Source organism: Trichoplax adhaerens, genomic scaffold (assembly GCF_000150275.1).
Source record: "Trichoplax adhaerens TRIADscaffold_2 genomic scaffold, whole genome shotgun sequence".
NCBI lineage: Eukaryota > Metazoa > Placozoa > Uniplacotomia > Trichoplacea > Trichoplacidae > Trichoplax > Trichoplax adhaerens.
The window spans coordinates 8692684-8836862 of NW_002060944.1; the positions used below are offsets into that span (position 1 = coordinate 8692684).

Here is a 144179-nt window from a genome sequence, read left to right on the forward strand (position 1 = left end):
GGCTAATGAGCACGTGTATGTACACAAGCATAGTATACACAGTAACTTGGTGATGATTGGATAACAGGCTCTTGCCGGCAGACATCACCATGTATAAAAAGAATGCAAAACCAGGTTGAGTCCATTCGACACTTTTTTGATGCGCGGTATTTTTCTACCTGCTGCTGTAAGCTGAAGATTGCTGACTCCTTTTTTTGAGGGCTTGCTCAACTTTTCTCATCTCCGAACGTTGAAATTGATAATCGATACAAATGTTGCTAGAAGGCGCGGAAGTCGATGGTAAGAAGGCAAAAAATGGAACTGAAGTCAAATTAGACGTAGCCGAGACGGATATCGTCCTCAAAGTAAGTTTTCTAACAATCAATCAATCAATCTGTGTTGAATCGACGAGCACAAGGTCGACTTGTACCGACCCATTGATGCCTCGACCAATGACGATACAAACGTCTCCAATCAATCATCTGTACTGTAGTTTAGTACTGTACACTGTACAGTATGGACTGTTGAGGTCAAGCGTACAGTAGTTTCCAACGTTTACACAGTGCCGCTACTGAACAAGACGCATGTTCTCCATGGAAACTTGTCTTGTACAAAGCATTTGCAATGGAAGTAGCAAACTCTCACTCTCTTTCTCTCTTTAGGGACCATGTCGTGATGATAGATAGATATATTGACCATCGCAGCGTGCAATATTATTTTTACACTATCTAGTCTATTTTGTAGTGTGCTACCATTGGTTTGTCAGTTGGCAAGTGTGCTCTACTCAATCAATAAATAATTCATGATTGACAGTAATTCATGAATATGGAAGACTGGTATTTAGTACAGATGAAAGTGGATACTTTCTGAAATTATGAAACTACTGCTACTGCTGCTAGTTAGGAATGGCATGATTTAAATATCCAATAGCATTGCTTGACCTTGTTGATCTGGATGTGTGTTAAATAACCTCCCTGTATGCACGTTACCATCAACCCTAATATAGTTGGATCATGGGGAGGTGAAACGCTATTCATGCTTGTAGAGTGGCGTTTCGTTGGCCATCAAGGAGCATAAGACTATGCCACCATGATGACACCGCGTCTTTCAGTAGTGTTTGAATTTGAAAATGATACATACGATATGGCCAGAACATGACCTGGCTTCGATTTTCTGACCTATATAAATTGTTTGTATTCTGAATAGACCAATGATAACAATAGAAACTTGATCAAAAATGACGAAAAGGAAGAAAAAGAATACGATCCATGGCAAGCACCTGAATTAGTTGACAACTCTCCAGCATGGGCAGGTATGCTAACGTTAGCAATCGACAGTATTGTAAAGTATTACTGAAATATTTTCAATTGAAAAATTGTTTTTGACAACCGTACGCCTATTAATGAATTATTGATTGGCGGCACATAAAGTAAGACGCTTGCTCAAAACCCTTGCTAACCAGTCAATACTGATATCGGTGCATGTTTTTAATCCTTTTAAATAGAACTCAACGGCAAGGAGAAACTGCAAAGAGTTGGATACCTCTTGTTACGATTTGTTGTGATCCTTGGCAGTCTCTACCTGTTCATTTGCTCGCTTAGCTTGCTGTCTGATGCTTTCAGACTGCTAGGTGGTAAAGCAGCTGGGGAAGCGTTAGATGAAGAAGGAATTGTTGCCAATCCCATTGCTGGTCTCATGCTTGGTGTACTCGTAACCGTCTTGGTGCAAAGTTCTTCAACATCTACCTCTATTATTGTTACCATGGTCGGCGCTGACAGTAAGTTTTGATAGTTTATATTTTTACCAAATATTATTAGTGATGAAGATGATAGGCGATGTCGCAATAGCAATAGTAATCTAATAATGTGTATCTTCACAATTAGTTTTGACTGTGCAACATGCTGTCCCTATTATCATGGGTGCCAACATCGGTACATCTGTTACCAATACAATAGTATCGTTTGCTCAATCACCAAACCGTGATGAATTTCGCCGTGCTTTTGGCGGTGCCACCGTCCATGACATGTTTAATTGGTTAAGTGTCATTGTGCTATTGCCTATTGAAATAATTACCCATTACCTATATTGGTTATCACATGCTTTGACAGGAAATATTAAAGGAGACAGTTCCGCTAACCAGGACTTACTAAAAGCTCTTACTAGCCCCTTTACTAATCTCATCATTCAACTCGATAAAAAAGTAATTACAAACATTGCACTAGGAAAGGAAGAATATCTTAATAAAAGCTTAATAAAGGCGAGCTGTGGTTCTACTATAAACATTGTTCCAACAAATATGTCTGTGATACAAAACGTAACTGACCCTAGTACCGGAGCAATCACCTTGGATACGACTTATGAAATAGTCAATATTAGCAACATTGACAAAAAACCATGTCATTTTCTTTTTGCCAATACTGGAATGAGTGATCCTGTTGTTGGAATTATTTTGTTGTTTATGTCGATTGTTGTATTATGTGGTTGCCTCATTATGCTTGTAAAATGTTTACAAGCCTTATTGAAAGGACATGTAGCCAAAATTATCAAGAGGACCATTAATTCTGATTTCCCCGGTAGATGGAGTGTTTTGACTGGCTATGTGTTCATGTTAGTAGGTGCAGGTGTCACTATCATTGTTCAATCGTCGTCAGTATTCACGTCGACGTTAACTCCTCTGGTAGGTATTGGAGTTATAGAATTGGAAAGAATGTATCCATTGACATTGGGATCAAATATCGGTACAACGACAACTGGTATCCTTGCAGCTTTGGCTAGTAAAGTCGGCCTTCATAATGCCATGCAAATTGCTATTTGCCATCTCTTTTTTAACATCTCTGGAATTCTGGTATGGTATCCGATACCTTTCATGAGAAAGATTCCGGTAAAGATGGCAAGGTTTATGGGTAATACTACCGCCAAATATCGTTGGTTTGCCGTAGCTTACCTAATTTTCGCCTTCTTTATCATCCCTGGTACTATTCTTGGATTATCTTTAGCTGGCTGGTATGTGCTGTTGGCTGTCGGTGGCCCAGTGGTGCTCCTATTAATAGCAATATTAATCATAAATGTTCTACAACAGCGAAGGCCAAAAGTCCTTCCAAAAAAACTACGCACATGGGAATGGGCACCGATTTGGCTAAAATCGCTGGAGCCTTACGATAAATTGCTTGGTCGTCTTTGCTTCTGCTGTAAATATCGATCTGGCAAGCCTGAGCCTGAAACAAACTGTTAATACTTTTTATTCATTTTGCATAATATATTTTAGTCGCACATTACAGTGTTGGAAAAATTCCAGACGCATTGATATATAGAATTTATCATCATATAGACGAAAACACTAATCTAGATTGACAATAAACTCTATTGATTGTGAGTTATTTGCAAGATACCAGAGTAATAGAAAAGATTGCTTTGGTAAATTTGTTGATGGTTTACAAATACAATTTTGCAAGGACGCGAAATGACATTTAAGCATTGTCCGACTTTGTTAAGATTAATTAAAAATAAGACAGATATTGATTATTGAGTATATAGGCATTTATTATTGCTTGGCGATGGTATGTAACGTATGTTGTTGATTCTCTTTACGACAATATTGCTTCTATATTTTTAAATATGTATTTTGTTGCAACAAAAAAAAATGCAACCTGGTACGTATGACTTGCTCTAATGACAATTTATTGCCAAAATGATAAAAAAAGTAAATTGAAAACTTAAAACTGAGAAGTCTTTTGATTTCGATGCGACTACAGCGTGAACTCGGAAAGAGTTCTGACGCCTCAGTTTTCTACATCAACTATGTCATAGTGTATACTGTAAATACATTAAGGGTGCACTATCGGCCTTGAGCCACGAAAAGCCTAGAGGGTGTATCCATAATCTAATTTATTTAAGACAGACAACAGGCCTACAATGCTACAGGTTGGTTTGTAGGCCTCCATTGATTGTACAGTTACATGACTTTTTACTGGATAAGTTGTTTCCAGTTTTGCTACGAATTTTTATCTTACTACTCTTCTAATCTACGAACTACGACGCTTGATGCGAATGCTATAGGCTGGTAACTATAGTTCGACATCACAGCGCTCAACTTTATTTATACCATTTCTTTTTATAAAATATTTCTTTTCATAATTTATCCTAAAATATTCTTCATAATGTACAATGTCTCCATTCCTCTATAGAAGGATTGATATCGTATGATGAAATAAATTGTTTGTAAAAATTGTAATATGCGTCTAATCTTTGTTTGTTTTTAATTAATACGTTATCGTAGACCGCGAAATCTTTGCGCGCCAACAACTAGAAATGGCGTTAGCAACCAGTAACCATTGTATATGTATGGGTAATTCTCTATGACGTTTAGTTCAAAGTTAGAGTAGAAGTAGACCAAGAACTAAAGTACTGTAAGTACTAGTCTACTACTAGATCCTCGTTAAGTTGGGCGGAGTCCCTCAAGCCAACTTTTCAGTGTCATGGGTTGCAAAGTTCACGATTCTCTCTCTATTGGACGAAAAATTTTGCCCAATTGCAAATTCTAGCGGAATTATTTGCCCGTCACTATGGACTACTAAAAGCTAGCTGTAAGAATTAGTCCATGACGAAACGCACAAAACCAAACAACCAGTTCTAGTCCTAAATAGTCCTAAACATAGTACACAGGACGACCATAGTGGCTAGCACCTCTAGACCACCATTAAGGGGCGTGGCGAGCCCTCTTCAACTGGCTGAAAGATGTTCAGCTATAGTGTTGCCTTAAATTATGTTTTTCAATTGTGAAGAAATGGCCTCTAAATTTGGCTCCAATTCCATGCAGACAGATCAGTACAACCTAGAGCAATTGGCCCTTGATATTTTGATTCCTTTTTATCGCGGTAATGAAGAATTCTATTGCTTTCAAGTTTCCGATACAAACTATTAGTCGGTGTTCCATGTACGATCGCTCCAATTAGCTCCAAGCCTTTTACAAGTCAAGCCTTAACACCGCTCTATAGTAGTGTCTCGTTTCAGATATCCGTTTCACTTGAAAAGATTAGCAAATTAGTTTGCCCCCCCCCCGTATTTATACTACCGTGAACTCTCGGTCTATAAAGTGATATAAATTTGAGGTGGTTTTCCTGACTACTTTCAAAATTGAAATTGAAATCGTTCTAAGCCCATTCAAATCTTTGCGATCCCGCCATATGGGTCCACCTAGGACAGTGTACAGTACAGTACACCCAGCGCCCATACTGTACACTGTACCGTACAGTACTGTACACTGTACCGTACAGTACTGTACACTGTACCGTACAGTACCGTGCTTCTCTCGCATTGAAGCACAGACAAGCGGAATCCTGGACATGTGAATGTAATATCAATGTTCAAATCGATCACTCCAGCCATCTTGACGATTTTTGCTACGGACAAGAATAACATCGAACACAACTTTGAATGTTAATTCAATCAGTAGGTTATATTCATGATTAGAAACTGGTATTATTATTGCTATAGCTAATTTTGGCAATAATTCAAGTCCATCACTTTAGTTTTGCATTGTCATCGAGAGAAGTATTGAACGTGCAATGAATAGCTATCAAGAGCAAATTGAATTTATGGCAGCAAATCCTCCACCGGATAATATCCATGAAATCCAACTGACCGTTCATCAATTCCTGTCTCAACATATCGATCATCGTGATCATCGCATTGCTTTTATAACGGTAAGTCTAGAACAATGATAATAGAATGCTTGTAATGCAAAAGAAAAAAAATGAATTGGAGGCAGCACAGCTGATGTACCAAGTGGCTGCTTCATTTGAAATGCCTCCACAAATCAATGAATGACCAATACAGTACATGTCCTAGAGCATTTCGTGATCAAGCTAGAAAAATTGTAATAGTAACAATCATCGCTAGGTATAAAAACCGAGATTCCGTTTTACCGTATAGAATGAACGATGACAATACTTTAGCCTTGAAGTAGACTGCAATAAAGTCTAAATGAAATTTTGATAATTTACGTATGGCAACATCAGTGATGAATGATATTGAGATGATACGCATAATTTAGTGTATGCCGATATAGCATCTTCGAGATCTAATATGTCTATATGCGTGAGTTACACTTAAACGTACAAAATCAGTAGATTAAATAATACGGTCTTAACACATCAAGATGCACTATATTAACATATAGCATAATATTGATCAAATATCAGCGTACAAATACTCCTGCTGCTGCTAGAGTTATCTTTTGGTACGCAAACGTCATGACATTAGCAATATAACGTTCAATAAATTTAGATTAACTCGATGCAAATGCAAAATATATATTTTGATCGAGTAGCTTTACATGATTATTATGCATAGATTATCCTGTATGGTAGTTTAGCCATCTCTTACATCGTGTCAAGAAGTATAAATTCAAAGCTTTATCAAAGAAAAAACTCTGTCACTATAGATTGTAACGAGAGTTTGACAAATAAATTACTAAAAAAGTCAAATTCGAGCGTGCTTATTTTTTTCTGCAATAGTCTGGTGGCACTTCTGTTCCATTGGAAAGAAACACTGTACGATTTATTGAAAATTTCAGTTCCGGAAAGCGAGGTTCGGCATCAGCAGAGTATCCTAATCCAAAGAAATAGCGTCGACTATCTTATTTGCAGTATTACTGTTAGTACTAACTTACATAAATAGTATGACAACCATTTATACAATAGATGTAGCTGTTTGTGCCTTAACGAAATATATGCACTTGCCAATGTAGGTATTTTATACGTTGTGGATATATAGTCATATTCTTGTTTCGCAAGAGTTCTTTGCAGCCATTTCAACGACACTGGAGGTCTTTAAATTTTCTAGACTCTTTGGAATGCCACTGTAATAGCGATAACGAAGCTGTAATTACTGGTATGTTGTTACTTAAAAGTTTAGCTTGGACATTGATTCGATAAAGTTATTTAGCCATACTAGCTTCCTGATGTCTGAAAAATGTCGATATATTTTGATACAGTAAATAACCCTAAGCTCTTGACAAGTCTGCAATGCTATCAACAGGTAAGATACGAGTACATCCGTTTGCTATGATATCATCGTCATTGGCAATAACTATTTGAATGAAAATTGAATGGATTTCACTGAGTATTAGTCATTTCGTCTTAAAAACCTGATATTAGAACGATATGGTAAGATGATTTAATAATGCGCATTCTTAAATTATAGGCTCGAAGTCAAGGAAAACTCTTAGTGATCGATTACACTACTCTATTCGATTATTTGCATCTGTTACATGCTATTACCAAAGAATTGAAGGTTTTCCATTCCAGAGCCTTGGTATACCTAGCAGCGGCTGTTTCCGATTTCTATCTTCCATTGGAGCGAATGGTACAGAAAATTAAAAATCATTTATCTATTCTTTAGCATATCTATATTATCAACTTTTTGCACTTGTCTAAATGACCATATCCATCACTTTTATATGATCTGTTAAATGTTTATTGAAATTTTGCGTCAGAACAGATGAACAATATTTTCGTTCTCTATCGTTGCAAATTGTCATTATTTTTTACAAATTTCTTAGACTGAGCACAAGATTCAATCTGCTAATGAAAAGCTAACGATACAGCTAGAAGCTGTGCCTAAAATGCTAAAAGTCTTGATTGACGAATGGATTTCAAATGCCTATATTGTATCATTTAAGGTATTACTTCTACAATTGCTTTTAGCTTCAGATTAATATAAAACTACAATTGAGATCGCCACAAAGATATACTGACGAAATCTTTATGACTAAATTGCATAATTATTTATTGTAGCTAGAAACAGATCAAAAGATACTTATTGAGAAAGCGCAGCGATCATTACAAAAGTATTCTCACCAAGTAAGTCCGTGCTTGAGGGTGATCTTAATCCTGAATATTTATTCTGTGCGTATAGACCCACTATAAAATTTTGTGTTTGATACTCGTGAATGTAATGGAATTCTAATGTTTGTGCTCGCATTCAGCATAGAAATTTTATGTGTGCTTACTTATACATTTATCTTATCCATCCTTAACATATAGTCAATTTTTCTATTAGCTAGTCATAGCCAATTTGTTGCAAAGTCGCGAAACTCGAGTAGTGATGGTAACTCTTGCCGGACAAGAAGTTATTGAAATGTCGAATGATGAGATTGAATCTGATAAAGAAATTGAAGAAAAAATTATATCCTATATAGTAATGAAACATCAGCATTACGTTAGTTTATAGCTGCGAAGCTGATATACTTGTGTATGTGTAAAGACATATATATTTAAATGTTTTACCAGTTGCAACTGGGCTATATTTCTTATTAAAAAAATTTAATTTATGATCGTGGTAAAGTTTGAAATACTGAATATAAATTTTTTCAGGCGCATTTAATTCTGCGCTACTATTCGCGGTCGACCACTTACAGTTTGTATAGGAATAAAACTAATGATGACTTAACAATTACTCGGCTTTAAAGGAAGGAACTTACTCTTCTAATATGTCACATTTACTCTTAGTTATTCAGATTGATTACTTTAATCAGTGGTAAGTCTATTTAGAGAAAAATTAATCTATATTATAAGACATCAGAATAAAGGATCTGATGTTTCTATGATTAGACTACATTGGATTGATACGCGATAAAACTATATCTTCCTTATTGATGCTAAATGTATGGTCTTGAAAGCTTTCAAGTATCATCGTAAGATAGCAATTTCGTTTAGACGTATAAATGGTATGCTCTAACTCCGAGGCTACTTGAACTAAGGATTCTAAAACTTTTTTTAAATGAGTAGAAATCTGTTAATTCATGATATCAAATTAGAGGGGCTGGCTAAACTATGTGGAAGAGGTTGGCTTAAAAGTGTAAATATTGTAATGAAGACTAAAAAGAAAATATTTACCTACGTACCTTCATGGTTGCATCCTCCTTCCATCTATATATAGTTTACAGATATATATATATATTATACATCTATATGGCGATTTTATTTCAAAAATGTTATTTACTATATATAGCACAGTATTGTCTTAAAGGATATCGAAAGAATATATGCAATTAAATCGTTCACAGCATAATGATGGTTCATAAGTGGATTGGATAGAGCTGTAACATATCATTACTTTAACAAATTGCTAATAAGGATCGTGTTTATTAAAACTATGACTTATCATAAGTAATATACGACGATATTTTTTCCGTTTTAGTGTGCTATAGGTCTTCAGATCATCGATGATTTAATATATATAATTACTGTATAAATGAGTCATCTTATTAATATACTATACCTAAGGATTTCTTCATCACCTTGTTTCTGGTAAGGGAAACTATGGTATACCGTTTACTTCAGCTGCTTGCATGGTCATCGTGTACGCGTACAGTATCCCAAGATCGATGATATTGAACAATTCGTTATAGTAATAACTGTAAACGAATTTTATTAAAAGCTATGCTTGAGAATAACTTTGTAGTTCAGTAGTATTTCTATAAAATACTACAGTGATTAACTTAGATCTTATCAATTGGCTCCTTAATTCTATTTACGCGGTCATACTAGTAGATTATCTAAAGGGCATGCTCTACGTCGCATATTAACATTTCAGAATTCTCTTCATTAATTAAAAGGGCCTTAACTAAATTTTATATTGATGATCTCATCTTTTTATTTTTTGCATAAGTTCTGCAATTATTTGACCTCCGTTCATGCGCCAACTTCTAGGAAATAGTTACAATAAACCATTTTTATGGATATTATGAAACCATTAATTACGGTATCTTGCACTTTCGCAGTAATAGCAGTACTTTACTATGCAGCGTTAACGAGTCCAAGTTAGCAGTGATCTCATTTTTACGTAGTTAGAACTATAAGAACCATGTCTTGATATAATTCTACCGTTAAAAATGGATAATAATATCTTTGTTGATAATATACTAGGTACCTTCAGGACTTGTACATATGATAATATTCATATATATCTTTTAGGTAGTACAATAACAGATTGTTTGTAGCAATATATTTAACAAAACAATCTTAGCAGAAATATCTTGGTATTGAGATTGTTATGCGTCGTTGTTTTGTTCTGAAGAATATACTTTTAAAATATATTGCTTTTTAAACAATAATCTTGTTGATGTAAACAGATGATAATACTGTAATCGATCCATATTATACTAATAAATATATTATGCTTATTTATAGTCGCGGTCTACTCGGTATGCAAATAATACGAGAAAAACATATTATCATCATTCACCTCAATACATATGTTACCACATATGGTACTATGAAAGGATAATAAAGAAGAGGTATAAAATATAGAGTACTCTAATGAACAATAAATTTTTGATAGTAAGAGATTAGTGAAGCAGTAAACAGCTGGCTTTTACCAATTTAGCAATAGTAATACAATGTATATTCTCAATCAACTCGAAGACGATGAAAAACGTAAAGAAGTGCTGAAGATGACTTTGCATAAATGATGTATTAGGAGTAATTAATTTTGTAAGATGTAACGTGCATCTTGCTTTATATAAGCTATAACTTCATTGATTTTTAAATCTTTATCGATCTATTTTGACGGTTAGCGATTTAGACAATATGTAGATTAGCTATTCAACCTATCTAAAGGGACCCTTGTTTTTATGCATGTTAGAAATTAATTTAAGAATAGTAAGTGCGTGTTATACATCGTCATAGATATCATTTTCTTAATAATTATATAAAGAATACTAAACTGATTAAAGATGCTTATGTTTCTTGAATAATTCAGAAATTCTGATTTGATCCTAAATTGAACTGGCATTAGTTAAAGCAATCCTTCAAGTTATATTATAGTATCATGCGTGATATTAATCATATTAAATTGCGATTAATATCATGTATAGCACACATGCATATTGATTATACTGCAACTTTCAATGATGGCTATTTTATAACAAGTGGTAACGATGTCTTATATCGAGAATTAACGGTATAGTATTTTAAAAGAATCGCCATTGGTTCTACTTTTTGTATAATTTCAATAGTATAAAACTTCATGGCAGTTAAAGGTACAACTCGTATTAGATATTCCAGTAGTCAGCTCGAACGGAAGCGATTGTAACAATAAATGAATTTTTAATACTACAATTGTTTTTGACCACGTTGAATTGAAAATACGTTACAAAATATTAACATGTTTCTAATCTATACGTCACAACTGGTAAATTTTCTGCAAATGATTAGGTTCCTATCAATCGTGCTCTTCTCTGGTACTGAGTAGCATATTAGTCACCGTTCTTTTAATTGCAGTAGTTTTGGAATCGGAATTTTAACTATCGATAGTAATACAATTGGCAGTTTTAGAATTTGAACTCCTGATTTAGCTTTATCCGTCTTCTAGCCTTATTCTCGTAAGTTATATCGATCAAAGTAATAACAAATCAAGAGCTAATGTTATTTATTTATTAATTAGAATCCGTATTGCATAAATACTGTCCAGCATTACTGATTTTTCCACGTCTGTTAATAAATAATATGAATGAGAATATTAAAATTTAATTCCATCAATACGGAAGCAAAGTAGAGTGTAGAAATATTTTTATTTTCCGGATGAAACGAAGATTAAATTTTATTTTAGTCTATGAAAAATAACTTAGCCAGTTAGCTCCTTTAATTATCAACGAAATGCTACAGATTCTTATAACTTTTATCATAAATAACATTATTAGCACAGCTGTAAATGTAATAGGAGTCACTTGGCTTTTACGAAAGCTCTTGCTTTATATCAATATTGGATATATTTAGCTATCAGAATTATTTTATCACACAGTACTAAATAATATAAGCCATTAAGCTATATAATTTCTATTGATTGCAATCAATATTCATACACACCCTCCTTCTCTGTATACTCGTACTTGTGAGGATTGCAACCCACTTTAAATAGCAACTGCAGAAGGAAAAAGTTACTTCAGGATTGACATAATATGTAATATATAAACTCAATTGAATATGAATAAGGATGATGAAGGATGTCCATCCTATCTTTCATTTACTTTCTATTTGATTTACAGCTCGTATTTAGCATTCTACAGCAGTGGTTGAAAACATCCGCTTGCATTGATTAGCAAAGAAATATTAACCAAACAATATTTTCAAAGCATAGCATTCACGAAATATCATAAGATTATAAGCAGAAGCACGAGAAATGATATTGTAATTAGTGATAACTTTCATTTGCATATCGTAGCAGTGAACTATTTCCATTCTTTTTATCTTATCATGGAGGCTATATAATAAATCTATTTCTCATCCTCATTTGTTTGAGTAATCAAAGTATTCATTTTTTAAGAGTCTTGAATATATTTGCTACTCTATAATACGAGCGTATATATCATATCAAAGATATGATGTTACGACAGCAGAGATATACGAATAGCTATGTTTGTAAGCTACTCTTAAGTTAGAAAGCCCATTTTAGAAAGCGTAATTCTATGAGAAGAGAAATCTTAATGAATAAACTATTTTAGGATGATTTATATCGACAGCTAGCTCCTTGTTTTGATTACTTTACCATAGTATTTATGTATGTACAGTACGATAAAGATAATATGATTGCCAATCACAGAATTTTTAATTACATGAGATGCCTAAGATTTGTCAGCTATGGGAATAAAATTAGTTTTTCTAGATCAGTGGATAAGCTAAATCGACTTAGTGCCGAGAGATTCTATTTATCTTGAACTTTTTATTAATATTTAGAATAAATATATATTGCCTATTTACAGTTATGAAATTATAATTGTTTGAAATATCCAAGATTTGCAATCTGTTTGAATGGAATCATCCTTTTTTGGTCAGTAGATAGAATTAATTGATACTGTATCGAAAGCTGAAATTTGTTTTGATCTTTATTCCTTGGTACGTTTAGTAAATAATGTACTGTCTGATCGTAATTGTAGAATTTTTAATTGCACGAGATACAGATCCAAGATTTGTCATTCATTTACAAATTAACCTTTTCTTGGTCAATTTATTGGAGAAATCGATTTTATGCTATTTTTGAAATATTGCAATTGCCCATAAGCGTTTCTCAATTTTATAATATTCAATTTATCAAACATTCAATTTATATACGTATATTTGAGGAGAGAAATGAGGTTTTAATCTCACCTGTGAATAATTTTACAAGGATAATATGCTTGTCATTAGCTGACACAGTTATATTTTTCAACCGTTTAAAAGAGGAACATTTAAAGCTATGTGTGAAATTTCATAAAACCGGAACTAAATGTAATATAATGATGAAATACTGCAGCTATTGGAGGCGTTCGACAATTTATTTCAATTCTAGATCAGAGATCCACAGTGACTGATTAACTGTATTTCGATATTTTCTGCTATGTTCTTATTAGTCTAGACTCAGATTGCATAATTTGATGTTGAATTTCTTACTTAGAAATCTAGTATTGCTAGAATAGTTATTTCATAGCTCAGTATAGGAGCTCCCAGTCATAAAAGTTACTCTATACATATACCAACCGTAGCAAGTAAAATATACAAATTTATAAAGTTGATGGTCATAAAATGAATTCTTTTACTGATAGTCCAATTAATTAGTTTTATAAATTTTAATATGAAACTGTCGATCTTAAGCGAATTTTAAATTATATTTATGAAATATATAGCTGTTATAGTGATTATATTATTTAAGCATTTAGCAATAGTAAAGTGGCGTGTAGATTTGTGCGCCTTTCAAATGAAGTTCCTCAATATAATAGCGGAATGAAAATAATTAATATTTGCAAAAGAATTTTCAGTCGGAATAAGAGTATGTTGGATATAATTTCTTATAAGCATCCATACCTCAAATAGTCCAAGTAATGATTTACAATATTACTAAAGAACGGCAGTGACTATGTAATCGATCAAAAGAGGTCCTTTCTTTTGATCACTGATTATCATTATATATTATTTGTAAGATGTAAAAAATATTATATAAAAAAATAAATTACTCTCTCTGAGATTTATAAAAACTATATAGATAATCTATTTCTATGACGTTAATTCATAGATTTAATGTTTTCGTACGTTGATGATGATAAGGGTTCTGGATGTCATTAGCAAATATAGGAGATATTTTGTTACCAAATCTTTTAGATGAACAGCAATGTCCAAAGACAGAACTTAGAGGATCTTTAAATTTTTTCATATGTGTAATGTAAATGATAGGATGATAAATTGCGACTGCTAACATGAATAAACATAAAAAGGCAAACATAATGGAGATGGTCAAAATAGACATTCTTTCATTGAAGAGAATAATACTGACCAAAAATAATAAACACATTGCATCGCTTAAAACTTGCAAGGAGAAAGTAATTTGAAACATATGTACAATGGATTTATTTTTTCCAATTCTGAATTGTTCGACTCGCGAAAGTCGCTGCTGTCGAAGTCGAAGTCGTAATTGTTGCATTTTCATTGGCGTTAATGATCGATTTTTTAATTTGTGTAGAATACGTGGATAGCAATGTAGTATAGTTACCAGTTGTAGTATATATATTAATGCCGCTGTTGATATTACTAATAGCTTGACGGTAAATCTAGTTGCAATTAGACCACATAAACTTTCTATTGGAGGAAATGGACCACTTGTGATAGTTCTTGGCCAAATCATTAGGACACTCACTAGCCAAATTGCTATAATAATTAGTAATACGTGAATTCGTTTTAATTTTTCAACCGGTGAAGTTGCAATAGCTTTATAACGCTCGTAGGTAATTAAGACTACAGATAAATTAGATATCATAAAAGCAGTCACTAACGTAGGTACAACTAATTTGCAAATAAAGATTTGAAAAAATCTTTGATGGAAAATGTTAGTTAAATTTAACGTTGCTCCATATCTTCCCCAAGTTAAAAAAGTGAATGATATTGTCAAGAAGACGTTCGCCACTGCCAAATTTCCTATGCATATATAAGCCGGTGAACGCATATCTTTGTGGGAAATGATGATCATAATTAGATATAAGTTACTGAATAAACCGATGATTTCCAATGGTAGATAGAAAATAGCAACTAATTGGTAGAGAAACAGTGAGCTATTATGTATTATATTTATATTATCATAAGAATCATTCCATGATGTTAAATTTTCCATCTCAAGCCAATTTTTTGAATTTCTTTAAAAAATGTAACCTTATGAACTGGTTCATATATCATGTGTTATAGACATGCTCTTACGGCAGTGATTCTATAAATCATCAATTCTTAATTTTAGTTTATTCAATTTAAAGCTATAATTAATGAATTAATTATAATGGTTTATACCTATCAGGAGCTCATTACATTAATGAATTCTATTATTGAGATAATTATATATTTCCATGACGCGATAGATGACGATTATAGTTTGGCTAGTATTAAGATTGAGAGCTAACGTGTGTACAAATATAAAACTACATGCTGTCATATTAAAAAGTCTGCAATAGTTAGTGTTATACACTTTTAAGGTATTATTGTCATGTATTTAGATAAATAAATATGTAATCGACAATTAGTTTCTTTCATAACATACAGAAGAGAAAAATTACACTTCATTCTTACATTAATAATATCCCTTGTTACTTAGGATTGTCGTAGGCTGTTCAACTATTTTGATAATAAATTATCAAAATTCGAAAACAAAGCGATTTTAGTTTCTATAATAGGTTAATTATAAGTAAAATAATGTTATAAAGATTACAATCTCACAATAAATGGTATCACATGCATACATGAATTTATTTATGTCGTTTGTGATAGTGGTTACTATTAAGAATCAAGATTTAAGTTTTAAAATTTTACATTACCTTTATCATGCTAATAGCTACAAAATTGATTAATATATAGGTTGTCTTTTCGTTGCAAGTTTCCGTGCATTACTGATGTTGCACCTCAGACTAATATCATTCAATTTATTGTAAAATAACCTACTTTAAGTGGAAACATATCTGCAAGTTTTAAATCTATAGTCGCTAGTAAATGAATTTTCAGCCTATCTTATATCGAAAGTTAGTCTCTTTTACATAAGTTAGAGAAATCAAAATAGTTTACTGTAGAGCTTAATTAGAAGATCTATAATAATGGTAAAGCCGTCACTTAGTCGATTCCTTGCAATCATAAAAATTTATATTTATTATGGTAGCAGGTAGCCTACGTCTTGATGATATTTCATCAGCCACCGTTCCTCTCTGGTATTCGCTACTATAACTTAATTCTGTGATACATAGTCAAATTTATAATTTATAGTCTATTTCTAATTTTTTTATGACGTATGAATTTTGTATATCTTCTTTACAAGAAAATAGCTGATGAATAAAGACTTACAAAGAATAATTTGAGTGAAACAAATTAAAATAAGGTGAAGATTATAATACAATCGAATATAACTATTTTTTTCCTCGTTCAAATTACTCTCGGATTTACATTATAGATATCTTTCATAGGAAATCTTTGTGTAATATCATGAACAACTAGGAAAGTGATCTTATGACTCCTTTTCAGCAGTTCACTTATAATCTCTCTTCTGGTAATCCATATCAAAATCATCCTGACCAAATCATTTTATAATGTGTCTCGTAATGACGCTAATGTCGTTATCAGTAGACTATTTTAAATTCATTATTAATCGACCAAGCTGCTTATTGATTAAATTTAAATATATACGTTAAGATTTAATTTTTGGGCTTACTTCCATTTACAGGAAGCGGTGAATTTCTTAATGAAATGCTAATGTGAGACATTACTGGAATTTTATAGTATTCAGAACTTTAATTGCTATAACGTTAAAATTTTATTGTAATAGTAATTATCTTCCTATAAATTAGCATTCTTTTTTGTAGTATCTTGGTTATTTCCAGGAAAATCTGAATCTAGCTTGATGAAAATAATATGTGTAACGAAAAGTTGTTTATTTAAAATCCCTAACTGACTGTATTTATTCTTAATTTCCTGATTTATACAATTCTGCGATAGCACTGATAAGTTCATTTCATCTAATTGAGAAAACTTCCTCTTTTCAGATTATGTCAATATAAATAAGCTTTAATGCTTTAGATGTAAATATCTTAGCAGTTATCAATCGACTATATCTATTAACAGGTATAAAGTAAAAATGTAGGTGTAACCATATACGAGATCAAAATTGGATAGTGATATCAGTTAATGTTTATCTTTAGTATTCGAAACAATTAAGTTAAAAGTACTGAATATATGCCAGAATTTATATAACTTTGGTAGGCCTATTTATAGTGAATTGTTGCAGTTACTATAGCTATTCCTAAGCTTACATTCTAATAGCGCAATAGCAGTTACGAGGGATAGACTATATTGAGCAGTTTTCATCGAAATATAATAGACTAATTTGAAATATCCAATCTAATAAAATCCGATTTGGATACTGAGATGGTTGCGTCGTAAATTATTAAAAATGTACTAGCGATTAAAAGGGATACAATTACATTTCTATGATGCATAATGCTGTTACTGAAATAAAATTTTCCATAGTTTGGTAGTATCTGTTCTGTAGGCAAGTATGCCAGTCATTGATTATTTACTAAGTTTAATACTTTACTAATCTTATAAGTAAGATTTCCATATCAGGTACAAATGTTCATTACATTTATGAATTGATTTTGAACAAATAAAAGCTAAAAATGGAGGAAAGAAATTTCATAGTTCAAGATGATCCGGTCATTACTATAGGTAAGGGTTCAGTCTACAGTGAGTGGCATTACTGAATTTGAGCTGATCTTGATAATTACTAATTAGTGTATGATATAAATTATGAACGAGAAACGCCTTACGTCGCAAATGATGTTTATTTTATTTACAACAGTTACGTTTACTTACAGCTAATACGAATTTTTTTAAATATTGAATTACTTATTTTGACAATTATTTAAATAACTATAGTAATATTTACTGTGGCTTGTTGCACTCACCACCTGAGCAAATATAGTATAAGTGAGATTTCGATAATAGATAAAAGAAAAGCAGACAGATATAAGTTAATTTTCACCCATGGGAGCTTTTAGTGATGATAATTCATTTTGCACAAAAACTCAAAATTTCGTGACATTTACACCATTTGTTAATATCTAATTGAAATAACTTGTAAGTGTATAGTCTACGATGTAGAGTATGCTGAACTATTCTATAGCTGCTATTATCTTAAATTAATAGCATTAACGAGCTCAGAATGACTGGTACTAATGCAAGTCATATACAAGTCGTAAGATGGAAAATGATTAACGTAACATTTTAAATCTGTTATCGATATGAGGATCGAAATTGCATTGCAATATAATTCAATTCTTTTCCTATGTAAAAGTATATCAAGTCAGTTAGTAGTAGGCCGTCTCCTTCATAGAAGATATCAGATGCATAACTAAAACTGACTTATAATTTTTAAACATACATCTTGTTTTAGCAGTGGATTGGTCAGCAACTGTAAAGACAAACTGGATAACATTAATTGGTGGGATGAATTAATCGTAACAGCTGCCTTGGTTCTTCTGACTGAAAACAAACTTGTTAACGCTCAATGATTTACAACGCAATTAATGATAATGAGTAAGTTATGCGCAGAAGATGGTATTAAACAAATAAATTACTTCAAAAACATACTAGTTATCTAATAATCGTGACTTCAATGTTACTGGGTAGTAAAAATAGCATGCTCTCCAATAGTATTAACACAAGTGTATAATTACTGTATAACATGTTATTAATTAGAACTTTACTGAAATCTACTGGTTCTATAATAATACCCAGGTATAATAATATCACCGAATAGGAAAAATGGTAAAATCTCAAGTATTAGTACAAATGTGTATTTACTGTACTGTATATCAGGTTATTGATTAATACTTTACTGTTACCGTCTATTTATCGAATGTTTTGCAATAACAATTTAAAACATTTACTTTAGAGCAGACTTGTAGGCTGCATACAATAATTATGTATGCAAGAATAATAACAATTTACTTAATAAATATCAGAGTCTGTAACATCTTGAAAAATTAATTACGTTGCAATAGATGTTCCGATATATGCAGGATATGATTATCAAGTTCATAACTGCAGAAAGGAATGCATTTAGTTGCATAAATATGTACTTATAACGTCAATTTCTATCGGCTTCTTTGAAAGCGTGCTAATCTTGCTTCTCTAACTTTATCAACATCATTAGAATTGGGCATCTGACTGGGCTGTGGATAAGTACGCTGGATATCATTCTGAACTAGAAGAGGAGGAGCAGTAGCAATCGGCCTAAGAAATTTTAAATTAAGAATTTGAAGTCCGTATCAGACGTAAGATCTTGTCCTCGCTAGATAGATATTTTTACAAGCAGCGATATTTCACCTATTATGATGGCTTTCTTGTAAGCTAGCTTGTATTGCCTGTTGGAATTCAGGATCATCGTCATCGTTAATAGGTTCGTACTGTGGTCGTCGACTGCCTGGATAGGATGGACCGCTGACGTTATTGACGTTATCTGCATGGCTTGGAGTTTGCATTCTATAACCAGTCACTCCTATTTACGAGTATGAAGCCATTAATTATATAATGTATATACACTAGTATTAGTAATTTACGTGTACAGTATTTGACAAGAGGATTATATATTATCAAAAGAAATTTGTTTCCTACCTGACGACTGAAATCTTTGATGATGTCTTCGATTACTAGAGCCTCTGCTACCTGTAACTGTATAGATGATGATAGAGATTTTAATACTGTACATCATGCATACTTTTACTTTATTGGTTAATGCAGTTCTCTTGAGTTACTTGAAAGAGCACATAATAATCGGATTAGTAAAGCAAGTGGAATAATCTTTTACGATCAATCTTTAGTAATTGTTAATGTGTAGAAGAGATACTCAAAGTCTTTCTTACTTCGTAATCGCTAATTGTTCACTTAGTGAGAACTATGTCTAGTCTTACCAATGCTGAAGATAGAATCCAGGATAGATCCAATTGGTGTCTTTACATATGCTAATCCAACTAAGATACCAGCTAAGTGGCCTAGGAAAGAGCTGTTTGGTACTAAGACTTGGATAAGAACTAATTCAGCCCAACAGGCGTAGCGTGAGCTAATAGGAATCAAGTTCATTATATAATTGGTGCTAGGGGGTGAAACGTATGTCGCCACCACTTTAAGAGCAAATATAACTCCTAAATACAGTCAGAAGAAGAAACTTTATTATCGACAGTGTCTAGAAAAATAAATAATGGCTTTAGATGGCGATTGAATTTTTCTCACAGAAAGAGTCTGATAGACATGTACTCTATGTAGAAAAATTACCTGAAAAACCAACAGCACAATCGGTAAAGTAGTGTAGCTTGTCAGTATGATGTCCTATTGCGTAGCTTATTGCCACTAAGGTGACATTAGTTAATGCTGTAAAGCTGATAATCATAGATAGAAAGTGTAAGCTTCCATATTTCTTCTCTAAATGTATCCCTTTCCATAGAAATGAGACCATATTATAGTAAAGATGCATATCGCTAGCATGAAAGAAGGCTCCTAATATTAATCTTTGCCATTCGTTCATATACCAAACAGACTTGACACTAATGCAAACTTCACTTAAATGAGGTAATCGATAATCAGGTAATAGATTCATAAACAGGATTGAATTGAGACCAATTGTAGCCAGTGTGATCGGTGGAATACGATCTAAGCCTACATGAAATAGGTTAGCAAGGAGTAAAAGTAGACCAAAATTGTTTCCGCGTCTCCTTAAGACCATTTTGATCGGATCGGATGTTTGAAGCAAATATCTCGACAAGAGTAAGAGGCGATGATCCAAAAAGCTCGATATCGATGGCCACAGAATAAATTGAAAGATTTCAACGCGTGTCGCCAATATTGAAGAAAGCGAATGAAAGAAAAATTTCAATATTCAGCTAATAGATACTACAGGAATCATTTGCTGTCTATTCTATTTGAAAAGGACATTGAATATCCATTTCTCCTTCCTAACTGTTAATTCTACTGTCGAGTGTTGGCTTAAAACCTTTGTTGATATTGGTTGAAATCAGCGAACTCGTTATCGTATTGGGTTTCAGGATAGCACACTGATCTTCAGTATAGAGTGTTCAATCTTGGTAAGGTTACGATCGCCGAACACGGATTGCGCTGTGATCTTGCTAATACGTCTTGGGATGATAGCCAATCGTAATTGCATGCAGTAAAGCTTTAGAATAATAATAATAAATCAGTTAGAAGAAATAAGATGTCAGCATTAAGTTAGAAATAAGATTGGAGCGTAGAACATTTGTATACGTAGACCAGATGACGTCACTATAATTAATTTTAGAGTAGCATTCAATTGATAGTAAGACACTAGAGATCGGAGCGATGATTGAGTTGTCCTACTACCATATCAATGTCTTGTTTTCAAGGGATATTTTACTGCTTGTCGATATGGTTTGGGACTGACGTCGGATGGACAGACTTTCACTCTCGCTGAGGCCGAAAATGTCGAAAAATAGTAAAGCAGTATAGATCTTCCGAGTCTATTTTCGAAAGCAATCGTATTAATTTGAATAATATTTGTGATCTACTGCATGGTTGCTACTTCCAACCAGAGCTTAGCATCAGACGATGGAATACAATGTCGTATTACTTACTTCATTTAGAAAAAATCAGCCAATTCAGAATCGACTGTCTGCCTATTAAAGTATTCTCATAACAGAGTGTTTGGCACAATTTGTTGACGAAATGTGGCTAAATGTCTATCCAGTTCAGGTATTTTTCAACGAATGGTCTATGGTACAGTGCAGTATTACAGTAGACGATGCTGGTGGGACAGTAGTACCAATCTTATCCATATAAAACTGTACCAATAAATTACAATCTAGAATCAAATCTGTCAGAACCAACTCCTACAGTACGTTAGAAATGTATTTCTCTGACTTTCGTTTCTGAGCCTATACTGCAAAGTATATTGCCTCTTGGTCAGATTTATCATATTCGCATTCATTTACCGTTTAAATAATATGAAATTGACTGCATTGAGTGCTCTACACTATTAAATCCATATAGCACAGTATACTACGAGCATAGTAAGGTAAAAAAGTACTACTGGTAGTCATGGACAACTAAATTACGGGTCTGTGCATCGAGTAGACCATGTATTAGTACACTCAGTACGCCAAGTATAGCGATCTTAACGGGTGGGCAATTTTGTAAACAATAATAAATGTGTTTTCTTTGGCTTTTTGGTAAATTTACTATCATTGCCGTCGTCAGCCAGCTGAAGTAAATTTCGTCTTTTGAAAGTCGATTTTATTTGCCAAATAGTTATATGTTTATTATCCTCTACTGGTATCTAAGCAACTGTGAGCCACGCTAGTTACTATATTGTCGTGTTTTCACCGATATCACGATAAAGTCTCTCACTAGGATTTCAAATAAAATAAGCACTAATTACAGAAATAGCAATCAGATCCCCAAGAGACCTTCAATTTTGCGAATAAAAAATAAAATTCGATTTTTTGTCAAACTCTGATTGGAAGTACGTTAGCTTGTCACCATTGGCCAGCCAAGTAAATTTCACCGGCTGAGGAAAGGATTTTTGCCCGACAGTCATTTGGTGTATCTTGACTGTTTTTCGTAGGACAGTGTTGTGTGATGTGTTATATTAACACGCTATCTAAGAGTCGATACGTCAAACATGAGAGACTATAAATCGCTTATTATAAACGATTTCCACTACCGTTTGCCATGGTTGTAACAGTACTATAATTTATATTCAAGTAGAAAGTTTATTTCTTAATGCGAATATTATGTCTGTTATCAATTTATTGGCAGGACGTACCATTTTGGTCATGTAGTATTTATATTCATATCTCAGTATTCTATTGTCGATAATGGTAAACAAGAATAAAATAATAATTTAGAGAAAAAATCTTGGACTTTCTTCTAGCCGCAACCTGAACTGATACATAGAAAAGAGATCCGGTCAATTGTATTACGTAAGATATGAAAAATGCATTTTAGAGCATTATATACTTAAATGTTCAACAGTGCTGAAATCACTCAAGTATTCAGAACTTTAACTTGGATTTAAATATCTTTGACAGCCTTTACAGCGGATCTTAATTTTTTAGACATCCATATAGAAGATGTTGATCCCAACACAGCATTAAGGTTGTGATGCATTTGTGAATCATGATTGATACGGAATTTGTAATGCCCGATTGTGTAATATTAGCGTGTACTTCCTTTTGTGATGTATTATCTTTTGAAGCAAGTATACAGCATACTCATATACTGTATAAAGCCAGATAGCTATCATATAAACATGCCCTACTTGTAATTAAATGCCTGGATTAACGTAAACATAGCCAACGAATAAAAAATGTAGGGTATTGTAGATTTTGAGATTAATAAAGGAACTATAATTGACGTCATTCTATCGGCGTGTTCATTTCCTGTAGTGATATATTAAAACGTAATTGAAACTGCATGCAAATATATTATGCTATAGAATAGGATATTATTTTGAAAGAAGGGAAAGCTGAAATTGTTGGCTTAGAGTAATTTTTAATCAATGCAGACGCGTTATTGATGCCTGCTTTTAGCGAATCATATCTGCTTCCATTGTTAGAATTGAAATCATTCAATTTCCTACGGCCCTTTTTTGAATAAGTATTATCAAAATGTTTCAGAGAAATCGAAGTATAAAACAACATAAAGTACCGATTGACTACGATTTTGATTTAATTGTTCCATTTTACTGAAAAAGTTTTTTCTCTCATGTTTATGTATAATTATCCGTAATCAACATAGAATCAGTCATGTTCGTTTGCCAAAAAGGTACAACTACGATTTCAATTTATCACAAGAATGAAACAAGCTTTAAGTATCCAACGATTTATGACCAATATCTTCAAGCTGCTGTGGTGTTAAATTCTACCGTTGCTATCATTAGCATCATATTAAACACTTATGTTTTACTTGTTATTACCTATAATAAAACCATGCGATCAGCTGCTCACTTGGGAATGATAAACTTAGCTTTCGCTGGATTGATATGTTCGGCTTCGTTTTCAGCGGCTGATGGTATAATATATTACTCTAGTATCAATAAGCTACTACAAGATAAATTAGTTATTGATATTACATGTGGAGTTGCTGTTCCATTAGGTATGTCAGCTTATATGGCCAGTATCGCTACATTAACTTTTATTGCGATCGATCGTTATCGTGAAATGGCTGTACCGTCATCACACAAGTGGAAAAGATGGCAACTATTATTCGGATTGATTACAGTCTGGCTATTCGGCTCGTCAATAAGCTTTCCGCACGCTCTAAATAAACTCAATTCTCAATCGCTTGTCAAAGCGTGCGATTTATGGGTTTTACGTTATGATGGCAGGAAAGTTAACCTTTATCTCATTGACATTCCTCTTTTCATACTCTTTTTGATAATGCTTCTCTGCTATCTAAGAATTACGATCAAAATAAAAAGTACGAACAAAATTTTAGATGCTAATCAAGCGGATGATAATACTATTTCACGAGTAGACGAAATTAGATCGCAACGTAGAAACTTATTACTGAAAGTCTTCCTGATCATATCCTTGATACAATTTTTGTTAATTCTTGTATGGCTTGTGATGATTCATGTCCTAGTTTTGGGTTACGACGTTGCTAATATCCATTTACTAGGGCTTTTATCTATTATGAATCATACATTTTTGATATGTATGAGTAGTTATAATGCTTTTATTTATATCTATTACTTGGAAAGATTTCGCTTCTTTGTTGAAAAATTGTTCCCGTGCTGTATGCGCTTAGAAGGTGAGGAACAAATGAACCTAACAAATGATCGAGCACAAAATCCTTATGCGATATATCAAGGAGAGCCCGATGGTGCAGCCATGGAGACAAACAATGAAAATTAAAGATATAATTGTAATATAGCAATAACTGTGTAGCTAGAGTAAATAATGATTCGATATTCATGAACGTAATATTACACAAAATATGGATAGAGCATCCTTTGATCGATGATAATATATTAAGACCGTTCTTGTCAGGTACAAAGCAACTATCTTACGAGGAATACTTTAGATCATGTATGCAAATGATATACGTACTGCACGGTATTGTATATTATAACTACCCTATACTGGCACAGTTTTTGTAAACTATCCAAAATTGTTGACACAATAATTAGATGGCTAAAATTTTCGATTTCTATGAATTGCATTGTTTTATTCATGTTAAGGTATGAATACTGCATTAGCACTGAGGAATTTATTGTCAGCGATATTGAATGTCTACTGTATGATATTAGTGAAGTTAGATCTAAGTTCATACATTTACTACAGCATATTTTTTTTTATAATATATCACAATAATAATCTTTACTAGTTATCTCAAATGGCCTACGGCTAGTGCAGTAAGATGTAGATTTAGTCACATCTGAAATCAAAAATTCCTGGTCTATTGAATTTTTATATACTGTAGCTGCTCGATTAAGCCGTAATATATATATTCTACGAAAATTCTTGTTTCTTTCGATAGGTCGTCGAAATAAAGTAGGAGGAATGACAGCCTCGAGTTGATATTTATTTCATTCCTTTATTCCAATGTTTCGCTTTGAATTTAATCCGAGCAAAATTTCATAATATATGCATGAGGTTGTGTGAATATCCATCCAAAAAAGAATAAAATATCTAAATGATTCAATTATTTCTTAATTAAAAATCCGGCAACATCTTTGTATGGCGAATATAATATCATTTATCATAATATAAAATTTTGCGATTCTCTTTTGTCGTCGATTATATTTCCAGTTACACATTAGCTATTAATGCTTAAAGATTACAAATTTTTTCAACTGAATTTCGTTATGAAATATTCAATTTATTTTAATAGTACTTTATCCATTCCCACTATCGAAGTTTGAGACATTGTAAATATAATAAAATGTTGCCTTTATGATAGATAATCATGAATTCATAAATTTTTTGCGATGAATAACTCTGCATAGTATGCTGAGATTTTCCGGGTAATAGAAGCAGATTTTTTACGCTCCGTTTTTACATTTTTTTCTATCGAGCTATATCCAAACTTAATCTTAGATTCCTTCTACTGATTATGCAAGAATAAATACTAATTATTCATAATAAATATTTACCAATTTGACAAAGATAGGGCTGAAATTTATTAAATTCTCGTTTTAGTAGTGCAGTATACCAGTATTTCAAAGTGTAGGTTTATAATTTTATAGTTCATATTATTAACCTATAGATAATTTGGAATATCCTGATTGTATCTACGCTGTTATTGAAAAATAGTTGTGTCTTTATGATACTCTGTCCCAATTACGAGATTTTAATTGGTTCGATAAAAATTTATGATGCAGTAAGGACATGGCAGAAATGTTTGTAGGTACATTACAGTACAGCACGTACACATGATTTCGAAAATTTTACATAATAATCCCAAGGTAGTGGGGTGTGAGTGACAAGGTAATAACGTATTTTCTATTTATTATTTTTATATTTGTGACGTTCTATAAATAAGTACTTATTTCAATAGAAATTTGTTAGCAGTGTGTAATAGAGCGTAAATCCAGTTTACTTCTATTTCGATCGGCGGAATCTATCTAACAAATCCCTTTACACCCCCTTATGATACTTGAAGCACAGATGAAAAATATCCTTGACATTTGGCAGCGCACCTCAAATCATGATTATCAGCCATATGAATATTGATTAAGGTATTAAAAATAAAAAGGATCTAAATGAAGACTATAATAGTCAGGAATGAGATCGACATGAGAGATAAGTATTGATTCAGAACAGAAGTCATGAATTTAAAGGGTATAGCTCATATGATGCAATAATGTAGCATAGCTGGTTGAATGGACGTCAATAACTTACCTAGTCGGCTGCCCTTGTCAATTGTATAGTTGCAGTATTTTATCAATTTATCTTGCAAAGTACAATCGGGAACATGCACTACTGAAAAATCTTCTTTTAAGACTTCACGATGTGGAATTAGTGACCTTGAGGTTGAGTTATTTGGGCATTCATATGGGTGTACCGATTTTTAAACTGATAGCAATAGTTTAAAAACAAAATATTGGTGCTGAGTGATTTAGGAGAACAAGTTGACCGTATACTAGTGTACAGCCACTGCATATTTTTATTACTGTACTAGTACTACAGATTACGGTTTACAAATACGATACGCATTACGCCGTTATAATTAATAGTGAGTAGAAATATATGATAATTTGTTTATTTAATATAATTATGTAAATTTATGATTGCGCAATTTGCATTTGTATCTAAGTATAGAAGTACAATTTGCCTTGCATATTTTCTTATACAGTAAAATTTAAAATTTTAAGATTATCTTTATTACCATTGTCAGTAGATCAGTGTCACCGTAAATTCTTTAACATATGCTTTAACATGCTTTTGATTAATTAATATGATCAATAAGACTGTACCTCGTCGGCTCGAGTGATGCTTTCAGCAAAGTCTTGCGAACACTATTAACTGTAATCGGCGATCCAATTTAAAATTGTTTCAGTTTTATCGCAAATCATAATTTACAATGTAATGTTTATAAACATAGCAGTAAAAATAATAACTTTGGTTTTATCATTGTTTCTACTGATGGCAATAAATGAGAGTTGATTATATGAGACTAACTTTCTTTTTTACTCGTATTTATTACGGTAATTTGCAAAATAATAGATTTATCAATTATGTTTTGACGCGGATTACAGTAAGATGAGATTCCCCACGTATCGCTTGACATTTTATGGTAATTATGTATCTCCTAAAATTCTATTTATTCTACTTTAGCTAATTAACGGCAATAAATAATTTAATGTAATGCAACTACTGTACTTAATAGGATTATACTTAATACGGTATAGAAAGTGATAATAATTCTCAATAGCTATGCCTTATTAGTACGATTTAGAAGATTTTGAATGAGTGTTGCGAGGTTATGAGCACAGCGACGATCGAATCGAAAGAATAGTTCAGGCTCTAGTATTTCGAACTCTGATAGTAGTAATTGATTTTGAGAGTCGTATATAGCATCTACTCGAGCGTAAGCCGGTTTAGTCCTGCATTTCTCTACAACATTTTCGGCAAAATGACGTTCCTGATCCGATGCAGTATATGGAAAGACATACCCTCCATAGTCGTCTTGAATCTTAAATTCTCCTTTTTTAGCTACTTTAAGTACACTATGAGTTAGTTTACCATCGATGACCACAAAGGACATTTCGCCTTTTGTAGTATAAGCTTCCATAAATGGCTGGGCAAGCAATTCCTTCTGTGATATCAAATCTGTGAGAATACTCTTGTATTCATCGATTTCATCGCGTTTTATCTTGAAAGTATTTTTGGCAGCAGCTGACACAGCCGGTTTAACGACTATAGTTTGTGTCTGGAGTTTATTAAAGATATTATCAATATTTCTTAGATCATTATTGCATAATTTTATCGTTTCCACGATAGGAATTTTCTTTTCTTGGAATTCAAATAAGTAATTTTTGTCTATATTCCACAAGCATAGATCTGCTGAATTAATTAAAATCGTCTTTTTCTCTGTTAGATGTATCCATTCTTTAAAACTTTCCCAATAATCGGAATAGTTCCATGTAGAGCGAATGATAGCACAGCGTACAGTCTCCCATTCGAATGGAATATCCCAAGCAACACGTATTGCAGTTAATCCCACATTTCTTAGGCAATGGATGAGTAAGCTTTCTTCAAATCTAGACTGGATACGGTAGAAATCGTGATCGGGTAAATCTTGAAACCGGCTACTGTTACAAGATTCGGTTACAATTGCTACGTCAATCATTGTCATTCACGATTCGTTTTCTTTTTCCTACACAATATTTCGACAATCAAATACTACGGTGCTACACTAGTTAATTAATTAAGTTAAGCCTTCCAGCGCTTAGTACTATCCTTAAGAAGAAATTTTTCAAAAACTAAGCGATTTTTTTAGCTTTAAAACCTTGCAAAGGAATAATGGATAGTGCTGGAACTGCAGGATAATGTCCATCTTGTGCGTTATTCGAAGACGGTTCGTTTGGAACCACTTTCATACCGGGTAAAATTTATTGTTTATATATAACAGGCTGGCGTTACCGACGTTGGCTGTAACATATTGTGTTATTATATAATTACGGTATGCTAGTCCTATAATTATAATCCGTGGCGTGGCTAACAGACTGTGACTAATAGCGATGTTGGCCGTAACATATTGTGTTGTATCACACCAGCTTGCAAGAACCTGCTACTTCTCATCGCTGGAACAGCTCTATCCGTTCTCTTGTCCAAATTGAATATAATAATTAAATTTCATGCAGTGTCAGCCTTGTGTAGTGACAGGTATTTGCAAGCAAGGGTAAGTACCGTCCTGGACCATGATACAGTGTAAAAGAATAATTTGCTTCGCATATTTCCTTATACCGTAATATTATTTAACTTCAGGGCTAATCATATTAATTATATAATTTTTCATCATTGTCAGAAGGATCAAAGATGGAAAGTAGCAGTCATGATTTTATTATTGCATCGAATGATGACGGCAATAAGTATCAATTTATAATTACTTTGTTTACGCAGTTACTCAAAAGTTACTTGAAATTGATTTTATTTAAGTACGGAAATACAGAGTATGCAATAACTATGCATTCATCTTTCATTATAATTTACGCTGCATATCTATAGACTTGAATCAAACTATTATACGTAAACTATAATTTAAGATACTGCAACTACTTTGTATGATTATACTTTATATCGTGTGTAGAGTGATAATTATTCTCAATAGTTACTTTATACCTTATTAGTACGATTAAGAATATTTCGAATAACTGTTGCGAGGTTATCTGCACATCGTCGATCGAATCGAAAGAATAGTTCAGGCTCTAGTAGTTCGATCTCCGTTAAAAATAATTGATTTTGAGAGTCGTATATAGCATCTACTCGAGCGTAAGCCGGTTTAGTCCTGCATTTCTCCACAACATTTTCGGCAAAGTGACGTTCTTGATCCGATGCAGTATACGGAAAGACATACCCTCCATAGTCGTCTTGAATCTTAAATTCTCCTTTTTTAGCTACTTTAAGTACACTATGAGTTAGTTTGCCATCGATGACCATGAAGGACATTTCGCCTTTTGTAGTGTAAGTTTCCATAAATGGCTGGGCAAGCAATTCTTTCTGTGATATTAAGTCTGTGAGAACACTGTTGTATTCATCGATTTCATCGCGTTTAATCTTGAAAGTATTTTTGGCAGTTGCTGACACAGCCGGTTTAATAACTATCGTTTGTGTTTGAAGTTTATTAAAAATATTATCCGCATTTTTGAGATCAGAATTGTTCAATTTTATCGTTTCCACGATAGGAATTTTCTTTTCTTGTAATTCAAATAAGTAATTTTTGTCTATATTCCACAAGCATAGATCTGCTGAATTAATTAAAATGGTCTTTTTCTCTACTGTACGTATCCAATTTTCAAAACTTTCCAAGTTATCGATATAATTCCATGTAGAGCGAATGATCGCGCAGCGTACAGTCTCCCATTCGAATGGAATATCCCATGCAACACGTATTGCAGTTAATCCCACATTTCTTAAGCAATGGATGAGTAAGCTTTCTTCATATCTGGTCTGGATACGTGCAAAATCATCATCTGGTATATCCTGAAATCGGCTACTGTTGCAAGATTCGGTTACAATGGCAACGTCAATCATCATTGACAATTTATCTTTTTTAGCTCTACGCGTATTTCACAATCAAAACACTACAGTATTGCTCTAGTTCAACAAGAACGCGTCTAGAAATCATTCAACTGCGAGCAATCGTACAGTACAACAGAGGATTAGCAGTTTATTTCATTTATTCTATAGCACAGTTCACTTTGCAGACAACTTGACGGATACTTGGTTGCACACAGTAAGTCAAAAAGTAGATCATTGGAGTTTTGCTGACTGGTGGCTAACAGTAGCTAGGGACGACAACTAGTCGTGCCCAGCGGGAAGGAAAATGGATCACGATGAACTCTGCATAGCTCATACAGTACAATATGGAGCTTGCTGCCACTATTGTTATACAAAATACAGTACAGTATTGCATAAAGTTGCATCACTTGCTTTTACTATGACAACATACAGTACGTACAGTACCGTAAGCCTCAACGGTACAGTACTCGAAAATTGAATGGAATACTGTACTGTGGCCGACAACTGAGCGCTGACCACGCTGACAATATTCTGAGTACTATATATTCACTGCCACCAGCCTCCTGTAGTCTTGGCAATCTTCTAGATAGATCGAGTGACATGATTTATTAGGGATTTGTGGATGTCCGACAGACAGGTTAGGAAGACATATATCTAGGAGTACATATCTTCCTAACCTATCCAATTATATATGATTATATTGATTTAAATTATTGTTCTTAATTGATAATAAATAGTGAGTCTATGTTGTCATGTACTATAGATTGTTATGCTATAATGTTTATTGCCATGTACGATCGGACAGGTTAGGAAGACATGTATCTTGGGGAGTACATGTCTTCCAACTTGTCAGATTATATTTATTTAATAATAAAATAATTGTTCGTTATTACTAATCAATAAATGATGAGCCTATGTAGCCATGCAGATTGTTATGCTATAATATTGATTGTAATGTGGATACTAATATCAGGAAGATAAATTTGGGTTTGCTCATTTTACTGATATACTAAGTACCGTATTTTGTGAACATGAGGAATTAATTGAGGTTCATTAAATGCAAGCTGTGCGAGCTGTACTTACTGGATATCATTAGTGCGATTTTACCAGCACAGTCACAACGGCTGTCTGACAAACAGTTTCATCGATCTGCAAGATCCGCTCAGATGATATTTTCATCGCCAATACTGTTTGCATGCATGTTAGTGAATAAATGGCCTGTATTGATGAATGATGAAGTCTTTGACTAGTTATAACTTTCGCAATCGTCATAAATACAACTGAGTCCTCTAGAAGTATGGCAATACTCATACCATGATATTTACTGTACTGCATAAGTGCATATTAGTGCTCTGTAATCCCACTTGGACTAAATCTCACTAATCGTTACTACGTGTACAGTGCATTTATTCATAACTTCGGTACAATCGGATACTCAAATTATTTTATGGGTGACCAATATACATGCTCGTATAGAGTGTAGATAAATAGTAATAAAATAAAATTATAATCATTCATTAACTGTGAGTCAGTGATAAATTAGACAGTAAAGTACAAGTACTGTACGAGTGTACAGACGAGTATGATATAGTTACTGTAGTAAGCGAACGTATGAGCGCATGATAAATCAGCACTTACTTCCAAACCTGCTTCGGGGTTTTATTGCACATCTCAATCAAGATGCAGTACAGTACTATACTATTAAGCATAGGAGTAACGATCTCAGTTTTGCTATTATTATACATGAATTCGAAATCGTTACACCGATAATTGCAAGATTTCAAGACATTACTTGGTGAAAACAGGATTTTTACCGAGGATAGTACATCAATTAGGCCATTCTTAATTAAAATATATAGCAACAACGATATCAGATAATGATAAGTAGATAACCATTGCAAATTTGAATAGACCTGAAACGTATACAGTACATACTCAGCAACTACTGTACTGAACATACGTGGAGATGGTACAGTAGTACAGCAAATTGTAACTATGTAGTAACGAATTCAAAGCAAAGACATACAAAAATACATTGTATCTAATTATTGTTCTGTATTCTGCAACTTCCAACTACCAGTAAATTATGCAGTATTAAGCAGAGTTATAAGCTTGAATAATGAACTTATAAGATAATGATATAATTGAGGAAAACATAATAACGTGAGACAATACTGGCTGCAATGCATATGTTTCGAATGGCGACGTATGGCATAGTACCATCAGTAAGCCATCAGTCAGTTACTTCACATCACCGGTTACTGCAGTATAGTGTTCATCAGTGCGCAATGGCTTTACATACAGTAGTTGCAAGAAAGACCTATCCGTGCAGCATTGCATGCTGATTCAATCCATTTTACTAAATATTCTGCTTTACAAGGTATTACATATGTGTCAATCAAATTGTGTTATCACTTATTCATCATCTACTACAACTGTATCACTACTTCATAACCCCTATTTGCAAAATCGGAAAGCCGACTATTTTACAAATAGAAGAAAAAATTTGTCGCTATTAAAAATTGCAACTAACTATGAATGCATTTATTTTTGAGGTTGTCCACTTTCCAGTCCTAATTGCTTGAACATACATTCATCATAAGCACGCTGAGAGGGCCGACAATATTCAAATTCGTGATTATTGTGATCTAAGCAAGTCCAGTGTTTAGTAAAGTCTTCTCTACAACTGGCGTTGACTTTTTTAAAGAATTCAACAGCACATTCGCTTACGCGGCGTCCTTGAGGCAAGCACTTTCTTGGATCGGTGGTTTCGTAGCGACATAACATAAATTCGTGGTTGGGCTTGTCACAATAATTTCCATAATGGTACGCTGCTGCGGCGAGTACGGCCGACGTTACATTGACTTCTTCCACTACCAAGTCTGACACTGGAACATCTCTTGTAGAACTCATAACGACTATTTCAGATCTTGACACAGCTAAATCACTCTTTGCTGTACGTTAGGCTTGTTCAGTATAGCACATAGGTTTAGAATGAACGACAGCATCCAATGAAGATACTTTATTCCCAACTTTGCGCTGCTCTCGATTGCAGACCAGATTCTCAAGATGGCACTCGAAAGCGAGCGTTCTCCAAAGACAAGCGTGACGATGTCTGCATCACTGTGTGCACTGCAGTGCCGTAGTTTCCACTGTACAATGTACCCTGTAGAGGCCAGGACTACAGTACTGTACTGTACTGTACAGTGCAAGAGGTAAAAGGAAAAAATTCCACATGAAACTGTACTGTACTGTACAGTACTGTACAGGGTTAGGGTTAGTACTGTGTAATTTGTAATTGACATACTGTACTGTACTGTACACGCTGTAGGATTCTGAACCCAACACGCTAACATACTGTACTGTACTCGAACTGACGCCTGCGCACTTTGTCACTAAGAGTTTGTTGTAAATACAGTACAGTAGATTATGCAGTTGCAGTGTTGCACAAATCCGTACAGTACTACTACACGGAGAAAGGATTCTGAACCCAACACGCTAACATACTGTACTGTACTGTACTGTACAGTACACAACGTACAGTACAGTACAGTACTGTACAGTACATGTACGGTACTGTAGCCCTTATTACTGTACTCGAACTGACGCCTGCGCATTTTGTCACCAAGAGTTTGTTATTGATAAATTATGCAGTTGCCATAATTACGGTGGAGGAAAAAACTTCAGTTTGGTGTCTGCTCGCTCTTGTGCGTGAGAACTGTATAATGAATCATTTGAATCATCAAGTTAAAATAGACAGTACTCACAGTAGCAGGCTAACTGGTCGATGGCAATACGTGTATATCCTTTAGTGATAGGATAGACAAACTGTCAAGTAGAATAAGTTGGTTCTTGCAGACGCATTGTACAGTATAGTTAGTAGACGTATACGTATTATCATTGAAAGTAATCATCACACAAAAATAGTAATAACGTCTTTTATGACGTTGAATGGTGAAAATTATTAGTTTCTCTCCAAGTTCTGTTACTAGCGAACATATTAGAAAAATTGGGCTCCAAGGCTTATAGCTGAGTGAAGAACTTAAGGTGATAGAGTAGCTAGCATTCAACTCAAAGTATTATTCAAAAAGATTGATGTTGATGCTACCATTTGGGAGTCACGACATATTTGGCGATAAAATATTCGGCGGCTGATCGTTCCATTTATTGTTCAAATAACGCGAAAAGAAATAGCTACGGCAATTCTACAATCTACGCTGCTGGTAAAACCAAAATTCCGTGCAGATTGCTTTATTCTCAGTTGGCAAGTTGATATCACTAGCTAAGAAATCGAGATAGCTGATACATCACCTTGAATGATCGATATTTATATGCTTTGGCAATTGCATCACATTGGCCTGAAACAGCATATCAGTAATTAAACAGCTTTGGGCAATCGCTCACCAGAAGTTAGCAAATTAACATATTCCTAGTACAAGCTCCCATAAGTGTTTGAGTAACTACTTCTTGGACAAATCAATTGAAAAACTTAAAAATTTTACGGTATTTAAAATGGACGAGAAAATTTGCGATAAAACAAAGGATACGTTAGGAAAAATTATCAAAAAGCCACCATTAACAACAAAATTACTTAGTAAACCCCCTTTTCGATTCCTACATGATATATTGACGGAGGTCGGTTTTACTTTATTTAAATTACATTTAATTTTAAGTTCATTCCATTGGTTTTTGCCAGAATTTTTCTTTCTACTTTAGAGCAACCACATTATAATTATAATCAAGTGATTTTCTCAACCGTCTTCTAAAATTTCTAATATTGGAGTATAGGTAATTCGGACAACTGGCTTTATGGAAGGTTTATATACCAAAGATGAGATGAATTCTCAAAATGTTAAGGTTATTTGATATAATATAGTTGTTTCTTAAAAATATCCGTTAGTTGCAAGGTTACAGGATATCGTCATGCATTTAAACTTCGAGTAGAACGACTATTGGTTGCAGTCTTTTACGTTTCTCTAAGTTCCCCAATTTTTATTTGAATATATTTGGCGTTGTATGCGAGGTGATAGTACTGCACCTGTTGACTTGTAAACTTCTTTCATAGGATAAAGATAGCAAAATGGCCTTCCTACAAAAAGCTGTGGATTGTATTTGTAAGTAATATATGTTGCAAATATTAGTGACGTACGGACTATTAAGTTAAGGTTGATATTAGCAAATTTTGGGCATATCTACTTTTTCTTTCCGTTGTATATGTGCGATCTTTGTGAAACTAAAATATTTAATCATTGTTGGTTGTATAGGCCATGTTACACACCAAAATTTATCAGTAAAGCCATCTAAAATTGTGTCCGGTCACGAGCCAGAAAAAACTAATGAACTTTTACAAGTTATGGCTTTGGCTATAAGTAATAAGGTAACAACACTTTACTGCCAAGAAAATTATTGCTTCTTACTCAAAATAGGAATAGTACGTAAAATATGATTGCATATGAAAGCAACTTTGAAATATGTTCATGTTCTAGACGGATAGCTCTGATGCTGTTAAGAAAGTTTTATCTGGTGTGAAACCGTCGAGGGTATCTTCGGGGTAAAATATGAAATACTCATTATATTCTAATTAATCTAAAGATTCTAGTATTGTTGCTAAAAATTTACTGCATAGGTGCTAATGTTGATATTGTTCGTATAGCAAAAAAAGGGAAGGAGGTTCAGGTAAATCAAGTCGTTCTAAAGAAAATGATGTCCGACAATCCAGTGCCGAACGATCACAGAAAGAAGTACGTTGTTTAAAAGATAAGGAATGTTTCATTGTCGTCTATACGTGCGCCTTATTAAGTTTTTCATTATAATTTTGGTAGCAAAAGAACGGTAATCAAGAAAATATACCTAGTCATACTGAAAATGAAGAAAGATCTAGAAAAGAAAGACACACGCCAAAGGAAGAGAAGAAAGCTGAAAAAGAAGACAATTCAAAGGTATTAATTTGGATTGAACTAAGTAATTAGTATTTAGTCCGTACTACAATATATTCTTATCGTTACCTATATCTATATGTGTACTACATGTCATGTTACGCACGCATTAATGTAATTAGATGCTATAATAATTAATAATAAATAACGGTTATTGCTAGCAGAGGGTTCCTCACGATGAAGAGGTTAAAGGCAATGATCCGGCACCAGTTGAACAGGATTCTCGGGGAAAACAGGTTAATTTTGATTTAGATTTATAAAAAATGGGAGGCATCGGTGCGTCTCACCATTCTTGATAGAGGTGATGATAGGTGATAAAAATGAAGACCTTTTTGATAAATAATTTAGAATGATGTTCCGCCAGAAGCTGACCAACGTCCATCTTCACCAAAAGGATCTCGGGCTACCAGAGAAAAACTGGATGACGGTATATCTCATATTTCTTGTATCTACTGATCAGAAAAAAAGTCTCTCTAATTAACTATTGTAGACAACCTCTCTAAATTTATATTATAGAAACAAACGATAAAGCTCTACGCAAGCCTCGCTCTGGTAATTTGTTTTTACAGTTTTAATGTGGTGGTAAATGTTTTCTGGCACCATATTTGATTTAGCACTGCATAAAAAATGCTATATTGCAGCGAGCTTATAAAGATGATTGACTGTTTTTATTGATATAGCCTATAATAATGTACTTATATAATATTAGCCAATAAGGATACAACAGATGGGCCAATCAGATCTGCAAAATCCGATCGGCAACGATTAAATGGAGCGATGAATGAAAATGATGAAACTCCTGTGCCCCGTGTTTATAGCGGGTAAAGCATGTTTTTGGCGGAACTTTTCAATTAATACCTCCTATTATCATACGAGATATCTAACGTAATGAAACGAAATTAATTTAGTCACGTAGAACGACCTAGTAGTGCAAGACCTGCACCACCGAGGCCTCGGAAGCCTGGTTCTGGAGATGATCGTACTAGCCGGTACAGTTTTGAATTACCTTTCAGTTCTATTTTCCTACGTATGGTTTTATATAATTTTATTTATATTTTATGGTATTAATGTTTGCTAAATACTTTAGGAATAGCGGTTCTGCAAAAGCTGTTGCCAATGTCATTGTTGATAATGGCAATGAACAAGAGTCAGAAGATGAAACATTTGTCGTAGAAGAGACACAACCTACTATTATAAAGGTTAATCATAAAACTAATTTTTATTGTGCTGGACGCTAAATTTTCTATGGAGGCTTGTGCCATATAAAACATTTAAAAGAATACTGATAGCCGTCATGTTTTTAATTTAAGAATACATGTACAAAGAGTATAGTATGTGTTAGAAATATTTTACTTGCAATGTATTTTGAGTATATATTAAGTGTGTGTTGAGCAGTGAATTTTATATTGAACTGTAAACAGGATGAGCAAGTTGTAGACAATATAGAAATTGAAAATGAAGAACACGGTGGGCTTGTAAAAAAGATTTTAGAAACAAAGAAAGAACTCGAGAAGAAAGGGCCTAAAGGACCTGATACGGTAATCAACACATTTAAGAAAGTTTAGTAAGGAAGTGGCGCATCTAGATGTATTCTTTCTATATTATTTGCACATTATTACAAATGATAAACCTAAAATTCTTTGTTTTGACAGTCCAAATCCATTATACCAGATGCAACTAGGAAGAAGGAAAGGGAATTAGTGGAGAAAGAGGTTTGTTAATTCGATTTGCAAGAATTTAAGATATATGATATTTTTAAGTAATGTTATGATGATTATTAAACTAGATTGAAAAGCTGAGAGTCACTATTCAGAATTTATGCCGAAGTGCTAATCCATTAGGTAAGATTATGGATTACGTGCAAGAGGACATTGACAGCATGCAGAAAGAATTAGAAACGTGGAGATCAGAAAATACCGATCATGAAATGGCTCTAAAGCGCGAGAGAAAGTAATACTGTTATTCCGAAAGCTTATTAATTTTAGTATTTGGAATACTTTCATTTCATGTCTAAAGCGTTTGAAAGCTAACGATTGCTTATTCTATTTTTGTTTAGTGCATCTGAAACTGCGATTGAACCATTAAAATCACAACTGAAAGAGATTGAATTAGGCATAGCCGATAAGGTATAACTATTTTTTTCTGGCGAATACTTCTGATTATACAGCATGTTACGACATGGGAATTGTCATCTTTAAATAGATTGATTGCCTAGATGGCTTACACATACAGTATGTATCACTGCTATGCGAAATTGTCAATCTTGCATTGCTGTGAATTATAATATTTATTGGAGGATATATTTTTTTATCAGATTGTTGATTTAATTTTTAGTAGTTTGATATATTTTACTCTTTCGCTGTGCAGTATATTTGTAGAAATAAAAAGACTTTGCAGTGAATAGGAATGCTTAGCCTACGAATTTAGTATGTAGTTAAAGTAACGATGGTAGTTGCAATTCGTTGATTGAACCGTAAAAATACTATATTTATAAAATTGTTAGGCGTTAATACTACAGTGTTTTAAATATATACTAAGTTAGTCCCCGTATCATAAAGTAAACCTAACTAGGCAAATCGTACAATACTACGATTAAACTAGTGCTCTATAATAATTGAAAAGTATGGATTAAGAAGTGGCAAGATTTTCGTGTTCAATTTGTTATTTATCATTCGTTTCAACTAAAATCGATTTTTATTTGAAATCCATTCCAGATTGAGCTTATTAGCACCGTAAAGGCCAATATCTTGAGAAATGAAGAAAAAATGCAGAAAATGATTAATGGGATATTTAGTTCTAGGTCGTAATTGTTTATAAAATAGTAATTATTCTTATTGGTATTAAAGGTCCTAATTTGGGATATCGTTGTGACATACATACAGTACATGCTATAGCTGTTTAGTAAGCGCGATCGTAAAGATTGATCACAATCGTTCATTTTTGATCCTGTACAGATAATGTAATTTATGTGGCCACTCTGTATTGCAGTTAAAAGTAAAGTTGGTATTTGTAACTTTTGACGCATCCGAATGGTCAAAGTTTCCTTGTATTGTCGATTGATTGATTGATGTTGATGTACCTACTGTCCACTTACGTAATGTAGCACTGATTAAAGTTGTAGTTATGGAAATTGTATCATGGCCGTTTTGATGATGGAATTGTACTATGGACTGGCAAGTTTGAGATATGTTGTGAATAGTATCCTATTGATTGCAACCAGAATGATTTCACTATTTCACTTTCATCGCAGTAGGTATTGACTAGAAGTCCAAGAATTGACCCAGTTGGTACGTGCAGTACAGTACAGTACTACAGTGTACAGTATGTAGAAATGCTTTTTTCACAACTATACTGTACAGTTCCAGATTCTGCGCTGTAAAAAAGTTGTCGCTTTCGGGCCACCGTAGTGTACTGTACAGTACTGTACTGTACATACAGTCCACAGCGCAGTACTGTACACTGTAGTGGAAGGTTGACATGTCCGTCCGTACTGTACCTCCAGTGTTACGCAGGAACATCAGTAGATTCAGTTCTGTAGCACGTACAGTACAGTACATACTGCTCTCTGTGTGGATTCTACTGTACTGTACTGTACAGTATACTGTAGGACTGTAGAAATTCTTTTTTCACACCTGTACAGTACAGATTCTGCGCCGTAAAAAAGTTGTCGCTTTCAGGCCACCGTAGTGTACAGTCCACAGTACTGTACACTGTAGTGGAAGGTTGACATGTCCGTCCATACCGCACCTCCAGTGTTACGCAGGAACATCAGTACTGTAAGTTTTGTTAGTTCTACTGCACTGTACAGTACTGTACACTGTAGAGTACAGTACAGTACTGTACTCTACTCCTCTCTGTGTGGATTCTACTGTACTGTACTGTATAGGACAGTAGAAAAACGCGGGCAAATCAAAATAAAATAAAACATCGAATGTATACGAGCGGGTTGAAGTTAATAAGTGTACGCGGACAGTAAATCTGTTTGCATCGTGACGGCACCCAAGCTGATAGGGATTGACTAGCAATTATAAGGTTAAAAAGTCAGGCTTAATCGTCTTGAAAATCATCATTTATTGTGGTTAAAATCAATTCAACTTGACTTAATACAAGATTGTGGAAAAGACGAAGGTCATCGTGAGACTACTGTTGGTATTCGATTGTCCTACATGCTTGGATAACTTTCTCATTCGTCGTCATTTTCGTCGTTGATTTAGCCATTATTATTACGCTTGTGCAACTGAAGGTGTCGTCTACTGGTGTTACTCCAGTTGCAGCCGATTGCACCTGAATTATTAAAAGGCAAAGCTTACTGCTTGTATAGGATACATTGAATCATCAAGAAATGGCTCCAACTGCCATCTTCTTGTCATAGTTCTCTGGATTGCTTTTACTCCATTACTACAACGTTCTTGATATTTCCAAAGAGTTTGAAGGTAGGTTTGATGATGGCACCAGTGTTGTTTGCTTTGAAGATCGATCTTTAATTGGTATCCTAAGTTAGTATCCCAATAATCATTTCACATTAATCTTATCCAGTGGAACCTTACAGTATATCGTATTGAATCTTTGTTATTACTACGTTACATCGTATTAGAAAGGGGGGGGGGGGAGGAGAAAAATAGTGCAGCACTGTCTTGAAAGCCGATATAGTACTAATAAGTGAATCAGATTGGCTGCTTCCAATATTGCTGGAATAAACTCAGGAAACCGTTTGTAGCTGGTGTATAGTGGTATAGTGTAGTATTTTGCATAGTGGATAGCATGCACAGTATTTCTAGGAAAATTGGAGGATAACCGCGTATCATCGAGTAAATAGTACTGATTTGAAACGGTTTAATACTGTCTTGTATCTTAGTGACTACCCGTTGTTGTTATACTGTATACTTGATAATAACGCTAGGGAAAAAATGCGAAGAAAAAAGAATAAAAGTGATGTCCTTTTTCTCTTCTTTTTATACATATTATTCTTTCATGATGAGCAACGTAATTATGTGAGCACATTATGCTATGATTATTGATTGTTAAGAAGAGGATTAGACGCGTTGTACATTCCATTGGAGTTCTATATAGAGCGTAAAAAGAGTAATGCGTTGAAGTTATGCACTGACAGAGGACAGGAATGGAAATAAATTAATCGAATTGAATTATTCTCAGTCTTGGGTAGTTACAAAATGGTAACGGTATCTACGTATGAAGACAATAACTACAAAGACTCAACTGTACTTTACTGTCGTTATTTTGAGAGAATGTTTATACGGTTAATTTGGGGGAGATTAAATGACTACTGATTTAAAAACAAGGAGACCAATAGCATTTTGAAAGCGTATGATCACACCGCATGGTAGTATTGAATATCTACAGTGAAAGTATTTTTAAAAAATAGCAAATGAAGTACGATTTGATCGATAGAGTGTATACCTTAGTGACATCCTAAATGCTTGTACTTTATTAAATAATAATAATAATTAGAGAATGAGGATATCAACTAGAGATCTTCAAGGTCATGTGAAGCGTACGGTCGAGATTGGCATTATAATTTTATGTTTACGTAATCCTACTCAGAACTTTTTAGATCCTCTCAGGCGATGTCATCAACTTACTCAGTAGCCTACTATACAGTGTTAACACACGTATTAACTGTTACCAATGCAATATTTTATGCAAGTATAGGTCAGAGAATTTACATCGAAGATTAGGATTGAACTATGGCTTCATTACATCAAGACTTTCTGAAATTGTGCCAAAACGGAGCTGATAGCGTAAAATTCACCGATTTTATGATCCGCAATGTAAGGGTGTACAACGATAGTGTTGCGGTTACAGTTATTTACAGTAGCGCGATAAATTCTTGACGACCAATGTGCTAATATATTTTGTAGTAAATTAGTCAATGTTAGCGATTCAATTTATTATCATAATAAGAGATTGTGGATAAATCTAATCTGATAAGGTACCCTACACATTATCATTATATCATAATTACAGCAAATTCGAACTGTACTGTTGTAGCCTTTATAATGTTATAACATTTCTAGCTACACAGCTACGATAGTTTATAATTATGTATTTCCTATCGTTATTTTGTCCCCACTTATGTGACATAGAATATGAATTGATAAATTTTAGGATTTACGCCAATTTAACATGAATTCTCGCTTTGTAAAGTTGATAATAAATTATAGCGCGATCTAATAGAAATATAATATTTACAAGTACATTATTGTTACTGTAGATAATGTAATAATGAAATATGATTTGATTTTTATTATTTCGCTAGTGTAAGCGTAACAGTTCTTTCAGTTTGCCGGAAGTACTTCAAGAGTTAAACAAACAAGAATCGAATCAATTGTGGAAAGGGATATTGGGTATTTGCAATTCTGTCCTAGGTAATTTTCATTTTGAATTGGCAGAAAATGAATTTTTTGAGCAGGATTTGCAGGTATGTTGTTAAGTATAAGAATTAAATGCACATGAGCTATGATAATATTTAGTACAAATTTAATCGTGAGTACTACTGTAAAGGAACAGTTTACACCACAGTTCGCTACTTAATTATGGAAATCATCTGATATTTTTTATGTTGTTAACTCTATTGCATCGATTATCTTGGAAGTCACAGTCATTATCGATTGTAGTGATTCAATAGTCTTATTGGCTACAAATTTTTCATAGTTTTATTTCTATAATTTAGGATCGGATGGGTGCTGTCGATTGTTTGCAAGAAGTTACCAAAGTTATTAATGCTGCTTTACAAATCAAGACAGACAAAGATGGTATTGAGCCTTCGTTGCATGAGATTGCTTCAATACTACACGGTAATTGTTGAAGCTTAATTGCTTTGGTAAATTTTACAATTATAGCAAGTAATACTGTAGTGCAATTATTATGAGGTACACACGTCATTTCGATGCCTTTAAAATATTCTGAAAAATGCTGGAATGCATAATAGTACTGCAATCTATGAGATCATTACATTTTAAATGGCTTTGCTGATTCTTCATATCATTGAGATGATCTTAGGTCAGTGTTTTATAATTTAACATGTAGGTATTTTAATGTCACTTCCGGAAGCCGCGATTACTTTACAAGATAGTATTTCACGGATCTGCGAATTGTGGTATGAGATATTCTAATGCATTATCATTGTTGAAAGAAATAGATTTTCAATCTTAACATCTATTATATGATCTATTAGGTGGAGTAAAGACTTTAGTGCTAAGGAGGAGCTGATTCCTCATATGGTTCCATATCTGTTAATGAGATGCTTACAGCCTGATGCCGTTTTGAAGGATATCAAACGTTTATGGCAAATACGCAATTGTCTCCTGCTGTTGGATTATGATGATCCATCAGCAGATTCTACAAAGCTATTGTTGCTACGCTGCTATATGCAACCGTTATTTTTGAAAACTGATGAGGTAGAAACTCAAATTCAATAAATCGTGTTTAAATATCCACAAGAAATTGTAAATTTTAGTAGTAGCCGTAGTAATGTAAGATGATACTAACCCATACTTAAACTGCCTCTTTATATTGCTAATTACTCTTTATAGATACTTCTGTAGCTTTCATTGTGGTTATTAAATTTTAATAAATGAATGAGTGTATTGGCAATAGACATAACAGGATTAATTATATTTCGAAAGGACTTTATTTGAAGATATTCATAACTTAGTTTTGATTAGTATTAATAATTATTCACGGTTAGTACTATTTTTCCTGTAGGGTCGTCGCATCTTAACTTATACATTTGGTTTACATGTTCCATTGATTGAAGACATTCATGCTACTATTAAAAATAACATACCATCATCTTCAAGGTAAAATTTGAAATTTTTAGGAAATTTGTTTAAGATCTTTGAACTCCGCTGATTACCCTTCTGATATTTGACCATGCAGTTTGTCGTTTTATTTACCAATCATTACTGTAATTACGCAATTGCTAACTGCCTGTACTGTACACTGCAAATATATTATGCATGTTCTGAATTATATCAATTTTTTAGTTACTGTTTATATAATTTAATAAAAACATTGAATGATAGAGTATCTAGTATTTATTAATTGATTATTGTATTAATTTAAGATCACTTCAAGAATATTATGGGGAAGTTTATTTTCGGGCATGGCGCTCTTCTTCTGGACCGTATCGCGAAAAAATTGAAAATTTCTGCATTCAAGATTTAATGCATCATGCAATTCATGCTAGAATAAGTAGGCCATCGATAGCTGCTGCTCTGAAAAGGGTAATGACAAGTTAAATCGATATGTTATCTATTTAAACATTTAGGAATGCAGGTGTAGAATAGGACCACAGATAAAATTTTATAGACAAATTTAAAGTGCTCAATCTACTCTTCATCAGATTTTAGATCAGTTTCATCGTGAAAAGAAACAAAGCGGTGTCGATAAAATGTTACTTACGTTATATCAACCAATAATTTGGCGTTCTTTGAAAGTTGCTAACGCTATTGTTAGAGCTAATGCGGCGGCCTTGTTATTTAGTGCATTTCCATTGCATGATCCTGATGGCGCCAATGAGGACATTGATATTTTAATGCAACGTCAATTTGACGCTTTTGCCGTTAGTGCTTCTTTCAATTATTTATTATATCGTTGTTATTGAAATTTTAGTTTTGGATCAATAATTACTTGATTGTTTTAGGATTTATTACAAGATCCATGTCCCAATGTTCGTGAGGTTACAGTTAAGGGTGTTTGTCGCGCTATTAGCATATTTTGGGAGTTGATTCCAATCGGCGTACTCAATTCATTGTTGAACAAACTTGTCAATCAGCTTGCAAATGATGGTTCATCAACAGGTGTTCGCTGTGCAGTTATTAAAGGCCTGTCTTTTATTTTGGATAACCATCTAAGTCAACCTTCCTTGAAAGCTTTATTACCGAAGCTAACAAATCATATTCACGATTTTTCTGAGCGTGTTCGCCTTGCATTTATTGATCTTTTGATTCTTGTAAAAGGTTCACTTGGAATTAAGGTCAATATAAAATTCATTATTAATCGGTAGATTATTGTAATTATCGGCTGATTGAATATATAGTATTACTTCAATTACTTTTCTATGATTTTTTTATAACTGCTTCTTCGTACTTGTAATGATAGTTTTGGGAAATTGTTCCTAGTGAACATTTATTAGCTCGTCTTGAAATGGATACATCTGAAGTAGCTGGAAAAATTGTAGAATTACTATTTAATTCGTTTATTCCGCTAACTAGGGGCGAAGATGTTCAGGTTTGTGGTATTGAAAAATAATTAACTACAGATCAGTTTTGTCTGCATATTTTAAATTATTTATATAGCAGATTATAAGTCTTGTATTTAAAGTTGTATGTATTTACTGGAAATCTCATTTATTGTTGATAGATAACTAGATGCGTAACTTTATTACGCACTAATTCCAATGCTGCACGTCGGTTTTACCAATTTGCAGTTCGTTATATGTCTGTCGACGCAACTGGTAATTTATCAACTGTATATTTGATGTTCAGAATTGGTAAAAATCAATTAATGGTTTATTTTGATATTACGGTATTTAGGAAAATATATTATAACTCTATGTCGTTACGTGCTATCTTGCCTCGAGTCGGATTTACGTCAACAAGATGATAATATGAAAGAGAATGTGCGAGATCATAATGTAGATAATGGAATGGAAAGTGAAGTAAATGACGAAGTGAACGATGAAAAAATAATGCAAGGTTTAATGGAAACTATCGCAATTCTATGGACTCAAATTTATAATGAATTGCAAAAGGTTAAAAATATTTACCATTATCTTGTATGATTTCTTGTTTACTATTTCATTGTATATTGATTCAAACTGCTTTTTTTGATAGCCTGTAAATGAAAATATATGTAATAAACTTAAGATGAAATTTGGCAAGGCTTTACCAGTGCTCTGGACTGCTTTTAAGGTATTTTAATTGGGTTGATGGCTTTAAATGATAAAGTTTATTAATGATAATTGTTAATACGGAGCGTATGTTAAGGAAGTTTTATTTATTTTTATTTATACATAATTGAAATGCTAATATCTAGTATACTATAATAGACTAGTCCTTCTGCGGCTGCAACTATCACTATTGCAGGTTGCTTACCAGCTACTCAAGTCTCGGAACTAAGGTTTGAATGAAGTTCATTTTTAGCTTTCATTCCCGGTCATAACTTAATTGTTATTGTGATTGATTTCTTTTATTAGCCAAGATTGCTATGATGATTTAGTTTCGGTATCCAATGATGCTCTACTGGATAATTTTAACCACTATGTTAGCAGTTTATGTATGTGGGGTCGATGTGATGTTATTTTAGAGCAAATTATGCGTTGGCTGCAGTTCGAAATTTCTAGTAAAGATAAAGCCGTACATGAAGCACCTGTAGGTGTAATCATACAATTATTAATTATGATTTAACGAAATTACACTGTCGCTGTATATTTTTATTGTTATCTGAAGTTATTGCTATTTTTTATTTACGATAGTCTAAGAAAAAGAAAAGATCTAGAAAGACTGCATTACACAATGCAGAAAAAAAACCAGAGTTAGCTTTGCGTATTCTAGATTTTATGATGGTAATAAGAGTCATGATGTTTGCCTTTTCGTAATATTAGAGTAGCATTTTAGCAGTTTATGAACTTTCTCATAACAAAATTTCTTTCCAGAGAGATGCTAAGTGTCGCCCTTGGATGCTTGCACGCCATGACAGATTACGTCCTGTTATTGAAAGGTTGAAACTAAGTATGGTAAGTACTGTATTAATAAGCATTTAATGACATAGAGTGTCAAATTTTTAGCTAATTTGTTATTATTTTATAAATATTCAAGGATAATATTGAAAATGTCTTCAAGAATTCGACAAGTAATAATGATGGTTTCCGAGAGTCATCGATCTTTAACCTTAAATTTGGTTTTGAAATATATCACCGATTACTTATTCACTTAGCTTTTGAGGTATAAAAAAATATGAGATCCTAGCGTTGATCTTTTGATTTCTCAGTAAATTGTTGCAATATGCTTTCATGGAAATATTTAGGAGCGGAATAATACCAGTCCTGCACTCTTTCTACGGGATGATGTTTGTGATATGCTATCTTGGGTTAAGCGAGTTATCTTACCTAACGTTGAAGCTGTAAATGATAAGAGTGAAGACGATGACACTAGTAATAAGAAACGAAGTAATTCATCCAAAGTAACTGAAGTAAAAACCGATTTAGGGATTGGTATTTTGGAGGTGTGATATACTATAAGTATCACGCATTTCGTTTAATAAAATAATATCTTCATATTAATAATGAAATGCCGTAATAGTTATTTGCATAGCATTTACGTGAAGCATCTATTGGGTTTTAAATTTAATCGTTTAGGTTGCGATGACTATCGTACATGATGCCTTAGTGTTCACACCTATAAATGTAAGACTAGCTGGGGATGTCATTCAAATTTTAAAACAAACAGTTACAAAAGGTTTGTGCTGTACAACTTAGCTTGTATTTCAGCTACGAGATATGTAATGGAACGTCAGGGAAATAAATTTCAAGTTTTGTCTCTAATTTGTAGTGGCAAGCAACCGTCAAATTTTTTTACAATCAGTAAAAATTGTTTGTCACCTGGCCAGGCATAGTTTATTTTCGTACATTGGCAATGACTCTGGTAAGGATAGACTTATGTGAAGACCGAAAAGTCTTGATGTTATTAAAGGAAATATTTGCTTATGATCTTATATACTATATTGATTGCACTTACGCACCATACTTATTATCTCAATAGGCTACATAGATGTTTGCTCAAATTCTACTACATTGGAAATCGTCAAGTTTATATTAGAAACTTGGCTGACTTTATCCGAGGATAATTCGTACAAAGTTAGATTATAATTAATTGCTTACTGTGTGGATATTTTCATTCGTTATTTTCCAAATTCACTGATACTTACTCTTTATAACCGATCAGTATTGACTGTTTTGTTAAATTTTTAGGCTAGTACTAATGTGAACGGAGCAATTTCCGTTTTAATCTGGACATTAATTCGCCTCCAATGTGTCACGGATTCACCGGATGTGAATTACCTGAAATTAGTTACTGAACTTGTAATTTGTGACACACAACGCCATTTAAAAAAGGTAATCTTTTCGAATTAAAATTTACATGACGATCAAGCGTCCCAAACTGACTTTAAAATGTAATTTAGTTCTTGCAATATTTATGCTTTTATATAGCTTTGGCATGCAGATAAGTTGGAAAATTTTGAAGCAAATCTCATCAAGCCGATAGCTTCTAGCATCTTAGGAGTTTTATTTAGAAATTCTGCTGTTGAAAGGTACTACATATTGTCTAACGTCTTTATACAAGAAAATTTAATTCATTCGATTTCTCTACCTTTTATTGCGTCAGGCGCTGTGCGGAAGAAATTATACAAGCAGTAAATAGTAGCCGTATCGATTTTTGGTATTGCGCCGCTATTGTACAAATATTAAGGCAGTTTAAAAAGGGTAACTATGCTTTAGCCATTTGCAACAGTTATCTACTGCAAAGTTTTATGAACTTTGTAGTATTGATTAACGGTGCTTTGTTGTCTTTGATTGTAGACGATAGAATAATTGATGCTGCATCGAGACAATGCCTGGAACAAATACAGAATTATTTTAACAGTAGGGAACTAGGCGATGATCAAGTGAACGATTCTCGGCTTAGGCTAGTTTTATGTCTATATTTTGGATTTGATATGACAAAGTATGTTGTAACTATTATTAACCCTTTTCACAACTTGTAGGCAAGAATTAATGGATATGGTGGTGGCTAATAAGTAGTATATTGATACCTTTTGGGTCGATGATTACGTTGTATATTTTTATAGTACAATTACAAAAGTCATCATTGATGATTGATTGATGTTGCAACTACATCTTATTTGTGTTACAGTAACTATGGAGCACTTCTATGAAAAAGGATATAGTAAATCGATTGTTTTAAATGCCGCAAGTATTGTGAGAGTCACGAGTTAGAAGAATTATTGTAATAACAATATACTGTACAGGATAGTGTCTCCAGTTAATAATTAAGCAACATAATTTCATAAAGACTTTACTAAAACCGTAGTGATGTGGCTAAGGATCGACTGGATATTCAATGTTTATAGAATTTTCGATTGTAGTCTTGTTCTGATATATAGTAATTATCAATGTGTACGTATTAAGTTAGTGACTTTTACGGCTTTGTATAAGTTCATGAATTTTAATGAGTCCTGTTTAGTTTCAATTATAAATTAGCTTTCATTTAATAGTCACCTTTTTAGGCACTGTTATAAATTTTAAACTCGAGCTGTTTTTACTGATACAATCGTGTTATTATACTCAAATAAAATTTAATTTACGCATCATATTTGCTATCGACCTTCAGTAATATTGTAGGATGCACTCTAGCTAATCTCACTGTATCAGTGAGCTTGAAATATAATAAATAGTAGTAGCTCTCGAATGTTCTTGAAATGAGAGACATCATGACGCTAAGCTATTGGCATGAACTTACAGGTTTTAAAATCTAGAAATCTATGGTATTGGTAATGTTTTTAAGGAAAGTAATACTTATTTATGACTTTATGATGGATTTGCTGAAGAACATCTAAGGTCATCAGTAACTTTGTAATCCTTGACAATAGCAGAATATCGTAAATTCATTTATTGCCATTCAATCATTTTGCCTACTTACTACTTTAGATTTTGCATAGATTTCAACTATAACCCAATGTGTTCTTGTACAGCCAAATACAGTATCTCATCGTAAACTTCAGTATTTTTCGACAGATATTATTTCGCTCGAAGACGCAATTACCCCAGATCAATCGCTTGTATTTGCGGAAGCCATAACATAGTGCATGGCTTGTATCAGAGAATCGTGCATTACTTTTACTTTAGGCTATATAGCACACTATTTGCCATAGACTTTCGAAGCAGTTATAATTAAACACTGTTCAAATCAAATAGTATTCGTAAAATTAATTTTCGATTTGAATGAATCACAGAGCAATTTATTACCGTATCATGAAATTAAGCCCGACTATGTAACTAATTATGTAAAACAAAGTTCATCCTAGTACTCTAGGCACTATTCAGGTAGCTATACCGTAACATGGTATAGAAATACTTAGTAAATAGCTCAATTTAACGGAAAATAAGGTTCGAGGCCTATTTTCATGTGACAAGCGTAGCACCAATATTATCATACAGCTATGACCATCGATGTTCTACTTAATTTTATCATCTTATAATGAAACTTCTAGATTTGATATATGCCAGTATAGCGAGAGAGGTTAATAGTAACTCACTAAATTATCAGTCTTTCGCAGAAAATGCAGGATTATCATATTCATTCGTAGATGACTCCAGGCGATCCAGATTATACTCCGGCCCTATAGTTATGTAATATCGTGTTTGATGTTTAGTCTTCAAGTTACATAGTACCTAGAGGCGACTGTATAATATGACCGCCTCATAGACGGAACATACGGAGTTCTAACACCATGTGGAATTGTTTATTATTACTAGTAAACGTAGCATTTACTTACTGGGCAAATCTGATCTTTTACTTGATGGGTGTTTAACATCGATCATGCTTGGATTGTTTGATAGTGAATAAAGACGATAAGGAAGTAAAGAAAGTGTTTACTATAGTTTATGGCTAAGATGACAGTGTGAGAATAGGCTAAACTAGATCAGTGGCATAAATGATAGCGCTCTGATACTAAAGTAATAACGATAATTAATCTGTAATAGAACTTTCCCTTTCTTCTGTAGGAAAATATATGCTGCCAAAATTATTGCAACACCAATTATGCTTTCAATAGCAATACCGATATACGTGCCAGCTGAAATAAATACATCACTGTCAGTATGACGATAACTGCAACCTATATATGAATGCATTATATATATAATGTATTAGGTTGCTTTTACCGCTTTGTGTTGCAGGACTTTGACAGTTATCTCCACCAAAGCCTCCAGAACAGCTAAAATCGGATAAAAATTTATGAACATGCATTACTTGAATTCTTAATTTTAATTTTAAAATCCTAATACGCGTATTTTTTTATATTAAAATTTCTTCGGGTACAAAATATATCTGAGTATGGAATATCAACTAAACCGATTTTCAAAGTGGCTATATAACTAAAAAATTATAATATTTGATTACTGCAATACCTGTAAGTTGGCTTGTTATTCATGTTACTTTGACCATTGTGGCTGCAATGCCCTCGTGAACAAACAAGTCTGCATTACGCGGACGTCGGAGTCAAAGATAAACATAGCATGAATAAATATAGACGTTGTACGTAAAGTTAGGATAGATAAATTAAGAATGTATTAACAATTCTTAGTTTCAGAGTTATCTAGTCTGAGCGGTAAATAATAACTTCCCCTCTACATACTTATATTTGATGGATTAGACATTAAAATTTGATTATTAGTTGGATTCCGAGCGCGTCATGAAAACACTCCATCGTCACCGATCGACATCGGGCTGAAAGTTAGGTAAGATGTAATTCTAGATTTCAGATTGCTAACTACTTCCGTGATGTTAGTAGTATTTCTAGAAGTAAACGCTGTATTATCTTTCATCCATGTTATAGGAAGTAGGGGCCGCCCTACAGCTACATTCTAATCTTGCAAAAGAGCCAACCTTGAATGTACTTGTATTAGCGGCAATAGATAGTATAGCAACTCCGATAGCTACAATAAATTAAAATGTACAGCACACTATTTGTACAAGATGCTCAATTATTTCCCATCATTCATTTATCGTCTTACTTTGAAAAAGGTATCACATGGATTTCCAATAATTCCAAAGTTACAGCTAAAATATTAAAAGGAGGCCACTAAGGCTATCGTAATAGTGTTTTGCATGAATATTAATTACCTAAGTCAGGTGAAGCTAAATTTGGTACTATTAGGAATAGCATTTTTCCTGTTGTTAAACCAAAATATGCTTTATCTGCCTTGCAATAAATCGCTACCAACGATATTACTACATGTTCCATTACCATTACAAAATTTCGGAAAGCAAGACATTCCTAATTTACAATCACAGGAACGAATTCGATTGTGTAAATCAAAAAATCAAGCATTTAATATTCTAACCAGACATTAATATACGGATTTAGAATCTTAAATATTATCAACAAGCTATACGTAATAAATAACAGCGGAAAGATAGGTTTGACCAACGTGTAGCGTTAACAATTGATATCTAAGCCATAAACAAGTAGACTTACTCCTAGCTAGGGCACCAGCAATTTCTTGTGTGGTTTCAGTATGAGTTACTTAAGCTACCTTTACATGATCGGCGTGTTACTAGTACAAGTGATACCTTTTCTTCTCAAAACAAGTAACTGAAAGACCAGTGATATTCGGTCAGACTTTTGTGGCTTGCCGCTGAAAATATTCAATTTTTTATATTTGTAGCCGTTAGATACTTGGTCATTGAACGATTATTGGCTTAGACTTTGCCACCTGAAAAGTACTACAGTGGCTTCTATCTCAGTATAGAGAGAAGTGTGGTTAATGTATATTGTAATAAAATAATTCGAAAGAGTTTATAACTTAACTAATTAATGAGATGTAAACGGCAAATTATCGCTTACTGTTGAACGCAAACTGCTCATGTAAAGCTAGCTTAATGTATTCGTTAACACATAACTGCTGTAATTAGCTGAAATCATTGCGTTGCTGTAGTATTTAATTGTAATCAATTGTTACGGTGTTGCCTTGTCATTAGGATAGTTGAATAAGTACAGTAATAGCTATTATGGAGAATATCCATATTTGCAGTGCTAGGTAAGATAAGTAATGCCTTAACGTGGATGTTGTTTGTAGTAGTTCATTACATATTTGATATTGATTGTTATTGAGTGATAGATAGCAATAAGATGATTCAAATTCTAGTTGATGATAGTTGAATTAGACAATCTACGAGCTTAGATTAAGATTAAGTATGAGTAAGAGATTCAAAATATTTACTGATAGAAAAGCTATGTAAGGAATATCTTAGTTCGAGGTGTTTCTCCTAGTAAGGTATAATAATAATACTGTTGTTGTTTATAAATTATACGGTTCCTATAAAAACTGGAACATTTGAGTTGAGTGGGGTGGTAAAAAGCTGTAGATGTATCTTTGCTAATAAAAGTTTCATCTTTACAGTATTTTGCTGTAAGTGTTCAATGTTAAGTAAAAGGGCGTTTAAGTCAGTAGCTACTTATAGACTTTACTGTACGTTACCTTGTCGCAGAAGTGAAATTGTGACATCACTATATAAGAATGCTAAATGAACCAAGTTTAGCTCTCCATTCTTTATAGTAATTGGTACTAGTTGATAGCGTGACAGGCGTATAATGAAATTATTGATAATATTTATAGCAATAACTAGAGGAACAGCATCATGAGATTATTTTTAATTATTATCTTTTTCATCTATGTATCATCATTGTTCGACCGTGGTAAACAGACTCATCTGAACTAGTTTACGCCAATATAGTAATTATGTGAATAGAAAATAATTAGAAAATGAAAGTGTTAAGGAAAATAGTAGTAACCAGATAAGGTGACAAATAATATATTAATTAAATTATAATATGAAAAATGATTATATCAACTAATCTATGAATTATTTACCGTTACACTTCCTATTTACAGATAAATTATACATCTTATAACTTATAATTCATGCTCAATAAATTGAAACTTAAAATCTTTTCCGATAGAAATTTATTCTTATATGTCATCTTGTTACAACTTCCAAATTTTGTAAAAAGTACTAGATCTGCATTCAGCGAGGAGACCCAGTAATTAAGTTGAAGAACTAACTTTATTGTTAAAATAAAGAGTTTATATTCTTTCTTTATTGTGACCTTTGATCTACTAACGTATATCACAAGATCATCACTAACAGAAAGGTTTCCCTAGTTTAGACATTACAAATAGACTATCATGCCAAGTATGGCAACATGAGAATACATATATAGATAACCTTAATATAGTACCATAACTACATCTATATGCGCATGACGTGATAACATCGGGATATTTAACCATATATAGAAAGAAGGTAACATACTAATTATGTAACTATTACAGAACGTGACGCATCTTTACTATGGTGTGAAACGTGTAGCATGATATCAAATATTTCATCCATCAAGTAGATATAGGTAATAAGATCTAAGTCATATAAAGCTAATAATGTAATATACTGCAATTAGTTGTGTGACTTGTAGCAATATGCCAATGGCCGGATTAAAGTAACCAGGGACTACTCAACTAAAAATTCTCCTTTAAAAGCCGTAACTAAAAAATTTTTCGCCTACATTAAATACACGGAACTAGGGGAAAAACATTTTAGTTACGGCTTTTAAAGGAGAATTTTTAGTTAAGTAGTTCTTAAAGTAACATAGAAGATGTGACAACTATGATTCTCATCATTCATAAAATTTAAGATTACGTCATTAATCAATTATTTAGGCTATGCTACACAGTTTGTCAAGTGCGCTCGTTTATTTATACCATCTTTTGTAGGAAACTTATAAATGAATAAAGATGATTTTTAATTTATATTAAATAGCCAGATATTGTCGAGCTGATTAATTACGGTATTGACAAAGAATGGAAAATAAAGGACAGTCTTTAAATTATCCAATAAACTTTCAGATTAATTAACAGCTGGTAAGTGTAACTTTCTTAAACATCACGCAAACGGTCTGATGAGGTTATTATTAATCATTATTATAGGAAAGGCAATGCAAATTCATCATTTTAAACTGTAATTTAGTTATTACTATAGGTAATATTACCTTGTGAAGTAATGCCAACTATATTTTTCGGCTTAGCTCTTACAAATAAGAGCACGCTTTCATTCTTTTAAATAAATAGGAAATTCCCAATATTATGTTACTTGCTATGATACCGAAGTAACAGCCCAAATTGTAAATCTATAGGAATGTATATCCTGGCCAATCTAGTTTACTGCTTATGCAATAAAATCAGAATTTATTTGACTATTACGGTCAGTCTGAGAATTGGCCGCTTAATTCTTATGAATAATGGTAACATTGTCATTATTAAGAGTAAACTATATCAAATTCATTTCAATTCATCAAAAAGAACTTAAATTATTTATTATAATCAGTCACAATTGCACATTACGACGACTTTTTTTCAATGGATTTACTATATAAGTTGGAGTCAAATGTATCTTAAGAACTAGACCACCTAGGTGGAACATTTCCAACTAACTCAATTACAGGGAAAACTTGCCTAATTATTAATATATTCAAATTCTTACACTGATTGTAAAAATATTTGATATATTTAAACATGAATAAATATGCAGTAGCAAGAATAAAAATTCTGTTTTTCAGCATCACATTCAATAATAAATAACTCAAGCAATTACGACATCTGTTTTGTTCTTGGCTTATGAATTTCTGCTAAGAAGTCCCTGGTTACGTTTTTAGCTCAACATCTTGTCACTTACACTTACATACAATTATCTAAATAATAAAACTTTGACAATTACTTATAAAAAAATTATGTTTAGGACGGTAAATTTATCCATTAGACTACTCATGATCATGTTAGAGTTACATATATAATGCAAAGCAAAATTTGCTATCGGCTGCCAACATTTACTTAAGATAATGTCAATTACCATGATAACAATATAATTTCTGACTACACAAAACTATATTTCTTACAATACTTTCGCCAATACAGAAAGTTATCCTGATAAATACTTAAAATTAAATAACATTTGATAATGGTTATTATAATTTTACAATTGATTTGTTGCAATAGCCCAATAATATCATATCAAAAACATCTTAGTTTGTTTACCTAAATCGTTACTAATTGTATTATAAAGTTTGTCCTTTCATCTATTTAAAGATTTCATTCTCACTCGGTAACGTAATTAATGTAAGTAAAAGAGATAATTTTTAAACCATACCAGACCAATAATTGGCTCTTTAGATGATTGTATTTCTTTCCAGGACAAACTCATCGATTGATCTGATCGTTTTAATATTTGGATTTGATACCCATATTCTCGTTAATGCTGGTACGGTAACACCAAATGAATAATTTATTTGTATTATGATCAAGATAGAGAAACATTTTCAGTTATTTTAAGCTAAAGATCTACGATGAATTAATTCCTATTTTCCTTATTTTCGTCCTTACTCAATCATTTCCACATTGATTTCGACATAGACCGATGCCATCATGAACGAATCTAGCGAAAATAACACCATCGATTATGAACTAATTAATAGCATAGCATTTCTATCGGCTATTCCGATCACTATTATTGGCTTAGTAGTGAATTTATTCATTCTTTATATTCTCATCTCAGATAAAAATTTTCATAAAACTACTTACTATCTAATACGATTCTCCGTTCTATCTGATATCGCGTCCACAGGCGCATCTAGTTTATCTTTTACTACTGGATCCGTACTGCAACTGCAACTCTATCAAGGCACAATACTTTGTCGCATGTTCATTTTCATCATTCTGGCATCATATGGCGTATCGATGATGACATTATGCATTATAAGTGCCGATCGTTACATGGCGATTGTTAAACCAATGTCTCAATTCTATCGTCGATATAAGAAACTTATCATCTTCCTATTACAAATGGTAGTTTGCTGTATATCGCTTGTAATGGCAATACCAGCTTTACTATTTATAGGTACTTATTCTGATGATACGAAATTTTGTGATTTTCCTACCGTAACTTCATCAACTGCCCTATACTTTATCATGAGTTCGATTGTATTATATTTTATGCCAGTAACCTTCTTAGTAGTGGCATACTGTAAAATTATATTCCACATGAAAAATCATATTAGGCCACCTGGATTATCAGTTCAACAAGCGGCCGAACGAAATCTAAAGAAACGAAAATTTATTCAATCCTTGATGTCTATCACAGCCGCGTACGTATTAACTACTTGGCCATTTTGGGCGACAAGTATAGGCATGGCAATCACACAAAAATCAATGCGCCAAATTCGCCAGCTAGGTCTATTCTGGTATCTTTTAGCATTTGCATCATTCACGGTAACTACTTCAATTAGTGTGGTTAATCCTTTTCTATATTTAAAATTTGATAGCAATATCAGAAAAAAAGCAGCAGCTCTACTGAAGAGGTCAGCTGATGCCAATGACTATTATAATCCATCAACTCGAATAACAGTTATGACTCAAAACACAGTATAATAAAATATAAGGGTGTTACAATTATTAATTTGCGCACATTTATACAAAGTTTGAAGCTTAATAAGGAAATGGTGATAATTGGTCAAAATATACCCTGTAATGGATTTTACTATTATTTTCTGGACAAATGCCACCTTTTCGTAGACTCCAATATTATTGAAATTTAAATCAAAATATATACCTTATTTTAATTTAAGCTTGAATGTAAAGAGTCTCTTAGCCTAATTATACGTATATATGAGAAATTTATCGAATTTATTTCTATATGATATTACTTTGGAATATATATTAACAGTCATTTTATTGCTAATTAAGGGTAGCGAAAGCAAAACTTCTTCCGATGGAATGACTTATTTTATGTCAGTTACTTTGTAAGAAGCTATCATTATTAGCTCAACGAATTGATGAAACTTTATGAAGCTATAATAATTTTCTACTCGCATATTCCGTTATATTTAGAATTTTCAATAAATCCAACATATTTTAAAGTTTTAACTGGTACTAAAGTTCATTTTACTTAGGTTGAATCAGTCAATTGGCTGAAAGAAAGTATTTGCCCGTTTTACTCGATATTAAATCTGTTACATCATATTGAATGGATCAATCAATCAATCACGTCCGTTCATTCTTAATCGGGCAGATTTTTACGTCAAAGTAAAAAAAAATTAAACAATACATCATATATAAGTTAAGGAACTTCTTAATACATCGTAATAGTATTGCAAGAGTTGCTGGTACGACTGCTACTTAAAATAGTTAGATAAAGCGTTTTTTTTATAATCAGGCTGTATACGTAATTAATGTCAGTATTCCAATCCGGTCTAATCAAATCGTCCGGTTCAGAACTATTCAAGTAAGCAGCTAGATTTTGCAATTGAGGCAGTAATTTAGACTGTTTATCAATTCAAATATTGCATCAATTCAGATACATATCTTACCAAGAATTGTTATTTCGATAATGAATTAAGAAAAATTGCCGGAACTTAATGAAAGATGATTTAAATTAGATTATAATTTAAAATACTAAAGTCTTCTACTCGAAATAGAACTCAATTAGTGTTGTTTAAACTTTCTATTGTTTAAGTTTAATGTAAAAGCCTGGAAACATGAATTTAGTATCACACTTTAGTTGCTTCCATTTAAAGAAGTTCATTCGTGATAATAATAAAGTATATCATACGTAGCAACATACACAGCATAGATGTAATTTAAACTAGCAATTCTATATCTTGGCGTAGGAGATAAAGTTTGTTTAAAAATATCTTTGAGATTATTTAAAATTGCTGTCGGATGTTCTGAAGGCTATATCAAGCCTATGCACATTTATAGGAAACCTGATGGACAATGTGTAGATAAATATTTAAATCTGTCTTAAAATTTCATATAAAATGGATCATTCTTTTATCAGCTATTTCAGATTAATTGATGTATTACTTTCAAGCGATAATGTTTGACTAGTTAAAATCCGTTCCATATTTTATGAATTTATGAATGTTCGTCATATTTATCGACTAATTGCGGTGATAAAATTAATATAAGATAACGCTAGAGATTATGGTACATATCAACTCAAGCTTTGCAATAGCTAATAAAAATGAATTCGGTTACCGTTATATCATCCATTCCATATGAGATATAAAATCAGAAACGCTTATGTTGCTATTAATAATATAGTGCAATTTTCATATACACCAGATTTATATTTGGCTTTTACTCTCATTCAATTTTATCGAAGACATAAGGTACTGTAACTTGATTCAAAAGTTAATTATATTCTTACCACTCCTCATACATAAACTACAGGTATTTTCTCCAGTTGTGTTTCTTTCCATGCGTTATAAGAGCGATTCTCAATCGTCTATTAGGCCAATTATTTCTGCTAGTTACACCACAATCTTATACATCTACGTTATTCTACTCTATATTCGCTGCTCGACTGTATCACATCAATTAATATTATGCGCTACATGATTTTTCTCAATACTGATTGCAATAAAGAGTACGATATTTGTTACTTCTAATTAAACCGCCATTCTTTACTGTTTCAGTGACTTTCGATCTGCAGAAACATCACATTAATGTAATATTTTGTATATTTAATAGATTTGCTTTGTTGTCCTTTCTGTTTTTCGTTCATTTATATAATCATTTTTCTGGTATAAGGGCAAGTTTTAAAGTTTTGACAAACCGATACCGTAATTTGTAGATCGAAGAGACCTTGACTACCTAAATAATTTTGTATTTAACGATAATTTGCACCCTAAAATGAAATACGATATAATGCTAATAATAAATTTACACAGTTAATATCTAAATTAAAAATATATCAGTTAAATAGGTCGTAACAGTCCAAAATGTAAGTAGTTCGCTGCAGTTTATTCCCCAAAATTTATCCTAAAATAGGAGCCATGAAACTATGGTTTTTCATAATTTGATCGACTTTAGTACATAATGTAGTAGATTCAAGATAAAATAGTCAGTCTAATTGTACTAATAAAGCTACAAGACAGTGTTATTACCCTAATCTTCGGCATATTTGTTCATTAAACTATGCTACGTAGCATCTAGGTGAATAGAAAGATATTCAGTGTTTTTGATAGCATAACACTGATTTATAATTAAATTTTTTGTTAGATGGCTACGTGATGTAATAGCGAAACTATCTAAAAAATAAGGCTACCAGCATTTTTTGATTTTTCGGGAAAATACTAAATATTTTGATCAAATTAAGATAATCGATGACAGAGAATTGAACAAAATTAAAATTTACAGCACAGCTATTATTTTATGAAATGAATGAAACCCTGAAATAATTTTATTCTTAAAATAATGATTGTCCAAAATGTTTATTTGCATAAATAACTAAACACTATCACAACAACGGAAATGCTGGAAAAGAGAGCGAGTAGATCCTCATATCTTGTGTATTAACGTAGAATAGATAAACTGTAATGTATGTATTTGCAGCTAGAATTTCTTGATTTGAAATACACTAGTATAGCATTACGCTTAAGCTTAAAATGTTGGAACAAAATGTAGATTAATAGTGACTTACTTTATATAACTGGCATTAACTTCAAGTAATCGTATCCGTAAACGTATGCTACTGAATATGCTAGGTTAAATTGATATCTAAAATAATATTTCGAATACGATATGTGCCAGCCACCGATATAAGTCAGGGAAGCTCATGGTAATGCGTCAATCTTCTTTACAAAATTCAGTACTAGTATATTCTTCGGTTAGAGACGAAACAAGAACATTCATGTCATGATCTGCTCCTCCTAAAATTTAATTTTGTGTATGATAACTCGGCCTCAGAATGTGTGGCATCAAAAGATTACTGTATAGTAAGAGCGTTGTATAGGCTAAATATCCAGGATTTCTAGGGTAATCGAAATATTCTATATATTACTAGTGACTTTTTTGGTACATACCTAAGTTCATTGTAGGTCTTTTAAGTGCTAGACATCTAGTCCCAATAAATCTAAAATCATAAAATATTTAATAATGAAGGTGGAAATAAAAGCGTATATAAGTTCAATCTAAGATTACGATATGGATCTACACCAAATTCGGTTTATTAGCAGTATGATTCTACATCTCTATAACTTATATACTACGCAGACAAAATTTACTAACCGAATTATACAGAAGAAACAAGAAAATATTCTATGTATATATATATATTAAAAAAATGGAATAGATCGCGCGAAATTGAAATTGACTAGTCAATTGATTACCGGTATTGGTTGGCCATTATCGGTAATGTCGATATGACTAGTCAATTTCATTACCGGTATTGGCTGGCCATTATCGGTAATGGACTGGCCATTACCGGTAATGGCTGATATTATCGGTAATGGCCAGCCATTAACGGTAATATCATCATTACCGACATTGGCCGTAACATATATACTATTATTCCAATAATAAATATGCTAGTCGGTAGCAGAGCTTACCTTTTCCTCCATAGTAAAGCGAATACTCCTACAACTGCCAGGACTCCAACAACACATCCAACAGCAACTCCAATAATTGTGCCATCTGAAATACATTTATGTGAGCAATGCAGTGATTTGAATTTCAGAATGAATATATAAATTCATAGCAATAAATCTATAATAGTGATGGTTGATTGTTTCTTACTAGTTTGTGTTATAGGACTTTGACAGTTATCGCCACCAAAACCTCCTGAACAGCTAAGTAATGAATACAAAGTTTACAAAATTCCTATATTTTAATTCCGTCAGATTGTAGGTACTAGGGTAATAAATCAAAATTTGAGGTACAGAGAACGTTAAACTCTAATGGTAATCTATAATGGAAAGTTTGTATATTTGTAAACGAATCGATAATTGAATAAGGATAAAAGAAACGAATTAGATTATTATTTAGAAATATGAGTAATGATTTCATCGCACCCAGAGTTTAAGGATGGAATGAAGATAAAGTATAATCTTACACTAACACCCGATTTTTTAAACAATTACATTAACATTCATTACTTCTAAAGTAATTTCCTAAACTATTGCACGGCTTTGTCAAGATTTAACTAGTATGTTAAATGTTGATACAAACTCAAAAATAACGAAAACCGAGCGTAATATGAATTTGTTAACATTCTTTGGGATACAAATGATAACTAGGTATGGTCCCAAATATCGCTTAAATCTATTTCATCATGGCTGTATGACTGATGACTGAGAATAATCTTCAACTTTTCCTTACCTGCAAATTGGTATATTGTTTTGCATGTTACATTGCCCATTATTACTACAATATTCTTCTGAGCAAACAAAGCCTAGACAGTTGTCAACGAATAGTATATCAGTTCCAAAGATACATTCATGTGTGATATGCACACATATGTAAAGAAGAAATTTCTTAGATACTTCAAAACATATCGCTAATATCATAATTAAGTAGCTTCAGTTGTAACTAATTATTCTCCCTACTTATACGACTTGGAACTGAAGATAAGACATGGTTATTAGTAGGATCTTTAACACGGCACGAATAAACTCCACTATCACGGATCGATAGCGGGCTAAAAGCTAGGTAAGACGTAATTCTAGATTTCTCTTGGCTGACAATTTCTATAATTTTGCTAGTATTTCCTGTTACTAAAGTCGCCTCATCTTTCGTCCAAGTTAAAGAGGGCAGTGGACGTCCTATGGCTTGACACTGTAATCTTGCATAAGAGCCGACTTTGAATGTACTTGTGTTAGTAGAGATAGATTCTACACCGACTGGAATCACTATAATGTAATAATCATACCGAACGATTATTATCTTTTACAATAATATTTAAAATCAAATAGAAAGGGAGTAAAATTATACAAAACTGACTCTCTAATTGAGTTTCGCAATTTTTGCCAATGTACAAAGGACCGCAGCTAAATATTTTAAAATTGGAATTAAGAGTAAGTTTAACAACATACATGTATTTTAGTTCCTGTCAGAAGTTTCGAAGAGAAAAGTAGCAGTAAGAATGTGATCATATCGCTAGAAATTAGCTTATTGCATAGGTGTAGCTTAATGACTACCGGTATTGTATGATACAATATTTTGGGGGCATATAGCTGTACTTGGTATATATTATAAATACTAGAATTTAATTTCACATGCGATATTTCTTGTACAAGTACATTTACTGATATTACAATGTAATTCTTTAGTACTAATTCTGGGAATGTATAATATTGCACACTATGGGCAAGTACTTAATAGTATCTAATTTAACGCTAATTTTGCATGAAACATCCCGTACATGATACATCGCGCTAATTCTGTACTGTTACTCTTTCAGTATACAGTATCGGTATGCAAATAATTTAGAACAATCTTAATTAAAAATTTGAGCTTATGGAACGTGATCCATTGGCCTCATTATATACAAAATTGTGATAGGCAGCCGCGTAAATACTCGAATGTACATTAATGAGAATTTACTGCAGCTACTAGGTGAGTATGCTAGTGTACATAACTACCATACACTTTTTTATAGTATAGTTTATCAAATTACGGTACTTCATTTCGCCTTTAAAAGTATCTTTGGAAATTTAATGTACCATGCAAACCCACTTCTTATTTAGTACTCAGGTATGGCGTATTCATTGAAATAATACCGTAGTTTTATTTGTGTGTATTAATTATCGTCAATTAGAAATTTCTAACATTATTGAAGTAATAATATTTATAATTTGCATCGTCAGTAGAACAGTGTTTGTCAAACCTATTTACCGGCTTGCGTAGGATTAGAAAGGTAAAGTATTTACCTGCATTTAGGTTCAGAACTTTCTTGATTACATCGGCCTTGCGAATTGCAAAACGCAGGAGAACAAGAGAACTCTACACATATGCACATTAGTCTCAATAGCGTTTAGAGTATAGATTACATTTAATACTATAGTTATATCGTATGGAAGTATAGAGAACGTTTACGTATACTCTTACAACTTAAAGCATCTTAAAATAAGTATTACTTACGTATATTCACAGCAGTGCTAGTTATATGTTTCATGTGCACATTATCGATGACTTGACAATTATAAGAACCAGCATCGGTTAGTTGAAGATTTGAGATAGACAGAATCATAATACTAGTATCATTGGAATCAAGTGGGACTAGAGACATTTTAATACGACTTCCTAATAAAATTCGTTTGCCGTTCTGGAACCAAATAAATGTAGGCCTTGGTCGAGCTCGAGCCTCACATTGTAAGCCTGCATAACTTCCAATCAAAAATTGAGTAGCATTTGCCTTTACAGTTACAAGGTCTAGAGGAAGATCTACAGATGAATAAAAAAACAACGGTTTCCTGTATTAGCTTTAATTTATCCGTAACATTTTCAGTCTGCTGAAGAGCACCAAACGTAAAATATTGATAATTATAATTTAAAAGTATTAAAATATATAACACTTTCTATTTTATTAAGTCAATCATGGGTAGATATCAAATACTAAACAGTGAAGCCAAGTTTTGTAATATATTAACAGATCAGCATAAATTTTTCAAGTGTAGCTAAAAAACATTTCCTATGATCGTTTAATCTAATGGTTATTAAAAATTTTACTTTTAGAAAACTTAACATAGGTGGGATGTAAGCAATCATCCATAAACACTTACATATATTAGCTTTTTGACTGTAAATAATAAGAATGTATGCGTAATTTTGGTTATCATTATCAAATTTTAATATTAAATGTTAGGTTTCTTGCTTACTGCCTATAACATACAAGTATATCGTTGTTGTATTTTATATGTATCAGTCAAGTATGTATCCTGGTCATAAGACAATACTGAAATATGCAAAAGTATTCTTTTAAAGCTACAAGATTGTTTTTTTGATTGTTAGAGCGTCGAATGATTATATGTCGTTCTAGTATCAAAAACTGCTCTGTCGCTATGTAATCAGTAGTAAGTAAAAAGATAAGCTTTACTAATTGCATATCACCATGCCTGGTAATATGGTATCACATCGATTTCCAGCAATTCCAAAGTTGCACCTATAAATATTATATAAGTGATGTTAATGATGATATTTGCATAACGTAACCATTGAATGCCTAAACTGATGAGAGCGAAAATAGTATTCATGATAATATAATATATAAAATATTTCATGCTGATGAGTAAACTTGTTTTACCTGCATTGTAATAAATCGCTGCCAGCGATCTGACTACATGTTCCATTACCATTGCAGAATTCTGGAGAGCAGGATATTCCTAAATTAATTATAACCATAAATTTGAAAGGCGCAATCTAAGTTCACAACATAGTAATAAAAGTCTATCTTTGCTTGAAGTGAAGATTATTTGTAGTATCCTTATCAGAAGGTAACACAAGAAAATGTAAGAAATACAAATGGACACTTATGACTTACTTAAAGCATATACCCGACTCTGAACAATTATCGCGGAATTCTTATAATTTCCAACACATCTATAGTCTCCATTGTTATCAATTGTTAAAATACTTATGACTAAGATTGACTGTATTGTAGTAGGGGTGGAAAATCCTTCTTTGTATATGATGTTGATATTGCCACCACCGCCAATGGGTACTCCGTTTTTAGTCCATATCAGTGTCGAAATGGGACGCGATTTGGCCTGACAAGTTAGAGCAATGTAAGAACCAAAGGTATGCAAGGAAGTATTACTCTGTAATGTCACGTTGGTTAATGGAATGTCTGAAAAAGGTCAAAAATAGGTATTCATACAACACCATTAATCATACTTCTAACTTTATTTATGCAGCTTTTTAAGATTTAGCGAAGAAAAATACTATCGTTATGACCATTTGAACTGGTTGGCATTACGTTATTTCTAAATTATAGCTAGCATACGATATTAAAATTATCGGTTGCAGCAGGCATCTGATTCAATAAGCTCACCCGATAGATTAGTTTCGCAGAAGACACCAGTGTGAAAGGGTCTACAACTATAGATTGATTATAAGGTTAAAATTGTATGTAGAATTAGTAAACTCACACACTATGCCGTATGTGGTAAGCAAAAATTTAGTTAGCTGCTAAGGAATAAGTTGAAATTATGCTATGCACATTTTACTGATAATATGTCTATCAAAATTAAAAGTTCTGGCTGATACTTCTTTAGAATGAATTCGTAGATTACAATAAATTAAATTATCATTTATACTGCTGGCTTTGTAAAGGTATTTCTACTTGCCTACAGACAGGAACCGCATTTATGATATTACACTTTCCATTGTCATTACATTGGAGAGGAGAGCAAGGGATGCCTGTAAGATAATGATTAATTTAAAATGTCTAATAGATTATCTATGAAAAAGATAGCGTATATAGAATATCATGAATTTATTGGTTGTAATTTTTCTACAATTATAACAAGACTTAAAAAGACGTAATAAGAAGTTCAAGCTACAGTTAAAAATATATATGCTTAGTATTGGCTATTGCTAATCGATTTTTAGTCATATCGGTGATCGAGCTAACGAATTCAGCCACGTCACTATTAGCTATCCATACTGGAAGATATAAATTAAATTTTATGAAGCTGTAGCATAGATAAAATTAAGATATGCGAAGAAATCCGTCATTAATACAACTGCCACAGCCAAAAGAATGGTATATCACTTATGTTTGTATAAATATATTGTGACACTGTAATTCATGTTATAAACTATCAAAAATTAGGTTTCAAAATTTGATTTTTATAATATTATAAATATACTATTAACTAGATCACGGCAGATTTTTAAATTTAAGTTGGTAAAAAAATGAGACATTTCGTGCGTTTAAATATACCATACCTATGATTAAAAACTTACTAATATTAATGATGTTACTTTTAACTACTTTGCCGGTAGATGGCTGCGTTGCGGAACAGCTATAGGCTCCAGTGTCCTTGGGTGATTGTAATATGAAGGACAATGATGATTTAACTTGATAATATTCTTTGCCTTGTATCGAAATGACGGAATATTTATTCCCAACGGCTATTAGGATATTATTTTTACTCCAGCTAATAGATGATAGAGGATAAGAAGGAGCTTCACAGTCTAATCTAACATACTGGCCAACTTTATATGTCGTGATGTCGGATCTTACAACCACGAATCTGAGTGGTATACCTGTAGTTAAATTGTTGTTATCAGACAAATTTATTAAACAGTGGGATGCAGTAATGGTTTCAGCTAATTAGAGTAGTTATGTATACAGATATCGTTGCTTGCTACTTTGTTGTAATGTGCCGAATCAATAAAGAAAGTATATAATAATAGAATTGAAAGGGTAATGAGGGAAATGGAGCCACTAAAAGATGGAATTATACGATAATAATCACTTACTGGATATTGTCTATATCCAACAGTAAGAGAATACTTACTTGGCATAATTGACTCGCAATAATGTCCAGTGAATCCAGATTTGCAATGACTAAAAATTAAGTCGTCAAGAAGATTCGTAATTAATTCGTAAATTTACACGAAGGAAAATAAATTATTTGTGCAAATACCTGCATGATGGTGAACCGTTGACCATAGAGCAATACCCATGATTACTGCAAAATTCTGGTGAGCAAGTAAATTCTGAAGTAGAATCAGATTAGTACATTTAGAGTTTGACCATTAGTTTAAATTAGTATAGGTATTAAAAATTGGATTATTTATGGACATAGAACGCAAGTCCTCTGATTATTCCATAGTCTATCAGCCAGTGAGTAGTATATCATCCATTACTTTATACTTGTAGTATCTGAATCCATATAAGTGATAATACGATAGAATACAGCTCATGTGTGTACTTGTAAGTTTAATTTTTAAGTCTTATTATATTCAGTTAAATGTAACGGAAACTATTTAATGTCTTTAGATTGTTATAATTTTTAAAGAAATAATACTTACGAATTGTGACTGAGTTACTTCGCACAATCTTGCCCTTTGAATCCATACCATTGCATCTATAGACACCGATATTTTCATGAACGACAGGATTGAAGTGTAGCGCAGATTCAGCAATGAATTCTGACATGCTACTTGTTCCGAAATTGATATTATCATCGGCGGATATTGGAATACCATTTTTTGTCCACGATATTTTTGCTAATGGGTATGCGTATGCCATACATTGTAAAGATAGTTGCTGCCCAATAAGGTGAGTAGTAGCATTGGCTTTTAAGGTTATCTGTGATAAAGCAATATCTGTAAAATGAAGAATATGGAATAAAATAAATCAAGATGGAGAATGACTGTTCTGATACAAGTGGTAACAGCTGCCGTACTTAAATAACGAAAATCGAATGTAGAACATGCATCCAGGGAATAGCAACAATGTATCAAATTAAGCTTTGATCTTACGGATTAGTTTTAAAGAAAATCTTTTAATTTTACAGCTGTTATTTTGATGCTTTACCTCTAACACATTCATTCCCATTCCAATATCCTGAATCACACAAGCAAGTAAAGGTTACCACAGGCTGAAGTATGTCAATGCATGTCGCTCCATAACTTCCACAGGGCGAACTGAGACATGCGCTAACGTCTAATCATGCGAGAAAATTAGTTGTTTAAAATACTGAAACTTACAAAACGTGGAAGATATTAGTAAACTTATTCGTAGCAATTATTCTCAACAATCGATTTCCTAAATTGTATATTAAGATGTTGATACTCTGACATTATGATTGTTGAAATTTTGTCTAATGTAACTGCTGCCTTTGTATAGTTTTTTGTTCATAATGAGCAATCTAGTTTAAACGAAATGTGCATACATTGACTTATGTTTAATGTTCAAGTAAATTTGGTTATTTTGTTTCAATAGAAATTAACCTAATTACTGGTACAGTCCTTACAAGATGGGCTTAACTCGATATTATTTATTATACCACTTTTTGACTTTGAAATGTCCAAACTATTTTACTGATTACCGCAACTACAGATTTTATCCGTACTTGAAAATTATTTATTTATTATCCTATATAAATTAATTTTTGATGGTTAGCCATGATATTATGCTAGTAAATGCAAATAAATACACTTTTAATAATTGTTAATAAATACGAATTTACTTACCGGTGTGGCATATATAACTATTCAATTATTCGGTTGCATAAGAATAAAAGAGATTAGTATGATTTGCGAAAGAGAGGTAATTTTACTAAGTTTAATTAGAAATCCTAACGTTTCAATTTTTATTTGCATAGTATAATCAATTAAATTTAAAAAAACGAAGATCATTTACTTGGAAGGGAGCTGCGTATTACCATTAATGCTTGCATCTAGAGGTTGATCTATACATTTGAAGTCATATGGAGTCATTATAAAATAATTAAAATTTGTCGATTGAGCAATGTATCATACTGCTAGTATGTCGTCCGAAAATGTATTTTTTATCACAACTTACCGATACAGAATGCTTGAGCACTCATGGTGGCAGAACATTGCGATAGATCATTGGTAGTATTACTTTGTGGGCAATTAGCAAGATTAGGCTCGTTACCCAAGCAATCGATTTTTCCAATAATTGTTGGCATATTACTCGTGCCGCAACATTGGCTACGTAACTGCGTGTCAGCGAATCCAAGTTGACGACATGCTACTTGAGCATCTTGGAAATGCCAAAAGTTAGTACATATCTTACCCCAAACTTGGCCGTTATAAATTTCAACTTGGCCTTGATTATACGATGTAGAACTTGTTAAGCGGATTCCTATCACGGTAGAATCTAAGTATGGATAGGATATTAATCCTTTGTATTACATCAAAACCTCGCAATAGTTTTCTATTTATGCCTAACAGTATTAAATAGTCAAGCTTTCATAGTAATATGGCATGTGTTATAATGACGATGGTTGCACCCAGTAAGAATATATTAATTGAAGTCATAAATTTAATTTTAATTATTCACAATTATCAAAGTGTGATGCTTTACTTCAGGATAATATCTATGGAATTGGTAATGCCGTTGTAAGTAATATGTTTCATATATATGTGATCTATATTAATATACCACACCTTTATTTCTAAACTTTTGATTTGTCGAAATACTTACAAAATAGGCAATTATATCCGCTGTAACCGACTGGACATTCACATGTATAATATCCGAGAAACTCTTTGCAGACAGCTAGTCCTCCGGCCATGGATTGACAAGGATTACTGGCGCATTCATCAATGTCTGGTAAGATCCAATATAAACAAAACCTTGTAGGATTAATTTGTTTTATGCGCTTTACAATTACGGTATTAGAACGGTTAACGAAGTTGAATAAAATATATCAATTTGTTACTTTATTGACGACAAAATATACATATGCTCAAGTAAGGCAGTTTCGTGAAAGATAGCGCTAATAGGTTAGATTTGTAGAAGAACTAATTTATATGCACGTACATAGTGATGTTAATAAGAAATTAAATTTTCGTCATGTTATTTCTGAGACATTTTTTCGCATAGCACTTCTATAGTAGTAAAGTACAATCTTGTATAGTATACTGTATCATATTAACGTTTCTGGCTTTAGTTACCGATTTCACAATTTTTGCCAGTATATCCCTTATTGCACTGGCAGATATACTCGTGGTCTTGTGCAAGTGCTACGCAAGTACCTCGGTTATTACAGGTTCCATTTTTGATATCGCAATAATGACCTATGTTTGAAAATTGAATAAAATAAAGCGTTTGATATCTAAACGAGTAATCATTATAAGATAATCACATCGATTTAAATGGCTTTTGAATGCTCACTACTGCATCTAATGGTTGCATCCATGCTGTGTGTGCAAGTTGCGTTGACAGGTATATTTCGAAGGCAATCTAATGGCGAAGCTTCATCACCGTTACAGTTTAAGCTGTCAAAAAGGATTTTTCCATTACCACTACCATAGATAGTAGATGAATAGATAGTGGTTGCATTACCGAAACCAGCTGCTCTGCATATGACTGTTGCATCAACTAGATCAAGACCAATATTGCATACTGTGCCCCAAACGCCATTTTGGTAAATTTCCACAAAACCTATTCCAGCGAATTTGCTACTGCCATTTATTCGAATTGCCCCATTTGATACTGCTACAAATTGGCAATTATCACCATAGTATCCATTGGGACATTGACAATAGTAAGATTCTCCTTTTGAAGCAGTAAAGCATGTTGCATTACTAGGGCATAAATTTGCAGAGCACCAATTACCTTCGCATTCCACACCAGCTTCCTCATCACTGATGCAATTATGATATCCCCATCGTCTATGTTGACAATTGGATAGAAAACTTTCATTACCAACACATTTGACATCATCTAGCCAATATTTGGTTATGTTTGAATTATATCTTGAGCAGCAGTAGTACTTGCGGACTTTAGTAAATCCAAGCTGTCTGCATGCAACATCAGCTGCTTTCAGATCGAAATAGTCGTCGCAAACGGAGCCCCAGGTACCATTGTAAAAGATTGCTAAGTTTCCAGTATACTTGTTGGGTCCACCGATTAATTTTAGCGGCTTTCCATGAATTACTACAGTAATTTTATTAAACAATTAGCAGGGAATTTTTTACGCGGGAGCACTGCGTAGTGATAAACTAAAATAATTAACTAACTGCATGAAAGTTCAAGTCGTTATTTATATGCTTACGTTAAATTGCATTTACCTGTTTCGCAATGTTTACCGGTGTGTTCAGGTTCACAATTACATTGATAAGTTGTGGGTGATTTTGTAGTACATGTGCCTCTTGGACATGGAGATGAGTAACATGGATCATCTAGAATCGAAGGTTGTGGCGGAGTACAGACTCCGTCAATTAATTGTAGCATTAGCCTTAGTAATTAGTAATTAAGATTATATTAATTGTTAATAACATTTATTTATTGGGTATGGGATAATTGTAACATTATTAGTAGTCTAGTTATACTTGTTGTAGACTCTGTGCAGAGTAGTGTATTTACAGAAATGATAACTAATACTAATTTCTGTTGCTTTGTGCTGAGCCTTTGATTGTTAATTGGCTCTTAATTAGTTCATAACTCATTAGTGTTGTTTACGCCGTCTGCCATACTAAACCATATAGACAATCGGCTATACAAAAGCTGTATACTTTTAGAGTTGTTTACCTAAGCTGTGCACCGAGTGCAACCGGGCTAGGGTATATAAAGCCCAGCGCTCTCACTAGCAGTACAGTTGTCGATTGATCGTGTAGTTAGAGTAGTCTTGGATGGCAAGATTACCTTGGTTCAATAAACTATTTTAAAAGCCTGAGACTAGTCTACACTTAGCCCGTTAGGGCATACTTGGCTGTTATAGCCTTAGTATTCGTACAGCTTCAAAGGCCCAGGTTTCCTTGTCGTGGGCTGATCACGACAAAGGTGCATTGGAGTGATTAATTTGTAATTTTTTTTAAGGTAATAAATAAATCAATCTAAATCAACGCAACATACCGGCACATTGAATTCCGACCAGACTAAAGTAGTCGCAAGATGGAGAGATCTTTGTATTTAGTTTACAGTCTAAGATGGAAGTTTCATTTCCGGAGCATAGAATACCAGCTGTAAATGAAAATGTGATAGCATATACCGACGATAAGATGGCTTGAAATTACAACTAAGATAATCTAGCCGTAGTAGTAGATTTTACTTGACATCTAAATTAGTTCCGATGATGTTGTGATCTACATCTACTGTATAAATATTTTTGTGAAAGAATCTATTGCTACCATTTCCTTTCTAACAACGTTCAATTACTTCTCTATTCTCGAAACATCGCTCGTGTTCATTTTACAGCTAATAATTTCATGATAGAATGATTACTATATCTTTCATTATTACTACGCTATTGCTTTGAGATAGGAAATTGTTTTACTAATTCTAGCAAACAGAATAAATTTGATCGGATCCATAGAAGCGAGATATTACAGGTCATGAAATGTATAGCACAGGTAGTAAAAGTCATTCCTATTGATTCTAATATAGTATGTTAAGTAAATATACTATAAATTATGATCTTATGATGGCAATTTTATTATAAAAACGTTGGCGAAGTTTATCCCATCTTAAAACGTTAATAAATTGCTAATTCATAAAATAGCTAAATAAAAGAATATACTTGCATCTCTAACTTACAATAGAATATTTTTCCTGTGACATGACCATAGAAGCTCCTCTGGTAGCGATTTGCCATATAAGGATAATTTAGCTTCGAACAAATAAGCGAAGCAGCCGCGTTATTGAAGGTATTTTGATCACAGACACTGCCCCAAGTTCCATTGTGATATATTTGCAGCGTTCCTGCCATTACATTATTGCCTTGAGAAGATGTAAGCCTAACATCGCCTTCAGTCGCTCCTAAGTAAGCATAATGCTAGCTATTATTATACGCGTAAGTGCGCTCACGATACTTTATCGCAATGTTCTAATTATGATGCTAACTAGCGTATAATATATGGCTACTACGAATAATTTCAAGTTCTTTTACAGTTCTAACTAACTTTCTGTACAAAATCTTCCATGAAATCCTGGAGGACAATAGCAACTATATCCGTAAGGATGATCCAAACATGTGGCAGAATTACCACAAGGGTTATTATTGCATTCAATTTCTGTAATTTAAAAAGCAATGACATGTAATTATCGGTTATATTATAAACATTGAAGTCTATAGTGGCTTAGAAAATTTAATGTTTACAATGCAATATTATGAAATCTTCTTATCACAACGTTAATTAATCACGATCATCAGCACCTACTTATATAAGAACTAAGATTTGAGATCTACTGTAAAAATACTAAATTTATGCATCTACAACTTTTTAGCGGATATCAATCTAAAATTAATTGATATATTTACGAATAATGAATTGAGTAGTCTCTAAATAAAATATCTTTAGAGGTTATTTTCATGCCAAACTACTGTACTTCAAAAAAGCTTAGCAGGTTTTATTACAGTGAAGAAAGATAGTGTGATCACGATAGGATCTTATAATTACTTAAATAAAGTTTCATACTATTTTTTAGAAATATTTTCAAATGGATAGCAATCAACTCCCCAAATTTTATAATTGAAATTAATACACGTGACCAGCAATACTGCATAGTATATTGTTGTTCTGCAGCTATTTTTTTATTGGCTCATCCTAATATATCATAAATTTAAATAATTTATATTTAAAAAGAAGCTTACTTGATGAACAATCTTGGCCAGTGTAGCCAACGATGCAGACACAAGAATAAACGTTTATGTCGCCATTTACTAAAGTGCACTTTCCCCTTGAACTACAAGGGTTGTTTGAGCAAGCATCCGCTGTTATAAGAAATATAGAAGAAATTAGGATGTAAGCTGTATAATAAACTGTACTATCCAGTGAAGATTAGCAAATGGGAAATACAAGAGTAGTGCAGTGAAATGGACTTGTAATTTATTAATAATTAGATGACCAGTATGGCATAGCTAATATAGTCGGGATAATTTAGAATTACAGAGTACAGTTATTATATTGTATAAACTCCAGTATTATGTAAAAGTGATTATTCACGATTGATTTTATAGAATATAAAATTGGTATCGTAGAAATAGAGTTTATTTCAGGGCTATTAAAATTCTATTCTTATTTAATTCTGTAAATATTAGAAAATGCTGTAAGCTTTAGTAAGGTCACGTATCCTAGTAGATTCAGATTTTATTATAAATTAAGATATGATGATCTATTTAAAATATGATTAGGGTTGTAGAAGCATTTCTCATTGGATTTAGATTCGGCTTAACTGATACAAAGATTTCTTTACAAGGATAGTATAAAAGATACTGTTGCTTACAATACAATATAGTAAAATTTTTGGTAAAACCTTTACTTTCTATATTTGGATTATTGGTCGCTAATAATTACTAATAGGTGTAGAAAACATTACTGAATTTCAGATGTGAGACTGTGAATATTGGTAAGTACGGTAGTTTCAAATTCTTTTTAAGCTCTTCTTACAAATATATCAAATTACAAGCCGGAATATAAAATTAATATATGAGTGGAAATGTTATAAATCAAATTTGCTGTTTTAATAAGCTGCTGTATCTGTATACTTGCTTTATAAATGCGATTCATTATTTAATGAGGCAGTGTACCTGTACATTCGAGTCCGACAACGTCATTGGATCTGCACTTAATGTTATCAAATGATTTAATTTTACAATTTGCCAGTCTTGCTTCACTTCCATTGCAGGTTACACTGTTTAGCCAATAGCTTCCAAAATATCTCCCATCCCATCGTCTCTGTTTTAATCCCCAAAATCCTAATTGCCTACAGGCAACCTGGGCTTCTCTGTAGGTGAATTCATAATTGCATACAGCTCTCCATTTATTCTTGTGAAAAATTTCTAAGATGCGTGTTTTGCGTGAGTAATTCACCAAGCGTAAGGCCAAATCGCTTACTAACAATTAGCAGAAGATAATTAATAAGTGCCTGTAAGCATCTACCATCCAAATGTATAACAAATTTCTCTATAATATATTAGGATATTTATATATAAATATTTATTTACTTGTGCATAAAATTCTTCGTAACGTATATGTATGGTACCGGTAGATATTATCTACGTTAGAAGATGATACAAGGCATTCTATTATAACATACCAGATACACAATGTTTCCCGGTGTACGGTGATTTACATCGACAAATATAGTTTGTAGAGTCTGCCAAACAAGTTCCTCCATTTTGACAGGGAGATCGTTGGCATAGCTTTGCTAGAATTTTGTTGTACGAGTGCAATAATTAGAGTTATACAGATTTAGTAAATAGAAATACTCCAGAAGTGTATAGCAATGCTAATGTGATAACCTCATATATTAAAAAATTGAGGATGCTGTCATTCCTAACAATCATTAACTATAGTGTCATTTGTCACCGATCTCCTTAATTCTCCATTACTTACTGCTGCATAATATGCTGACATCATTGGCATGAGAACAATCAGATTTCTCAATATTAACCGGTTGGATATTGCAAATTCTAACATTCGGCTCATTGCCACTACAGTTAGTCGACAAAACGACAGTGTTACTGCCTTTACCAAAATATGCATCGGGCATAAACTTAGAAAATGTAAGATTTAATTGACGGCAGAGAACCATCCCATCGTTAACAGTTACTAATTTACTACATAATGTTCCCCATTGCTTGTTATGATAAATTTCTACTCGGCCTTCGGTAGTATTAGCGCCATTGAGAAGACGAATATCCCCTTGTATTGCCGGTCCTTCAAGTTTAGTAGGATCATAATCGAAACATATTAATCAAAGAAGTTCAGAATAATTCAAAATTTGATGAAACTTTTTGTCCATATTCTGGATCTAACCTATGTAGTTTTCACAAAGTATCCCAGAGTAAAATGGGGTGCATATGCATTTGTATCCATAAAACATATTTTTGCATGTTCCACCATTGCTGCACGTTATTTCAGAACAAGGATTTAGTACTACAATAGATAAAATGAAATTAAAAAGGCTTGATTTTAATTTTAAATTGATTATTTGTTAAAGTATACCTAGTCTAGTATTGTATTGATAGAATAAGAGATACAAGTTACCATTAGCCGGTATTAGAAATATACTATTATCCTTTCAGCTTTAACACAAACTTACATTGATTGCATATAATAGCAACATCATTGCTATGATCACAAACAGACTCAGCACTACTTGAATCATATTGGCAAGCAGTTAACGATGGTTCATAACCAGAGCAACGAACATTAACCATGCCTATCTTTCCAGTTGCTGAGCTATGATAGGAGCTGATGTAGTTAGCTTTGGCCCAGCCAAGTTGCTGACAAATAACGTTGGCAGCACCTTCGGAGAAATTTCTATGGCACACGGTTTGCCAGCTGCCTTGCAAAAAAATTTCAACGCGACCAAAAGACCCATCACTATCAGCTTCTGGAATGATATTAGCGTCACCATTTTTAGGTGGACCTGTAAAATTAGGTTATTCTCAGTACGGTGATTCTAATTTGAATTAAATAAGTTAAATTTAATAACTAGACTTTATTTACTTATTGATTTACCGTGATAATATCACGTATACAAACACTAGGACAATATCGTTTAATTCTAATTATGAAAGCTTGTAGTACTTTTTATCTTTATTGATGATATCATTAGTAAATCTGAAAATTAGCCGCTCAAAAATTACAGGTGCAATATTATTTTTATTGATTAATTATTAGTATTGATGTATTCGTAGGGAGTTTTTCAAACACTATTTAGTAAATAAAATGCACTATAGCTATCTTATTCGATTTATCGCGATGAAGAAGTTCACTAGTTAATATAATGTATCATTTTGTAAATATCGTCAGCGGAATTATGCTTACTTTAAAGTTAAATTATATTTCTTAAAATGCAGTCCCGTAAATATTCGTAATCACTAATTTTCGCCAATAACTACCGAATGATATTTCAATAGAAATAATTTTAAATTACAGTAAAAAAAATTTGTGGTTTGTGTTCAGTGAGAGATAAAGAAATAAGTGTAATGAACATGACTAATAACCGTAAAGCTTATTTAAATAAATTACTGAATTGACAGAGTAGCTGGAATGCGACATTTAAAGCATTTCTTAAAAGATTAAATTAATTAAAACTATAGCCTTACCGTGTTCACAACGAATTCCATAGTAATTATTGAGACACTGGCATTTGTAATAATTGAATAAATTGGTGCATAAGCCACCGTTCATGCAAGGTTCACTATCGCATGATGTTTTGTATTGACAGAGACGCCCATGATAGCCAGGATTACAATGACAAAATTGGGTATAGTAAGTTTTACCATCCACTTTGCTACTGTTATATCTGCATTGCCCATGAACACAGTTATTTGGCTTGCAAGGAGTGTCTGGAACGTACAAAAACGTATTTGTATTAGTTATTTCCAGATTAATATCAATAATTTTAGTGTAACTTACTAGAACAGGCAATGTTTGTGCGACGGTAGCAATTAATCCCATTTAAGCCGTATGTAAATCTGCATTGGGAAATTTTAGTTTCATTTCCAGTACATTTCATACTGTAGACCCAAACTTTATGTATGTTACTGCAACATTCTAATGAAAGAGATGTAACATAACCCAGTTGCCGGCAGATTACATTAGCTTCGGTAGTTGTTATTTTATCGTGGCAGAAGGCACCCCAGACTCCTTCGTGATAAACCAAGGGTGTTCCTTTCACAGTATGATTGATATTTGATGTTGCGAATAATGCTAAAGTTCCATCTGCCCTAGGAACTAATACAGGATGATTAAAATAACGAATAGCGTGAGTTTGTTATTATTTTAAATTCATAATAGGACTTGATAAAGCTGATGTTATGCGTAAAGGAGGACTGTGTAATGCAAGGATGGGTCGTAACTAACCAATAATGGCGATAACCTACACAAATGATTTGATAAAATACTGTATGCAATATAAATGTTGTTAAAAGTTAGGTATTATTATTAAGAATAAATAGATTTAAAAAAAATTATGCTATCCTATAATTCGCCTGAAAGAGCTTGTGATAACACTTTGTTTGATTTACGCAAATATTTTGAATGAAAATAGGTTTCCTAATATTCAGTATTGGATGACGAAGGACATTATTACGATGATAAAGATAGTAGGAAAATATCGTTACCGTAAGAAGAACTGATGTGAATTTAAGAAATTTATTTTACATTCTACGATAAGGGATATCTACCGATAGGAGTTTGGCACTTGCTTCCAGTATAACCAGCTTTACAGTAGCACGTTGATCTATAAAAGGCATTGGATTTACAGTATCGGTTTATTCTGCTACACAGATTTACGGCTGTATTTCCGCAATTGCTGCCACCTAAGGATGATGAATAGTGTAAGTCAATGAAAGAATAGAAATGAAAATTTTATTTTCTATTTATTAGCTATCATGTAGCACGAAATTTCTACCAATTGACAGTTAAGGAAGAATTACCATAGCAAGAAATATATAAATCTTGCGAATGATTTTGGCAATATTGTGGCACATTATACCAACCGCCGGTATTACATCCAGTAATTTTCCATTCCGTTCCTAAACATCTAACGTTATGTAACATGACGGGACCATAGCCGAAAAATGTTGTTCTTTGGCCTTGAGCGGAATAATATCCATAAAATCCTAGTAGTAGGCAGATTTTTTTGTAAGTTGTCGTGCTGAAACCAGAGCGGCAAAGTACTCCCCACGTGCCGTTATGGTACACTTGCACTATTCCTTTACGTTCACTAGTACCAGCTAGTCGTAGATCTCCGTTCTTTGCAGTATTACCTAAATTGCATAATAGGGATGAAATGGGAGCATTAACTATTAAATTCGTGTTATCAAAATACTATCTTGCTTCTTACCTGAACAAGATAGAGTTAAGTCAAAAGAATGTCCACATCTGTCACGTCCATGTACTGCCAGAACTCGGTACGCGCAATCTTTAACTGAATTTTCATTACCTTTACAATTAAGTTGATACGAGGCAGCATTTGAGGCACTTTGACCAAATACAGGTGTGGGAAATGCATTTGCGAAAGTGTAACCCAATTGTTTACAAATAACTCTCATATCATTTAGAGATGTTTTGCGAAGGCACACGGCGGCCCAGTTATTATGTAAATAAATTTCCACGCGCCCGCTTAATGGATTAGTGCCGTTGACCAGACGCACTGAACCAAGTATTGGACCTTGAAATTTAGAATGTTAAATTCTATTAGTAGTAAGCCTATTACGTTCTGGTCTAGTAAAAATATGTATTAGCATTAAACATTAACATTGAAGTTGTTTAATATCTTTGTTTACGGCAGGATTATGTGACTGTTGAAGGAATATTTGACTGCTTTGGCTTAGAGGGTGAGAGTTTTTGCCAAAATCGTTTGAATGATAATGTACTGCACTGTATATCGTAACTTTAATAACAAGTATTGTTTATAGCTCCTTTATTTACTGTCATGGTGAGCTGTTACAGTTTGAAAAAAAACCTACTCGATGAAAGTTGACAGTTTTTGCCCTTAAACTGGTTTGTACATTTGCAATAATATCCGTAAAATCTAGGTAAACATGTGCCACCGTTAGTACACGGATTTGAAGAGCACGGCTTTATTGCTAGAGAAATTGATAAATAGCAAATGCTTGTAATTAATCATAAAAGTTTTTTTTGAATAAACATTAACTGATCGTAGATCTACTTTTTCTAATTAAATTGAGAATTGATAAATACTTGAACAGTAGACTCCGGCAAAATTGTGGAAGCAATATGAACTTCTAGACGGATTACTTCCAGGACAATCGAATATAGATGACTCGTAACCTGTACATTTCATATTTATCATTCCAGATGATGTAGGTGGTATTCCAAACGCTGTACCTGTAGTAAAACTTGTAGCACCTGCAAAACCAGCTTGCTGGCACACTACATGAGCATCTAATAATGAAAAATAGGTAGAGCAGATAGGTCTCCACAGACCATTATAAAAATATTGAGGGCGTCCAACATTAATATCATTTGGTTTTCCTTCGACTATGACTAAGGTGCCGTTTAGTATTGGTCCTACAGTAAGTAAACGCATAAAGGTTACTGTAAGTTTTATTGGCAAACATTACAGTTCGTAATCGTAGAATGGCATATTAAATAACTTATAAAGTGTTGATTACAGCATGCATATATACATTTATAAGAGTATTTAAATTTCTATGAGTGTAAAAGCCTTCGCTTTACCCTTTTCGCATGTTTTTCCCAGATAGCTCGAGGTACATTTACACGAAAACGATATTGAATCCAAAAGCGAACAAATACCTCGATTTTGACACGGATTTGGGTTACAGAAATTCTTATACTGACAATAGTCGCCGTAAAAGCCCTCTATACATTGACATTGGATAGCAATCGCGCTAATCCCAGCGACAGAGGTTTGATTTAGAGAACAATTACCGTTATTAAGACATGGATTTGGCTGACAACTGGCATCTAACAATTCAATTAATGGAAAAATAAAGTTGAGCTGAATACGATTAAAATGCTACTTTAGCAATTGCATTATATAATTTTTAATCAGACTTACTGATACATTCAACTTTATAACGACTACAAATAGCAGCGTCCGTTTTATATCGATATAAGCAATCTGTTATCTTAGATTCATTGCCAAAGCAACGCATTGAGCTAACCCAAACTTTCAGTGACGGTATTCTACGGTCACAGCAATAAGATCTTCTATAACCAATAGTATAACCCAACTGCTTACAAGCAATTACAGCGATTCTTTCGCTATATTGGTAACAAACTGCTCCCCAAGCGCCATTATGAAAAATTTCGATTGCTCCTTTCGCCGTATTAATTTGAGAGGCTTTAGAAACATTATACCAATCATATACACGAATTGAACTTTCCAGAGGTTGAGTGACTGTCGAAAATAGTTAGATATTGTGGTTATTTTCGTTTTTTATGTATTTATAGCGCTTTACTAGATTATAATATATACGGATTCCAAGATAAAGTCATATATACTTAAGAAAGTAATTTCTGTGCAAAATGTAAGTTCTGTTTTAACCTATAAATAGCTTACTGATTGGAATTGTACAATTTTCGCCTGTGTAGCCATATCTACATACACATTGACCAGCAGAAGGCAATCCTTGCGAACGGCGACAAATTTTGTTTTCAACGGCACAAAGTGCACTCTTGTCCGCACTACAAGAAAGTGCAGCTGTATAGGAATGAATTTTTTGTTTTGAGTAATTATTGCATTAGTAATTAGGTTAATTAGCCAATCGATAATGGCGATATAAAGTTCATTAGACTAAGCTAATAATAGTAAAACCATATGACAGGTATAGCCACTCTTGTTGACAAATACACAGTAGACAATAATATTATACGACAGTATACCGGTATTACCTATTACTATGAATGTAGTAGAATGAGAATTATCACTTTTATACAATGTTACTATAAGTATATACCTAAACTGAAATTATATCTAATAATAACTGTCGTGTTGCTAAAAAAGTATTGGCTTTAAATTTTGATTTTGAGGAATTTACAGTTTTCGCCATTAGTTTGACACAAATCTCCAATCTAACCGTTTATATGCCTGTTACCGTCCAAGTACGAAATCCAGTCAATTCGCGAAATGCCTAGTCAATTCGCCTAGTCAGTTCGCGAAATGCCTAGTCAATTTGCGAAATGCCCAAATATATTTCTTTGCTGATTGTGTCAATTCGCTCGCGAAATTTGTAGCTTTTGAACAAATTTACGACATTCTAGCAGTATCTAGCTCATAACAATAACACATAGCACATAACAACGGGGAAAGGCCGGGTACTGCCGGGAATGAACAGTAACTTCGGTCAATCCCGGGATTGGCCGGTTATTCCCGGAAATTCCCGGCCTATCTCAGGAATGAAAAACATGCCCATTCCAGTATAATGTATTGAAAGTCAAACCACTATCGTCACGGAAAGGTCTGTAAACTTCCCTTACAATAGATTAATCTGTTGCGAGCTATTAAAGTCTATATACTTACGTCTACATCTGACAAAGATTAAGTCATCATTGGGACATTCAAGAGAATGGTTGCCGATATTGACGTAATTGCACATCAGAATTGATGATTCACGACCACTACATAGTATGTGATCTATTAAAGGACTGGTTTCTGCTGCTTTCGATTTATACTTGTGATACATGTTTACACCAAAGTAGCCTAATTGTCTACAAATGACATTAGAAACAAAGAGGTTGTAATAGTGTTGCAATTGCAGACAAATTCCTCCCCAAACACCATGGTAATAAACTTGAGCTAATCCGGAACCAGCTCTATCCGAGTCAATCAGGCGCACGTCTCCGTTTTGCTCAGGTCCTATAATAAATTTCGTACGCCTTTGCTTTTAGTATCTTGCGAAGTTTGCGATAGTAATCGATTGTAAGATATACGAAGGTTTCTGACTTCAATTTTGTTAGTTTCAGCTGTCGGAGTATCAGTACTTCGTGAGCTACTACACGACAGCCTAGATAACGCCCTACAGTAACTGCTATACTCAATATAAATTGGAATCTCTAATAATGAATATGTTTTCTACTGAAGTCTTAGTATAATTTTCGGAAATGGCGCCTATTTCCGCTCATGCCTGTTCATTGAAATATTTATCACAATTACGAAAAACTTACCCTATTGCAAAGTTAAGTGTAAACTACAGAGGTAGTAGTCTGGCGGAAGCTGTTATTCATTTCAGAATATCAAGCAACCAAGTAAAGTAAAACTAAGCAATTTATTTGTTAAGTACGTACTATACTATAGTGCAACAAACTGGCATAAAATAAGACTAATTGTACCCAATGTAGCCTAAATTGATTAGGTACTATACGGAACAATATGTTATACTAATACTACTTATACAACATTGTAGCCATTGAGCATCTTAACGTTAATAAGGAAGTGCGCTATTAATTGCAATGCACCATGCAAGCCTCAGCTAAAGCTTGTCGAATGATTATAGCAATAAAATATTGGAAAAAGTTTGAACGCACTTATTTGACATCGATTTCCTTGAAAAGGAAACAAGCACTGGCAAAAGAAACCATTTTCCTTAGCTTTACAGATTCCACGATTCATACATGGATTTCCATTACAAGGTGAATCTATTCGATATTGACAATCTATATTAGATATTTTATATGGGGTCTGAAATCTTGTATAAACGTTCATTATTCCAATTCTATTCTGTAGCAAATGAAAAAAGTACCGCTATAGTACCATAGATTTTGTAATATTAGCCACTATCACAATTACTTTCTTAAATGTTAAACTGATTATTCTATGCCATAGACTTTTACTGGTAAGCTTATAGCATACCTTCAAGACCCATCACCACTATAACTAATTAAAATCGTCACAGATATGTGCGTGCACATAGCATGTTTTATAAGAATTGATAAACAATTTCCGTTTTAGAGTAAAAGTAACAGTTCAAAGCAATATTTTTGGTTTTATTGGAAATTATACGTACATAATTTACACGTTTTGCCAGTGTATGGGAATGGACAATGGCAGGAATAATTGGCACCACCACCTTGGCTTATGCAAGTACCGTTATTACGACAGGGATTAGATGAACAGGCAATGGCTATAATAATAAACAGTAGAACACGAAATTAATTTGAGTATTTAAGGCATAAAAAATTTATTAAGGATGCTCTACACTCGGGTTGTTAACATTTTCAAAAGGAGAAAGCTTTTATAGGAAAATTTCTCAATATTATAATCTTCCATTTACTTGTTTCACATCTTTCTCCGGAATATGGATAGGGGCAGCTACAATTATACGCTTTATTGTTGTAGTAGGTCGTGCAAGTTCCACCATTTTGGCATGGATTTAGGCTTGAACATAATTGGGTATCTGGGTGAAGAAATGATGAAAGCGATTAAAAAAGTTGAAAAATAAACAACCTAATTAAAGACCTAAAATTTTAAGGTCTATCACAAGTAAATATGAAAAAAATTCATGCATATTGAGATCATCATGAGTATAGTGTACTGTAGCTGATCATATGCTTTCTTATAACTGCTTTTTACGGAATACACAATAATGAGAACATTTTAGTAACTTTTTAAAATTTTATTTATCTTCAGTTCTTTGAGCATTGTAGTATATGTTTCATTATAGTTCGATTACTCATTTTGATACAACTACGTATGGAAGACATTTCTTGCAAATAAGACTGGCTCCGATTAATAAATTAAACCAAAGACTAAAGAAAGTAGCCTCATATTACATTACATACCTATTTGGCTACAATTTCTTCCAACTTTTCCAGAAGGACAAGAACAAGTATAAGTGGAGTAAGAGAAATAGTTGAAGCAAATTCCACTACTACATGGGTTGTCATTACACTTTCCGCGACATTTTTGATCTGCAGTAGTAAAATGTATGTCTTTTGTCAATCGTAGAAAATAATAATGAAATATTATATCTGTCTTCATGTATCTATCTTAAGTAGATTGAAATAATTCTGCTAATTGATCTTCTCTGAAGTGAAATACTGTTTACCATCTTTAAGGACAACCATTACTGATGTAAAGTGATACGGTTCACTTGATATTTATTTTAGTGTATTTTGCTTACTTGGAATATTTAATGCTGCATTATAGCATTCTTGATTATGAACTCCTTTAGGGCAGGAACAAATGTAGCCTGGCCCTGCAGTAGTAGCAAAGGAAACACATTTGCCAACTCGGCATGGATTACTAAGACAAGGACTATTCCTGCCATTACTATCTGGTAAATATCGGTGAAGAGACAGAGAATTAAACAATAAAAAAAATAATTATACTGGTAAAATTAGAGTAAATTGAGAATATATAGCCTATTAGCGATACGATTACAAATATAATTATATCACGATATAAAATAGCAGTGTCAATGATAAGACAAATAAATACGAGATATTATTACGATTATTTGTCTGCAGGAAAAAATCAATTTTTGAGAGAGTTTCAAGATTAAGCTTTAAAATAACTTACCAGTTTGGCAATTTTCGCCGGAGTAACCCGCATAACAAAGACAAATTTGGGTCCCATTTATAGTTACACAAGCACCCTGTATACAAACTTTATCCGCACAGGTTTGAACTAGACCATTTTCAAAAAGTAGAGATGAATCATGCAATTTGATATTTTAATTCTAGAAGAGGATCTTGCTACGAAAAATGATAGTTTTAACTAGTAAAATAATTATAGCCTCTTATAATGCTATAAATTGTTTTTTTATGTCTCTTTGTATAGAAAAAACATGAGTGATGCCTATACTTTTGGTTAGATATACATACTCGTGTAAGTTTAACCGATGATATAATTTTTTGTATCTTAAATTATCCAGTATTAAAGGTACTTTCCGGATGCTATTTGGTGGAATTTATTTGTAAATCAAATAACAATGTGATACACCCAATACTTTACTTTTAGTGAGAAATGTTCTTTTTAATACTATAGATTTAATTTTGTCTCTATCACCATTGCGCTATCTGAGAATACCGTAATCAATAGGAAGTTAGGCTAGCTAGCTAGTAGAAGTCCGATAATAAGCTGCCTTATGTTATGAAATCACTTGAATATTTGCATATATTTTACAAAAGAGAATTAATTATTGGAAATAATTTGTAATTGTAGAATAGATTTAGTTGTTAAAAGTGGTTGAGATCAGCTGACAGTTACGAACTTAAATATATAAGTACACTAAATTTATTGTTAATTAAATAAGTCAGCTATAGTTATATGTATTACATCGATTAGAATAAAAAAATTTAAGTAAAACGATCAGCTAGCTATGTTATTCAGCTCCTGTGATGAAATTTAACGAAGTAAATACTTGAAATATTAATGGAACTTACTTGTAGGTGAGATATCAGCAGTTTTACGTCCTATTTCAGCGTATGTTAAAGAAGCGAACTGCAGTACCAACAGATAATGCAATAAATAAAAATTATTATTAGATTTTATTAATAAATATTAATAGTTATGAGATTAATGCTTTTAACAGGAAGTATGGAAGAGTGTAGTAATACAATATTTTGCAATGATTCAATCGGTGTATTAGGAAATAATCTTGTGCTAGATAGATTTGAGATTCTTTAAATTTGGTATGAGATATAAAATGCTAAATAAAGTAACTAATAAAAGTTCTACCTGTGATAGAATAAAATAGCTTTTAAGATAATATATTAGAGTTAATATTCCAGATGGGCAAATGCGTAATACAAATTGTAAAACTAAATACTTAATTGGATTATTCTCAGACTAGGGAAGAATTTAAGCAAATCAAATTATACATAATGTAAAAATAGACTTTCGAGATGGCTAACGTAATTCGGGGAAATTCTTGAAATATCACTAACTTACGATTATTAATAGTCTAGCATTTTAAGCTCTCACTTTTCGCACAATTCTTAGCTACTTGTGTTTACTGTAAGCTACACTCTGTAATTTGCTATAGATATCAATTAGAGACTGTGGCCAGTGATGTTGTGATCATGTGCTAAACTTATACATGTACATGTTAAGTCTTTAATCAATATGGTGATGCAATCTATCACATAGATCTTTGTAAAGAAGATACCTTTTACTTTATGAACTCGACCTTATATACCGGCTCATCTATAGTTTATATTGTACTGTTGAGTTGATAAAGTGTCTTCTCAAAAGTTCAACAAGACTACAGTTTCTTATAAACTTCACTTTATTACGTAATATTAGGTTCGTCTTACAAATACTAAGTTCTATCTAACTGTAATCAGACTATCTCTGGACTATCTGAATTACCACGGCAATATTCAAAATTTATAAGTAATTACTTACACAAACATTTTTTTCAAACACAATCATATCGTATCAATTAGGCTACAAGTTCATATTTAAATTTACTATCGCGCTATCAATTCATAATTCACGCTTCTAATTAAAGCGTCACAACACAAATCTCGCAGAACTTACCTGCTTGAAGCAATCTATTATCATCTCAGAATCGTAACGTAGGCATCTCAATACAATTACTACAACACATAATGTAAAACTTTTCCACATTAGACACTTATGCAATCTTACAATCTAGAGTACAATTTATCTATATTCATATTATCCCATGATCTTAGTCTTAAGCTTATTAGGGGCTTCACTACAAGTTAAATACTCATATACCAGATATTTACGTTTGCCTGCACGTGCGGAATATACCATATCACATTATTAATTGCAATCATTTGGCAATCGCAATACTGTACTATAGCGCAATGAATATTTCAACAGCAATATGTGAAACATGCCTTGCAAAAAATTTAAATTTCTACAGATATAACATTAGGATGATTTAACTAAGAAAAAGATTATTGTAGGAAAAGTACGATGAATAGATTCGAATATTGTAAAACATTTTCATTCCAATTCATGTATTAATTCCATTAGTAAAAATTTTATTGCGTTCGCACATTATTATTGGTATATGTCAGTTAAAAATACAGTAAATTTTATTCATTAAACTAACCGTAAATAGCAGTAAAATTTTACTGACGTACATCATCTTGAAAGTTGCCCAGCTTTTAAGTTTTCCAGGTATTATTGATGTTGAACAGGTAGTTTAGAGACTTTCAACAAGTATTGAGTTTATTGTGCTAGATAAATAGTATATCAATATCCGTACAATAGTGTAGCTGAATCAGTTTCAGTAATTTCTTGAATTTGCCTACTCAATAAAGCTTTAACTAAGCACGTAACAATTCATAGCAACAATGACAATAAAATAATTACAAAGTGTGGGGATGATCTCATGACGATAGGTTCAATTATACTAGTCTTGTGTTAGTGTCATTATTCTAAATATTTTTAAGTTCCAGTCTTGCAGTATTTTTAATTAAGAATCGTAATTATCATATTACTGTTGATCGTCCCGTCCGACGTTGGTATCATTTTAGTTAGATGATTTCAAGTTGCTATATTGGATAACTTTATAATCAGTTTAGCGATGGTTGTACTTATTAACATTGAATTATGCTTCTATTTTGCTTAATTTTTCCTACTATAACCTGATTGAAAAGTTGAGTAAATTACTTCATGTAGTATGCTACTATTAATATCGTTATCTTAATTTATAAATCTAATTGTTTATAGTACAAAAATTTATAATATCTACTCTTATAATAGCGGATCTTGGAGACAGGAATAACGTAATTTATTATGGTACTGGCGACTGAAAGCCACAATATCGTTCGCTGCTCAAGTTGTGTACTTAAGATTAGAATGTTTCCTTGTGAACATTTGGAAAATTTACAGTTATAACATCCCTCTTTAAAATCAAATGTCACCGTACGGCATATACTTGAGATTTGTGCTTAACAAGAAAATATACATGCTTTCATCGCATTAGTTAAGCGTATATTTAGAGAAATAGCTATTTAATTGATTTTCACGAAAATCCGAATGGTACTGAATGGTACCTGAATGGTGTCACAGTGTACTACTTTTCTATGGATGTTTTAATCTCATAGGTTTTTTTTAAACAGTTACGCGATATTAGTCCAAAAGCGGTATTCCTCTTACAGCTCAGCTGATATATTTATCGATCTTTACTAGAGCTTATTCGATTGCCTATTTTATTCTGAGTTATGCTAATTATTCAGTTTTTCATGCGACTATACGCTCTCAGCTACTCTTGAGTCAAATTTCCAGTAATTGAATAATTTTACTATCTTCTTGAGTATGCATTCCCTGCGATTACAGGTACGGTAGCATTAATGTAGAAAAGTAAATTGCCACAAAATTAAATTAGCAAATTGCCAGGAATAAATGTTTAAATTATGAACTTAATTTAGAAAGTGAATAAATCATTTTATTCCATCATATCACAATTTTTGAGCAGTTTTGCTTCTAAAAGATTATTAATTAATGTCTCTAATAGTATTGTATATTTATCAACTCAATTATCAACGCTAGAATTATTTTTGTCTTTGTTCTTAACTCTGTATGGGTAAGTCATGTTCAGTAGGGTATACTTTATGGCATAATCGGTAAATGAATAAAACAATTGGGAATAATTACGTATATCACATCACGAAATGTGATAGTTACTACAGTTGAAACGGCGATAAATTGACATGACACCAAAATCTATTAATTTTATCATGTAAGTATTGAGAATGGATAAGGTAATTGGAATATCGCATGATCTTTGCATTATTTGTTTGATTATAGATTAGCTTAATAAACAAGTGTTATTATTAGTCAAAGTAAATGAAATAAAATTAATCTCAGTATCTGGAGTATATATTTGTAAAGAAGACGACGTATTGCCTAGTGCCGTACTGCCATAATCGTTTGCAGTCTATTACTTCCTTGCTTTTCTCAATGACTGAATATATTATGTCGAATTTATAACACTATTGATTGGCTTGGTTGAATATAAGCAATCAAGTTAAGTACTGATATGGAAGAAAAGTTAATTCCTTGATGAATCAGATTTCCGCTTAACTGAATTTAAGTACGTTCTATTCGTTACAAATGGCTGAATAAATGTACTAAATGAGGCGCAAATGAGTGCAAACAGTTTATGCGAGCAGTAGTAGCTTAACTACAAATATAAAATAAGGTAAACATGATAAAAATGGCTCAATACGTACTAGTACATAAGAAAAAAATTAACCTCTATTAGATGTTTAAGTTACATAAAAATTATAAGTAAATTAAGATATATGAAATACAAAGATCCTATTATCGGCAATGAAGTAGTTCATAAGCGCGTATACAAATTGAATATCCTCTACTTACGATATGAATTTCTATTCTTTTCGAAAGACACAATATATTTTATCTCTTACCAATAGAGAAGATCACCTTGTCAATATCGACCTACGTATCATACTGTACTTTCATTCATATCTTTTTATTCTAGCTTAAAACTATGAAATTGATTATCCAATCGTGCTTTGCTCTTTTTAAGCATGGTAAGAATATTGCGTAACGATCATCTTCAGATACAAAGTCCATTTATTAAGAACAAGAGTACACTTTCCCAATTAAGTAACTGAATTTACCATTAATTCTGCAATACAACTTCAGTCGGCACGAACCTCTCGTGATTTACGTCTCAAAGTTCATTAATATTGACTACTGGGATAATGCTAACAAAATAATAAATATTCTTGCCCATTATACCTAATTAATAATTAATAATAGGTGTGATATTACAGTATAGTCAGCCAATTTACGATTTGAGTCATCGCTCTCATTTTACTCAACCACGATAATATGATATAGCATTAACTGGGACCATTTGCACCAATCCCGCTGTGTGCACCAATTCCGCAGTGTGTATCATGCCCGTTATTCTTCATAATAAAATGTGTAATGTGTAGTAAAATGGCCTAATCATAACATAATGTTATAAAATCTTAGTCAGTAAGCATAATGCCTAGTCATTTTGGATAATATTTGTATTTTAATGACAGTAAGCTAATCGACTTAGGGTAGAATCTAGGATAGAATCTAGGGTATAACAACTTTATTACTAAAAGTATTCAAATAATTTATTTATCTGTTGAGGTTAATTTTGCTTTACATGCATTATAATTTCTAACTGTACAATGCTAGAATCGAAAAAGTAAAAGGGTAATATTTGATTTTACTCAGGAATGCTAACTAAGGCTTTGGATAGTAAGATGTGAAGAATTTTATGATTTTTTATTAGATATAAACTGAATTTAACAGATCTCGATATCGACGCAGTTTCTCGACAGTATTAGATAACACATTAGAGGCAAATAATTTTGAATTACACAATGAAGTACATCCATAATTTTAACTTACATGCAGAATGAGGCAATTCTTACCAATATAGATACTATGCTCATTTTGTACTTAATGTAAGAAAGTTAAAGGAATTTGCTACGGCTCTCCTAGTTATTTGGGTCTGTCAAAATGGCGAAAAAAACGTCAATTTATTTTGCATCCACATTTCTAGTTATAATCTAAAGCGAGTTCATTTTAAAGAGTTACAATTTAACGATTAGCCGAAAAGTATTTTTATATTTGACTTGAGAATACTAATTTTATGGAGCAATTTTCCTGCAGAAAAGCATTTATAGTTCAAATCAGTTTCGGGATCGTTTCTAAGATCACATCAGACGGCTTTAGATGTTTATTTAGAATTTACCTAATTTAAAAATTGGCCTCTTAATAGTAACGAACTTCATCCATACAATATTCATAAGACAAAATCAGTTAATTTGGATTCAAGTAGCAGTCTATAATTCTTATTAGCTCTGTTTCTCAATTAGTATGTGGGTAAAATTATAGCCAAATCATTGTAAGTTTGAAAGGTATTTGGATAACTTTTCTTTCTCAAGAAGAGGTGTGGTACGACGATGATTAGGTTAGCAACTGCGTATTTAATTCTGACTGTAATTCTAACTAATTAGCAGTTAAAACCAGAACAAAATAATATGTAATTCAATGGAAATCTCTATCAATTTAACGGCTGCAAAATATTTCATCGCTGTAAATATGCACTGAAAAGTAAGATAAATCGTTAGTGATGAGAGCATTGTCAATGTTACTGTCTCGATTTTTGAAAGTCGCTAAACGTACCTATGTTTTTCTATAATGATTCCTTTAAATCATTCTGATCTTAACGAGATTTAATGCATTTAACTGCGTCATAGTATCGAACTATCGATTAATAAAAATTTTCACATTTTATTTCTATTTTGGCTAACGTAGAAATCCAAAACCCTAATTATAGAATACGTATTAGAATTGAGGTAGAAATAGTGAAAAATCAATACAAATTTGAGTTAAAAATGACCATGTAGATTGTCCTAACTAATAAAATTGAAGCAGTTTATATCTGGTAGTGTCCAGACTGAGATTGAAATTTAAAACTATAAGAATATTCATGCAGGTTTGTAGAGAGACACCGAAAAAGAAGTGAACATTCATTTTTTAATCGTAAACCATAAAAATAATTGCATGTAAGGTATCATTTAATACGCTTCTTAATGCGATCTCAAGTTCTATTAGTTATATTAATGATGATTTATATCCATAGTTCTATTTCAGTTAAATTTTCGTAATAGAATAGTTGCTGCTGCACCTATTATAATTAATAGAGAATAATTTTATGTGTGGTCGAGGCTATCAATGAACTGATAATTTTAATTTCAATAGCTATGGCTGATGAATAAGAGCCCCTTGATCTGTCTAGCCGTGCACGTATATCGTTTGTTGGCTGCAAGCTAATCAGTTACAACAGCTACTATTACTTGAACTATTTATTCATCTTATTCATCCATTGCTGTTAATTTTGTTATGCCTTTCTCATGGATTCAATTTGGTTAAAGTCAAAAATTAGCGCAGCAAAAAGTAATTGTCATTACTCAGGGAATAATAAGGCTTTTATTAGTAATACTCGTATAAGATGAATTTTAATGAGTCTTCAGTAGGAATAGACTAAATTTTACAGATCGTGTTGCCAATACAATCTTTAGAACTACTGTATTCGATAATATATCAATGAACAATATTTAATTACACAATAAGCCACGCCAATGACTTTAACTTTCACACAGAGCTAAAACATTCTTACAAATATTCTTTGCTATGCTAATGTTATACTTGAGGTAAGGAAATTGGAGGAATTTACTACATCTTTCCTTAGTTATTCAGAACTATCAAGGTAGCGATGGAGATATACAACTTTTTGCACTCACATTTCTGGTCATGGACTAATGCTAATTCATTTTATATCGTAAAAATTTTAAAATTAGCTAACTATTATAATAAATGGACTAAAGAGTGTCTTTAGAGATCATCGTCTTCTCCGCGATAGACAGGATTGTCTAGTTCTTCTGATTTAGACTTCAGAATACTTTTATTCTGAGATCTTTGTCCTAGAGAAAAGCATTTATACTTAAAATTAGTTTGGGGATAGCTTCAAAGATCATATTAGATGACCTTAAAAAGATGTGTAACATCTTTTGATATAGTTACTTGGATCTTACCGAATTTCAGACTTTGCCTGTTAATTTTAACGCCTTCGATCATACTGAAAATTTATGTAAGAATTAATTATTTTAAATTTAAGCGGTACTTTGTAACACTTATTAATAATATAATAAATAATTTCGTATTTCATTTCTCGAGTAGAAAATGCAACTGATTAACTTTAAGTTGAAAAAAACTTTTTTTCAAAATTACCCTTTCTTTCTTAAGAAAATGTATGCTACAACAACGATTAGGATTACAACTACGCTTCCAATTGCAATTCCAACATAAGTACCAGCTAAAATCCAAAAACAGAACAAGATAAGACGTACTTCAAAAGAAATTTCTATCAATTTAAGAGATTGCCATAAATTTTACCGTTTTGTGTAGTCGCACTTTGACAGTTATCCCCGCCAAACCCTCCAGCACAGCTGCAATTTGATTTTTTATCATAGTAATCAGTCATAAGTATAAATCAGCTTCATTATTGTAAATCAAGTGACTTATCAATAGTTCATTTATGTCGTATATTGTGATAACTAATTACCTGCAAATAGGTCTATTATTATTCATGCTGCATTGGCCATTATTGCTGCAATATCCTTGTGAGCATACAAAACCTGCAATCATAAATCATCAATCTTACGTTTAGACAGGAACTTTATTTAATTTGGAATTGTTCTGTAGCTTTCATCCATTACTTTATTTCTACGTACTTATATTATATAATTGTGTTTCTATAAGTTGGATATTAGTTGCATTAAAAAAGCGGCATGAATACGCTCCGTTATCGCCGATCGATAGTGGACTAAACACTAAATAAGACGTAATTACGGATTTTTGATCGCTAACTACTTGAATAATTTCGGTAGTATTTCCAGCTGTAATAGGAACTTTATTTTTAGTCCAAGTGATAGACGGCAAGGGACGTCCGTTAGCTTGACATCGGAGACTAGAGTATGATCCAACCATAAATATACTAGTATTTGAGGTAATGGATACCATCGAAATTGGGAATGCTAAAAATTGAAGCATAAATTAAAGGATTTATATCATTCATTAATAATGTGGCTTCAAAAATCATACAATTGAATGAAATCTTTAACTTACGTGATAGCTGATTCTCGCAGTTGGTTCCAGTATAGAGTGGGTCACAACTAAGAATAACAATAACAGATTGTCAGTTTTTATGCAACTTGTCTATAAAGGTATACATGCCCAAGTTTGACGGCTTACGTTTTAAAATCAACTATTGCTATTAAGCTGATAATTTTAATAGTACATCAATATATCAGCACTATTACACCAACATACTGTATATTGTATAGTTAGCGTTTTACCTGCATACTGGCCCAGAACTTCCTGAAGTACATTGGCCTTGCGAATTACAAAAGGCCGGCGAACATGCAAACTCTGTAAGTGTAGTTGTTAAATTATAATAGCAGAATGAATCGACTTTATTCGTTGTTAAATCTAAAATTATAACTTTTCTTCGATCGTATAACGTCAAAATCAAGTTAACATCATATGAATAGCTTAAGTTTTGTGAAATCAGATATAGAAAGCAAATCAAAACTTACGGATCGTAGCCACTGCAATTTCTACTGTGTCAGTGTTACCGCCAGTATTATTATTACCGATGACTCGGCATCGGTAACTACCAGCATCACTTGGTACAACTTTTGAAATTACCAGGTTCATAATAGATTTTTGGTTAGAGTTTAAAGGTGATAAAAAGGTTGTGAGACGACCTCCAATCGAGATTTGATTGCCGTTATGTAACCATACAAATCTTGGCCTTGGTCGAGCTGTTGCTTCGCACTGTAATCCTATGGTCGTTCCAACATAGTATCGTGTAACATTTGATTTCCCAGTAACGATACTGATAGGTAGATCTATAAAATTAGCAAATGATAGCAATTAGCTATTACATATTTATAATAAAACCTTTTACTTGTATAACTAATTCTTTACCGTAGACATTATTTTAGTACATGTAGTGAAGTATGAGGAAAACACTATAGTATTATACACGTGTGCAAGTGGAGGGTGCTGAGATTGTATTTTTCTCATACTAAATAGTAGTAGACCATAGTTTTATGTATCTAGAAACCTGCTATTATTTCATAGCTAAATTGTTTAGGCTAGCTTTGGATATGGAAAGCAGTAATATATAACTCCCATACAGTCTTAGCTGATACTTATATATCAAATATACCACCAAAGTGGATAATGAAAAGCAAAAGTAAACTGAATCTCGTTACATGATTTAACAATTTAAATTTTATAAAAGATTATTACTATTCCGTTCAACAGTTAAAGAAATCATAATATGTAAGTTTAAACTCTTTAACCAGAATTTATCAAATATAAGTATAATTACAGTAAGATTGGGAGTTAAATCAAAATACAATATAGCTTACTTGGCAATACTGTCTGGCATTGGTTTCCAATGACTCCAAAATTGCAGCTTCAGTAGATAAAATGAAAATTGAACATCAATTCCGATGTTGGATTACAACCTTAAAGTTATTTGCTACGAGTTTTTGTATGATGATACGGAAACTGTCGGATTAATTAATTAGAATTGAGATATGTATCTACGGTACCTGCATTGCAGCGAATCACTACCGGTGACTGTACTGCATATTCCATTATTATTGCAGAATCCTGTAGAACATGACATTCCTATTTGCAGCAAAATTGAGTTAATGTATCAATATTTTAGAAAAAGAAAACCGCTTATTTACGTACAAGAAATTCGTAATCATTTATTTAGTGAAATATTTTGTCTAGTACTGATCTAGCATTTATAATTTTGAAATAGCAGTAAAATATAGCTTGAATGTGATCAAGGCTATAAACTTATTTTGATAATTTGATACATATTAAAACTTACTTATGGAAACAATGGAGCTTTGAGCTGTTGCTCCGGTTTGATTATATTTCGCGGTACATCTAAAATCACCGTTGTTGCTTAATGTTAGGTTACTAAAGAGCAGGACAGATTTGGCTACTGTTTGATCAGCTGATGCTGAGTATGTGATCATAACATTACTTCCAGTAGAAATTGAAGCTCCATTCTTAGTCCAAGATAGTCCAGATATAGGGCGAGTTGTAGTTTGACAAGTTAGAGCGATATAGGCACCGTAAGTATAAGTAGTAGCGTTGCTTGTTAAAGACACAGTAGATAATGGGATATCTAAATAGTATAGTACAGTAGTAGATAAATATGTAAATATTGCGATATTTATAATGAGCTAGACCTTTCAATTTTAGGAGCATTTATACTTTATGTTCAATGAAGAAGCATCAGCCTTATAATTTGGCTTACTTTGTATCTATATTTATATGTTATCTGCAGCAACTTTTAGTAATACATTTTTCTAATATAAAAACAGCTAGTAGAGTATAAATACAGACGTTAAGAAAACATACCTGGCAGTCTAGTCTGGCAATAAATACCGGTGTGGTAAGCATTACAACTAGAATATGTGATAGTAATGACGAAATAATGCGTAAGTTGTAATTTTATTAAAAGAAATTATACAAACTATATTTTTATGTAACTGTTATGCTATGTTAACCAGTGGATAAAGTTTTTGATAGATTATTAAAGATACACAAGTCTACTAGTAGAATTCATATACATAATATTAGCTATACACTATATTACCTGCAGATCGGGATCGAACTAACCATATTACATTGACCATTATTATTGCATAGTAGAGATGAACATGAAAGACCTAACATAGATGAGAATATTGTAGTGTTGGTGATACGTAAAGATTGTGATGGTATATGCATTAGATTTAAAATAGAAACCGTGTGAAGACTTAGCAACATGAGTAATTTATCAAACTAGGCATCGTAAGCATAGCTTTTTAGTAATGATCGGATCATTCTACATCAATTATGGCTATTATTTTAGCTATAGATTACTGTATTTACTAGATATTTATTAAATTACTGAAGAATACTGTATGCAGTACGAGTTTAAATGGAAATAAACTGAACAACATGATTGAGATTCTTGTACTACATTGTAAATTTATCGATAGTCTATATTATAAGCTATTATATTAATTTTCATAATAATTTGATAACGTTTATGATATAAATTTACGTAGATGATATTTTATTTTTAGGATTGAAGGCTTATAAAATTTAACACTTAACTATGTGTAATTTCATGATAGAACTTACTAATATCAATGGTGTTGCTTTTAACCACTTTGCTCGTCGAAGACTGCCTTGCAGAACAACTGTAAGCTCCATTATCATTTATAGATTGCACCATGAAATACATAGAGGATCTAGCTTGGTAGTAGTTGTTACCAGGGATGGAAACAATGTTATATTTATTTCCTGAAGTGACCAGAGCATTATTTACGGTCCAGGTAATGGTAGATAATGGATAAGAGAGAGCTTCACAGTCTAATCCGGCGTATTGGCCAACAGTATAGGTAGTAAGATTGGACTTGACAATAACGCTTCTTAGCGGTACAGCTATTCCAAATATCAAAGAAAATATTGGTGTTTTTGGGTAGATTTACACTTAAGTTGAATAAATCATAATAATTAACATAGAATAGTACACTATATTTGTTAGATTATTGATTAAAATTTGATATTTTAAAACTGAATCCAATCGATCATAGTTTTGATTATTTACTGAAATACGAATACTTACGGGGTAAAGCAGATTCGCAATAGGTTCCAGTATAGCCAGCATTACAGCTACTGTTGATGTTAATGTGAAAATAATATTATTATATCTATAGGTAATATTTAATATGGTTTATGCAGTATGTTATAATACCTGCAAGATGGCGCATTGTCGGACATGACACATTGACCTTGGTTGCTGCAAAACTGTGGTGAACAGCTAAATTCTGAATAATGAAAAATTTCATATCACAGTTCGTAAAAATTGATATAATAGGTTTGAAAATTTCGTGCATTGCAAAATAAGCGTCAAACTTTCATAAATATTATCATAAATGAAATTTATATACTGTAAAATATTATTTATGGGTTCAAGTCGTTTCGATATGCTTTGCTTGAGAATTTGAGGTAAATATAGATTGTGCAGTATTGACGGCTTACATATAAAATCAGTACACCTAAAGTAGCGTATACACCAGTATTCTGTGATTCTAATTAGTTCACATCCATGCTTACAATAGATGGTACTTACGAAGGTTGATGAGATTGCTTTTTACTACTTTGCCTGAGGAATCTAAACCACTGCATGAGTAGACACCGTTATCACCGCGCTTTAGGCTTTTAAAATAGAGTACCGATTTCGCGATATAACCAGACGTAGTACTTGTCACAAATCCAATGTTGGCATTAGATATGATTTGAACATCGTTTTTAGCCCATAAAATACTAGATATGGGATAGGAATAGGCCATACATTGCAGCGATAAATATTGGCCGACAAAATATTGCGTAGCATTGGCTGCCAGCGTAACTTGAGATAAAGTCATATCTGTTTATACAGGTTACAATATGTTAGAACAGCTAGAGCAATTGCCTAATAATAATTTAGTGAAGTATTGTTTAATCGAAATGAACTTCGCAAGCTGATCATTTTATTTTATCTAGGCTTGATGTAAAACCATTTAAACCTACGAAATTATAAACTCTTTAGATTTACCTTTGACGCAGGCATTTCCGTTCCAATATCCAAAATCACATAAGCATGCATAAGTCTTCGTAGGCTTCAATATGTCTAAGCATGTTGCTCCTGAATTGCCACATGGTGAGCTAAGACAGGCACTGATCTCTAAATTTCGACATTTATTAAAAAGACAATTAAATGAAATTTATTCAAAATTGCTATAAAAATAAAAGTGATGCATTGAAGTCATTTTATAGAATATGAATTCAATTAAGATTAAGGTAAGAGAATTAAAGTGTTTGCGTTATTACTGTAGCACTGAAAGAATTCGCATTTACTAACCTGTCTGGCAGACGTAGCTGTTATTAGTTCGTGATTGTTTAATTGCAGAATGAAGTAATTTAATTTGATTTAGCACAAAAAATATCTTGATTAATTTATAAAGATAGCTTGATTTTAATTCTTTAATATTTAAGGCAATATAAGACTGATATCATTGATATCTATTTCTAGTTACTATGGTACGTACTTGGATGGCAGTTGGTTGGCACCATTGAGGTTGGGGTCTAATGGCTGATCTGTATGTTTAGAGAGAACTTTATAAGTACACGCCGAAAAATTTTAATTCATAATCGAAAATTTCATAAAATAATTATTTTCTTATTATGATTTATCAATCACAGTAGTATCAGCAAATTACCAACGCAGAATGCTTGAGCACCCATAGTAGTAGAACATTGACTTATATCCCCGGCAAGATTGCTTTGGGTGCAATTGGCGAGATTTGGCTCTTTACCGGTACACCCAATCTTTCCAATGATTGTGGTCATAGAACTATTACCACAGCATTGGCTACGTAATTGCGTATCGGCAAATCCAAGTTGTCGACATGCTACTTGAGCATCTTGGAATTGCCAGAAGCTATTACAAACTTTACCCCAAGTCTGGCCATTGTATACTTCGACCAAACCTTGACTATATATTGATGAGCCTGTCAAGCGGATTCCAATGACTGTAGAATCTATGATTGGAAATTTTAAAGAGAAAATTGTGATTCATCACATCTGAAATTAGAAAGTGGCTATAAGTACCGCCAGATACACTAGGAAAGTAACATGATTACTTAAAATTACAATAAGTTTTAGGCTAGTTGTTATTTTGAAAGATCTTTTAATGCTTTATCCGTATTGCTATATTTTAGTCTGATAATCTTATTGTCGCTCAATCTTACAAAATAGACAATTATATCCGCTATAGCCTTCTGGACACTGGCAAGTATAATATCCGACGTAGTCTTTACAAACGGCTCGTCCACCAGCTACAGATTGGCAAGGGTTGTTGGCGCACTCGTTAATATCTACAAGCAATTAAACATGATCATGTAGACGTTATAAAGTAGTCGATATTAAGGACACAACGTATTTTATTTGATGAAAACGTAGCATTATCATATATCACTTAATTTTCAGTACGCTCATTTTTATGCAACTTCTAGCACATTATGAGAATATCAAGTATTTATTTTTAATGATCGATTAAATCTTTGAATTTTACTTTATATTAAGTACCGGTTTGGCAGTCTTTTCCAGTAAAGCCTTTATTACATTGACAAATATATTCATCGTCCTGGCTCATGGCGACACAAACACCGCGATTGTTGCAACTTTGTTTATTTGTGTAGCAGTAATGATCTGTTTAAGAACAGAGAAGAAAAGCAGCTTTTTACAACTTAGGATAAGAAAATTTACTTTCTAAATTACTAAACTATTAAGAAAGGCCATAATAAATGATATTTTATGATTGATTTCGCAACTATTACTGTGGTAAAGATAGATTTATTATAAATTGATAAGATGTAGCTTGCATTAATGTGATGTCATGCAGTAACTTTAGTTATTCATAGAGTAATATAAGATAACCCTTATCTGTTGTCATTTCCTATATAACTTAAATCGCTTCTATTAGACTTACTGCTACATTTGATGGCCAAGTCCATGTCATGGGTACAATTAGCGAGAGCTGGGACTCGGCGGGTGCAATCACTTGGAGATGTTTCGTGACCAAAGCATTTTAAGCTATCAAATTGTATTTTTTCTTTGCCTTTTCCATAGATAGGGAATGAATATACGTTGGTCGCATTACCGTAACCAGCAGCTCTGCATAAGACTGATGCAGTAGTAATATCGACATTATTGTTATTGCATACTGTGCCCCAAGCCCCATTTTGGTAAACTTCGACGAATCCAGTACCACTAATGATGCTAGTACCACTTATTCGTACAGCTCCATTTGCTACAGGCCCTAATTGACAGTTGAGACCATAATATCCTGGAGGACATTCGCAATAGAAAGATTCTGCACCCAGTATGGTATGGCAGGTTGCATTTGGAGCACAAACGCTTGCATTGCACCAATTTCCTTGGCATTCTATGCTAGCAACTTCAAGATTTCCACAGTTTGCAACTCCCCAAGCACTATGCTTACATAAAGATAATGCTGTTTCAGTGCCTGTGCAGTCAAGATCATCTAGCCAGTATGGGGTCACCTTTGAGCCATATTTTGAGCAACAGGCAAAGTCCTTAGCACTCGCAAATCCAAGTTGCCTACAGGCAACGTTTGCATCCTTAAGATCAAATCGGTCATCACAAACTGATCCCCATCTACCTTTGAAAAATACTTCAAGATTTCCAGAGTATCGATTTGGTCCACCAAGCAGCCTTAATGGCTCAGTGTCAGATACTGTAAAAAAAATATTATTTCTTAGCGTGATCATAAACCAACTCCTTTTGATTGAAGATATGTGGCTTTACAATAATTGAAAATTTTAAGATAAGCCATGCTTAAATATTACTTACATTGATTGCATAGGCTGCCAATGAATCCGGGTGTACATTTGCAAGTAAAAGCAGATGAAGATAGTTTAACGCATGTGCCATAATGGCAGGGGGATGAATAGCATGGATTGTCTGGTAGAATTTAGAATTTAACGTAGGTGTAAAAATGCAGTTATAGTTCGTATGTCTAGCATTGAGTTGATGAATGGAAAGGCCAATGCAAATTACATTCTACCTGTACAACTAAGACCAACAAGATCCGTGTAGTCACAAAATGATGATACTTGCGTTCTTAAGTTGCAATTTAAGATTGAAGTTTCATTTCCTGTGCAGGTAATGCCGGCTAATTTCAAAGGAATAGATCAATATTAGATCATATCAACTTATTTTACCTATAAATTGCTCTAATATAGTATAGTAATCCTGCTTATGGACTTTTCAAATGAATAAATTTATTAAACAAAGTTGTAATAATATTCTTGCATATTAACTTACAGTATGGTATACTCCCGGTTGCTCCACCATAAAAGCTGTTCTTTTTGATTGATATTAATATTGGATAGTTTAATTTTGAACAGATCAGTTTGCCTGCTGCTGTATTGAATGTACCGAAATCACAGACACTACCCCAAGTTCCGTTCTTATAAATTTGAAGTGTTCCAGAACTAACATCATTATTCCCTTGGGGTGTTGTAAGCCGGACATCACCATCGGTTGCTTCTATAATTTTAATGAGACGTAGTAGCGAAATTTCATCAAATGAATCAGGTTAAAAACGTATTAAACAGAAATCACTCGATCATTATATCCGAATAGCTAAAGCTTTTGTTACTAACTTTCTGAACAATCTTTCCCATGAAATCCCGGAGGACATAGACAGCTAAATCCATAATTCTGGTTTATGCAGGTTGCTTGTTGGCCGCAAGGATTGGTGGAACATTGAATTTCTATTTGGAGATAGAGAAAGAGAAACAAATAAATGTAAGAAGTAACTAAAGCTAATGCAATCGAATCATTTATTATGTTTATAAAGTAAAGCATGCAATAGATTGCTATAGAATCAAGGGAGTTTTACTACATAAAGAATTCCATTGGTATCCTAAATTTTGACTGTTTTGATACTAAGTTTTATGACTGTCAAACAATTTTTGCTATAAAGCATGCAGATCAATGATTAGTTCGCTCGCAAGGAGAATAATAAAATAGCAGAATCAATTTCGGATTTTTGAAGATACTTGTATTCAAATTATGCTATCCTACTGCAATTGATCCGTTTGAATTAAAGCTAAACTATAGAAAAATTGAAGGTCAATCATAATTTCATGATAATTTCACTTATAATTTTCAGATATACGAATATATCTTTATGGGTTAAAGAAACACGCTGATGAGAAATGCACTCATCAATTATTTTTGACGAATAATATTTATTAACGCATTACGAATTATTAGTTCTATGAACTACCATGTAAATCAATCTGACCTTTACGCATAGGTGATAATTTTCGCCTAAAATTACTTATATATTAGTGTAAAACTTACTAGAAGAACACGTTGGTCCGGTATAACCTGCTTGACATACACAAGTATATGCGTCAACGCTTCCATTAACTAGCTGGCATGTACCCCTAAAACCGCAGGGACTGCTATCGCAAGCATCGGCTATCATTTTAAGATGGGAAAAATCATTTCCAATATTAATACAGTTAACAGATTTAGGCAAGCATACATGCTGTAAACAGAATCAAGATTTGCTTAATATAGCAATGGATTTGTATAAATTATAATGAAGCCAATATAGCTTATATCGCCTGACTTACTTGTACATTCCAGCATAACTGCACTACTGGATGAACATTGTGCATCATAGGATCCAATTTCACACTGTGTTAAACTTGATTCAGTTCCAACGCAATCTACATTTTTTAACCAGTACTTTCCAAAGTGGGAACCACAGCAGTAATACCTTTTATATCCAACAAATCCCAATTGTTTACATGCTACTTTAGCTTCGACTGTGGTGAAGCCGTCATCACATACTGGTCTCCACTCGTTATTATGAAATAATTGCAGCTCGTATCGAGTAAGGAAGAAGCCGATAAAAACTCGAACTAGTTTGACACTGCCATCGGTTACTTTTGATCCGATAAATGAATTAAAACATATTAATTGAAGCTAAATTGAAATAAATGAAATTCAAATTGAAAATGAGTTACCGAATTGGCAGTATTGGCCAGTATATTGAGGTGGACATTGGCAAAAAAAGTTTAAACTATCTGCTACACATGTCCCACCGTTTTGGCAAGGTTGCCGTTGACATAAGGATGCTGTGATTTCAAAATCAGAAATTGATTAGCAAATAACATTGATATGATTAATATTTAATTTTCGAAATAAAAATTAGAAAACTGTGGTGCAGCGCGTTATTATATCTCTTATAGAAGATTACTGCAAAATAGTATAATACGGAAGTAAGTAGCTAAACGTAAATTATTTCTGATAGCTTGGGTCATTTGGCAGTGCGAGTACTTACTGCTGCATAAAATGCTGACATCATTCGCATGAGTACAACCACTAGCACTGGTGAGTGTTTTCATATTGCAGGCTCTCAAACTTATCTCGTTACCAGTGCAACTAGTTGATACGATAGCTGCTGAGCTATTACCTCTACCAAAGTAGGCTTTGGGTAAATATCGAGAAAAGGTCAAATTTAACTGATTGCAGATGACTTTGCCGTCATTAATTGTAGCTACTTTATCACATAATGTCGCCCAACGGTCACCAACGTATACTTCCACGCGACCTTCAGTAGCATTAACTCCGTTCTTGAGTTGAACATCGCCTTGCTTAGATGGTCCTAGAAGTTGAAAAATGATAATATTGATTGGTCATTCCATAAAAATAAACTACGGGCTGTTTATTAAAATCTACTGTATATACTTTTGGATTTGAACCTTCTAACCTATATAATTTTCGCATAACTGGCCCGAATAAAAAGTCGTACATAAACATTTGTAACCATAATTCATATTCCTGCAAGTTCCACCATTATAGCATGTTTTTCCATAGCAGTAATTTAAACCTGAACAAGGAAAATAGTGTTTTTATTAAGTAGATAGATTATTATGAAATAATTTGTGTTAGTATTTGCCTCAGGGTAACAGAAGATGAAACTTATCAGTTGCTACTTAAGATAATGTGTAAACTACCGAACATGTCCGGTACTTTAAATGTAATTATTAAAGATGAGCTTACTTGTATAGCAGCTAACTCCGACATCATCATCGTGATTGCATATTGATTCGGCATTATTAGTATCATATGAACATTCGCTCAACGAGAGCTCAAAACCAGAACATCGAACATTGTATAGACCAATTTTGCCAGTACCAGAATCATAGAAGGAGCCCGAGGTAATTGCTCCTGCGTAACCACGCTGTTGGCAGACAACGTCTGCAGCTTGATTAGTGAAGTTCTTTTTACAAACAGTAGTCCAAATGCCTTGCAGGTATACTTCAATACGACCTCGACCGAGATTACTTATAGACTCTGGGATAATATTTACATCGCCGGTCTTAGGTGGACCTATTGAATTGCAAGATTTAAATTTAGCGATAATAAATCAGTGTCGCTGCGGTAGATTCAATTTCTGGCTATTTCTGCTAATAGCATTTCAATTTAATTATATTAATCCATTCTATAGCCATCAGAAAGTGCTTAGGTAGTGTAATCTACGATAATTAAATTACCTTAGCTCAAAATTATAGCATAAACAGTAGCTTTGCAAGCATTCTATCGTACTAATGGACGAAATCAGTATTTCTATTCGACATTTTACAATCGGGCCCTCTAAGCTAAGATATACTGTTTAACCGATATTCGTGCACTTAGAATGGAAATTATGACTGCAAGGACAGTAATTAAATTAAAATAACCTTACCATATTGACATAAATTGCCGTAATATCCACTGGAGCACTGACATTGGTAGTAATTCTTGTCTACTGTACTATAGGAATTTACGCATTTGGCACCGTTCATACATGGGCTGCTATCACAGACGGATATGTACTGGCATAAAGGGCCATAAGTACCCGGTTTACATTCACAATATTGAAAGTAGTAGGTCTTGCCATCGACCACCGAAGTATTAAATTTGCAAGTCCCGTTAACACAAGTATTTGGAGAGCATGTTGTATCTAGAGGATTAAAAAGCGGAAATGCAGTTACAAGCTTGACAATATTCCTATAATACCAAATTAGAAGAGTTAGGTCAACTTACTAGAACATTGCACTTTTGCACGGCTGCTGCAACTGTAAGCATTTAAACCGTAAGTAAAATTACACTGAGAGAACTTCGTTGCAGTACTATTACATTTCATATTGTAAACCCAAACTTTCTCAAAAGTATTACTATCTGTGTAGCAGCATGAATGCTTAGTTGATGTTGCGTAACCAAGTTCTCGACAAATAACATCGGCTTCAAGTTTTGTCATCTGAGAGTAGCAGAATGCTCCCCAAATGCCATCATGATAAATCAATGGAGCACCTTCAATAGTATTACTTGTCGTAGTCGATTTAACTAGTTTAACTGTCCCATCTTCTGGCGAAACTAAAATTGAAAATATAGTAGAGAATGAAATATCATGCAGGAAAATAATTTTAATGACATCCTATCGGTCTTTCTTATCAGTCTAGTGATACTAAAATAAGTGCATTGCCTAATATTTAAATGAAAATTGGATAATTGTGATTTTCGTATAGAAGCTGCTGATACATTCAGAATAATAACATAATCAAAGATTATGCTAAGTCCTCGTTGCTAAAGATAGTAGTCTATTTAATTTTAGAATTGAATAATTGTATATCAATTGATCGATTTTACTTAAACAAAGTCTATAAAGATCTAATCTTCAATGCTAAACTGCATAAATATCTGGTAATATAATGAATTCACTGGAATATAGCAGCTTTAGGTGAGTTTATATTCGCTTAGAGGTCAAAATTTAGGTAGTTACCTATTGGTGATTCACACTTGGCACCGGTAAAACCGGATTTGCAGTAGCATAATCCATAGAAACCTTCAGAAGTACAGTACTTGTTTTGGGGTGCGCAGCTTTGTATTTCGGTAGCATCGCATCGGCTTCCAGCTACAATACAAAATAGAAGTCAAGGGAAATTTGATAATTTGATATACATTCCGTATTTCGGGGATTTTATAAGGACATTTTCACGAGTTAGTGAAAGAACATACTAAGACACTCGATGGATAAATCTTGAGAATGATCTTGACAGTCTTGTGGAACATTATACCAGCCCGCACTATTGCATTCATCAATGGTAAATTCTTTGCCTTCGCAGGTAACTTTATTTACTATCGTTGGGCCATAACCGAAAAATCTGGTTGCAACAGCTTTTGTTGAGGAGTACGTGCGAAATCCTAATTGTTGACAAACTTGTCTAAACGTTAAGAAACTAGAACTAGAACGACAAATAGTCCCCCATGTCCCTTGATAGAATACTTGAACAATTCCACCCGTGTTACTTGTACTAGCTAATCGGAGATCTCCATTTTTTGCATTAGCACCTAAATAGGAAGGCGCAAAATGAAAGTAAAATCAATTCGAAATAACTAAAGTTATACAAGATAGTTTTGTCTTATTTGTGAACAATTCCAAATCTTGCAACTTTACATACCTGAGCAAGCAAGACTTAAGTCCCACTGATGAGTGCAACCACCTTGATTAGTAACCGCTACAGCTGGACAGTCTTTAACTGAATTTTCAGTACCAGTACATTTAAGCTGATAGATAGTAGCAGTATTACCTTGGCCAAATACCGGCGTTGGGAATGCATTAGCAAATATATAGCCCATTTGTTTGCAAATGACTTTCATATCTTGGATAGAAGATTGGTTAAGACAGACTGTAGACCAGTTATTATTTAAATAAACTTCAACACGTCCACTTAATGGGTTACTGCCGTTGACTAATCGAACAGAGCCAGAAGTTGGAACTGTATAATGTGCCAAATATAGAAGAAGAATATGAATCCAATTTATTACAATCATCTTATATTTTTATTAAACTACAAATGACCTTTCAATTATGATAACTACGGTAAATGCGGGTTAGAATATCAGATAAAATTGCGTTTCTTACATGTGTTTACGATTCATTAACAGTATAAACACATATACTACAGTCATAAAGTCGAGAAGTGAAAGTAAAAGGCTTAAATTAACTTTCATGTTCACAAATTTAAGATAATATCGTCAAGTTGAATACGTACATGTCGCATCTTGACAATTTTGGCCTGTAAATTGACCGCTACATTTACAAGAATACCCGTAAAATTTGTTGGAGCAGGTGCCACCATTCGTGCATGGATTTGACGAACAAGAATTATTAGCTTATAAAAATGAAAAGAAAATTTCGAAAGGTTTCAATTTCACTCTTCATCCACGATAAACGTATCTCAGACTAACTATTTTAATTTTTATCAGCTTACTTGCGCAGTAAACTCCAGCATAACTAGAGAAACATGCCACAGTATTATTAGGATTACTACCAGGACAATCAAAGATGGATGATTCATAGCCTGAGCATTTTAAGTTTCTCATTCCACTTGTAATTAACGGGCTTCCAAATGCAGCACTGCTAGTAATGCTAGTAGCACCAGCAAAACCCATTTGTTGACATACTACATGAGCATCGTAGAGCGTGAAATCACTGGAACAAATTGGTCTCTGTTCATTATTGTAGAAATATTGAACACGTCCAACATTGGGATGATAAGGTCTTCCAGCGACAAGCGTTATTGATTTATTAGTGAATGGCCCTATAAACAGTAGCAAGAAGATTAGTTGCTCATCTATTGATTTTAACATCTTTATCTGATCGATCATTGCTGCTCTATCCTATAATATGATCATTATTTATAATGGATACGCAATCCCCAGAGTAAAATGTCATTTAAAGTGTTCATAAGAAGACTTAGAGAAAGCTGATCTATCAGATTTCGCAAACCGCATACCTTTTTCACATCTATTTCCTGCATAGGAATAACTACATTTGCATGTATATGAAACGGTACCGACTGGCGTGCATTGACCGTTATTTTCACAAGAATTGGGATTGCAAAAATTTCTGAGCTGACATTTGTCTCCATAGTAACCTTGTGGACAGTGACATTGCGCGATTGTTGCAGGAATACCAAAAACAGTGGTATGATTGAGAGAGCAAACACCGTTGTTAAGGCATGGATTAGTTTGGCAAGTGGAATCTACAAGTTATTATTTTGATAAAAATGAATTTATTTTGAAAAGCATTTGCATATCAGCTATTAATCAGGGAAATAAATTATTCAATTTAGAAATATGAAATGTTATTCGAGGTATATACTTGTTAACATGATCTATTATTTTGATGAAAGTAAATTTCGTTTTAAACCAATTGCATATTAGCTACGGTATTAATTAGCGCGTTGACTTGTTCAATTTAGAAATATGGAATGCTATCCTAGCTATATACTTACTAATACACTCTACTCTAAATCGATTAAAGCAAGTAAACGTGTTTTTTCCATAAGTAAAGGAGCAGTTAGCAATTGAGCTTTCGCTGCCAGTGCATGTCATCGTATTGATCCAAATTTTTCTTGAAGGGCCAGAGTAGTCGCAACAGTAAGATCTTTTATAGCCTACAGAATAGCCTAATTGTTTGCAAGCCATAACAGCGATGGAGTCATCGTTTGACGTACAAATTGATCCCCAAACACCGTTGTGGAAAATTTCAATTGCTCCTTTTGCTACATTTAGTACAGATGCGTTGGAGGCTTTATAATAGTCATAAATGCGAACGGAGCCTTCTAATGGTAGAGTAACTAGAGTGAAGTAGCAAATAACAGTTATAATTTAAGAAAGCATCATCATGGTTCTGTTGTACGAAAATGAAATTTCTATTTATATTGGGTAATCTTGGCTTTATGCCTAACTCTGAATAGTAGTTCTATTTTAAATTTATTAATCGCTTACATTACTTTTAAATTGAGCACGATAGAATCATAGAATATGCGTTATGATATATAAGTACAATCAAAATTAAGCGCATTTTAGTGATTTAAAGAATAATTTTGTGATTTGTGATAATATACGGTACTATGCTAGATGAATTCTATTTCGTTTCTTAACAGATTTTTTTTAGGCTAAATAGGCCTAAATATTCATATCATGAATAATTTTAGATTCTGGTTGGAAAAAGAGCTACCTATTGGAGTCGTGCAGTTTGGACCAGTATAGCCGTATTTGCAAACACATCGAGTGGAAAAAAATCCAATTGAACGACAAACTTTATTTTGCGCTGCACAGGTCTTATTCTTTTCCGTATTGCAGTTGTTTTGATCTATGTTTTATAAGTGAATATCGTTCGAAAAATTATTTACAATAAATAGATAAATAGTTTCATAAAACATCAAAACAATTACTGTAGGTTATTTGGGCTGAATGTGCATGCTGAGATTTGCAATGAGCCATTTTTCAGTATTATGATAGGAATCCTCTTAACAAGAATATTGAAGTAAAATACTTTGGTAGATATTTGTAATATCTTCGTTCTTTGTCGGTGTTTCAAGTAAAGAATACAAATAGTGTATATCGCTATTGGTTACACTTTCATTAATTCTGCTTTCGATTTTTACTGGATTATTTTAGGCAGTACCTTTACGGTTAGCCTTGACCGAAATTTATTCAGCTTTATAAAGTACTTACTTCTACATGTGACAGAAACTGCATTACTAGTTGAACAAGAGTCGGAAATAACACCAAAACCAGCGTAGTTACACATCAAGATGGAAATTTCATCGTCAAGGCAACGTGTTCTACCTAGAACATATTTTGTAGCGGTACTCGTTCTTGTATATGCTGATGCGCCAGAGTATCCAAGTTGTTGACATATAACGCTAGCCTCTCCAAGACCAAATGTGCCGAAGGAATAGCTACAGATTTCACCCCACGTACCATTGAAGTAAACTTGGGCTAATCCTACTCCAGGTTTGACGGAATTAGCTAATCGTACGTCACCATCTTGTTGGGGTCCTATCAAACATAATTTTTATTAGAGAGTCAGCTAATTTTTCCGCAACTTGATGTTTGAAACTTTGAACACAGCAGTAAAAGCAAGAATGAATTCAAAACGAGGATATTGCATCGTAAAATTAAAATAAGCACAGCTTAATATGACAAACTGTATCTTATTCGCAGGCGTCACGCTCGAATAATTGTATTTAAAATTAATGTCAATGCAACCCTACTTCATGAAGAAGTCATCATTTCCGTAGGAGTGAAATATGAAACTTACTGGTCTGACATTGAGTTCCTTGATATGGATGTAGGCATTTGCAGCTGTAACTATTACCTACTGGCTGACAAATTCCCCCATTCATACACGGGTTCAGGCCGCAGGGTTGAACTAATTAAGTTGAATAATTATAAATAAAACGTGTAATAAGTAATGCATAAACTTAACGACTTAAATTTATAGGGAAAAATTGCTTTCTAGGGGCGTTGGAACCATATCATCGTTTTAAGCATTTTATAAAAAAATCCATCAAATTGCTAATTAATACCATATTTACTGTCCATAAAATATAAGTTCTAACAATGTTTGATAATTATTGGCATCTTACTGCAGCCTTTAAGCACACAAAACCTTAATTATAAAGTATCATACTTATGCAGTCGTATTTAACCTCTACTTTATTACAGAATAACTCTGTCGTGATATGCTAATCGGCTACTATACACAATTTAGCATTTGCTATTTATGGTAATCAATTTCTAGCATTAATCTCTACGACTTCTACGGTACTGTCGATATTAGCAAATTTGTATGTTATTCTGTATTACTTATTTGATAACCGATTTCACTACAATGGTAATCGGTTCGAAAAATAGAATCGATATGATTGCAGTTTCAGCAGTGACTACAAAGGTTGTCGGTATTAAGTCTATAGGGAGACAAAATCTGCAGGAAAGTTCTAGCTCTTGTACCCGGATGAAATTACTTTAGGGTGCTTTTATATTATAGCTTAGCAAACAAAGTATTTTGTTTTGAGGAAGAAGCCTAGTACGCACGGTAATACAACATTTCTACTCCTAAGGTTATCGTTGCTAGCAACGGATTTATTAGTTCTCATTTAAAGTAGAGGAGTATGATGGATACTGTAGTGAAACTATAACCGGGTATTGGATATACTCGTATGTAGAATCCATTACAATTCTTTGGCTCTTTCTAATTGAGATACCAAGTCTACTATTTACTGGTTTAGTGACTTTAGTTTTATTCAGAAAATGATGTTTTATCGTGGTACTCACAAGTACTGCAATTTTGGCCACCATAACTGTTAGGACATGTACAAGTGTAGCTACCACCAGCTTTATCTATACAAGTACCACCATTCATACAAGGATCATTTGCACAGGCAAGCACTTTAACATGAAACGAGATAAAAATTTCATTATTCTAGGTCATTAATACTATAAGAATGCTACCATCACAGTCTATCTTTATTCAATGGCTGTTAGAATATAGAAGATCTATAATAACTTGTAGACATACTTGTTGCACAATTGCTACCCGTATAAGGAAAAGGGCATGCACAAGCATAGGTGGAACCATTCCCTTGGTTGGTACAGTTGCCACCATTCATACAAGGATTAGTAGAGCATGCTAAAGCTAAATGTAAGAAAATAAATTCTACAATAAGTTCTGCTTAAGGAAATTGTTTTGTTTTAAAATCAATCTTTGAGCGTGAGTAAAAGAAGATGTGGCTTTAGTTCGATCAGTTTAATTCAATTTTATTAAATGATTGATTTAGATGCCTTATCGTTTATGATAGCTTATATTTATGCCTGCATAATTAAACTTACTTATTTCACATCTTTGGCCAGAAAAAGGGTGTGAACAGTTACAACTATAGGCTTTACCGTTGTATGTAGTCATACATCTTCCACCATTTTGACAAGGGCTTGGAGAGCATGAGCTTGTACCTGAGATGAAAGAGAATAGAAGCAATTAAGCTCTAAGTTATGTTCATACGCGTTTAAGTGAATTCAGTATGAAGGTTGGTGTATGGCTATACTGAAAATACAGCGTATGAATATTTTAAGTTGATCAAGTCTTTTAAAATTAAAGTAAAAGCACTTTCATATGCAAAAAATTAATCTTTACGGTGTCTGAATATTGATAAAATACTTATAGCCATTTTATGCATCAAAAATTCAGAATTATTTCAAACACTCGTATCTTTTAAGGTTTGCTTTCCAAACCATAATGGCTTAAAAATAATAAGCAACCAACATACTTGATTGATCACAGTTTCGGCCAGAATTTGCAGAAGGACATGAACAATAATATGTTGAGTAAGAAAAGTAATTAAAGCATAAGCCGTTGGTACAAGGGTTGTTACTGCATGAACCTGGACATTTCTGATCTAAAGTTAAAATATCAAGTAAATATGAATATTAAATTTATTGGGTTATTATAAGTGCTATGCTTATTCTTATTTTGTAATCACAATAATACTTCAATGCCTACTTGGTGTATTAGCGGTTGTATTATAACATTCTGGATTGTTGACACCAGGAGAACAGTAGCAGAAGTAGCTTGCTGCTCCAGAAGTAGTTAGAGAAATACATTTACCAACTTGACATGGGCTGCTGTTACATGGGCTATTTCTGCCATTGGAATCTGATACAAATATTGCAATACAGATGTTTAGATAGCCATGTTACTCAATAATACTAATTTATGATTGTTAGCTATCGTTATCAATTTAAATTAGTATTATATTTCTGAAATAACATTTATTACTGATGAATAAATAATTAAAAGATGCATTTGGTAAAGATATTACGCATAATCAAGCTTTATTGATAAAATTAATGGAAATTTTTCAGTTTCACTGCAGATGTATATGCGATCTGTAACATTACGATATCACTGTTTTATTAAACCCCGATGTTATTAAAGGGAGTTATTTTAAAGTAGTAGTTTTGTATTGTATTCGTTACTATAAAGTGGATATTAGCATCTTGAAGAAAAGCTTTTCTTTTATTTAATAAATTAATTCACTACGTTTGATCGTTCATTTTCATTTGCTGCTAAATACAGTAGCCCAATTTACTTCTTCTAACTACTACATTAATATAACAGATTGAAGATATTGAGGTGATTGATAGAGTAGGATTTATAATTTTTAGCCGTATACCTATGAACGTCTTACTAAATAAAATCACTAGTTATCATCTACCTGTTTGGCAGTTAGCGCCAGAAAAGCCATTATAGCAAATACATGTTGGGGTTCCATGGATGTTTGCACATTTGCCTTGCAAGCAAGAGCTACCACCACATTCTTGTGAAGGACTTACTACATTAATGTTTTGAGGGAAATAACAATTAGACTTGATAAACAGCTTACAATAATCAAAATTATTTCCATGTAGATGTTCACTTCAAAGGTTTAAGAAATACATCGAAAGTATTAAGCAATTGGTAGTAATACAATATAAATTATACTATGCCAGTGTTGCAAAGTGGAAAGGTTACAACTTCACGAATCAACTCCCTCTACTTCAAATTTAATTTGACAGTTTAATGCATGGCATTGTAGGTATACTGTTTACTTAATTAGACGCTTATCATACTAAATATTTCGAGCTAGGTTTACAAGTAGGGATTAATTAAGCATTGCCATAAATGTGTTGATACTCATCAAATGCTTCGAATACCTACATCTGCTGTTTTATTAATTTTATATTGCTACCTGTTATACGTTCATAGGAACTGAAATACTACTGTATATCGTTGGCGTTAATCAGCGCCGTTCTGCATCAGTTTCATGACGCAGTTAATTGTTCATGTAGAGTGAATATGAATATTTAGTTTTTGTTAATGAATCTAATCTATTAGCCATTCTAATTGCCTTATACATACATACATACATAGTAATACAGTTGATGATTCTATAGTCCATTTTTTGAACTGGACTTTCAGACTAGTTTAATATACGTAGAGTCGTTCTAAGATAAATAGCTATTACGGAGTAACGCTTGCATAGCTGTAGTAATATAGTCCCAAAAGATAACTTATCCAGGAATGCTTTAACATTAATTTATCTATAACATTTCATATATTTTTGATAGATAACTGTATAGTTGTGTAATATTATCGACAAATTGATAATTTATGTTCAATAAATTGATCATAAGCTGGCTAATACTGCAATAGTTTCGGTTCAATTATGTCTAAGACAGACAAATGGTTACCGTCTCTCTTGATCTTGTGAGATCGTCTGTATTTAGAATCGCACTATAGGTTGATGTTGGGGAGGACAAATTTGATAGTAGGCTCATAGTATTAGTTTTCTATAATAGCTTTACTTTTCCTCGACACAAATTTAAATTTGTTACAATAGCTAAATATATATTTACCTTACGCTAATGCTTAATTCATGCAAAGGATTGTTAGCTCAGTTTACCGAATAATTGAGCTTAAACGTAGTCAATACAACCCAGATTGTTATTGAATTACCTTTCTATTGCATTATTAACTGTCTTTGATCAAGCATTGTATATCAATGATACAAAAGCTCCCTGAATAGCGCTTTTAAGCAATTTTGAAAACTTAATCATTCTAATATCACGTGGTAAATATAGCTATTGAAATATAATTAAGTATCAATAAGAGACTGTCACGGAAAGGGTGTTATCCCTGTGTTACCGTAAGTAGTATAGAACTACCATACAGTAGATCTCCAGGTGTAGTGGAGCAAGGCATAAATAATCTATTAGTTTAGTGCAGTGGTTCGCAACATAAGTTTGTGACAGTCTAGACCACTTAGAGTTTTTACTAGTTTCATGTAGGAATGATCATGATATATTACACTAAATGGCAATTAAAATTAGTAAATAGATTATCTTTGTTGGTAAACCAGTTTAAATGACGAGTGTAATATTATTCCAATGTCCTTTTCCATACAATAATCAGATTTCTTCAATCTTTTGATGTTGGTCCGAACTAAAATGTTTGCGAATCGCCTATATTGATCAAGCTGATCATTTTTCTGCTCTCATAAACGTAGTATGCTTTCAATATTAACTCATATAGTTATATGTTTTAAGTACTTTATTAAATTACTTTTTGAATTTTTATCATATATTACTATTACCGTCCAAGTACGGTAACATTACTGTAACAGTTACTACTCTTATCAACTTACATTTAGGTACAGAACCGACAATTAGCCTGGATGATTCACCATTTACTAGCAAAATGAGCTAAAAAATAGAAAAAATTTATCTTTGAGTTGAAATTTTTAGTATTAGATTTCATCGACGACTATTATGAATCAGCAATTAATCTATGCTGCAAATCATTGACGAGTATTTATACTATTTTTAGAGCGTTATTAATATATAAGAAGGGCAAAACACATCCGCCTGTTGAGGATGGGGATACTGTCTAAATGACATTTAAAATATGGCTCTAGTTTAGTTACTGTAGCACAATAGTTGGAACACAAAAGAGTCAAGCGTTGTTAATCTCAATTTTCATCTTTTGCTATCATGGCAAATCTTAAAAATTGGAGTGATATATACATATCACAGGGCTAATGGAAAGTTACATGGCTTCCTGAAGGAATGAATAAAGTTAATATTGCCTATTCGTTCATGATGATTGGATAATTGGTCAAGTCTGCTCATTTTTTAAAAGAGTTATTTCTTCGATAGTGGTCAACTTCTATTGAGGACCTAACAGGACTAAGAAGCTTTAATGCACTATCAAACATCTAGCTTAATTTAACTTTACAGTCACTGTTGCAATAGATAAATCTAAAAACTTAAACTAGTTGTAGAACCTGCGGCTTTGATATAGTAACGACTAAATTCACTGCATGCATTTGGCCTGATCGACTGTATCTAAGACTAACATATCGCTACCAATTACAGGCCTAATGTAAACCTTTAAATTCGAACTTCTAATTGCATCTTAATTATACTAGCTTCTGTTTATCTAGTACATCTGTAGTGAACGAATTAACTTCATCCTAGAAGCTTTCATAGATTACAGTATTTAAGAGTAATATATCGTTTTTACATGTTAGATGAAAATTATTAAAATAAAAATTAACAACTAATATGATAACTAAATCAGACCACATAGCGTGGACTTCAAATATATGTATTGACACAGAAAACACTTTTTAATTACAGCAAGTTTCCATAAATCAATACGTGCTATAGTTGGTATACTTGAAGACTTATAGAATGCAGCTTTCTTTCAAATGGTTACGACAGTGATCAGTGATATACATCTGCTAGTTACAAGCTTAACAGTAATAATACTGCTAATGGTGCAACTAATGATGTAAAATATAGCTTCTAAATAACATGCTGAATCATCACCGCATTATTCACTGTTAACACTTAATATAGCGTGAGCCTTAAAATAAAGTGGAATTTAAGCATAAGTTTTTGCCTTACCGATAAAGTCAAGAATAACCTAGTTAAAGGCAACATCTTGGAGGAATTAGCGATTGAGCTTTGCTTTATTAAATGAATTTATTTAAATTTGTTATTTTATAGCTAATAGCGTCTATCCGAAGACTGCTATGTTTTTCTATACTCGTAAAATAATTAATATATGCAAATTTCATAAAAGCGACCTCGTAGTAAGGATGAGATTTATTAGCTCAACTATTACATTATTAAAGTTTTTCCGTCTTAATTAATTATCAAAGTAGTTGCAATGCGAGATAATCACTGCATTAAAGCGAATTTATATCATAACATCACTGCTAAAGAAGTACTATTCTTATTTGCTTGTATTCATAAACTTCTTGCAATTTTTGTTATAATGATGTAGGGCGTTAGCTACTTTTTATTCATGCCTAATATTTATTTAGCGCTGCATTATCCCTTATTTGCAATGAATTTCTGTTTATTTGCCTATAAAGAAGTTTTCCATTGTAAATATGAACTTTTATCTATTATTTTGATCTTATTTATTGATTTATCAATATCATTGTATTAAGAACATTTGTATACTACTTATTCGTTTACATCCTAGCCAGCATACATAAACATTTTTCATGCAGTATTTGGCTACCTGTTGAAAACATTGATATGAATTATAAAATGAAGTTTAAATAGTAGTCTGTTCAATACGATACAATATCGATGCATACAAATCAAATTTACACCAGTATTAGCTCTGAATTATTCATAGTTTTAAGTTTGACAGTCGTACAGTTTACAATGCAGGTAATGCATCTAAAATACTCTAAATGCCGGTTCCTTTACGCGTGAATCCCAGATTGCTTATGCAACTTAACATATATTGCAACTCATAGATGTTAATCTCCACATTTCTAACTTAACTAAATTGCAACTATTTTGTTGAAATGCGAATACAGTCCTACATAATAAACGAAAATGAATAATGTGCAAGTGCTAAATGAACTTTTATTTGTCAGTTCTTAATAAGCGAAATCTATATGTTTAGTATGTCACCTAAAATCATTTAGTTTCGTTTTATCTTATTAACGCCAACTTAAGGAGTTGCCCACTCTGTAACGTTGTCCTAGGATTTCAACCGTTTCCGATTCTTTCTTACGAAAGACTGAACCATCTAGACTATCGAAACTAACTTATACGTCCTTATTTAACAAAAATAAGATTGGATTGAAAACCAATCCATTCCATAATAAGATCGCGAAATATTTCTTTATGAACAATATTTAACGCGGTCATTTAATGAGTAATTTACTAATAGTTTCCACAATGAAAACCAGAAAATACATTTTCAGTGTGATTTGACATTGAATATAAAATGAATGCCTTTTTTTGCGTAAAATTGCTTGGCACAAATATCGCTCAATACCGCATGTTGCATGATAGTATAAAGCTAATTTTTATCCAAATGAAGTACCGTATGGCTAGATATGAAGCGAATAGTATAACAATTGAAGGGAGCATACATAACATGTTTGTAAAGATGGTATATTTTCATTGCCTTTATTAATCGTATATTTGAAGATATTTAAGGTGCAGTAACGCTTACGACATAACAAAACTTAATTTATTCGGTAAAATTTCACGATTTATACAGCCAATTTTACATTTCTCCATTTACTTAAGGGTTTCAATTTCAATATAACCTCATCAATTGCATTTTATTAAAACACATTCACTAGTAATAGTGATCATTAATGTTCATAGTGGCGTAGTATCTGCTATTGTTATTGTAGCAATTTTAATATACTGAACTAAGACAGATTTTTACATCAATAGCTTACATTTAATTTGCTATAAAGAGGCAAGATAAGTTTGAAGTGGTAGATTCACAAATGTAGGCTTTGCTTATTAATAAGTCTCTAGATATAAAAATGTACTATCGCTAACAGTTGCGTGAAAAAGCTACCAGATCGAATCGTCATTTTATAATTCAATTTTTGAGAAGGAGATTTAAATGAGTTATGAAAATAAAATGATAATTTTAAAGATCTTTATCCTGCGTGCCAAAACTCGGATTTTCGTAAATACCATCATCTGCATTTTCATAGGATTGGAGCAAGTTATTCCTAATTGCAGGTTTTCTTCCTGTAAATATGACAAATTTGGTAAATTCAGTTGTTGAATCAACGAATAGTGGCGATAGGCCTAATTTATAGAGGTTCTTAACACGAGAAAATCGTTTCTATTGAGTATAACGACATACCAAATGCTCTAGAAAAGCCACCAAATGACAGTGTTTTATGCTGGAGTGATCTATATTTTCGTAGAAGCATTAGTTTCTTATCAAAAATTTAATCGATTTTTTTAACATAGAATGAAATTTATATAATTCCTTAATTATCTTTTTTTGTTGAAATAAATAAAGTAAATTTACTCAGTTAAGTAAAGCAATTTCTTGCTGTAAAATGTATTTATATTGGATTTAAACCATAATACTTTTACCCTTTCCTTCTCAATATTGTATATCCCGCTACCAGGATTAGAATACCGACAGCGCATCCAATAGCAATGCCGATGTAACTTCCAACTACGATCACAAAATTATTAAATTTGATTATCATCGGTATAATTCTGTTATTACTTGACCTTGCAGTATATTTATTTATTTAAGTAAAATTCATAATTTAAGATCAACGAGATTTTACAGTCTTGGCGTGTAAGGTGCTATGAATATTGTACCATTCCGAGTTACTGGACTTTGACAGTTATCCCCTTCAAATCCTCCTAAGCGGCTAAAATTAAGCTAATAAATGAAAGTTGATTACTAAAAGGGAAATTAACGTTGAAATTGAATTTTGAATTAGAGCTGTCTAGAAATAATCTCAACAAGAGTTATGACTAATGATATATTTCAATTTGTTGCTAGACGTATCTTTACACTGATTAATTAGATGACAAATTACATTTAAAATTGTTACATCCAGTAGCTACGCTGATGATTAAGAGTCAGTACAATAATCGCTATTTTTGTAAGTTTGTAACTTACTATAGATTAATAAATATATTCTCAGCAAACATCAACATTTTGAGTCTTGCTTAGAATTAAACGTTTGTAATACCTGCAACTTGGTTTATTATTGTTCATTTTGCATTGTCCGTTATTGCTGCAATATCCGTGAGAGCAAACAAAATCTGAAATAGGACAAAAGCACGAATATTTACCTAATACTTACCTGTTTTTAAATATCAGTAGTTTTATAAAGTATTACTGCTTTCATTTCGATAACATTTGTTTATTTTAGTTGACGTACTCATATCGAAAAGGGGCGTTTGTTGGACTTGACTATCGGTGGAATCATGTACGCGACATGAATAGGCACCATTATTACCTATGGCTAACGGACTAAAGACGAGGTATGATGTAATTTTAGATTTCGTATCGCTGACGACGTTACTGATTTTGGTTGCATTTCCAGGTACGAAAGTAATATTATTTTTCGTCAAAGTAATAGAAGGCAGTGGGCGTCCGACAGCTTGACATTGTAATCTGGCATAGGAACCTACCATAAAGTTAGTTATGTTTGCAGAAATAGGCAGAATCGTAATAGGGATATGTAGAGTGTAGACGTGTACGAATATATATTTAGCAAAATTTAGAAAAAGACTGATCCATTAGATCAATAAAATGAAAACTATAGTCACTAACGTGCTAATTCAATTTGGCAATTATTTCCCGTGTGTAGAGGATCACAACTAGTATATCAGAATCAATATTGTCATTAACATTATCATAGGCGCTTTTCAATTTTAAATGTATATTAAATATCTACGTCCATTAAGTTGAGTAAATATTAGCAGCTACTACATTATAACGAAATTCTAATTATAGACATTAGACTAAAGACATAAGCAAAAAAAGAAATTGTGGCTTAGAGACTGAATATGCCTATGTTTAAAAATGATGCTTACATGAAACTGATAATTACTTGAGAATAACTCTGACCTACATTATCGAATACGGAAAAGGTATTATTCCCGATTTAATGCTACGAAATTATTTGCTATTACCTGCATATGGCTCCAGTTTCGGTTTGATGACATTCGCCATGTGAATTGCAAAATTCTGGGGAACAGGTAAACTCTATAGACATAATGGGGACAGTTATCAATAATTACAATCGCTAGTAACAAATAAAGCGTCATTCAGGATTAACATTAGAGCCTTCATTTAGAATTCTAATAAAACTGAGCTAATAATACAAAGAAATTAGTTGTACTCGTATACTTTATTTCTCAAGTCTTATAAAATATTTGATAAGTCTGCAAAATAGCTAAGTTTCATCGACTTAAGTAAGTTTATGGTATTACTCTTAATAACTTTACTGCTAATGTTGTCCGTGACTTGGCAATAGTATGCGCCCGCATCACTGAGAATAAGAGTTTGAATAACTAAGATCATGATAGTGTCTTCATTAGAATTAACATCTCCGGGATACATATTGATTAGATCTCCAGGTGTAACTTGTTTGCCATTGTGATACCAGTTGAACTTAGGTTTTGGCCTTGCTTTAGCTTGGCATTTTAGGCCAATACGTGATCCAAGTAGAAATTTAGAGACATTTGATTGTGCCACTACTGAGCTCAGGGGAATATCTAACAAAGATTTGGATAGTAAACAAATCAGTTAAAGTTTCAGGTGTAATTTGATTTAGGAACCTAAGAATATTGTAAACTCTAATTGAACGTGCCACCACTGTAAAAATTTAAGAAATTATGCAATGACGACATCTATTAAACTTTAAAAATCTCTTACGTGGCAGCTGAGTCTCACAGTGATTTCCAGTAAATCCAAAATTACAGCTGCAGTATAAAATGGTTAAAGGTTTATATGTTAATACAACTTTACCATAATTCATTATTTTTGTGCGATAGAACGTTAAATCGCATTTATAAACTGCTATTAGTACTTTTGTAATATCGTTTTTTTGGTAATTGTTTATTATTCCTAGAGTACGAAATGGGATTTTACCTGCACTTCAGCGAATCGCTGCCAGCTATCTTACTACATGTTCCTTGACTACTACAAAACTTGACAGAACAACCTATCCCTATTTTGTAGTATTTAAATAAGAGTTATAAATGAAATATTACTTTGCTTATAAACATACTACAATACTTCATTCATTGTTTTGTCATTTTTCTAATATACTTACTAATAGAGATTGCGGGACTATTAATCAACGTGAATGAAACATAATGAGCGACACATCGATATTCTCCGTTGTTAGATAACATTAAATTATTGATAATCAGAACGGATCGGGCCAGTGTACGATTCGATAGTAATGTAGGCTGAGGAATAACCATAACATTGCTGCTATTTCCAATTTCAACGCCATTTTTAGACCATTTAAGTTTTGATAACGGGCGAGATACTGCTTGACACGTCATTAAAACGGAAACACCTTATACATAGGTCGAGGTATTGCTCTGAACCAAAACTTCTTTCACAGACAATCCTTGAAAGGTTGTGATAAAACGATTACTACTTTGAAAAAGTTAATATAATTGAAATCATAACAATTACAATAATTATAATAAACAATTAAGAGAAAGAATTGTAGCTATTTCAATATACAGTAAACCAATTTATGCAATGTAATTACAGTAAATCGAAAATAGTAGTTGTAGGTTAGCTTACCTGGTAGCGAGGTTTCGCACTGAATGCCTGTGTGATATTGATCACAAATAGATTATATAGCACACAATAATATCTCAGCAGTAAGATCAAGTCGCCAAGAAATTGATAAATAATGTAAAGAAAATTTTCTTTCAAAGAGAACTATAAGATTTTAATAAAAATTCTGAGCAAATTTTAAATGTTTGAGAAGTGAAGTGATCTTATCCTTAATTTACCCTGATCAAAGAGCAAGATAAAAAATTACATTTATAAAGAATTAATCGATCAAGGAATACGCGTACTATGGGCGTCCTATTGTTGCAATACTATTTTACTGGTAAGACTGTGAAACTTCAAAAATGATATAGGCTACTGCAGCAGCTTATAAAATACGTTACTGTTAGATCAGACGCAGATTTATTTGAAATTTACCTGCACTGAATTTGGCTACCATTATTAATTTTTCTACAGCTTCCATGATAGTTACAGAATGTTGATGAGCATGCCACTCCTATAAAATATTATAATTTAAAAGCTTAAATTATACATATTATCAAAGTTATATTATTGTTGTCAATAGAAAATTTATTAATAAACTAAAGTATTGAAAAATTAAAATTTAAGAGGTACAAGATGGATGACTTGCACATTCAGTAATTTTACTTCGTAGGACTTGCAGTAAAGCTTACTTAAAGTGATTGTTGTACTCTGTATAATTGTGCCGCCATCTTTGTAATTTCCCACGCACTTATAATTTCCATTATTAACCAGTATTAAACCCTTTAAAATTATTACTGATTGTGCATATGTACTATTAGCAGATGAAACAGAGTTCATGATATGGACGTTACTGCCATTAATTAATGGAACACTATCTTTAGTCCAAGATAGTTTGGCGAGGGGAAGCGATGTTGCTTTGCATGTCAGAGCAGCATAGATGCCATAATAATAAGTTGTAGTATTACTTTGAACTGTAACCGTGGTTAGAGGAATATCTATCAAGAAGTCAAAAATAGCTCAAGCTTAATATCATCATAATCTAGCAAATAAAGCTGATTTGTATCTATCAAAATTAAATAAGTCATTCATAGTAGCAAATGCTTTATGCGTATTGATAAAGCATTCAACGAGAAAAGAAAGAAAGCTGGAATGTAAATTGAGTTTATCTAACCAACCAGATAATAAAGATAAAATCTATATTTAATTACCGGGTAGCTTTGTTTCGCAGTTGCGCCCTGTGCTATATCGATTGCAGCTGTATTTAACGGAAGGAGTAAAATAAAACGTTTAAATTTACACAAACACGTAACTGCAGATGAGATAACTTTGAAGGATGATTTATAGTACTGCATATTTGAATTGAAGTAATAATTTTACAGTATTATAAAACTGTATCCTATATTTCTTCTTCTAGCTAGATAATGTATTCGCTTATTTATTGACGTTTAAAGCCCAGTTGCAGTGATCATTTCGTAAATTTTTAATTACTGTAATTAAATGTGTAAAAATTTTAATATATATTAGTTTTTGCTGAGTTTAGGTATCATAGCGAAATTACTAGAATGGAATGACTTTTGCCGGTAACTATTTAAATGGCTTTTGCTATAGCGGTCACAGCCCTGTAGAAGCACGATAAAATAAACTTTTTTCTCTTGCGCTATGACTGAATATTCTAATTACTACTATAATAGTGTATATTATGCTATATTTATTTTAGAGTGCATATTAATAAGATGTATTATCATATACTTTGTGTTATTAAAAGCTTCGCAACACGATAACGTAATGTACGATCAATAAGTCGACTTCGTGAGCCACGTATCAGGGAGCAATAGCTACTCTCTCAGAAGTACTTTTCTTATTATACTAGACTACAAAAAAGACTTAGACACTTCGTATCTTACGTTAAACGCAAATCTTAACAACTCTCTTTATAATACGATATATCGCATTTATATACTCTTTTACAGTAGCAAAGACATCCAGGTTAGTAATATTAACATTGAAACCTGCTAATGAATCAAAAGCTAATTTTATCTACTGCTACCTAATGAAGACAACAATATATACAATCTACCATAAGTGGGTTACAATCACAGTAATTTCAATTGTAAGAAGACTATACGCGATTCCCTAATTAAACTGCTAATTTCAGTAAGCTGTATCTATATACAGGTTTCGGCCAAACCCCGAAGTTGGCATATTTATATATAAACTAACATATGTATCACCATTAAAGCTGGTGCTATATTTAAATATCACATATCTAACTTAGAAAGTCTTTAAATAAGGGTAAATTAATAAAATTATCCTAGCATAGATGTTTTCTACTATAATCTTGATATTACAGTGTATAACACTGTAATACCTATTATAGCATGTAATGTCTATAGTGTATTTCAGATTGCTACTGTGTGTTTGCGTTGATTCGATATTACCTGAATTTATTATGCCACAAGCTTGCTATTGTTACAGCCTACATAAACATCATAATTGATCATAGTTACTGTAGTATTTAACACTTGTTCATTTTAGGTATTTAATATGAATAAATACTCCCTAAGGACGGAGTTAGCCTATACCTGTATACTAAAGAGATATCTGACAAATCAGTTGCATAGTAACCCTACTCTACGTGTACAATAGACTATCAAAAATCTAAGTTTAAAAAATAAGTAAATGCCAATAGCTTCACGGTTTAATCACTTTAATGTACATGAGCGTCAGTCTCCTAATATAGTTTATTCAGAAATTCTATCTACTAAAAGTCTACTATCGTCGTTTCAAATACTGATATAACGCTAGCATTAAAAATAACAAAAGATGGCGTTGGATCAATAATTTCAGACGGTAATAGGCCACTTTTAGCAAATAGAATTGCTTATATATTTACATCAGGAGCCTGCCACTAAAGCATACTAAAACGTAAAGCTGCTGGGAAATTATTAATTTTATTTTAAAATGAAAATTAACTTTTTAATATGGTCTAGACTATTAGACTGTACAGTTAAAACTGTACAATGTAAAAGTTGTACCGTACTGTATGTACTGCACTCTATGCGTGTGTTACAAACTGAGTGGTGGCAAGTTCGCAAAATTCTGCATCACTGAAAGATTGCCTAGTGCTGTTAGTAGCGCCTTGGTGTTTTGTTGATTGCACCCAATATCACTTATAGAGTGAGATTTTTCCTGCGACATGTAGATGCGGGTAGTGTTTTGCATCAATTAAGGCTGCGTATCAGGACAATCGGTTGTGCTGAATTTCAATGCAAATACAGTATAGAACGGTATTACGACCTGACTAGGAAAATGGTTGGAGAGACCGTACTGTGTCTTTAATTTCGTTTTAGATACTTTAACTTGGAAAAATAGAACTAATACTAACGGGGGGGGGGTGCAGTCGCTTATACCGATATAATCTTTGAGTTAACTGTACGTATAGAAATGGTTATATAGATAGCAATACGTTTCATCTATACTTTTATTAAATATCTTATCCAAATATAGTATTGCTGTACAACGTACTGTACATACAATGCACATGTAACAGCGACTGATAGTTTGTATTAGAAACTCTAAGTAAAGAGAACTAAAATTATACAATACTGCAATATAAAATAATAGAAATGTCGAAAGCTAATTGCTCATTCGTACTGATCTGTCAGTACGGAATTTGAGCCTAATGTAAATTACATTTTTCAAAATTTAAAGACATAATATAATATAACAACTATAGCTGAATATCTTTCAACCATCGTAGAGGGCTGGCTACGCCCATGTAATAGTGTAATATTAATCAAATCAAGTGGAAGAAAGCTGCTAGTCGTGGCGTTATGACTTCAAGGTTAAAACGTCTACCTACCTGTTACGGCATTACATAGCCTTAATTTTTAGAGTTTAAGAAAGGATTGTTGCTGACAGTGTTTCAGTGCTATAGTATAGGAAATACCAGGATTTATTGTACTTGCAACTGTAGGAATTAATATCCTATAGTAAATTAATATTATTCATGCTTTATTCGAAAATTGAAAGCTATGAACGTTATTTGTAATGTGATACATTGATTAGCCAATAAGGTTTTGTGATTACGTGCGTAATTTAGATAAGATTATTCTTAATAAAATAAATATATTTTTTTATCTAATTACATCCTCAAGGTGTGTCTGGTATTTCTTTGTGATGATAAACGCTTATTTATGAGCGTACTTATTGGTTTGAATCAGTCGAATTTGAGAGACAACAGTGAGTAGTGAGTTACTGAATAAAGCTGTTTTGTAGATTATAGTACAGCGTATCTACTGGTGGTGAGCCTTTTAAGCTCACTGCACAGTGTACAGTACAGTACCGTATTACCGATGTTGACGTAATTATGGTATCGTCGTACAGTAAAAGTATGGTGCAGCATTGTTTGTTTATGTTATGCTGTGCATACCTGAGCTACCGTCGATGCAAAGAACAGTCAAGGCATACAGCAATAATTTCTATATACTTTGCCATCGAAAAATCTGAGAGAATTAGTAAAACGTGCGGTACACTACGGTACAAAATTCGGCATTATGGAGTAAAATATGTTGACGAATTTTGTACCATAGTGTTATTTATTAATTACATTGGTAGCGTTGCATATCGCAAAATTGATCAGTAACGGATTCGTTTTAAAACTAGGGCGAATTGTATCGGCTAGATTGAATCCGACTTGATTACAATCCGTGAAATATGATACTTTGCATTACACTGCTGTATAGGGTTGGTGTTAGGACTAACTAAGGTTACCAACATTGTCATTCAGAAAACAATTTGAACAATTTGAAGCGTATTCCTAACACTCATGCTAAACCCTAGTTCTAATCGCAATCCTAGCTCTAACCCTAGCCCTCCGTAATTTGGGGGCAAGAAAACTGTTTTACAGACAATAGCCTATAAAGATGGTAAGTTCATTGGCAAATAGACTGACTTGAATAATTATGTATCAAAAATTTAAAGTTCAATCAGTTCGTGATAGTAACGTAATGAAGAATACAAGTTTGTTTCAATTTAAATACAAAGTACTCGTGATAAGGTTTGATTCGTATCAGAATCGATATAACAATTGCATTGAGCTGGTATAATAAAGATTATCATTCAAACTAATGTAATAATTCTTCTTTTCTGTAATCTTGGCAATTTGAAATGAACAACTGAATATACATCTAGACGAATATATTCGTATAGCCATGATAAAGCCTACCTACGCGTCCATACTGGCATACTATAAACAAGGGTACAATTTCCTTCATTGTTACAAATTTCACAATAACAGGTAAAATATAGTCAAGTAGACAAATATACAATAAATTAGTAGATCGGTTGATAAAATAATCAATTTAATGAAAGAATTCTAAAATTACTAAGCGATAAATTCCTATTACTGTTATGAAACAAATTATTTCTTTTACTAGAAGACGTAGGATTAACAGAATATTTTATTGATAGTTTAATAACGTAATTTTAGAGCTGAACCATGCAATCTATACATTTTCTTCTACATCATCGGAATCAAGCATAGGATCATAATCGTCGCCTTCCACCATATCATCTAAATCTATACTTCCGCTATCTTCACTGTCACTCGCGTTATCAGTACTTAATTGTTCAGCAACCCTCGAAATTGAAATAATAATCGTAATTGTCATTCCTAATAAGGAGACACTTTAGCACATTTCTGCAGTCCATTTTGCCCAAAATAGGATTTGAAAAGTGAAACCTGTTTTTAATCAGGGGGGGACGCTTACCCAAATGGAGGCGATAGCGCAGTACTTTACGGTACTTAATTAGTCATCATTGATTATATATTTAAATTATTGATGACCAATTGACCAGCCAATAGATATCTTGTAACATTTACGAGAACCGTGTCCCTTTAAGTCGTAACTAATTCCCGACTAAGGAATGTTGAATATTGTTTGTATGATTATGATTGTAACTGATTACTTAATATTAATGGTGGATGGCAATGATTGTTAATGAAAATATTCGTTTACCGTAGGATTGTCAGTTTAACATTATATATATGTATGTACTATGTAGAAGGGAATATTAGAGTATAATCTGTCCTAAGATATGTACGACTGATCGCTAGTATCCTAGTTGGTAACTACGTTTAGCTTACTTTAGAATTTATGATTCATAGTAGAGAGACCACCAACCGCTCTGCGAAGCATATAAAATGGCGGTGTAGTCAAGAATACTTTAGTCTTGTTTTGTTGCAGTTCTTGGTTCTATTGAAATCGTGGACTAACCACTTAGAAGCTGATTGTTTAGCTGAAGTAATCATTGAACCAGAAGTCGTAAGTTTCCCTGTAAGTTTTTAAATATGTTCAGAATTCAGCCATATTGTTATATTTATTTGTAAGACTCACTGATTACTGTAAGTGGCTTGATAGATAAAATATAATAAATAAATCGGTGTTATCCCCTAATCTCCACCTTGTATCAAGTGCTCTAATCATGGCGCAATTTAGTAATAACAACGCTAAATTATTATACATGTTACAGAAGCCGTTGGCAATGAAGTAATATGATATTCTATTCTAACTATCTGGCCAGGACTATAGTTAGCAGTATTAGACTAGATCATAATACTTCGCACTGGAATATCTGACCGTAAAATATTAAATGTTTCTTATCTATAAATGCATTAACAGATACTTTCACCTTTTTTTTCGATCTATTTAAATATATTGTTTCGGATATAATTTACTTGCTTGGTAAGATGACTTCACAATTATCTACTGTGTAACTATTATATCATTTGCTAAAGGTTGGCATAAATAAAAATATACATAAGATTAGCCCTATGCTATATCTCAAAGCATTGATACGTATACCCTTTTGTTAAGCAATTTAGAGGTCATGGCAAAATATCGCAAGTAATATTTTATCTATTAACTACGCATTAAGACCTGCGTAAAATTTAGATATTCTTTCCATTCAAATCTATTTTAAAACTATTACATTAGAATAACATTTATTGTATAATGTTCAATCGATTTTTATTTTAGTGATGTTAATCAAGCCATATCTATAAAAAGTCAATGTTAAATTTGAAGTGATATTTTATCGAATTAGTTACATTGCTTCTAAAAATAAAGTGTTTAATTAATTAATAATCTCTCTCAAGAAATCGAAGAATTAACTGAGAGCCCTGATTTTCATTTAATTATGATGCATAAAAATATTTGTCTTACTGACGTATCTATACTGACACATAAATTTAGATATTGCATAAGAACGGGTATGTAAATATCAAACTGTGATATGACCGACACTAAAATAAAAAGCTCCTTAAATCAAAATTACCTATATTTAAAATTGAAAATCTAAACATGCCTAAAAAATAATACTGGTATATTTATAGATCGTTATCTTGTACGTCAAAGTCTTGATTTTCGTACCTTTCATCATAATTAGGATTTCCGAATGATTGTGACTCCATCGATTTCAATTTAAATGCAAATTTTCCTACAAGTAATTATCAGAACAGACCATAACCGATGAAATTAGCCGTAAAATCAACATATGCGGTGGTTACATTCAATTTTTACAAACACTTTTCGATTTAAATTATTTCTTCTACGGTATATTATGACTTACCGGTCGAACTACCAGCCTTGCCGAATGACAAACTTTTACGCTGAAATGTTCTATTTTACACAAAATATTTAGTTTTAACAATAAGTCATTTGACCAACTGATGATATTAAGTCTCAATCACTCATTAGGTAGATACATTACCCGAGCAACCTCTTAAACTACGCAAAATTTTTTGCTTTATTTCTGTAATATTCAGTTACAATATTGATTACCCTTTTCGTTTCAGGAATACAAAGGCCGCTATAAGGATCAAGATACCGATAACGCACCCTATCGCAATTCCGACGTAACTTCCGACTTATAATGCAAAAAAATTATTTTATTATGATATCACTCCTTAGATAATCTGGTATTTGGTTAAGGCAAAGTTTGCTCACCAATTCTGATATAATAGTATCTCTTTATAGAGAATAAACTTTGCAACTCTTACTACTCTTGTACTGTAGGTCGAAATATTTACTGAAACAAACTTAGCATAATACTGTAGTTATCGTACCATTCTGAGTGACTGCACTTTGACAGTTATCCCCACCGAATCCGCTTGAACAGCTAAAAATAAATAGAAAGAAAGTGACGTTCACAAGATTTCAAGTCGTTATAACAGAATAATAATTAAACTTCAGAGCTGGTAGCATACGTTAGAAAAAATCCTAGCAACATCATGACCGTTTATGAAATTAAGGTTTTATAACAAGAAATCTACTATGTTGTATCTAAAATAATGTTTTAATTAAGGTTATTTCATCGTAATGCGTATTTCTAAATTATATTATGGTAATAATATTGTATAAATTTAAATATTTAATTGGATAATTAAACGAACGCTGCTACTATTCGTTATAAAGGATATTTGTATTACCTGCAGCTTGGTTTGTTGTTATTCATGCTGCACTGACCATTATTGCTGCAGTATTGTTGCGAGCAAACAAAACCTGAATATTGCATCATGAAGATCAAAAATGTTAAGGGTGCCAGTTAATAAACCTATCGCAAAAGTAATAAAATCTTCTTTGAGGACATTAATATACTGAAAGTCTCAATAGCATACTTATATTGGATAGCGATGTTTGCAAAACTTGATTGTTGATAGGATTGCGCACAAGACATGAATAAGCACCGTTATCAGTTATAGATAATGGACTAAAGGTGAGGTATGATGTAATTTTGGATTTCAAATTGCTAATGACATCAGCAACATTCGTCGTGTTTCCAGGTATAAGGGTGACATTATTTTTCATCCAAGTTATAGAGGGTAGGGGGCGTCCAGCAGCTTGACATTGTAATCTCGCATAGGAACCGACTTGAAAGGTAGTAGTATTCGCGGATATGGATACAATTGCGACTGGTATTGCTAGAAAGCAATGTGATACCATAGTATACAGAAAATTAGTAAAGAGATTCATGTATTCAATCATTACTTAGATATGCAGTTATTACGAACGTGCTAGTTGAGTTTCGCAGTTTTTTCCAGCATATAGAGGATCGCAACTAAAATATAAGATTGACGGTTTATGTTAATGACATGGTAGAATTTTCTAATCGTAATTAAAATCTGAGTGAATTTAATGATTTAATGGTTATTAGACACGACTTTGCTGCAATATTTTTATCGTTAGCTACTCTGAATAGTAAAGAAAATTTTACTATAAAATTGAATATACTCCTAGGTCAGGTACTATAGCCTTTAGATTAGTTCTGGACAAAGCTGTCAACGAAAGCACTTTAATTGAGTAGATTTTAAATAAATGCTATAGCTTCACTCAATAGTACCTGCATATGGCTCCAGAACTAGTTTGATTGCATTCGCCTTGGGAATTACAGAATACAGATGAACACGTAAACTCTGCAAGTAAATAATCATTAATATTTGTCTAGAATAAGCCATTGCTAACAAAATAAATTATAACATACGCATAAATACAAGAGACTTTCCATTTACTCAGCGTTCTCAAACCTTGTACAACATTTTATGCGTGAAAAACAAAGCAAATTTCATTTTACTTACGTAAGCTTACGGTAGTGCTGTTTATAGTTTTCTTGTTAATCTCATCCTTTGCTTGACAGTAATAAGCGCCTGCGTCACTTGGAATGAGGTTCGCAATTGCCAATATTATAGTAGTAGTGTCATTGGAATTGTCAGCTGCAAGGAAGACATTAATTCGACCTCCGGATATTACTTGTTTGCCGTTATGGTACCAATTGATCGTAGGTCTTGGTCTCGCTTTCGATTGGCATTGCAGACCAGCAGAAGATCCAATCAGGTATTGAGATGCATTTATTTTTGCTGCTACCAAACTGAGAGGGAGATCTATAGCAGATGTAAGTATTTGTTACATTTTTTGCATCTATAGCATTTTTATTTATTTTTCAAATTTCGAAAACATCGATTCCTAGTTTCTTATGGAAATGAAAGTGCAACATCATAACAGTAACTCTGAAGGAAATTGAATCTAAACTTAAAAAATGCCTACTTGGTAGCACAGTCTCACAGCGATTTCCCACGATTCCGAAATTGCAACTACAATCGGAGCAGAATCAAATATAAAATTGTTAAATGCCAACTTGAAATTACTACGTTTATCTAACTTGTATTAGTCATATTATACATTGTTTCAGTAACACCAATGTCGTATACGTTGCAGCTGTTTGTATCATAGTATAGAGTAAAAATCAGAATTGTGAATTACACAATAACAGAATTGATACTGGTAGGCTCTATATTAACTATAAATATAATTTTACGAAGTTATAAAGATTCTGTACATGAAGCCTAGATTTACTTTAGACTTTGTAATGATTTATATTGTACTATTGTACAATTTAATGGCTGCATCTGCATGAAGAGAAAGTCTCGATTTTAGGTTTACCATAGTATTATGCTATGATTGTGACAGGTACTGATCGTGACGACCGTGAAGAAATTTACCTGCATTGGAGAGTATTAGTATTGGCAATAGTACTACAAATCCCATTATTATTGCAAAATCCTGTTGAACACACCATTCCTATTTAAAATAAGATTGAATAAATATACCAAGTAATAAGTATTTGCATCAGCTCATGTGCGTATTGTGCATTTACAAATTAAATTTCTGATTCAACTTACTAATAGTCATCGTTAAACTTTGAATTGTTGCTCCGTTATAATTACCAACGCACTTATAGCCCCCAGTATTATCCAGCATTAAGCTACTAATGACCAGAATAGATTGAGCAAGTGTAGAATTCGATAGCGATGTCGAATAGGTAATTACGACATTGCCACCGCTACTAATTGGCGCACCATTTTTAGTCCATGTAAGGGCTGACGTAGGTCGTGATACTGCACTGCATTTTAACGCAACATACACGCCTTGAACGTACGTCGAGGTATTGCTTTGGATATTCACTGTACTCAATGGAATATCTTTTTTTTCAAAAATTAGGACAGGATAGTGCAAATTTATGTTAGATAATTTAATTTATTTATACATAGCGTAAGATACATTATGCATCTATGAAGAAATTAAACTATCATTGCAGAATTTATTCAATAAGTTTAATAATTTATTTTTTCTTACCGTTTAAACTAGAATTCTACGAACTATAATTAAGATAATGTTCTATCATGCAGAGAAATAAACAACTTACCTGATAGCTTCGTCTCACAGTTAGATCCAGTATAGTGCAAATTGCAGCTACATTATATTGGTTGGAAAGTAAAAAAATGAATCAATTGCAATAATTAAACGATTCTGCCAAGAACTTCATCACTAAAGAAATGCTAGTGACATATTCAGCATATCCTAACTTAGCCTTAGTGGAAAATACTGTTGCGACTTAATCTTAGAAGAAAATGATAAGGCTCGTGACAAAGGAAGTTTAGTCAGAAGTAAAATACGGCGATAAAATATGCATAGTATTTCTAGCTCTTATCTATTTTCATTGTGGACTCAAAATCCAAACGAATAATTTAAGGAGTTTAACAATAAAAATTTTAGAACATTATACCAAGATTATCTGATTTTGTATTAGAGAAATTTTACCTGCACTGAATCAAATCACTACCAGTGACACTACTGCATATCCCATGACCTTTACAGAATCCAGTCGAGCATACCATCCCTATCAGAATTGGGATTAATAATAATTGAAATTTGAAATATTTGTATCAACTGCTCTGACAGGACAACGAACAAAAAGAATGAAAATTTTTCGCTAATTATTAAACAAATAACTAATTTAAGAGACAGGGCATCCTTAATTAATGATTCACCAATCATGGTGTATGATAGCTAGACTATTTTTGTCTGCTATACCTCCAAAGTAGAATAATAACTTACTTATGGCGATGACAGAACTCTGTTTAGTTATGGAGCCGTCCCCATAATTTCCTACACACTTATAATCTCCGTTGTTCGCTAGGGCCAAACTCTTGAAAATTAAGATAGACTGTACGAGAGTAGGGTTGCTAGGTAGGTTAGAATTAGTAATAATAACATTGCCACCATTCGTTATTTGAGCACCATTCTTAGTCCATGTCAGTACTGTGGAAGGGCGAGAAGTTGCTTGGCATGTCAAGCCAACCATTGCACCATAAATATAAGTTGTCGTATTGCTTTGGGCTGTGACACTATTTAGAGGGATGTCTGAAGTGAAGTAAAACAAACGTAAGTTTACCCATCGCACCTACACAGTCAAATTATCGCTGTTTTATGCATTACGGTTGTAACAATTTGATCTTTAGTAACTCTCGATCATAACATCATATTTCCAAATTTACTTAGAAAATAATATAGAGATCTATTAAATTAGCTTCGTAGGTAGCAATACTTACCAGGTAGCCTAGTTTCGCACTGAAGCCCCGTATAGTATAAGTTGCAACTATTTATAAGAAATATTAAAATAAGTTATTATAATAGCTGATTGTCTATCAACAACGTTAGAAAATGACTCACTCAATTCTTTAAGTGTCTGTAAAGAACAAACGCTGAATTTATTCGGCATAAACATTAACCGATTTACCTGCATAGGAGTGCATTGTTTTCATTATTTGCAGGACTACATATTCCGTTATTATTACAGTATTCTGGAGAACAAGTCATTTCTATTTGATGCATCCACAACATTTGAAGTAGAATATTTGAGGAAAAGTGTAATGCAAATCCATGTACAGGTATAATTATAAGTTAATGAAGCTCAATGTTAGCAAGATTAATGATGCATTATTAAAAATTCTTAACAGTATAGAATATATAACTACATGTGCTGCACATTATGTAAGTATTTATTTATAACAGCATTAAAATTAATGGAAGCAACTTACTTATAGTAAATGGAAGGCTCTGCACTATTACACCATTTTGAGTGCGGTTACTAATGCACTTATAATCTCCGTTATTATTGAGTGTTAACCCATTTATGATAAGATTTGATTCCGCTAATGTAAAATTTGAAAATGGAATGGAATAAGTGATCATAATGTTTCCTCCGGCTGTGATTGGTACATCATTTTTAGACCACGAAAGTCCCGATATAGGACGTGATTTCACTGCGCAAGACAAGATGATGTGCGCTCCAAAAACGTAGGAAGAAGTGTTGCTGATAACAATCACATCGTTTATTGGGATGTCTAGAATGTTTTAAAAGCAGTATTTATCATGGTTAACTAGACTTCGTATACCATAATCACAGCTAACAAGATAGACCTGTTTCTGGATTGGATAACGACTTTTATAATTTAAGCTTAATTCTACAGGCGACTATGACACAAGTGCATAGGTAACATACCGGTAAGCTTGGTTTCGCAATTAGCTCCTGTAAAGTATCGATCGCAACTATTAAACAGAAATAGAAGAAAGTATGTTTAGTACGGTTTTTATTGCTTAGTGAATTAATATTTCCAATTAGTGTCAATGTTGTTTAAAAATTGTGTAACCATTCATGCGTTCAGTATTGTTGGTACCAGGGTGCACGTGAAATACAGATTAATCCTACTCTATCATGTTATTTCGAAATAAGGAAACTTTCGTATTTACCTGCATTGCAGTAAATCACCATTATTTACGTTACTACATACACCATTGCCACTACAAAATTCCGCTGAGCATACCATTTCTATAAAGAGTATTATTACCGCAATAGTATTAGAAAATTTTCGTAAAACTACGTGTAAGATCAAAAAATATTAAGCTTATACGCGTATACAGTAACTTAACGATTAGCTATCCCTTACTAGAATTCACTACGCTGAGATTAAATACGGTATACTGGTTTACAATCAAATAAAATTTCTTAATATTTTATTAAGATTACATTTATAAGAGGACTACTAGAACTTACTAATAGGTATTGCTGAACTCTGAATGATCGCACCATCATGGCTATAATTACCATTACATTTATAAGCTCCGTTGTTATTAAGGGTCAGAGAATTTATAGTGAGCATCGATTCTGCTATTGAGGTATTCAATGATGACATTAAATTTGCAATCATGACATTGCCTCCACCAACAATTGGAAAGCCATTTCTAGTCCATGTAATTGCTGATCTCGGGCGAGACACTGCTAGACATGTCAAGGTAACATTTGCACCGTAAATATAAGTAGCAGCATTACTTGCGAGATTGACGGTAGTTAAGGGGACATCTTCAAAATTAAAATAATACAATAGTCGTATTTAATATTCGATAAATAGAAAACGTTCAAGTCCATAAATGCGTAGCTAGATATACATAATTAATGAAGTATAGAATAATCTAGAATTATCTTGATTTGAATCAGTTTTAAATTAAATATAATCAAGTCAGTAAAGATAATAACACATATAAAGTATTAAATACATACAATACACGTTTTCGCAGCGAAGACCAGTGTAATCTTGATTACACCTGTTTGTAGCAAAATAATATGATTAAGAAACGAGCGGTAACAAATGTCGGTCTGCAGGTGCAGCTAATTTAATTTACGCTAGAATGATTTGAGATGGTTTTAGAGGGCATAGTTTCTATATAGCAATAAAGGTATATTCGGTAATCGAAAACTTATGATATAAGGAATCATACGGCATGTTATTTGTGCAAATTATACATATGCGTAAGAATTTATTCAAGAGCTTTAGTAAGCTATACATGCATATCATACCTACAAGACGGAATACCATTAACGGAATTGCATTGACCGTTACCGTTGCACAAATAAGGTGAACATGTTACGTCTGCAACATTAACAAACAAATAGCATTGGACAGTATAAAAGCATTTCATAATGAAGATATACTAGATGCTATCATTTAATAGACAGCGTTGCTTAACGTACTGAGAAAAAAAGAATCTGTGAAAGAAATAACTTTAAAATGATGCACATGATCATAGTTAGTGTAAGATAAGATGACTCATAATAGAAATAAAACATACTTTATTAAGGATATTCGAAAGGTATAGCAAAATTATTTCTAATTTTAAAGGTGATATTTTGCAGAATAGAGTAGATTTTATGACTGCAATACGGTGGTTTTGCTAAAGCTGTAATAAATAGTGACGATTGCTTGATGAGTAATAGAAACTCGTCATTAGTTGTCAATATCCTTCAGAGTTACATTATCTATAGCAAAAATAAGGTTGCATTGTCTGGGTTTTACGCTGCATGTTTTGGTGTAATGATTAAAAGTCATCATTTTCTGAAGCTAAAGTGGTGTGGAAAAATCAGCAGATGTGAAGATGTGCTGATATCAAGTTGATTTGCATTGAATCGAACAAAATTTATGAAGCTTTTTAGTTGTAATAGTTTCAACTTTCGATACATTGCTAGTAATACCTATGAGCGTTAAATACATTTAGCAAAGTAATGAGATTTAATTACTAATGCAACATACTTATCAAGACAGGATTGCTAGTCACTGATGTGCCTGTAACTAACTGCTTGGCTGTGCAGCTATAAGTGCCAATATCGTTGAAGGACCGCATCATAAATGACAAAAATGATATCGATTGATAATAACTACTGCCTACAATTTGGGAGATGTTGTATTTGTTTCCAGATTTTAGTTGAACGTTGCCTTTATACCAAGATATGTCCGACAATGGATATGAAAGAGCTTCGCAAGTCAGACCAACATTTTGAGATAAATTGTATGATACAACATTTGATTTTAAGGTGACTATTCTCAGAGGTACACCTATTGTAACATCATAAGACGTCATTTTAATACGATTATCACAAGTACTAGAATCGTATTTAAGTAGTCACCATGACACAAAATGTAGAATTATTCTGGCGTTGTAAATAAGTAAGCTATGTCTGTTAGCATATTAGCACCACTATCAGTTACATCATGAATAAGCTTTAAAAATACGTACTTGTTCTTTCCCTTCGCAGTATGTTCCAGTATAACCATCATTACAACTGCTATTGATATCAGTGAACAGTGAAATTTAGCAATTGAAATTATATTAATACTCGGTAACTGTTCATAGAAATAACTTAAACGCTACGCCAATTAAGGGTACCTGCATGACGGCCTACCGTTCGCAATTGTGCATTGACCATGATTACTGCAAAATTGTGGTGAACAAGTGAATTCTGAAAAATATTAAATACGTAAGGCTGACTAAGAATAACAGTGATGAAGACAAATTATGACATATACCGAAGCAATAGGTTGAAAAGGACTTCAAATTTTAATTTTTAAATATTAAGAGTATTTAAATAAAGATACAATAACTTATTCGTAGTAACAAGACTTTATACAGTAATAGCGATTGAAGAACAACTTCACTTTTTCTCAATTTAAGCAAATTAGAAAGTCCTTTGAAGTTACCTATATTTATGACGTTACTACGTATAATTCTACCGTTCGAATCCATAGCATTGCATTCATATTTTCCATTATCTTCTCGCATTACGTCATTAAAGTTTAGTATCGATTTGGCAATATATCCAGACATGCTACTGGTTGCAAATCCAATATTAGCAGCAGCGATAACCTGAACATTGTTCTTGGTCCATGATATCGTTGCTAATGGATTAGAATATGCCATACATTGCAGAGATAATTTTTGGCCAACAAAGAAATTCGTGGCGTTTACTTGTAACGTAACCTGAGTTAAGATTATTTCTACAAAGGGATAAAAATCCGGTATAAGATAAGGCCATCGCTGAAGTGATAAACATGCTTAACGATTGGCGTGTTTTCTTTACCCAAACGTCAAGATTTAATTTTAAATTCCTAATAGATAAATAACTTCTGTACCCAGTATGTAAGTTAATTTTACCTTCTGAACATGTACTTCCATTCCAGTACCCTGCATCACAGAGGCAAGTAAAAGTTTTAGCCGGTTTCAGCACATCGATGCATGTTGCATTGGAATTTCCACAAGGAGAACTAAGACAAGCGCTAATCTCTATTAACGCAAAAAGAATGATCAGTGCTTTCTACATAGCGAAATAGAACATAATTCTTAGTTGATAAGCGAAAATGTAACGAATTTCCTTCAGCGTTTTATTATCAGTTAGCAATCCATGGCTTATCATACATATTGCATTAATTCACTGGTCTTTATAATATGATGATTTATGCATATAGTCTTAGCAATAAAAAATCAGATCGTTTTTCGAAATCAATGTGCAATTGTATCTTTTTGAAGCAAACTAGATAACTACGGTGTAATCGATTTTGCTTTAGCTTTAAAAATTGACTATTCTCGTATTAATAAACAACAGTTATAGTTTCATAGTTCAAGATTTGCCACTGAAATCGATCTAAATTTTTCACGTAGTGAAAAATCTAAAAATTTTAAAATCATTTACTAATAAATAATTACTAGTAGGTGACAAAGAACGCTTAAAGATTACAACGTGAAGACGTAGCTAAGCTGGAAAATCAGATGCACGAATGCATAACTACGGAGCGATAGTCTGAGTGGCACAGCAATATGTAATTCATCTTGCATAGTAATTTTAGCGATTTATGTGGAAGAGTATAATGCTATCTAAATAGCTTAACCCTCACCTGATTGACAAACGTAACTTGGTTGTTCGAAAATCACGAAAGCATTAAAAGAATTGTTAGTAAATCTCTTAGTTTATTTCAACGTGTATTTATATTCACAAAACCTGGAGTATAATTATTAATTTAATTGCCAGCGAACACACACCTAATAATAATATATACTTAATAGCAATAAGAACTTACTTGGGAGGTAACTGGATAACGCCAGTAATACTTGTATCTAAAGGTAGATCTATAAATATCCAAGGAAAACGATATTAATTACTGAAAAGCTAGATTTCATGTTAGCCTACGTTTTTATTATTTTATTTCCTATTTCAAACTTACCTGCACAGAATGCTTGAGCACTCATATTAGCAGAACATTGAGATAATTCACTTGCACCATTACTCTGGCTACAATTAGCTAGATTAGGTTCATTGCCTAAGCAATCAATCCGACCAATCAAAGTTTCTAAACGGCTAGAACCACAACATTGACTGCGCAACTGTGTTTCAGTAAATCCTAGCTGTCTACAAGCTACTTGAGCATCCTGGAATTGCCAATGGTTGGCACATACCTTCCCCCACTTCTTACCATCATACACTTCGACTTGGCCTTGATTATACATTATGGATCCGGTCAAACGAATGCCAATTACATTCGAGTCTAAAAGCGATTTGCAAGTAATATACAGATCTATTAGATATAAAAGTCCCTTAAATAAGTTATGGACTTCTACTTACAAAATAGACAGTTGTATCCACTGTAGCCATTTGGACATTCACACGAATAATAACCAACGAAATCTTTGCATACTGCTCTACCGCCGGCCATTAATGTGCAAGGGTTACTAGCGCATTCATTAATATCTACCGATTTAAATTCAAGTATACATGAATATCAGAGGATCTATTGCCTTATGATCTTTCAATAAAATACTGACTTAATTAAATAGAAAATTTATGCCAGCGGGGATAGATTAGGTAATAGTAAAACTTCTGTAACTTATCGATTTCAAGAATGTAATTTTGCAATTAGTCGTGTTATTTCTAGGGAAGTACTTTTTATAGCCTTGTACCTGTTTCGCAGTTAACTCCTGTATATCCAGTATTGCATTGACAAATATAGTTGTCACTTTGACCCACTGGCGTACATACACCATGATAATTGCAGGTTTGTGGATTGGTATCGCAGTAATGATCTAACAGTAGTAAGATCGAAATTCTTGAGCTTTAGTCAAATGTAAAGCGATTTAAAGTAGTCTAAGAAATCTTAGTTCATTGACTGGTATCGGAATAATCATAACTATTCAGCAGCACCATAACTCAATTAAACTAATAGATGATAAATTATATATCATCATTCATTTTCCTAACTTTTTGTAACAATTAACAAATCAAATATCAGCAATTATTGCTAATGCTAATAAGGTTAATGTTTACCAGATTTATGATTAGAATTAAGAAATAAATAGTTATCGGAAAAATAACTAACTGTTGCATTCGATGGTCACATCCATGTCGTGTGTACAATTAGAATTAGCCGGTACATTCCGTAAGCAATTGAGAGGTGTAGTTTCGTCGCCATTACATTGCAAATTATCGAATAAGATTTTCCCTTTGCCACTTCCGTACATCGATGAAGAATAAATAGTTGTTACATTGCCATAACCAGCCGCTCTGCATAGCACCACTGCAGCGGTAAAATCTATGCCAGTGTTACATATAGTTCCCCAATAACCATTCTGGTAGACTTCTACATAGCCAGTACCGTTAATGTTGCTATTGCCACTTATTCGGACTGCCCCATTCGGAATAACTCCGAATTGACATCTATCACCGTAATATCCAGTCGGACATTGACAATAATAAGACTCTCCATTTAGCAAAGTATGGCATGTTGCGTTATTGGAACACACGCCTGCATCACACCAATTGCCTTGACATTCAACGCTAACAACCTCATAATTAAGGCAATTGGAACTTCCCCATTCTTTATGTTGGCACTCGGATAAAGCCGACTCATTGCCAACGCAGACTACATCATCTAGCCAATAGTTATTCATTTTGCTACCGTACTTGGAACAACAAGCCCAACTTCGAGCATTTACAAACCCAAGTTGTTTGCAAGTAACATTGGCTGCTTTGATGTCAAATTTATCATCGCAAACTGGACCCCAAGTATTATTGAATTGTACTTCAACATTACCAGTGTAAGGATTTGGTCCTCCGATTAGCCTTATAGGAACCACCTGTGCTACTGAAGAGTTAATTGAAAAGTTAATATGGTGCCGCTCATTAATTATTAGTCATATACAATTAATAATTTAAGTTTCAAGAAGCATTAAATGACCGGTAAATTTTAATTTCAAGATTAAAATACAAGATAATTTAATTGGTTGAAAATTACAGTCTTCGCAATTCTGTCCAGTAAAACCAGCTACACAGTTGCAATGATAATTCCCCGGAGAGTCATTAATACAGTCTCCTCCATATTTGCAAGGTGATGAATAACATGGATCATCTGACATCAATACATCGAGAATGGTTAGTGCTAAAATATCACCAGTAAAAATATTACATAAGCAATTAAAATCTATGCAGTAGCCATCAAGTACCTGTACATTTAAGACCAATTAGCTCTGTATAATCACAAAATAATGAGACTTGCGTATTTAAATTGCAGTCTAAAATTGATGTTTCATTTCCAATGCATGTGATACCAGCTAATTTCGTTATAAAAATTAGTAGATAGACAAACAATTAATTCGTTATTCTCAACTTTGGTGTATTTAAGATATATAGCATATACGAAAATGCGGTATGCACTAGTTTGTCTCAATAGTTACTCGTTGTTCGTATAAAAGGCAATTCTAATTATGTACGCAGCAATTCTAATAATTAAATTTTATGGTTGCGATAAA

General features: G+C 32.7%; 10 protein-coding genes across 10 annotated transcripts; 4 read left to right on the forward strand and 6 right to left on the reverse strand.

Annotated features, from left to right (window-relative positions):
• Positions 1-251: 251 nt before the first annotated feature.
• On the forward strand, positions 252-3211 carry TRIADDRAFT_53889 (uncharacterized protein; the record flags this gene model as incomplete). Its single annotated transcript, XM_002109620.1, has 4 exons — positions 252-344; positions 1186-1291; positions 1484-1756; positions 1863-3211. 4 exons carry the CDS (start codon positions 252-254, stop codon positions 3209-3211), a joined length of 1821 nt encoding a protein of 606 aa, XP_002109656.1.
• A 3283-nt stretch (positions 3212-6494) lies between these two features.
• TRIADDRAFT_21703 (uncharacterized protein) lies at positions 6495-8211 on the forward strand (the record flags this gene model as incomplete). Its single annotated transcript, XM_002109621.1, has 7 exons — positions 6495-6583; positions 6728-6888; positions 6974-7017; positions 7183-7344; positions 7541-7660; positions 7776-7841; positions 8041-8211. Coding segments are annotated over 7 exons (813 nt in total), but the record flags the coding sequence as incomplete, so codon positions are not given.
• Positions 8212-19132: 10921 nt separating this feature from the next.
• TRIADDRAFT_53891 (uncharacterized protein) lies at positions 19133-20757 on the reverse strand (the record flags this gene model as incomplete). Its single annotated transcript, XM_002110135.1, has 5 exons — positions 19133-19271; positions 19365-19536; positions 19653-19709; positions 19949-20179; positions 20310-20757. 5 exons carry the CDS (start codon positions 20755-20757, stop codon positions 19133-19135), a joined length of 1047 nt encoding a protein of 348 aa, XP_002110171.1.
• Positions 20758-27944: 7187 nt separating this feature from the next.
• TRIADDRAFT_53892 (uncharacterized protein) lies at positions 27945-28862 on the reverse strand (the record flags this gene model as incomplete). Its single annotated transcript, XM_002110136.1, has 1 exon — positions 27945-28862. One exon carries the CDS (start codon positions 28860-28862, stop codon positions 27945-27947), a length of 918 nt encoding a protein of 305 aa, XP_002110172.1.
• Positions 28863-29848: 986 nt separating this feature from the next.
• On the reverse strand, positions 29849-30766 carry TRIADDRAFT_53893 (uncharacterized protein; the record flags this gene model as incomplete). Its single annotated transcript, XM_002110137.1, has 1 exon — positions 29849-30766. The coding sequence occupies one exon, from the start codon at positions 30764-30766 to the stop codon at positions 29849-29851; it is 918 nt and encodes a 305-aa protein (XP_002110173.1).
• A 2553-nt stretch (positions 30767-33319) lies between these two features.
• On the reverse strand, positions 33320-33637 carry TRIADDRAFT_7491 (expressed hypothetical protein; the record flags this gene model as incomplete). The annotated part of the gene is made up of 1 exon (XM_002110138.1): positions 33320-33637. A coding segment is annotated over one exon (318 nt), but the record flags the coding sequence as incomplete, so codon positions are not given.
• A 2197-nt stretch (positions 33638-35834) lies between these two features.
• On the forward strand, positions 35835-39667 carry TRIADDRAFT_63695 (expressed hypothetical protein; the record flags this gene model as incomplete). The annotated part of the gene is made up of 16 exons (XM_002109622.1): positions 35835-35868; positions 36019-36131; positions 36241-36294; positions 36347-36430; positions 36577-36693; positions 36852-36926; positions 37039-37117; positions 37207-37242; positions 37400-37511; positions 37599-37679; positions 37778-37889; positions 38112-38228; positions 38343-38402; positions 38477-38640; positions 38747-38816; positions 39405-39667. 16 exons carry the CDS (start codon positions 35835-35837, stop codon positions 39495-39497), a joined length of 1401 nt encoding a protein of 466 aa, XP_002109658.1. The 3' UTR covers positions 39498-39667.
• A 2728-nt stretch (positions 39668-42395) lies between these two features.
• Positions 42396-49513, forward strand: TRIADDRAFT_63696 (uncharacterized protein; the record flags this gene model as incomplete). Its single annotated transcript, XM_002109623.1, has 27 exons — positions 42396-42479; positions 42968-43129; positions 43382-43505; positions 43738-43807; positions 43886-44108; positions 44416-44510; positions 44777-44936; positions 45056-45274; positions 45356-45688; positions 45814-45942; positions 46075-46168; positions 46248-46465; positions 46548-46625; positions 46763-46833; positions 46910-47084; positions 47189-47278; positions 47369-47449; positions 47532-47657; positions 47740-47937; positions 48071-48170; positions 48264-48356; positions 48474-48568; positions 48683-48826; positions 48923-49023; positions 49098-49195; positions 49292-49436; positions 49477-49513. 27 exons carry the CDS (start codon positions 42396-42398, stop codon positions 49511-49513), a joined length of 3543 nt encoding a protein of 1180 aa, XP_002109659.1.
• A 21668-nt stretch (positions 49514-71181) lies between these two features.
• TRIADDRAFT_21345 (uncharacterized protein) lies at positions 71182-80148 on the reverse strand (the record flags this gene model as incomplete). Its single annotated transcript, XM_002110139.1, has 6 exons — positions 71182-71585; positions 71619-71969; positions 72176-72244; positions 76370-76678; positions 78533-78589; positions 79821-80148. Coding segments are annotated over 6 exons (1518 nt in total), but the record flags the coding sequence as incomplete, so codon positions are not given.
• A 20159-nt stretch (positions 80149-100307) lies between these two features.
• Positions 100308-143498, reverse strand: TRIADDRAFT_21116 (uncharacterized protein; the record flags this gene model as incomplete). Its single annotated transcript, XM_002110140.1, has 7 exons — positions 100308-100651; positions 101602-101900; positions 102042-102369; positions 104998-105321; positions 108161-108478; positions 142751-143056; positions 143186-143498. Coding segments are annotated over 7 exons (2232 nt in total), but the record flags the coding sequence as incomplete, so codon positions are not given.
• Positions 143499-144179: the final 681 nt, after the last annotated feature.